Below are 112,783 nucleotides of genomic sequence, written 5' to 3' on the forward strand. Positions count from 1 at the left end.
TTTATTTTTGCATAGGCCTATTGGAATGGTTTGTGTAATTACAGTAGAGCCCAGGTAGATGGCTACTGTATGGATTTGTGGTACTGTGTTAAATGACTAGTAGTCGTCCCAATAAAGATGTAGCTAGGCCTATCGGAATGGTACATGTGGGAAAGGAACTGTCATCAGCCTCATGTTTTTTGGCTCTTCTAAATATCTCACTGGGTGTCCCATAGAATCTTACATCATTCCTCTCACAAATGTATTTTAAAATATAATAATATATGCATGGATTGATATTAAGGTCTGAAAGGCACTTGCCCATCAGGGAAGTCAGGAGTTTTTTTTTTGGTTGCCTGAAGATTATGATCACTTGCCCGAAATGAGCTATTTACACACATGCCATACACAGTATTAGTTGCCCTTTTACCTATGCACAGGAGGAATCAGAAAGATCTGATAACTCAAATCTAAAGAATTTTGGTTATTGAAACCAAAACTGGAAAAAAAATCCAATAGCCTAACTGATCTTTCTGGTCCCCCAATTGTTTAAGTCTGGCAAGTTGAGCCTGCTCTCGGGGCAGTTTAAACCAAAACTGTTAATAATTAAATATTCAATAACACTTAGGCATATAGTCTAATTGGTGAGTAAATGCAAGCATGTGTAACTCTTTTTCAAAATAAATGTAAATATGACACAAACGCTACAAACAAAATAGCGAAGCCACGCCGATGACTATCAAAGGTAAGATCTCAGGGTGTGAGTTTGTGACGCAATATAAAGTTATTTTTTGCCCTATTGCCTTGGGGCAAGTGAACTCTGAACAGTCACGCAAGTTGAACCTGCTCCGAGGCAGTAGGATTTTAAAAAAAAGTCATGTATCTCTATAGGCCACATTCTATCCACTTAGAATGTGGAAATTTAGCATCATTCTTGTATACTGGTAGGTAGAATGCTGGCTTTCCATGCAACACCTTGATTTAGTTATGCGCTCTGTAAGACTCATTGTCTGAAATGTGCTACTCAATTTATGACGAGGTAAGCCTATAGATGGGTTGGTGACAATGTCACAAATGATGCGCGCATATCGACAGGGCCGGAAGCTGTGCGTTATGATTCTGAACGGTCTGATGGCTAGCAACAATGTTTGTTTCTACTAGTGTTAATTTTGGGAACAAATTGTGACTGAAATATTTGTCAAACACCTATTTTCAGTGGCAATTGACCAAACTATAACTGACCAAATGGACCCAGAACAAAAATTAACAAATTATTTCATTTCAGTTGACTGAAATGAGACGAGACAAAATTCTCTGACTTCTAAGTGGAGGGACAAGAGTTTTGGAGAGATTGCTTCACCTTAGCTAAGCAGTCACCACCAGGCTTTACAAAAAAAAAAACAGTAGAGTTTAATAATAAAATGGTTTCCTATGTTTTTCTCTCCCTTGAGTAGGCTATAGAAAAGTAGTCTGTCTTTGAATTTGTAGTCTTGCTCAACCCTCCCACTGCATTTCATATACACCCTAGCCCCATTCCAGTCGTATACCTCCCCAACAGATCCACAGATGACGCATTCTCAATTTGCATTTCACACTGCCCTCTCCCACCTTTACAAGAGGGGAAATAACTGTGAGAATGCTGTTCATAGACTATAGCTCAGTGTTCAACAACATAGTCCCCTCCAAACTCATCACCAAGCTAGGGACCCTGGGACTGAACCCCTCCCGTTCTGTAACTGGATCCTGAACTTCCCTGACGGTCGGCCCCCAGGTGGTGAGGAGTAGGCAACAACACCTCCACCACGCTGACCCTCAACACAGGGACCCCTCAGGGGTGTGTGCTTAGTCCCCTTCTGTACTCCCTGTTCACCACGACTGTGTGGCCGTGCACGACTCCAACACCAAGTTTGCTGACGATACGACTGTGTTAGGCCTGATCACTGACGGCGATGGGTCAGCCTACAGGAGGAAGTCAGACTTAACAGTGTGGTGCCAGTACAACAACCTCTCCCTCAACGTCAGTAAGACCAAGGATCTGATCGTGGACTATAGGAGAAAGCGCGAGGGAGCACACCCCGTCCACATCAGCAGGGCTGTTGTGGAGTGGGTTGAGAGCTTTAAGTTCCTTGGCGGCCAAATCACTAAATACTTAGCATGGATCACACATCCGGACAGTCGTGAAGAGGGCACAGAAGCGCCTCTTCCCCCTCAGGAGGCTAGAAAAGATTTGGCATGGGCCCACAGATCCTCAATTCTACAGCTGCACCATCGAGAGCATCTTGACAGTCTGCCTCACCGCTTGTTATGGCAATTGCACCGACCTTGACCAAAGCGCTACAAAGGGTGGTGCGGACAGCCCAGCCCAGCACATCACTGGGGCTTCGAACAAAAATACTTACACGCAACAATTTCAACGATTTTACTGAGTTACAGTTCATATAAGGAAATCAGTCACTATAAATAAATTCATTAGGCCCTATTCTATGGATTCACATGACTGGGGCAGGGCGCTGCCATGGGTGGACCTGGAAGGGCATAAGCCCACCCACTGGGAAGCCAGACCCAGTCAATCAGAATGACTTACTCCCGCACAAAAAGGCGACAGACATAAATAGTTATGTTTCATCAGCTGTCGGTGGCTGGTCTCAGACGATCCTGCCGGTGACGGCCGGATGTGGAAGTCCTGGGCTGGCGTGGTTACAACGAGTTCTAGCGGTTGTGAGGCCGGTTTGACGTACTCCTAAATTCTCTCAAACAACGTTGGAGAGGCGGCTTATGGCAGAGAAATTAACTTCACTTATCTGGCAACAGCTCTGGTGGACATTCCTGTGGTCATGTGTACCAATTGCACATTCCCTCAACTTGAGACATCTGTGGCATTGTGTTGTGACAAAACTGCACATTTTAGTGTCCTTTATTGTCCCCAGCACAAGGTGCACCTGTGTAATAATCATGCTGTTTAAGCAACTTGATATGCCACACCTGTCAGGTGGATGGATGTAAAACAAATTTGTAAGCATAATTTGGGAAGCTTTTGTGCATATTACCGTGTTAATGTACATACAGTGCATTCGGGAAGTATTCAGAACCCTTCACTTTTTGCACATTTTGTTACGGTTACAGAATTATTCCAAAAAGGATTAATAAATGTTTTCCTCATCACCTCACACCATATGACAAGCGATACGTTTTTTTAGAAATGTTTTACACATTTATTAAAAATAAAAAACATATTACATTTTACTTAAGTATTCAGACCCTTTGCTATGAGACTCGAAATTGAGCTCAGGTGCATCCTGTTTCCATTGATTATCCTTGAGTTTCTACAACTTGATTGGATTCCACCTGTGGTAAATTCAATTGATTGGACATGATTTGGAAAGGCACACACCTGTCTATGTCAGGTCCCACTGTTGACCGTGCATGTCAGAGCAAAAACCAAGCCCTGAGGTCCGGAAGGAATTGTCTGGGGAAGGGTACCAAAAAATGTCTGCAGCATTGGGGTCCCCAAAGAACACAGTGGCCTCCATCATTCTTAAAAGGAAGAAGTTTGGAACCACCAAGACTCTTCATAGAGCTGTCCCGCCCGGCCAAACTGAGCAATCGGGGTAGAAGGGCCTTGGTCAGGGAGGTGACCAAAGAACCCGATGGTCACTCTGACAGAGCTCTAGAATTCCTCTGTGGAGATGGGAGAACCTTCCAGAAGGACAACCATCTCTGCAGCACACCACCAATCAGGCCTTTATGGTAGGGTGGCCAGAGGAAGCCACTCCTCAGTAAAAGGCACTTAACAGCCTACTTGGAGTTTGCCAAAGGCACCTAAAGACTCTCAGACCATGAGAAACAAGATTCTCTGGTCTGAGTGAAACCAAGATTGAACTCTTTGGCCTGAATGCCAGCGTCACGTCTGGAGGAAACCTGGCACCATCTCCTGTGGTGGCAGCATCATGCTGTGGGGATGTTTTTCAGTGGCAGGGACTGGGAGACTAGTCAGGATTGAGGGAAAGATGAACGGAGCAAAGTACAGAGATCCTTGATGACAAGCTGCTCCCAGAGTGCTCAGGACCTCAGACTGGGGCGACGGTTCACCTTCCAACAGAACAATGACCATAAGCACACAGCCAAGACAACGCAGGAGTGGCTTTGGGACAAGCCTCCGAATGTCCTTGAGGCCCAGCCCGAGCCCGGAGTTGAACAATCGAACGTCTCTGGAGAGACCTGAATATAAGCTTGCAGTTGACGCTCCCCATCCAACTTGACAGAGCTTGAGAGGGATCTGCAGAGAATAATCGGGAGAAACTCCCCAAAATACAGGTGTACCAAGCTTGTAGCATCATACCCAAGAAGACTCGAGGCTGTAATCGTTGTCAAAGGTGCTTCAACAAAGTACTGAGCAAAGGGTCTGAATACTTATCTAAATGTGATAACATCACCAGTAGCCTATATGCAAACATTTGGTGGCACAGAAAGAAAAAGGGATAGCAAACAACTTGACTAAATTCCTCTTGCCACAACACTATCTGACTGGGTAAATAACTTGTATTTTGAGTTCATGTGGACCCAGTGACTCAGACTTGAGCACTTGGACCAGGGCGCGAGCACTGGGACTCGGACTTCAACCATAGGGACTCGTGACTCGACAATTGGTGACTTTGAGCACTTGGGACTCGATTCAGACTCTAGGTTTAGTGATTCGACTAGATCCCTGGGTGAAAGTCATTATCCCCCCGTTTCTACTTCACATGGATGTCAGTGTGGCGTCCTGGAACATTGATAACGATGCAATGACATCCACCGTGTGATGGAGGTGTGCAACCGATAATACTTTGCCAATAGCCTACTTTACGGCCTGCATCTCGAGAGTGCGAGAGGCGAACCTGTCACAATCGCAATTCAATTCATAGGGCTTTTATTGCCAAACCAAGTGAAATGGATAATATACACAAGTGAAATGAACAGTTAACATTACATTTACAAAGGTTTCAACAATAGACATTTCAAATGTTATATTATGGCTATGTACAGTGTAACAATGTCAGAAGGGAAAATAAATAAACAAAAACAGGTTGTATTTTTACTGTGGTGTTTGTTCACTGGTTGCCCTTTTCTTGTGGCAACCGGTCATAATTCTAGCTGCTGTGATGGACTGGTATTTCACCTAATAGGATCTGTGAGTTTGTGGGTCTGTGGTAATCTGAGGGGAAATGTCTTTGGTCATACATTTGGCAGGAGGTCAGGCAGTGCAGCACAGTTTCCTCCTCATTTTGTGCGGCAGTGTGCACATAGCCTATCTTCTCGAGAGCCAGGTCTGCCTATGGCGGCCTCGCTTCAATAGCAAGGCTTATAGCTCTCGCTCTCTCTGCACTTGTCTGTTTTTGGATGTGATGTGCAACATCTAGCATGCTGAATTGGTTATTTACATGGGCAGATAATTCTTGCTGTGTATGTTTTTGTCATTTCTGCTGTTGGGAAGGGAATATGATGTTGGTAGAACAAGGGTATGTACAGTGGGGAAAAAATTATTTGGTCAGCCACAAATTGTGCGAAGTTCTCCCACTTAAAAAGATGAGAGGCCTGTAATTTTCAGTCATAGGTACACGTCCTATGACAAAATGAGAATTTTTCCAGAAAATCACATTGTAGCATTTTTTTATGATTTATTTGCAAATTATGGTGGAAAATAAGTATTTGGTCAATAACAAAAGTTTCTCAATACTTTGTTATATACCCTTTGTTAGCAATGACACAGGTCAAACGTTTTCTGTAAGTCTTCAAGGTTTTCACTCACTGTTCGCTGGTATTTTGGCCCATTCCCATGCAGATCTACCTCCAGAGCAGTGATGTTTTGGGGCTGTCGCTGGGCAACACGGACTTTCAACTCCCCTCCAAAGATTTTCTATGGGGGTTGAGATCTGGAGACTGGCTAGGCCACTCCAGGACCTTGAAATGCTTCTTCACGAAGCCACTCCTTCGTTGCCCGGGGCGGTGTGTTTTTGGGATCATTGTCATGCTGAAAGACCCAGCCACGTTTCATCTTCAATGCCCTTGCTGATGGAAGGAGTGTTTTCACTCAAAATCTCCACGATACATGGCCCCATTCATTCTTTCCCTTTACACGGATCGGTCGTCCTGGTCCCTTTGCAGAAAAAAACAGCCCCAAAGCATGATGTTTCCACCCCCCATGCTTCACAGTAGGTATGGTGTTCTTTGGATGCAACTCAGCATTCTTTGTCCTCCAAACACGTAGTTGAGTTTTTACCAAAAGTTCTATTTGGTTTCATCTGACCATATGACATTCTCCCAATCCTCTTCTGGATCATCCAAATGCACTCTAGCAAACTTCAGATTCGGGCCTGGACATGTACTGGCTTAAGCAGGGGGACACGTCTGGCACTGCAGGATTTGAGTCCCTGCGGGGCGTAGTGTGTTACTGATGGTAAGGCTTTGTTACTGGTCCCAGCTCTCTGCAGGTCATTCACTAGGGTCCCCCCGTGTGGTTCTGGGATCATTTTGACCCAGGTGAGATCTTGCGTGGAGCCCCAGATCGAGGAGATTATCAGTGGTCTTGTATGTCTTCCATTTCCTAATAATTGCTCCCACAGTTGATTTCTTCAAACCAAGATGCTTACCTATTGCAGATTCAGTCTTCCAGCCTGGTGCAGGTCTACAATTTTGTTTTTGGTGTCTTTGACAGCTCTTTGGTCTTGGCCATAGTGGAGTTTGGAGTGTGACTGTTTGAGGTTGTGGACAGGTGTCTTTTATACTGATAACAAAAGTTCAAACAGGTAAACATTAATACAGGTAATTCAGTGTGGAGGACAGAGCTTAAAGAAGAAGTTACAGGTCTGTGAGAGCCACAGAAATCTTGCTTGTTTGTAGGTGACCAAATACTTATTTTCCACCATAATTTGTATATAAATTAAAGTCCTACAATGTGATTTTCTGGAGAGAAAAACTTCAATTTGTCTGTCATAGTTGACGGGTACCTATAATGAAAATTGCAGGCCTCATCTTTTACAAAACTTGCACAATTGGTGGTTGACTAAATACTTCTTTTTTCCCCACTGTATGTTCATTGCAATACACTAAAGTCTGTGATTTGTTTGCTATAGGTTAATGAGTCAATACAAAATGTAATGTGACTAATGGCCCACTGTTGTCTTTTTGACAGTAACGACAGACTAAATTATTATTCAAATTAGACAATTTAACAAACTTTATATTTTAGACATTGACTAAGACAACACTAACTAGCTAGCTACCAACTATAGCAATCATATTGTTATCAGCTTAGCTAGAGTACTACTTACCGAAAATAAGACATAACGTTATTCCACATAGTAAAACACAATTGCACGCGGGGTTTGTCCGTCTTAGCTCCATAACTTAGAATGCAACAATATTACCCCCTTCCTGTTTTTAGGTCTAACGTTAGCCAGCGTCCAGTTGCTCATCCACTGCATCCTTTCCTGTAAGCAATGCTCGTGATGCGTTTAAGCCCTGAACAGCGCCTGATAGGCAGCTCTGTCTCCCAGGATGCGTGCCGCCCCCAAGACCAGAGCCAACCGCATGCAAGGAACAACGAACCACATTCAAACCAGAAAGCTAAAGCCTAGTGATGGGGAAACCAAGGCTTTTGGGGCATTCACCAAATAATGCTGAAAAACGGTTAATTACTCTTAGTATTTAACACAATGCACATTAGTGACATCTGCTGATCAGCAATGAAAGCAGCGTTTGATGTTCATATAGAAGGTTATTCCACAGTATATCAAATTTAGTGGCGCAGTGGTTAGTCGTGGGTCTTGGCCTATTATCACATACAGTTCGCACCTTCAAACCAACCTAACAGTAGCTGCTAGGGGTAAGTTATAACCTACATTTGTGTTTTGTTTTTACATACTGGTAGCCAGAGTCGTTCAAGGGAATTTGGGACATGGGTGACTAGTTAACGTTAGCTTGGCTCTCTCTGCGTGTTCGTGCCGTGGGAGGACGGGTTTCTTCGTTGGCAGAAAGCAATGGCTAGCTAGTATGCTAACTATTCTAGCTAACTAACTGGCTGAATAAGTTGACGACGGACTCGCTCAAGCTGTCGGGACTAACCCACAACGTTAGACACGGACACGAATGATCTGCTTGGCGTGTTGACACACTGGTGGTTTATTGTGGCCAAGTATTGGTGCTAAACCGTGTTGTTGGAGTCCGGCATGCTAGTTGGCTGTGGCGTCATATGACTAGGTGCCCTGGACGATTTTCACGGAAGAACACTGTACCAAGTTAGCTAGCTGAATAAACTAAGTTAGTCTATTCCTAGAAAACATTGAACCGCTGTAGTTTACAACAATTATAGTTTCTGAGGTGGAAGTTGGGAGAGTTATATTTGGGTGTTTCAGTGAAACGTAAGTGAGGGAGGCCCCACTCTCTCCTTTCCCAGATGTTTAGTTCATTTCATTCCGATCTCCTTTGCATTATTGTAGCCATTTTCTGTAGCCTGTCAACTATGCCTCTGTCTATCCCTGTTCCCTCCTCTCTGCACAGGCTATAAAACGCCTCACACCGCGTGGCTGCTGCCTCTCTAACCTGGTGGTCCCTGCACGCACCACCCACGTGGAGTTCCAGGTCTCAGGCAGCCTCTGGAACTACCGTTCTGCTGCCAACAAGGCAGAGTTCATCTCAGCCTATGCTACCCTCCAGTCCCTCGACTTCTTGGCGCTGACGGAAACATGGATTACCACTGAAAACACTGCTACTCCTACTGCTCTCTCCTCGTCTGACCATGTGTTCTCGCATACCCCGAGAGCATCTGGTCAGCGGGGTGGTGGCACAGGAATCCTCATCTCTCCCAAGTGGACATTCTCTCTTTTTCCCCTGACCCATCTGTCTATCTCCTCATTTGAATTCCATGCTGTCACAGTCAAGCTTAACATCCTTGTCATTTATCGCCCTCCAGGTTCCCTTGGAGAGTTCATCAATGAGCTTGACGGCTTGATAAGTTCCTTTCCTGAGGATGGCTCACCCCTCACAGTTCTGGGTGACTTCAACCTCCCTACGTCTACCTTTGACTCATTTCTCTCTGCCTCCTTCTTTCCACTCCTCTCCTCTTTTGACCTCACCCTCTCACCGCCCCCCCCCCTACTCACAAGGCAGGCAATACGCTTGACCTCATCTTTACTAGATGCTGTTCTTCTACTAATCTCACTGCAACTCCCCTCCATGTCTCCGACCACTACTTTGTATCCTTTTCTCTCTCGCTCTCCTCCAACACTACTCACTCTGCCCCTACTCAGATGGTAATGCGCCGTCGCAACCTTCGCTCTCTCTCTCCCGCTACTCTCTCCTCTTCCATCCTATCATCTCTTCCCTCTGCTCAATCCTTCTCCCTCCAATCTCCTGATTCTGCCTCCTCAACCCTCCTCTCCTTCCTTTCTGCTTCCTTTGACTCTCTATGTCCCCTATCCTCCTGGCCGGCTCGGTCCTCCCCTCCCGCTCCGTGGCTTGATGACTCATTGCGAGCTCACAGAACAGGGCTCCGGGCAGCCGAGCGGAAATTAAGGAAAACTAGACTCCCTGTGGACCTGGCATCTTTTCACTCCCTCCTCTCTACATTTTCTTCATCTGTTTCTGCTGCTAAAGCCACTTTCTACCACTCTAAATTCTAAGCATCTGCCTCTAACCCTAGGAAGCTCTTTGCCACCTTCTCCTCCCTGCTGAATCCTCCCCCCCCCCCTCCTCCCTCTCTGTGGATGACTTTGTCAACCATTTTGAATAGAAGGTTGACGACATCCGATCCTCGTTTGTTAAGTCAAATGACACTGCTGGTCCTGCTCACACTGCCCTACCCTATGCTTTGACTTCTTTCTCCCCTCTCTCTCCAGATAAAATCTTGCGACTTGTGACGGCCGGCCGCCCAACAACCTGCCTGCTTGACCCTATCCCCTCCTCTCTTCTCCAGACCATCTCCGGTGACCTTCTCCCTTACCTCACCTCGCTCATCAACTCATCCTTGACCGCTGGCTATGTCCCTTCCGTCTTCAAGAGAGCGAGAGTTGCACCCCTTCTCAAAAAACCAACACTCGATTCCTCTGATGTCAACAACTACAGACCAGTATCCCTTCTTTCTTTTCTCTCCAAAACTCTTGAGCGTGCCGTCTTTAGCCAACTCTCTTGCTATCTCTCTCAGAATGACCTTCTTGATCCAAACCAGTCAGGTTTCAAGACTGGTCATGCAACTGAGACTGCTCTTCTCTGTGTCACGGAGGCTCTCCGCACTGCTAAAGCCAACTCTCTCTCCTCTGCTCTTGTCCTTCTAGACCTGTCTGCTGCCTTTGATACTGTGAACCATCAGATCCTCCTCTCCACCCTCTCCGAGCTGGGCATCTCCGGCGCGGCTCACCCTTGGATTGCGTCCTACCTGACCGGTCGCTCCTACCAAGTGGCGTGGCGAGAATCTGTCTCCGCACCACGTGCTCTCACCACTGGTGTCCCCCAGGGCTCAGTTTTAGGCCCTCTCCTATTCTCGCTATACACCAAGTCACTTGGCTCTGTCATATCCTCACATGGCCTCTCCTATCATTGCTACGCAGACGACACACAACTAATCTTCTCCTTTCCCCCTTCTGATAACCAGGTGGCAAATCGCATCTCTGCATGTCTGGCAGACATATCAGTGTGGATGACGGATCACCACCTCAAGCTGAACCTCGGCAAGACGGAGCTGCTCTTCCTCCCGGGGAAGGGACTGCCCGTTCCATGATCTCGCCATCACGGTTGACAACTCCATTGTGTCCTCCTCCCAGAGTGCGAAGAGCCTTGGCGTGACCCTGGACAACACCCTGTCGTTCTCCGCTAACATCAAGGCGGTGACCCGATCCTGTAGGTTCATGCTCTACAACATTCAGAGAGTACGACCCTGCCTTACACAGGAAGCGGCACAGGTCCTAATCCAGGCACTTGTCATCTCCCGTCTGGATTACTGCAACTCGCTGTTGGCTGGGCTCCCTGCCTGTGCCATTAAACCCCTACAACTCATCCAGAATGCCGCAGCCCGTCTGGTGTTCAACCTTCCCAAGTTCTCTCACGTCACCCCGCTCCTCCGCACACTCCATTGGCTTCCAGTTGAAGCTCGCATCTGCTACAAGACCATGGTGCTTGCCTATGGAGCTGTGAGGGGAACGGCACCTCCGTACCTTCAGGCTCTGATCAGTCCCTACACCCAAACGAGGGCATTGCGTTCATCCACCTCTGGCCTGCTGGCCCCCCTACCTCTGCGGAAGCACAGTTCCCGCTCAGCCCAGTCAAAACTGTTCGCTGCTCTGGCACCTCAATGGTGGAACAAGCTCCCTCACGACGCCAGGACAGCGGATTCACTCACCACCTTCCGGAGACACTTGAAACCCCACCTCTTTAAGGAATACCTGGGATAGGATAAAGTAATCCTTCTATCCCCCCCCCCCCTTACCCCACCCCCAAAATAAATCTAAAATAAAATAAAATAAATAAATACATATTGTAAAGTGGTTATCCCACTGGCTATAAGGTGAATGCACCAATTTGTAAGTCGCTCTGGATAAGAGCATCTGCTAAATGACGTAAATGGAAATGGAAATGAAAGTAGCTAGCAAGCAAGCCAACGTTAGCTAGTTAGCTTGGGTGCTTGACTGAGGTTGTGAGGTTAGAACGCTCGGATCAACCCTGTCCAGTCCAGTGTGCGCTCTGAACACTCGGTGAGCAAAATGTTCTGAATTTACAAATGGACAATCTGACAACGCTCTGAATTTACGAATGCCCAGAGCGCACTCTGAGCACACTCTGGCATTCCAGATAGAATTTACGAACACACCCCAAGACAGATTAAAAGTATGACAGAGAGACTTTGGAAGGCCAGGGCCCAGGTGAATAAAACATCTTCTGTGTTTCACTTAAGGATTTACCTTAAGGAATAATTTCCCCTTACTTAAGGGAATTGTTTAAGGGCGTTACAGAGAGCCCCTCAAATGTTTTCCTTAGGTAAGGGCATACTTGGGGTATTTTATAGTAGTTTGAAGGCATGTACAGCAGAAAGAGTCTCTGGTTACATTTACATTTTACTCATTTAGCAGACGCTCTTATCCAGAGCGACTTACAGTTAGTGAATACATTTTTTTTTTATACTGGCCCCCCGTGGGAATCGAACCCACAACCCTGGCATTGCAAACGCCATGCTCTATCAACTGAGCTACATCCCTGCCGGCCATTCCCTCCCCTACCCTGGACGACGCTGGGCCAATTGTGCGCCGCCCATGAGTCTCCCGGTCGCGGCCGGCTGCGACAGAGCCTGGATTCCAACCAGGATCTCTAGTGGCACAGTTAGCACTGCTATGCAGTGCCTTAGACCACTGCACCACTCAGGAGTACCATGGAGATGACCTGATTCACTGATTTATTTTGGGAGATTGCAAAATAGAACTTCTACATTCAAGACAGGAGAAACAAATTGATTCAGAAGATGACTTGTTTCTATTATTTTCTAGCATGTCAAGCTAATTTAGAGTAGGTAGGTAGCTATCTAGCCAGCTAGCTTTGTAGCTATGGATTGTGCACCTTCCATTGTTTAGCTAAGTAGCTAGCTAGCTATACACTTAGCTAGCTGGTTGATGTTTTCCTTTTGCAACCAGGGCAGAGGAAAGCAACATTCAGCCGCGTCCCTCAACCTTTTACCGAAACAATGACGTTGAGAAAGCTTTGTTATTGTTTCAACTGTGGATTGTCGCTTTAATACCTCAAACATTTTGTATTGTGCTCCTACATTTCTTTGTGTGCTCCTACATTTGTCAACTTAGGAGCACATGTGCTCCTTGTAAAAAATGTCATCGTAGAGCCCTGAAGGTAGGGTCCTTGAAGCTTTTAACGATATACAGTGGGGAAAAAAATTATTTAGTCAGCCACCAATTGTGCAAGTTCTCCCACTTAAAAAGATGAGAGAGTCCTGTAATTTTCATCATAGGTACATGTCAACTATGACAGACAAAATGAGAAAAAAATCCAGAAAATCACATTGAAGGATTTTTTATGAATGTATTTGCAAATTATGGTGGAAAATAAGTATTTGGTCAATAACAAAAGTTTCTCAATACTTTGTTATATACCCTTTGTTGGCGATGACAAAGGTCAAACGATTTCTGTAAGTCTCACAAGGTTTTCACACACTGTTGCTGGTATTTTGGCCCATTCCTCCATGCAGATCTCCTCTAGAGCAGTGATGTTTTGGGGCTGTCGCTGGGCAACACGGACTTTCAACTCCCTCCAAAGATTTTCTATGGGGTTGAGATCTGGAGACTGGCTAGGCCACTCCAGGACCTTGAAATGCTTCTTACGAAGCCACTCCTTCGTTGCCCGGGCGGTGTGTTTGGGATCATTGTCATGCTGAAAGACCCAGCCACGTTTCATCTTCAATGCCCTTGCTGATGGAAGGAGGTTTTCACTCAAAATCTCACGATACATGGCCCCATTCATTCTTTCCTTTACACGGATCAGTCGTCCTGGTCCCTTGCAGAAAAACAGCCCCAAAGCATGATATTTCCACCCCCATGCTTCACAGTAGGTATGGTGTTCTTTGGATGCAACTCAGCATTCTTTGTCCTCCAAACACGACGAGTTGAGTTTTTACCAAAAAGTTATGACATTCTCCCAATCCTCTTCTTGATCATCCAAATGCACTCTAGCAAACTTCAGACGGGCCTGGACATGTACTGGCTTAAGCAGGGGGACACGTCTGGCACTGCAGGATTTGAGTCCCTGGCGGCGTAGTGTGTTACTGATGGTAGGCTTTGTTACTTTGGTCCCAGCTCTCTGCAGGTCATTCACTAGGTCCCCCCGTGTGGTTCTGGGATTTTTGCTCACCGTTCTTGTGATAATTTTGACCCCACAGGGTGAGATCTTGCGTGGAGCCCCAGATCGAGGGAGATTATCAGTGGTCTTGTATGTCTTCCATTTCCTAATAATTGCTCCCACAGTTGATTTCTTCAAACCAAGCTGCTTACCTATTGCAGATTCAGTCTTCCCAGCCTGGTGCAGGTCTTGTCACGAGTTACAAAGCCAGAACCCAGAAGCAGACCAGGACAAGGTAAGTTGAAACGAAGGTGAGTGTTTATTTACAAGTTCAAGAGTGATGCTGAATAATCCAGGGAACAGAGCGGGCGGCGTTGGTTAGTTGTTGGGGGTGCAGTGGTTGATCCAATCATGGCTCGGCAGCCGCCGACCACCAGGCAGAGGTTGGATGAAGGTTCCGGACGGGTGATGTTCATGGCTAACGATCCGGCAGGGAATGGATGTTAGGCCAGAGCCTAAGAAGGGTGATGATCAGGACCAGGTGTGCAGATTGCTGATGGGATGCAGGTGCGGAAATCAAGAGAGCTCCCCGGAGCGTTCCAGAACCCTCGGGAAACTGGAGATCACGAGCAGAAAAAACTAGTCCACAGACAGGACCCGACTCAGACTGCCGGGATCGTTACAGGTCTACAATTTTGTTTCTGGTGTCCTTTGACAGCTCTTTGGTCTTGGCCATAGTGGAGTTTGGAGTGTGACTGTTTGAGGTTGTGGACAGGTGTCTTTTATACTGATAACAAGTTCAAACAGGTGCCATTAATACAGGTATCGAGTGGAGGACAGAGGAGCCTCTTAAAGAAGAAGTTACAGGTCTGTGAGAGCCAGAAATCTTGCTTGTTTGTAGGTGACCAAATACTTATATTCCACCATAATTTGCAAATAAATTCATAAAAAATCCTACAATGTGATTTTCTGGAATTTTTTCTCTCAATTTGTCTGTCATAGTTGACGTGTACCTATGATGAAAATTACAGGCCTCTCTCATCTTTTTAAGTGGGAGAACTTGCACAATTGGTGGCTGACTAAATACTTTTTTCCCCCACTGTACAGTATATAATCAAGTTAATGGTTATTATTTGTTTGAATGCATATCATTGTATTTTTATAGATTGTAATGAAAGACAACAGGTCAAATTATGTGTTCTATACCAGTGGTTCCTAGTACCCCTGGTTGGGAACCACTGTTCTATACTATATTATACTATATGCCCTTCTATATGTCTTCCTAGACATTAGAGGGCACACATTTGTCATGGTTATGATTGTGGTTGTGATTATGGTCCTGCAGCTATCACGTTGTAGCTATTGAAGTGCACATGTGCAAATACTCTGAGTGCATTGTCTTACATCGTGTTCATCTGTAACATCTGCGGTGCTGTTCGTGGCAACGTCATATCGCTGAGGCTAAAGTGTGTTTGAAAGATGTATCTCTGTGTGTCTCTGTGCTGGTTGGTCCCAGTCTGTAATCTGTTATCTGGCCTCTCCTGTCCCAGTTGAGAAGAAGCTGGACGGGGTCACAAAGTTGTTCAGTGTCCTACAGGACCTGCAAGACTCCCACACTGCAGTGGAGGAGGAGGAGAGGTCAAAGAATATAAACTTTCTGCTGGAGCTGCAAACGTAACAGAACGTCAACTCAACAGGCAGTTCTCAGGCCTAGGATGTCCCAAATGGTACCCTCATCCCCTCTATAGTGCATACAAAGATAACCCCAAAATGCATACAAAGATAACCCAAACACATTCCCCCCTCAGTCCCCACCTTTATCTCTTGAATGTTTTAGCATTCAGGTCTAAAAAGTCACTTCCTGAACACTTCTACAATGGGAAAATATGTATGGAAGGTTTCGTTCATATCAAAAGGGGTGCTGTCAAAAAGTGATTGAATTCAAATTGATTTACTGTACCCTAGACTTTTTACATGCACTTGTGAATATGATGGTCTGGAACAGTATAATAAATTGTACAGATGAGGAGAAAAATTAATATTTCAAGTGTTAAAATTGAGAATGAATGGACCCCTGAAAGATTAGTCTCATACATTCTCAAAAATGTGAAGTGGAATATTCCTTTATTAATGTTGCCATTCTGTGTAAATTCTAACCTTTTTATGTGGTAGGTTTTTATTGTATGTGTGTATATGTTCTTATAAGTCTTATACATTTATATTGTACATTTGTATATGTTATTTTCTATATGTTTCGCCACGTGAATGTAAAATGTTGAACCATTAACATAGTTTATTGTTATTAACCACTAGGTGGCTCAGTTGCATAAGTATACTTGTGAGGTGCTATACAGCAATGCAATACGGTATTGTGTAAAGTGAAGTTGCTCCTAGATGCTGATCTTGGGTCAGTTTAGTATTTTCCCCAATAATGGTCAAGGATTGGGGGAAGGGAAGCTGATCCTAGATCTGTACCTGGGCAAAACTGTACCCCGGATCTGTACGGTATACAGGGTTGTTTGTACTTTCTACTGTATCTTTCCAGGAAGAACCAAATGGTTAACTACTTCCATGTTGCATATGAACACATTTTGTATATAGCACCTGCAAGTACAGTTTGAAATTCCTTTTCTCTCTAATCATTTGAGAATTATAGAAATGGAATTCAAACCAGCTATACATTGGACACCAATATGGTGCTGGTGCTGGCTTGTATAGTGACTGTGCGGATATAGATAGGCAATACTCTATACAGTTATTTTACACACCAAATGCATTCATTTCAGATTTAATCAAGTGCAATGTATATTAGATTATAAAAATGGAAAATGTTTTGCTTTGCATTAAAAGCTACTTGTATGTTTAAAAAACGAAACATTTTGCCTACACTGATATAAAGACATTTGCTTATCAAAAGTTTGTCTACACTCTTAGTTCGGTATAGTGCTTTCAGTATGCCTATCTTATTACTCAAATGTGGGTTGACCCACAGTATTACAGTTGACTTAGTGTCATATCGATAGCTTCATCACTCCTTGTTGAAGGACACTATGCAGTATTCCAAGTCAGACAATTATTAGCGAAATATTACAGAAACATGCTTTAAAGAATGGTAATCAAGGCTAATGTAGTATCTGTTTGCATAGCTTGGCTTAAGTCCAGAACTTCAGCCCTACAGAAACAATGTACTTCCTGTTGTGGCTTCAACCTCTCATGGAAACAAAAAACATCCAAGCCCCCTTGCTCCCCTTCTCCTCACAAATGAGGCACCTCGTCTCAATTTTAAGCAGAGGCGGCTTCAGGGAGGGCCTTGCCGGTGCTGACGCACCCTCAATAGACCTAGAACCACCATGAAACAATTTATTAGTACATGCATGTACACCATTGATGGCAAGCATCCCTACGCAACGACCAAACTACCCCAGGGACAATTATTGGTGCCGCCACTGATTTTAAGGCATATGGTGACATATAACATATTAGTTTATGCCACAACCAACTATGGATAGGTTATCCACTTTCGACTTCTGTAAACCTGTGATCTGGATGTTCCATTCATTTTGAATCATTTCTATCAATAATGCAGCTTTAGGAATGGGAAAATGTAATTGGATCTTTTCTGTCCATAAGCTTTTTTAATGAATTTGATGATCAGCTATAAGACAACTTTCTTACACTCAGTACAGGGACCTAAGTTAGTGAGACATTTTCATACTGCAAGAGTAGTCTTGTGTGCAATTATTTCAATGTTCCCAATTCCCATTTATTTGGAAAGACCATCAGATGTTTCCTCATGCATGTATAGAGGGGTCTACACAATCTATGGTATGGATTTGAATATGGATTTAGCTCAATTTACTCAATCTACCCGTTTGACCTGCTACATTCACAACTCATAATTTACCACCGCTAAGTCTTGGTTCATTTGTTGACCAAACATTATTAACCCATTGCACTACACCCTATTGGAAATTAGCCTTTTTATATAAGCATGTAATAGGCTAACCTCATCCTTGACACACAGGGACAATCTATCAATGTTGTGCCACAGCCATTGAGATGCCTGAGGTGATGATTGTTGAGTGCTTCAAAGGGTATTGTTGATGGACCAGGGCACATATAACTTTATGGCACTAAATCACATTCCATTAGTAGGTCTAACTGATTGAGAGTTGTTCAAATGTCTCCAAATACTTTTTCCTTTACCATAAATATTACAAAATATAGGCTAGGGCAAGGCTACTTATAGTTGTCATATCCAAATGTCCAGTAGACCTACTTTACAATAAGTTTTCCTTATACAAGTCTGTGTATTTAGCCTGCATGGTATTACACCATTAGGCAGTGTAATGTAATTGGAATGTAATGTAATGCTATTATATTGTCAGTCATTATCTCAATTGTATGTTTATTTAAAAATCCTTGAAAGTGTGCATTGCAAAAAAAAAACTATACTGTAATTATTGTAAATGGTATTAGGGACACTGCTTTAGCCTATTGCAAAGTGGGACCTAATTTAAGATGAGGTCATTCCATGAATTTTCAGGAAGGATAACACATTCCCAGTGATTCAGCACCAGGTGCACAGACATTCCTGTGAGCAAGTTGAACAGCTGGACCGATGAATAATCTGGATAAATTCTTATAGTCTATCCTACTTTCTCTTACACCTTAAATATACTTAATATGCAACTATTTATGAATGCCTTTCAAGCCTGCCACAACATTGTTAGCCTTCTTCTATTCACAACTCTCTCAGCAATAGCGTCCACTTCCTTAGCTCTCTGTTTGGTTGAGTCAGTGAAGGGTGAGGCTACATGGGCGATAAAATGTGTTCAATACGCCAGATGTGCGAATGACTGTGCTTACTAGTCAACGTTTTTAAGAGTCAATTTATGCTTGATCCGAAAATGTGGTCGGAGGCGCGGTATGAATGGTGTGACGCACTTGCGGAGCCTCTGGATGCACCCAGAGGCCAAATTGAGCTCTGTTCCTCAACACCGTGTGCCTCTCAAATTTTGTAACAATGCGACGGGCTCTGTATAGCTCCGCATTTATATGATTGGTTGACTGTAGGTGAGGGCGGGAGGTCCTGTATAAACACAAACTCACTTCCTTGACAACCCCCTTCACAACAGCTCTGCGCTGCTCAGCGAAGCGCAAGAACTATGAATGCTATGACTTCTGCAGAGGCCATATCACCGTACCGTAAATGCTGCACCGCCAATGCAGAGGTCGGATTGACCATTCAGCTCCTTTAAGAGTCATGGACAGGATCGAAGCTGCATGGTTGAATGTGAGTTGCTGATGCTGCGATGCACCCCAAAACCGCTAACAAGAAGGGAGACCTAGGACTTGGCATATAGTTACATTGTTGTTTCTGTTTGCTGTGAGGTAACAATCCAATTGTTTTTATGAAAGTCGCATTCTGAAATTAAACCGGCATCTCAGTCGCCTGAAATAGTCAAATGCGGCTCGCATCCTATCACACTCTGACTTTCAGCTCTAGCTCAGCATCCATATTTTTTGTGCATCCCTGTGTGATGGTATAGGGAGTGGCAACCTTCTGATAAATCAACCCATCCGCGGACCCCTCTCCTCTAGGAAAAAAATATAAGTTTATGCGTAAATTGGACATTAAAAGGTAAGCGTTTCTTTCTTGCATCTCTATCGGGATTTGTTGAGCTGAAGTAGAAATGCACACCACGCTGCAGTTGGGATAACAATAGGTCATCATTAGCGTTGTATGTGATCAGATGCGCATTCTGTTTCCCTATCACAGAAATATATCAATTCGCAATATAATTGTGTAAACAATGTATCCAACAAGCTTGGCAAAGACAACAATGTGTCACTCAATAGCCTAATGGGCCTTTGATGCTTAGAACATCAAATTGTAATATTGTAGCCTAGCTTAGCCCTTCTGCACTGTCATATATATACACTATATATACAAAAGTATGTGGACACCCCTTCAAATTAGTGGATTCGGCTATTTCAGTCACACTCGTTGCTGACAGGTGTATAAAATTGAGCACACAGCCATGCAATCTCCATAGACAAACATTGGCAGTAGAATGGCCTTACTGAAGAGCTCAGTGACTTTCAACGGGGCACCGTCATAGGATGACACCTTTCCAACAAGTCAGTTCATCACATTTCTGCCCTGCTAGAGCTGCCCAGGTCAACTGTAAGTGCTGTTATTGTGAAGTGGAAACTGTCAGCGGGAAGTGGTAGGCCACACAAGCTCACAGAATGAGACCACCAAGTGCTGAAGCGCGTTGCGCGTAGAAATCGTCTGTCCTCAGTTGCAACACTCACTACCAAGTTCCAAACTGCCTCTGGAAGCAACGTCAGAACGAGAACTGTTTGTCGGGAGCTTCATGAAATGAGTTTCCATGGCCGAGCAGCTGCACACAAGCCTAAGATCACCATGCACAATGCCAAGCATCGGCTGGAGTGGTTTAAAGCTTGCCGCCATTGGACTCTGGAGCAGTGGAAATGCGTTCTCTGGAGTGATGAATCACGCTTCACCATCTGGCAGTCCGACGGACGAATCTGGGTTTGGCGGATGCCAGGCGCAAACTACCTGCCGAATGCATAGTGCCAACTGTAAAGTTTGGTGGAGGAGGAATAATGGTCTGGGGTTGTTTTTCATGGTTCGGGCTAGACCCTTAGTAACAGTGAAGATAAATCTTAATGGTACAGCATACAATGACATTCTAGACGATTCTGTGCTTCCAACTTTGTGGCAACAGTTTGGGGAAGGCCCTTTCCTTTTTCAGCATGACAATGCCCCCATGCACAAAGCGAGGTCCATACAGAAATGGTTTGTCGAGATCGGTGTGGAAGAACTTGACTGGCCTGCACAGAGCCAGTCCTCAACCCCATTGAACACAACTGGGATGAATTGGAACTCCGACTGCGAGCCAGGCCTAATCGCCCAACATCAGTGCCTGACCTCACTGATGCTCTTGTGACTGAATGGAAGCGAGTTCCAACATCTAGCGGAAAGCCTTCCCAGAAGAGTGGAAGCTGTTATAGCAGCAAAGGGTGGACCAACTCCATATTAATGCCCATTATTTTGGAATGAGATGCTTGATGAGCTGGTGTCCACATACTTTTGGTCATGTAGTGTATATAGGCTACAAAGTAGCAACATTGCATTGCCAAGAATATAGCCCCCTAGCAGAGCTGTCATAAAACTGCCCTGAGAAAATATACTGAAAGTATATACAGACCTATTGCATAACATAACCTACAAATTGATGTCGATACATGAGTCAACTGAATGGTGCTGATGATACTGTAAAATCATCTTTGCATTTGTCAGTCGTCTCATCTCGAAACCTGCATAAGTGCGACGTGGTGCTAGAACAGTGATGTAACATTGTCATGAATGACATATTATGGTTGGAGAGATGTTGTAAAATATTTGTCTTGTAGGTCATGCATGCAATTGGGAATACAGCTGATCAGGTCTCAGAGCGTGTGGGCAGGGCCTAGTGCAATAAAATCCTCTCATAGACATGTGATGCTATGGCACTGGCATAAGGCCACCCTAACCCTAACATAAGTCTAATAACCACTATTATAACCACTATTCAATAAATAGGCCTGGGATATTCATTTAGAATGAATGACAACCAAAGACAAGATCAAATGTCTCTTTTTCTGTCAGTGAATATTCTTGATATACACATTTTAGCATTGAGGCAAAACAGGATGCTCTTTCTGTGAAAGTAAACACATATATGTCCCTGTGTATTAATTCACCAACAACACAGTTAAAACTGTACATTTCACTTACTAAGGCCCATTGGCCAGAGTTCAGGAGAATCAACAACATAGATGATTAACCCAAATCAGAAATAGGGCCTATTGTTTTCTTATCTATAGATTTTTTTTTTTTGGAAGAGGAACCACTCAATTATTTAAATGTGTAGGCCTATACAGTAGTACAGTATAGGCTACACTTGTTACACCTTGACATGGCTTAAGTTTTAGAATGGCTGGAGTCCTCAACAAGAAACCCAGCTAACACAGAACGTTCCTGTAATGTTTCTATGAACTGAATTGTTAGCTGGGAAGTCTTTGCCAAGCAGCCTCCTGTACAGATGGAGAAAGCTAGCATCGTCACTAATACACTTTGATGCTTCCACTCATCTCCACAGCTAAAATGGAGAGAGATTGCCACAATTCCGACTTCTAGTGCCTCAAACCGAAAGCCTTGATAGGGACTTTCTCATCCCTGCACATCTCCCCTGTACATGATGAACATGCTGAAGTCCAGTGGACTGAAGATCCCTGGCAGGGGCCCAAAGCACTCCCCTGGCCCCGTGGGACGAACCTCTGCTGGGGGATCTGCTTCCGGCACTGTGGGCCAGAAAGACAGTAAGTCACTTTTTCACACTTCAAGACTTCCTCTAGACTCTCAGGAAGAGAGCGGATTTCCTATCGCTTAGTTAGCCTATCAATCATGGTGGCATTTCATCATTGGAAGTGACCAGCGATTCCTTGATTGTTGTAATTGATTGTTTGTTTGTTGTCAGGGCCCTGAGTTTTTCCTGGTCACCTCAGTACAGTATTATGCTTTATGTCAGTGTTTTTCAAACTTTTTTGGTTACTGTAGCCCCAATTACATTTATCCCGAAGTACCCCTTCATGTGCAACGGATCATTAGGCCTATAATCTTATGAGTCTTCTCAAGTACTCCTTGTGGAATGCCAGGTACCCTTAGGGATATTAGCCCCCAAAGTTGAGAATCACTGTTGTAGGTGACTTTGTTGTGATTCACAGAGATGACATCTTAGTACTAAACCATATTCGTCTACCACCATGACAAATCCGAAACCTACTCCCCATCTACCCAAGTGTTGACAGTGTGCAAAGCCAACAGAAATAGGACACCCACATTTTTCCCGGTTTTAGGTCATATAACCAGCCCAGACCCTAGGCAGGTTGATGTTTATTGTCATGAGTCTTGTCCTGGGCAGAACTGAGCAATTTCCCCTTAGATAGGCCAGCTGTAAAGTCAAAATGGGCTATATTGTACAAATTCTGCGATAGAAAAAATCAATTTTTTGTCATAATTTAAGGTTAGGGTTAGCAGTGTGGTTAAGGTTAGGGTTAGGTTTAAAATGAGATTTTATGACTTTGTGGCTGTGCAAGCTAGTGACCACTCTGCAGAATTGCCTCCAGAACAAGAGTCATGACAAAAAACGCTAACCTGTGACCCTAGGGCCACAGATGTGTGTGTAACACTGGCACAGCTTTCCGCTAAATTATAGCTAGACTCTCCCTCCCAGCTGCACTAGGCTGATATTAGCCTACAGGAGGCCAAACACTGTCTGGGGGAGTCTGGGCTGCTTCTGCTGTCTTGTTATTTACATTAGCCCGTATGGGAGAGTTGTATCAGAGGCAGCTGTGTCATGGTTGATGGTGGAATGTTGTGAGCAAAGGAAAGGAAAGGGGAAAAAAACACAGGAAGTACAGTCGTGGGTAAATGAGAATCAGGCATTGCAGTGATGCCTTTAGCAGTGCATATGTTTTTTTGTTTGTTTTGTTCCTCCTTCAAAAGGACTATTTTGCAGTGCAGTGTTAGTGTCTGTTGTAAGTATAACTACCAATATATTATGCATAATTGCCTATCAATAGATAGTTCTTTTAAGGGAAGTAGGACTAATATTGTTTCAAATTCCTAATAGTGTTATTTGAATTCCTTCTCAATTATCCAAATTCACAAAGTCGCGTGAATGATCTTAGTTATTGAATGTTGGTAAAATGCCTCTCTCCATGCACAGTTTTGTAACACAATGTTACTATATGTTGTAAGCTATATTAGCAATGTTTTATTTATTAAAAAAATTATATTTAATAGGTAGAGGTAGGACTTACTATATCGGCCTACTTCAAGTCCCTCTCAGTTACCTGAACTTACAAAACAATGTAATTGAATTATCTTATTTATTGAATGTCCCATTACGCAAGCGCCCTTACGGAGGAGGCCCCCTTACCCATGCATTCATAAGCCTCCTTTATAACATCTACAACAGCAAAATAGGCAGCAATGTCAACGATTTATCTTTAAGACAGTTTTCAACATCTGGAACCATGGCCCCACAGCAAAAAAAATCCACACTTAGCCTCTATAATATTTTTCTAGATCAGGGTCATTTCAGGAACAGCTGGTAGTCATAGTAATTGACCTAATCCTACTAACTGACTGTCAGCATTTGCCACATCAGTGTTAATCAACTGCCTGCCTGCAGTGCACACAGAGAATCAGGTTAGGGCTATAGGGTCATTGAGTGAATAGCTGTTTGGTCATCACATTTCCATTTGTGTACTAAAAGCCCTGCTTTATTTTCCCTTTTAGTTCAAGATCATTGCCATTGTTTCTGTCATTGATTGGTGATATAATACAGTACATGCTCTTCCCTTTATTGAGATCCAATTGATTTGATAATAAGCAGCCAGACCTAGATAATGTCCTCTTGTTGTCCCTATGTTCATCCTCCTTGGATTTCAATGCGAAAAGGCTACTTTTTCCATTTAGAAATATATCTTGACTGTATATGATGGCGCACCAACATATTAGGGACAAAAAATCAGGGTTGTGGTAAATTCCATTTAATTTCAATTTCAGTCATTTCAGAAAGTAGACTGAAATTCCAATTCAAACATGTGCTCATAAACTAGGTTTCCAGCCAATTGGCGACAGCTTTTCATGCGAATATTCTAAAATCTGCATAAAACAAGAAGCACGTTTTCCCACCAGATATGTTTCCATCAAATTAACTTGTTGTGGATAAAAGGCTGTATGTGATGATGTAGTGCACATAAAAATAACTTTGGTGGTTAAATTCCCATGTACGAATTAAAAATACAAGTTAAATGGGTTTCCATCGCATTTTCAACTCTACTGGTGGTTTTGTCAACAACAACAAAAAAGCGTTATATAGCGAATGTTGTGCCCACTCTGGTCTTTGCAAGTACACTCTAGCCAACAACTCACAGATACTGTGCGGGTAGGCTACCTACATGATGAGATTATTATGGATAAGAGCGAGATTCTTTTTATTTGTCAAACGGCAGCCAAGCATCAATCATCATGTCACCAGAAAAATACCCTCAATATTTATTGGAAAGCAGCATCAAGCTCATCACCTTGCACTTTCACCACCCTGTCAAGTTCATCATAACTGATTTAATCTGTAGCCTAATAAACTGTATGCTTTCCCAAGTCGTAGTGGGAGGACCACACAACATATCATCGCGACACTCCAAATTCACTTCAATATGAAAGTTAATATATAAATATCTGTGCATAAAGGCCTATCCACCTCAATTTCTTGCATAATATATTTTACAGACACAAAAATATCCCACCTTGTCTAGTGTATTTTGTCGACATTTGGAAAGTTTACAGACAAATTAGCTCTTTCCAACAGGCCTGTCGTGAAATTTTTTTATCCGACGTACTTTACTCGCGTATTAAGGTTGGATGGAAACCTGGTTATAGAAAATTTGCTTGAAAATTCAATTGACTGAATTGAAATGGAATGACCCAACCCTGCTAACAATCTTTTGTCAGTCTCAGAAAAGCTTACATCGTATTATCTCATAGCTGCTCCCAAAGGTTCTGTCTTTAGAGGTCATGTCCTTGTGGACTGCCGAAACAAAGCATCATAACAGAGAGAAAAGTGTTTAGGTGTCGCCCCTAAATGCTTAGTCCTAGTCTCTCCTTCTGTCACTGTCCCTAAAATCTCTAGAGAAAGCCACACATTTGTGACCGACCGGCTCGATTTGGTCTTATGTGGCAAAATTTGAAATAGTGTTTTTTACATTGGATAAAAGTAGAGACTCAGAGCTAGAAAATGGTATATCATACACTACAGTTGCGGAACAATGGGAAAGTAATTCTTCTTTGAAGGTTGATAAACTTGTAACCTCACTTTTGAGAAAATGGCCCTTGAATATGTTTTGGTACCTACTGGAGAGCTCTTCTTTGTCTACACCCATTCAGCATCGTTCACACCCTCTTAAGCTTTAGACCCACCCATCTCTTTAAGGATTCACATGTGAGGCTATGTACTAAACAACCAAAGATTTCAAGACTAAAGGCTGGCTTATACTACGGGTGTGTTCGTTAATTTAATCTGGAGTGCCAGAGTGTGCTCTGGGCGTTCGTAAACTCAGAGTGTTGTCAGATTGTTGTTTGAACAGGTTGGCGCCGACGAAGATGACGGCCTTGCGACTAGCTCTTAGGAAACGTTGCAGTATTTTGTTTTTTTTATGTATTATTTTTTACATTATTAGCTCAGAAAGTGTTTTGCATCATTACAGCCGGGAAAAACTATTGGATATCAGAGCGGCGGTAACTCACCAGCATTACGACCAGGAATACGACTTTCCCGAAGCAGATCCTTTGTTTCCCCAGGGCAACTGAACTGATTCCAGCGGCTGACCCAAAACATCACCGGCGGAGGAGAGGCACTCGGAGCGGCCTGCTGGTTCGACTTAGGAGGCGCACACACCACCCACCACTTCCAAGTATTCTACTCGCTAATGTTCAGTCTTTGGTTAACAAGCTCGACGAACTACGGGCAAGGATTTCCTTCAAGAGACATCAAGGCCTGTAACATCCTCTGTTTCACGGAAACATGGCTCTCTTGGGATATTCTTTCGGAATCGGTCCAGCCAGATGGGTTCTCAGTTCATCGCGCAGACAGGAATAAATATCTCTCCGGGAAGCAGAAGGGTGGAGGTGTGTGTTTCATGATTAACGACTCATGGTGTAATTGTAGTAACATAGAGGAACTCGAGTCCTTCTGTTCACCCGACCTAGAATATCTCACAATCAAATGCCGACCGTATTATCTCCCAAGAGAATTTTCTTCGGTTATAGTCACGGCTGTGTATATCCCCCCTCAAGCCGATACAACGACGGCCCTCAAAGAACTTCACTGAACCTTATGCAAACTGGAAACCACATATACTGAGGCTGCATTTATTGTAGCCAGGGATTTTAACAAAGCAAATTTGAGGACTAGGCTGCCGAAGTTCTATCAACATATCGACTGTTGTACTCGCGCTTCAAAAATCCTCGACCATTGCTATTCGAAATTCCGGGATGGTTATAAGGTCCTCCCCCGCCCTCCTTTCGGCAAATCTGACCATGATTCTATTTTGCTTCTCCCTTCCCATTGACAGTACCCGTGCTAAGGACTATTCAATGCTGGTCTGACCAATCGGAATCCACTCTTCAGGATTGTTTTGATCACGCGGACTGGGATATGTTCTGGGTAGCTTCTGAAAATAATTTAGACGTATACACTGAAACGGTGAGTGAGTTTATCAGGAAATGTATAGGTGATGTTGTACCCACTGTGATTATTTAAATCTACCCTAACCAGAAACCGTGAATAGATGGCAGCATTCGCGCAAATCTGAAAGCGCGAACCACTGCATTCAACCATGGCAAGGTGACTGGGAATATGGCAGAATACAAACAGTGTAGCTACTCACTCCGTAAGGCAATTAAACTGGCAAAACATCAGTATAGAGACAAAGTGAAGTCGCAATTCAACGGCTCAGACACGAGACGTATGTGGCAGGGTCTACAGACAATCACAGACTACAAAAGGAAAACCAGCCACGTCGCCGACACCGACGTCTCACTTCCAGACAAGCTAAACACCTTCTTCGCCCGCTTTGAGGATAACACAGTGCCACTGATGAGGCCCACTACCAAGGACTGTGGCCTCTCCTTCTCCATGGCCGACGTGATTAACCCCCGCAAGGCTGTCGGCCCAAACGGCATCCCTAGCCGCGTCCTCAGAGCATGCGCAGACCAGCTGGCTGGTGTGTTTACGGACATATTCAATCTCTCCCTTTCTCAGTCTGCTGTTCCCACATGCTTCAAGATGGCCACCATTGTTCCTGTACCCAAGAAAGCAAAGGTAACTGAACTAAATGACTATCGCCCTGTAGCACTCACCTCTGTCATCATGAAGTGCTTTGAGAGACTAGTCAAGGATCATATCACCTCTACCTTACCTGTCACCCTAGACCCACTCCAATTTGCATACCGCCCCAATAGATCCACAGACGATGCAATCGCCATCACACTGCACACTGCCCTATCCCATCTGGACAAGAGGAATACCTATGTAAGAATGCTGTTCATTGACTATAGCTCAGCATTTAAAACCATTGTACCCTCCAAGCTCATCATTAAGCTCGAGGCCCTGATTCTGAACACCACCCTGTGCAACTGGGTCCTGGACTTCCTGACGGGCCACCCCCAGGTGGTGAAGGTAGGAAACAACATCTCCACTTCGCTGATCCTCAACACTGGGGCCCCACAAGGGTGCGTGCTCAGCCCCCTCCTGTACTCCCTGTTCACCCATGACTGCGTAGCCAAGCACGCCTCCAACTCAATCATCAAGTTTGCAGATGACACAACAGTCGTAGGCTTGATTACCAACAATGACGAGACCGCCTACAGGGAGGAGGTGAGGGCTCTGGGAGTGTGGTGCCAGGAAAATAACCTCTCACTCAACATTAACAAAACAAAGGAGATGATCGTGGACTTCAGGAAACAGCAGAGGGTGCACCCTCCTATCCACATAGACGGGACTGCAGTGGAGAAGGTGGAAAGCTTCTAGTTCCTTGGCGTACACATCACCGACAAACTGAAATGGTCCACCCACGTAGACAGTGTGGTGAAGAAGGCGCAACAGAGCCTCTTCAACCTCAGGAGGCTGAAGAAATTCGGCTTAGCACCTAAAACCCTCACAAACCTTTACAGATGCACAATTGAGAGCATCCTGTCGGGCTGTATCACCGCCTGGTACGGCAACTGCACCGCCCACAACCGCAGGGCTCTCAGAGGGTGGTGCGTTCTGCCGAACGCGTTACCGGGGGAAAACTACCCGCCCTCCAAGACACATACAGCACCTGATGTCACAGGAAGGCCAAAAATATCATCAAGGACATCAACCACCCGAGCCACTGCCTGTTCACCCCGCTATCATCCAGAAGGCGAGGTCAGTACAGGTGCATCAAAGCTGGGACCGAGAGGATGAAAAACAGCTTCTATCTTTTTTATTTTTTTTATTTCACCTTTATTTAACCAGGTAAACCAGTTGAGAACAAGTTCTCATTTACAACTGCGACCTGGCAACTGCGATCGATTACAACTGCGATCTCAAGGCCATCAGACTGTTAAATAGCCATCCCTAGCACATTAGAGGCTGCTATTATTGAAATCACTGGCCACTTTAAGAAATGGAACACTAGTCACTTTAATAATGTTTACATATCTTGCACTACTCATCTCATATGTATATACTGCATTCTATTCTATAATATTCTACTGTATCTTAGTCCATGCCGCTCTGTCATTGCTTGTCCATATATGTGTATATTCTTAAATCCAATTCCTTTCTAGTTTTTTGTGTATTGGGTATATGTTGTGAAATTGTTAGATATTACTTGTTAGATATTACTGCACTGTCGGAGCTAGAAGCACAAGAATTTCGCTACACCCGCTATAACATCTGCTAAACACGTGTATGTGACAAATAAAATTAGATTAGATTTGATTTGATTGTCAGTTCGTAAATTCAGAGCGTTTCGCTCTCGGAGCGTTCAGAGCGCACGCTGGACGCTCTGGCCGAGGAGTAGGGTTGATCCGAGCGTTCTGGTCTAACAACAGCAGTCACGCGCCCAAGCTAACTGGTTAACGTTGGCTATCTTGCTAGCTACTTCCAGACACAAATGAGAGAACAGCTCACTCTGACCATTTTACTCGCCCTAGCAGAGCTGGTTAGGCTGTTTATATGTTATCCAGAGCATTGGTGACTGCTACTGTGCTGTTGGCAACAATTGAATTACGCTTTTTTGCCAACCTTTACTGACACCGGCCATATTTAAGTGGTGTTGAGAGTTCGTAAATTCGTCAGTTATTCTGCGCTCTGGCACACTCAGACGAGAGTGCTCTGAAATCGGGGGAGATAGCTAGAGCTAATTTACCAGCTACATCTATCGACAGTTGTTGCAGTGACATCATAAACATTCTATTGCAATGGTTACTTGCATAGTGGAGTCTTTTGTTGAGACATTTTGTTGAGACAATTTACCATAATCCCAATTCATAATGTTACTACCCAGCATTAATCTGCAGGTAGCTAACCAACCAGGTTCAATGTTAGCTAGCTAACATTAGGCTATAAGTAGCAATGCAAATGCCTCTGAGATACTAATAATATTACTACACAGATCATACACGTAATGTTAGCTAGCTAGCCAGCCAGCTAACGTTAGCTATCTAGCTAACAGTATACTTTAACTTGAAATGAAAACGACTTTCTGACAAAATTTGAAACGTGTAATATCTAAAAATGTAGCTAGCTAGACTATCTTACCCGTATACATGGATGGATGCTTCTCCCTCTCTGTCACGGATGCCATGGTTGCCCTTTGTTGGAAGATGTAATCCGAAGTTTTATACAACAGCCTTCTGTGTGTTCTCTTTTCGGCTCCGTCTGCATATTTGCAATCAAACGCCAGAGTTTTCTCCATCTCCTTAGCTATCATACTCTAATTCCACTGATTTCAAAACTCGGTCCTCAAGAAAGTGGAGAGCAACACTTATGTGGTTCAACACGTGATAAAAAAAAGCTGCATTAGAAAGGATTACCTACACATACTGACCAGCTCATGTTATAGACAGAAGCGTGCTACATGGCAGACCAATCTGAACTCATCTCTCTGCATGTCCAGCCCACTCATTATCTCAGCCAATCATGGCTAGCGGGAAGGTTGCTGTCTTTGTCCATGGCTAAACCAACTAGACTTGTAATTTAACAATTGTATTCGTATTTACAGATGGCATACAAGTTTGTTATTAAGGCACATGATAGTTCACATGTTCCAGAAGGCATTTCTGCCCCAAAACGCATTTTGATAAAAAAATAAGTTTACGTTCAAATGGCGCTCCTGTGAACTAGTGAGGCGCGACATACACCTAGTTTCCTGAAACAAGTCACATTTGCTCTAGTATTTTTATGAGGAAATAACATCAGTTTATTATTAGGGAAGCCAAAGTAATTTTCAACTTGGACAACGATGAGACAGCCTATAGGGAGGAGGTCAGAGACCTGGCCGTGTGGTGCCAGGATAACAACCTCTCCCTCAACGTGATCAAGACAAAGGAGGACCGAGCACACCCCCATTCTCATCGACGGGGCTGTAGTGGAGCAGGTTGAGAGCTTCAAGTTCCTTGGTGTCCACATCACCAACAAACTATCATGGTCCAAACACGCCAAGACAGTCGTGAAGAGGGCACGACAAAGCCTATTCCCCTCTGGAGACTGAAAAGATTTGGCATGGGTCCTCAGATCCTCAAAAAGTTATACAGCTGTACCATTGAGAGCATCCTGACTGGTTGCATCACAGCCTGGTATGGCAACTGCTCGGCCTCCGACCGCAAGGGTAGTGCATACGGCCCAGTACATCACAGGGGCCAAGCTTCCTGCCATCCAGGACCTCTATACCAGGCGGTGTCAGAGGAAGGCCCTAAAAATTGCCAAAGACTCCAGCCACCCTAGTCATAGACTGTTCTCTCTGCTACCGTCTAGGTCCAAAAGGCTTCTTAACAGCTTCTACCCCCAAGCCATAAGACTCCTGAACAGCTAATCAAATGGCTACCCGGACTATTTGCATTGTCCCCCCCCACCCACTTTTTTACGGTGCTGCTGCTCTCGGTTTATTATCTATGCATAGTCACTTTACCTCTACCTACATGTACGTATTACCTTAATTACCTCGACTAACCTGTGCCCCCGCACATTGACTCTGTACCGGTACCCCCTGTATAAAGCCTCACTACTGTTATTTTATTGTTGCTCTTTAATTATTTGTTATTTTTCTATTTTTTCATATTTTTCTATTTTTTACTTATCTACTTTTTACTTCAGTTTATTTTATTAAATACTTTCGTAACACTTATTTTTCTTAAAACTGCGTTGTTGGTTAAGGGCTTATAAGTAAGCATTTCACTGTAAGGTCCTGTTGTATTCGGCGCATGTGACAAATACAATTTGATTTGATTTTTAAGTCTCTGAAAGCTTTCAGTTCTTAGTCAGAGAGAGAGAGAGAGAGACTATTTGCACATAATATGACATTTGAAATGTCTTTATTCTTTTGGAACTTTTGTGAGTGGAATGTTTGCTGTTAATTTTCATTGTTTATTTCACTTTTGTTTATTATCTACTTCACTTGCTTTGGCAATGTTAACATATGTTTCCCATTCCAATAAAGCCCTTAAATTGAGAGAGAGAGAGAGAGAGAGAGAGAGAGAGAGAGAGAGAGATGAAGAGAAAGAGGCAGAGAGAGAGAGAGGGAGAGAGCAAGAGAAGAGCGAGGGAGTGTGAAGGGGAGGGAGGGGGTGTTTTTAAGGAGTTGTGGTGGGGTGATTTTGTGGGATTCAGATGGTGGTGGGAGGTGGCCAGGCACAATAGTGAAATATAGGCCTGTGTTCTTGCTCTTCCTCCTGCCCGCCTCATTTTCCCTTCGATCTCCCAGCCACTGGGACTAGCACTGCAACAGTCTTTTGGGTGCGTGCTTGTTTGTCTGGCTGGGACTTGTAGAGGGAGAAGGGGGTGGGTAGGGTTTTTCTTTTCTCTGTGTGACGTGGCACACATGGTGTTGACAAAGCTTACACATGTGACACACACAACATGCACAAGCAGGAGCGTGCTCACACACACACACACACACACACACACACACACACACACACACACACACACACACACACACACACACACACCCTGCTACTGCACATGACATTACATATAGCACCTGCTATTGCACATACTTTATTACCTCACACATACACACCAACACAAACATACTGCATAGTACACACACATTACCTACACAAGCACACACACATGACCTCACAGGAACATTGTCCTCATAGTCGTGTAGCAGATGTGCAAAGCTTTGTTTGGTAAAAAAAAGTATTTGTGTTTTGAAGGTATAATAACTTGAAATATGAAGGGTACATTTTAATGTACACTAGCAACTGAAAATCAGAGGCTATGCCCATTTCTATAAGAGTCCCAAATAAAATGGAAGTTCAGATTTAATAGGCCTTTTCAAACACACATTAGTTATGGTCAGAAAGAGTAGCTGTTAGAAGCAGGGGCTGCGTCCCAAATGGCCACATATTCCCTAAATAGTGCACTACTTTTGACCAGAGCCCTATGGGTCCTTGTCAAAAGTAGCACTGCACTACATAGGGAATAGTTTGCCATTTGGGACGTAGACAGGGTTTCATCCAGCATCGCATCTGCTAGTCTTTGCCAATTAAGACTAGAGTGTGAATTTATCAGTGCTGCTTGAACATAATCTCCACACAAGCTAGATACTGATGTTTTTCCTACTTATATACCTGCTGAAACACCCAGGCCACTTATGATGAATCAAGTGTGTATTTTGTGTTGGCATCAAAATACACTTGCCTTAATGACATTGTTTGATTTTGTTTTATGTACAACATTATTGTATTCTGTATGGGCAGCGCACAATTGGCCTAGCGTTGTCCAGGGTAGGGGAGGGAATGGCCAGCAGGGATGTAGCTCAGTTGATAGAGCATGGCGTTTGCAACGCCAGGGTTGTGGGTTCAATTCCCACGGGGGACCAGCATGAAAAAAAAAAATAGATATGTATTCACTAACTGTAAGTCGCTCTGGATAAGAGCGTCTGCTAAATAACTAAAATGTAAATGTTAAAATGTAACCCCCATCAAGATTGACGTTATAATCACTCTTCATGCAATTACAGTGTATGGATTTCTAATTAATTAACGTAAAACACATCTGTAAAAAAATAAAAAAAATACTAATATGTCTTGATTGCATAAATATTCAACCCCCTGAGTCAATACATGTTAGAATCACCTTTGTCAGCGATTACAGCTGTGAGTCTTTCTGGGTAAGTCTCTAAGAGCTTTGCACACCTGGATTGTACAATATTTGCACATTATTCTTTTTAAATTCTTCAAGCTCTGTCAAGTTGGTTGTTGATCATTGCTAGACAGCTATTTTCAAGTATTGCCTTAGACTTTCAAGCGGATTTAAGTCCAAACTGTAACTAGGCCACTCAGGAACATTCAATGTTCTTTTGGTAAGTGTATATTTAGCCTTGTGTTTTAGGTTATTGTCCTGCTGAAAGGTGAATTTGTCTTGGAAAGCAGACTGAACCAGGTTTTCCTCTAGGATTTTGCCTGTGCTTAGCTCTATTCTGGGGGTTTTTCCTCCCTAGTCCTTGCTGATGACAAGCATACCCATAACATGATGCAGCCACCACCATGCTTGAAAATATGAAGAGTTGGACTCAGTGATGTGTTGTGTTGAATTTGCCCAAACAGAACACTTTGTATTCAGGACATAAAGTACATTTCTTTGCCAAATGTTTTGCAGTTTTACTTTAGTGCCTTATTGAAAACAGGATGCATGTTTTGGAATATTTGTATTCTGTACAGGCTTCCTTCTTTTCACTCTGTCATTTAGGTTATTATTGTGAAGTAACTACAATGTTGTTGATCCATCTCCAGTTTTCTCCTATCACAGCCATTCTACTCTGTAACTGTTTTTAAGTCACTATCGGCCTCATTATGAAATCCCTGAGCGGTGTCCTTCCTCTCCGTCAACTGAGTTAGGAAGGACACCTGTATCTTTGTAGTGACTCCATGTATTGATACACCATCCAAAGTGTAATTAATAACTTCACCATGCTCAAAGGGATATTCAATGTTTGCGTTTACATTTTTTACCCATCTACCAATACATGCATTGGAAAACCTCCCTGGTCTTTGTGCTTGAATCTGTGTTTGAAATACACTTCTCGACTGAGGGACCTTACAGATAATCGTATGTGTGGACTACAGAGATGAGGAAATCACGTTAAACACTATTATTGCTCTTATTTCCATGCAACTTATTATGTGACTTGTTAAGCACATTTTTACTCCTGAACTTATTTAGGCTTGCCATAACAAAGGGGTTGAATACTTATTGACTTAAGACATTTCAGCTTTTCATTTTGTATTAATTTGTAAAAGTGTATAAAAACATAATTCCACTTTGACATTATGGGGTATTGTGTGTAGGCCAGTGACACAAAATCTAAATGTAATAGCTTTCTGAAGGCACTGTACTTCCATAAATGCCATTGTAAGACCCCATTAAGTTTAAAAACTAAATTATCATGCCTATTGGTAAAGCTAAAACCCACATTATTTTGTTCAAAGTAGTACCCATTTTGCAAACAATATCAGTCTCACAACATATGGGAGCAATTGGGGCATAAAAGCAGCCATTGGGCCCCATCCCCCACTCTTGGGGTTTCAGAGAGACAGTCCTGGTTGTGTGTAGGCCAGTGACACAAAATCTAAATGTAATAGCTTTCTGAAGGCACTGTACTTCCATAAATGCCATTGTAAGACCCCATTAAGTTTAAAAACTAAATTATCATGCCTATTGGTAAAGCTAAAACCCACATTATTTTGTTCAAAGTAGTACCCATTTTGCAAACAATATCAGTCTCACAACATATGGGAGCAATTGGGGCATAAAAGCAGCCATTGGGCCCCATCCCCCACTCTTGGGGTTTCAGAGAGACAGTCCTGGCACCAACCGCAAACCCCCACACACACACACACACACACTCACAGCTTAGCTGCCTTGCTACAGTTAACAGCTCGTGTCTCTCTCACCAGAATGGATAGTGCTCATCTAAACAGCATGTGTCAAACATCAAAGCACCGGTCAAATCATCATTGCATTAGAGATAATCTCACAGACCCAGTTTTCATTAAGAAGTAGAGTAATGGCTAACCTCGCATAAACTCCACTGTTGTGTTGGATGCAGCATGGGCCGATTCTTCACTGAGCCGTTTTGTGATATGACGAAATTGGAAAAATAGATGCTTGAGTGACAGGATTTTGAATGCATTGTTTTCTATTTATTCAACCCGCCCGCCACCCACCCGCTCTTCATCCAATCAATATTTCATGACCCTAAACCCGCCCGCCCCGTGGATATAACCGCGGGTACTGTGGGTTATGCGTCAAACCCACGAATCACTAGTATAGATGTTCTACATTTGTGTTTATAATGACTGAATTCCTTATTTCAGCAGTTTGTGTTGCATGCATGATAATATTGGACTGTAACCTGCATACAACACAACATATTAATCCTCTAGACTAGCTACATTGTTTAGTTGATTATTTTTCACATTATTTGTTTGTAGAGTTGTATGTATCGCCTTTTCTCTCCCCACTTTAGCGCTTTTGTTCCTATGGCCTGCACTGCTCTACAGCATTGTAATCAAAGACCATACATACTGTAGATCCATCGCCATTTGAATGAATATAGGAATTATCTGATTGTAACCTATACTCTATGTCTACCATACTAATTAATGTAAATAGGAATTCCATGGTTGTAGCCTACATGATCTCATACTCTATCTCTCTCTACCCCCACAGACTCCCCACACAAGCAGACCTCCCCACTCCCCAGCAGCAATGCCTCAGACAAGTCGTGCTCCAAGACATCTGAGGTGGGGGACGACGTCCTGGGGGACTACGTAGTTAGCGAACGCGTCTGGGTCAACGGCGTCAAACCGGGCGTCATCGCCTACCTGGGTGAGACCCAGTTCGCCCCGGGACAGTGGGCTGGGGTGGTCCTCAACGACCTGTTGGGAAAAAATGACGGCTCTGTGGGCGGCGTGCGCTACTTTGAGTGCCAGTCACACCAGGGCATCTTCACGCGCCCCTCCAAGCTCACCAGGCAACCGGTGGGCGAAGGGAGCGACGGCCACTCCACTGATTCGCTGACAGCTCAGAACCTGACGCTCCATGGCGTCAACGGGGCTTCGCCCGCTGGTCAGCGCGTGGTTATGCCACTCAGGGAAGGCATGCTCAACAGCTCGGTGAAGACGGGTAACGAGTCAGGTTCCAACATGTCCGACAGCGGCTCGGTCAAGAAAGGCGGGGATAAGGACCTTCGAGTGGGAGACCGCGTGCTGGTGAGTCCATGTCCACATACACACGCACACATTAACATGCACGTACGCACACACACACACACTCACACTCACACACACACAGTGTTGGGTTACCAGTGTGGTTCAGACATAGTTTCTAGGTCAAATATACTGAACAAAAATATAAACACAACATGTAAAGTGTTGGTCCCATCTTTGATGAGCTGATATGAAAGATCCCACAAATGTTCCATACGCAAAAAAAGCATATTTCACTCAAATTTTGTCCACAAATTTGTTTCATCCCTGTTAGTGAGCATTTCTCCTTTGCTGAGATAATCCATCCACCTGACAGGTGTGGCATATCAAGAAGCTGATTAAACAGCATGATCATTACACAGGTGCACCTTGTGCTGTGGACAATAAAAGTCCACTCTAAAATGTGCAATTTTGTCACACAATGCAATGCCACAGATGTCAGAAGTTTTGAGGGAGCGTGTAATTGGCATGCTGACTACAGGAATGTCCACCAGAGCTGTTGCCAGAGAACTGAATGTTAATTTCTCTACCATAAGTCGCCTCAAACGCCGTTTTAGAGAATTTGGCAGTACGTCCAACTGGCTTCACAACCGCAGACCATGTGTAACCACGCCAGCCCAGGACCTCCACATCTGGCTTCTTTACCTGCGGGATCGTCTGAGACCAGCCACCCGGACAGCTGATGAAACTGTGGGTTTTCACAACCGAAGAATCTCTGCACAAACTGTCAGAAACCGTCTCAGGGAAGCTCATCTGCGTGCTTGTCACCCTCACCAGGGTCTTGACCTGACTGCAGTTTGGCGTCGTAACCGACTTCAGTGGACAAATGCTCAGCATCGATGGCCACTGGCACGCTGGAGAAGTGTGCTCTTCACAGATGAATCCTGGTTTCAGCTGTACCAGGAAGATGGCGTCATGTGAGCAAGCAGTTTGCTGATGTCAACGTTGTGAACAGAGTGCCCCAATGGTGAAGGTGGGGTTATGGTATGGGCAGGCATAAGCTACGGACAATGAATACAATTGCATTTTATCGATGGCAATTAGAATGCACAGAGATACAGTGATGAGATCCTGAGGCCCATTGTCGTGCCATTCATCCGCCGCCATCACCTCATGTTTCAGCATGATAATGCACGGCTCCATGTCGCAAGGATCTGTACACAATTCCCATTCTTCCATGGCCTGTATACTCATCAGTCATGTCACCCATTGAGCATGTTTGGGACGCATGTACTACAGTGTGTTCCAGTTCCTGCTAATTTCCAGTGACTTTGCACAGCTATTGAAGAGGAGTGGGACAATATTCCACAGGCCACAATCAACAGCCTGATAAACTCTATGCGAAGGAGATGTGTCGCGCTGCATGAGGCAAAATGGTGGTCACACCAGATACTGACTGGTTTTCTCAGTCATATGAAATCCATAGATTAGGGGCCCAATTAATCTATTTCAATTGACTGATTTCCTTATATGAACTGTAACTGTAATGAACTGTAATTGTTGCGTTTATATTTTTGTTCACATTTTGCAACTTTCATACCCACGTAGTATCAAGACAAAACCACTCTGGAAAAAACAATGTGTAAATGTTTTTCACTGTATGAAACATATGATGGAAAATTATGTTGTTGACATGAAGAGCACGTTTGCTTTGACCCTCGCTCCATTGATATAAGTTTGTTTTCGCAATAACCTTCCCAACAGCCTCCGCCCACTAGAACTACTCATCAACCAGCACCAGCTTTCAAGGCCCTAAACTGTGAGGTTGAAACCCTGAGTAATCAGTCATTACCACTGGCATTAACATCCAGTAGTACCTAAATGACAAGGTAGCACCGTGCCTATTCCCTCATGGGTTGTAATGGGGATCTAAAGGCCTAATGGACGCCCAGTCACTAACATCCCCTGCCTAGTTAGAAGGATCGTGTTATCGGGGGTTTGGGCCAAAACAAAGTCTGCGTCCAAAATGGCACCCTATTCCCCTTGGTCCATAAGGCTCTGGTCAAAAGTAGTGCCTTATAGGGAATAAGGTGCCATTTGGGAGGCACGCATAGACAATCCAGACGACCCTGTTAGTCAGAGACGGAGATCCCTCATCATATGTCGTTAGAGGGAAGACGAATGCTTTCTGAAAAGAGATACAGCTTCTGTGGCCAAATATACATGAGTAACGTCTCATGTTGCTCTAGCTTTGATCTATGTTAAAGGGCCACCCAGAGCCTGCATGGGAACGTTTTCTTGTAGTCGGCCATGTTATGTTAACTTCACTGGAGGGCACTTCTGCAGCTGTAGATTAGGAAGGAGAATGCAAGGTTTTTGACTAACTTAATCTTGACAAGAGTTGTGTTTGACTTGTACTTTTCGCGACTTGCAGGGTTACAGGATTAACAGAGTTGTAAAATTTTTGCCCACTGCTTTTTAAGACCACATGTTGCTATCTCATCAAGTAAACAGCGACTAACCCCACTTCTAGAGGCGTCTGGCTATAGCCTCTTACTGTAATGAATGGCAGTCTATGCACACACTGGACTCTACCCACATACAGTGAGGGAAAAAAGTATTTGATCCCCTGCTGATTTTGTACGTTTGCCCACTGACAAAGAAATGATCAGTCTATAATTTAAATGGTAGGTTTATTTGAACAGTGAGAGACAGAATAACAACAAAAAAATCCAGAAAAACGCATGTCAAAAATGTTATAAATTGATTTGCATTTTAATGAGGGAAATAAGTATTTGACCCCCACTCAATCAGAAAGATTTCTGGCTCCCAGTTGTCTTTTATACAGGTAACGAGCTGAGATTAGGATCACACTCTTAAAGGGAGTGCTCCTAATCTCAGCTTGTTACCTGTATAAAAGACACCTGTCCACAGAAGCAATCAATCAATCAGATTCCAAACTCTCCACCATGGCCAAGACCAAAGAGCTCAGGGACAAGATTGTAGACCTACACAAGGCTGGAATGGGCTACAAGAAACATAAAAGAACTGTCAATCTCCCTCGGCCTGGGGCTCCATGCAAAATCTCACCTCGTGGAGTTGCAATGATCATGAGAACGGTGAGGAATCAGCCCAGAACTACACGGGAGGATCTTGTCAATGATCTCAAGGCAGCTGGGACCATAGTCACCAAGAAAACAATTGGTAACACACTACGCCGTGAAGGACTGAAATCCTGCAGCGCCCGCAAGGTCCCCCTGCTCAAGAAAGCACATATACAGGGCCGTCTGAAGTTTGCCAATGAACATCTGAATGATTCAGATGAGAACTGGGGGAAAGTGTTGTGGTCAGATGAGACCAAAATCGAGCTCTTTGGCATCAACTCAACTCGCCATGTTTGAAGGAGGAGGAATGCTGCCTATGACCCCAAGAACACCATCCCCACCATCAAACATGGAGGTGGAAACATTATGCTTTGGGGGTGTTTTTCTGCTAAGGGGAAAGGACAACTTCACCACATCAAAGGGACGATGGACGGGGCCATGTACCGTCAAATCTTGGGTGAGAACCTCCTTCCCTTAGCCAGGGCATTTAAAATGGGTCGTGGATGGGTATTCCAGCATGACAATGACCCAAAACACATGGCCAAGGCAACAAAGGAGTGGCTGAAGAAGAAGCACATTAAGGTCCTGGAGTGGCCTAGCCAGTCCCCAGACCTTAATCCCATATAAAATCTGTGGAGGGAGCTGAAGGTTCGAGTTGCCAAACGTCAGCCTCGAAACCTTAATTACTTGGAGAAGATCTGCAATGAGGAGTGGGGCAAAATCCCTCCTGAGATGTGTGCAAACCTGGTGGCCAACTACAAGAAACGTCTGACCTCTGTGATTGCCAAGGGTTTTGCCACCAAGTACTAAGTCATGTTTTGCAGAGGGGTCAAATACTTATTTCCCTCATGAAAATGCAAATCAATTTATAACATTTTTGACATGCGTTTTTCTGGATTTTTTTGTTGTTATTCTGTCTCTCACTGTTCAAATAAACCTACCATTAAAATTATAGACTGATCATGTCTTTGTCAGTGGGCAAACGTACAAAATCAGCAGGGGATCAAATACTTTTTTCCCTCACTGTACTCACACAAACTTACACTGAGGTCCCAACACACACATACACACACACTACATGCGACACACACACGGCATGCGTGAACATGCATACTGACGCCACACAGTGAAGTCGGTTCTGATTTGGTTAGATTCTTTAAAAACATATCAGGAAAAAAATAGTTGTATTTAATGTTTTTAACATTAAATGCACTATGCATTATGTGGGTTGAATGCTGTAACAACACAGAATAAAACGATTCACCTTTTACTGCAGTGGGCTAAATCAGGGTCACACAGAGTGTTTCTTGGTAGTCTTAAACAAATCTACTTTGAAACAAAAGTATACACCTCACATACATGGTTATGGGCTTAAAAAAAAAGACTCCTGTACCATGTCAGATATAGAGTTGAAATGTATTCAATTTTGAGTTTGTATCACAATATTACACTTTATATACATCACAGAAGACTGAAATATAACAAAACTGTTCAACATAGAAACACCGGATTTTCTGCAGGTTTTTAAAAATAATGTTTATGAATTATGAAATTATTTAAAATATTAATAACATTCCACCCATGAGGCCACTAGGTCATTTGACTACAGTCAAGTGGTACTAAAAGTCCCATAATGGTAGTGACTCCCCATGACTGCTTATCACTTATTAACTATCAGTTACTCACAATATTTTACTTTATTAAAATATTCCAGTTGTTGTGTATATTACATTTGTTTTATTTGATGACTTTATTATTTCATTCCAAGTCATCTCATCTCTATAGAGCTGCTGCCTATGCTGTCTGACAAAATCACTATTTTAGTAGTTCTTCAAAGTAAATAAGGCATACTTATTTAAATGACTGCTGAATACCAATATCTCGCAAAGCAACTGCTCTCTATATATCCCCTTTTGATCGCGCATTCTTCTGTCTCTTACATAGCAGGTATAAAAGAAACACAGACTGAACAACTTGCCGCACAATGGATTATGGTCATTGTAGTTAATTATCACGTTTTCTGCGCTAAACTATTTAGAACATTGTTGGCCTGTTGGAAACTACAGCTCCCAACTACATCGCACAGTTCGGGCATGATCTGATTTATCTCTAGAGAAACTGCAGCGCATTGAGCTCACAAAAAAACAAAAAAACAATGGAATTCAAATAATTGTACCAACGTCAGGTCAATTTCCCTGAACGAAAATATAAATGCAACATGCAACAATTTCAAAGATGTTACTTAGTTACATACAGTTCATATAAGGAAATCAGTCAATTGAAATAAATAAATTAGGCCCTAATCTATGGATTTTACATGACTAGGAATACAGATGTGCATCTGTTGGTCACAGATACCTTTATTTTTTTTTAAGTAGGGGTGTGGATCAGAAAACAAGTCAGTTTCTGTTTGTGACCACCATTTGCCTCATGCAGTGCGACACATCTCCTTCGCATAGTGTTTATCAGGCTGTTGATTGTGGCCGGTGGAATGTTGTCCCACTCCTCTTCAATGGCTGTACAAAGTTGCTGGATATTTGCGGGAACTGGAACACGCTGTAGTACATGCGTCCCAAACATGCTCAATGGGTGACATGTCTAGTGAGTATGCAGGCCATGGAAGAACTGAGACATTTTCAGCTTCCAGGAATTGTGTACAGATCCTTGTGACATGGGGCCGTTCATTATCATGCTGAAACATGAGGTGATGGCGGCGGATGAATGGCAGGACAATGGGCTTCAGGATCTCGCCACGGTGTCTCTGTGCATTTAAATTGCCATTGATAAAATGCAATTGTGTTTGTTGTCCATAGCAATAGCACACTGAAGAGCACACTTCTCCAGCGTGCAAGTGGCCATCAAAGGTGAGCATTTGCTCTGTTGCACCCGGCCGCGACCGGGAGACCCATGGGACGGCGCACAATTGGCCCAGCGTCGTCCAGGTTAGGGGAGGGTTCGGCCGGCAGGGATGTTCTTGTCCCATCGCGCACTAGCGACTCCTGTGGCGGGCTGGGCGCAGTGCATGCTGATACGGTCGCCAGATGTACAGTGTTTCCTCCGACACGTTGGTGCGGCTGGCTTCCGGGTTAAGCAGGCATTGTGTCAAGAAGCAGTGCGGCTCGGCTGGGTTGTGTTTTGGAGGAGGCACAGCTCTCGACCTTCGCCTCTCCCGAGTCTATACAGGACTTGCAGCGATGGGACAAGACTGTAACTACCAATTGGATATCACGAAATTAGGGAGAAAAAGGGGTAATAATAAAAATAAAAAAAGGTGAGCATTTGCCCACTGAAGTCGGTTACGACGCCGAACTGCAGTCAGGTCAAGATCCTGGTGAGGACGACGAGCACTTAGATGAGTTTCCCTAAGACGGTTTCTGACAGTTTGTTCAGAGATTCTTAGGTTGTGCAAACCCACAGTTTCATATACTGTCGAGGTGGCTGGTCTCAGATGATTCCGCAGGTGAACAACACAGATGTGGAGGTCCTGGGCTGGCGTGGTTACACGTGGTCTGCGGTTGTGAGGCCTGTTGGACGTACTCAAATTCTCTAAAACGACGTTGGAGGCAGCTCATGAACATTCAATTCTCTGGCAAAAGCTCTGATGGACATTCCTACAGTCAGCATGCCAATTGCACACTTTTTCAAAACATCTGTGGCATTGTGTTGTGTGATAAAACTGTACATTTTAGAGTGGCCTTTTATTGTCCCCAGAACAAGGTGCACCTGTGTAATGATCATACTGTTTAATCAGCTTCTTGATATGCCACACCTATCAGATGGATGGATTATCTTGGCAAAGGAGAAATGCTCACTAGCAGGGATGTAAACAAATTTGTGCACAGAATTCGAGAGAAATAAGCTTTTTGTGCGTATGGAACATTTCTGGGATCTTTTATTTCAGCTCATGAAACATTGGACCAACACTTTCCATGTTGCGTTTATATTTTTGTTCAGTATAGTTGTTTAAAAAACGAAAAATAACCGACATTTCGGTTAATCGCTCAGCACTACGCCACACACCCACACACAACCTCAAACAAAATTTAAAAATGTAGACCTATCCCATCTTTGCTAAATATGTTAACTTGAACCTGTTTGCAGTCCACATTGTTCTAAGTAATTGCATGACTTCAATGTTGACACACTGATATAGGGGCTAGGCCTACTGTAAATTGCATTATGGCTGAGCATGTACATGCCAAATGTTGTCAATAAGTATGATTACATTCACAATTTCTTTTGCAAATAATTCAAATCAAATTCTAAACAAAATGAAACAACAACTTGTTTTAAATAGGCTATGTCTAAATACACTTACAGGCACCATAATTGCTTCCCGTGGGCATATAATATTAAAACAACGCAGACTACAGAGGGTTTTACACACATCTAAACTTTTCATAGTAGCTGGACAAAGATCCAATATAAAGAGAAAGGGAGAATGTCCACTCACCCTTATACTGCTCCCAAATATAATGTTTTATTATACATATTGGAACCATCTTACAGATCGCATTCACACTTCTCCAGAAGTTGCATTGCATGCGCGCCACGGACGTTCTCACCATAAAACCAGGACAGTGAAAAAAAGTTTGGTTTTAATACAATTATAAGGCGGCGCACAATTGGCCCAGCGTCGTCCTGGTTAGGGGAGGGTTTGGACGGGGGGGCTTTACTTGGCTCATAACGCTTTAGCGACTCCTTGTGGCGGGCCGGGCGCCTGCAGGCTGATTTCGGTCGTCAATTGAAGAGTGTTTCCTACGACACATTGGTGCAGCTGGCTTCTGGGTTAAGTGGTCGGGTATTAAGACGCACGGTTTGGCGGGTCATGTTTCGGAGGACGCATGACCCTGCCTTCGCCTCTCCCGAGGCCGTTGGACAGTTGCAGCGATGAGACAAGATCGAAATTGGATGTCACGAAATTGGGGAGAAAAAGGGGGTAAAAAAATTAAAAATAATGTATGCAGTGCATTCAATAAGTATTCAGACCCCTTAACTCTTTCTACATTTTGTTACGTTACAGCCTTATTCTAAAATGGATTTTAAAAAAAATTCCCCTCATCAATCTACACACAATAACCCATAATGAAAAAGCAAAAACAGGTTTTTATAAATCTTTGCAAATTGATTACAAATTAAATCACAAAATATCACATTTACATAAGTATTCAGATCCTTTACTCAGTACTTTGTTGAAGCACCTTTGGCAGCGATTACAGCCTCGAGTCTTACTGGGAATGACACTACAAGCTTGGCACACCTATATTTGGGGAGTATCTCCCATTCTTCTCTGCAGAACCCCTCAAGCTCTGTCAGGTTGAATGGGGAGCGTCGCTGCACAGCTATTTTCAGGTCTCTCCAGAGATGTTAGATCGGGTTCAAGTCCAGGCTCTGGCTGGGCCACTCAAGGACATTCAGAGACTTGTCCCAAAGCCACTCCTGCACTGTCTTGGTTGTGTGCTTAGGGTTGTTGTCCTGTTGGAAGGTGAACCTTCGCCCCAGTCTGAGGTCCTGAGCACTCTGGAGCAGGTTTTCATCAAGGATCTCTCTGTACTTTGCTCTGTTAATCTTTCCCTCGATCCTGACTAGTCTCCCAGTCCCCGCCGCTGAAAAACATCCCCACAGTATGATGCTGCCACCACCATGCTTCACAATAGGGATGGTGCCAGGTTTCCTCCAGACGTGACGCTTGGCATTCAAGCCAAATAGTTCAATCTTGGTTTCATCAGACCAGAGAATCTTGTTTCTAGTGGTCTGAGAGTCTTTAGGTGCCTTTTGGTAAACTCCAAGCGGGCTGTCATGTGCCTTTTACTGAGGAGTGGCTTCCGTCTGGCCACTGTACAATAAAGGCCTGATTGGTGGAGTGCTGCAGAGATGGTTGTTCTTCTGGGAGGTTCTCCCATCTCCATAGAGGAACTCTAGAGCTCTATCAGAGTGATCTTCGGGTTCTTGGTCACCTCCCTGGCAAAGGCCCTTCTCCCCCGATTGCTCAGTTTGGCCGTGAGGTTCTTGGTGGTTCCAATCATTTTCCATTTAAGAATGATGGAGGCCACTATGTTCTTGGGGACCTTCAATGCTGCAGAAATGTTTTGGTACCCTTCCCCAGATCTGTGCCTCATCACAATCCTGTCTCGGAGCTCTACAGACAATTCCTTCGACCTCATGGCTTGGTTTTTGCCCTGACATGCGCTGTCAACTATGGGACCTTATATAGACAGGTGTGTGCCTTTCCAAATCATGTCCTATCAATTGAATTTACCACAGGTGGACTCCAATCAAGTTGTAGAAACATCTCAAGGATGATCAATGGAAACAGGATGCACCTGAGCTCAGTTTTGAGTCTCCTAGGAAAGGGTCTGAATACTTATGTAAATGAGATATTTCTGTTTTCTATTTTTAATACATTTGCTAAAATTTCTAAAAAACAGTTTTTGCTTTGTCATGGGGTATTGTGTGTAGATTGACAAGGATTCTTTTCAAAAATCAATTTTAGAATAAGGTTATAACGTATCAAAATGTGGAAAAAGTCAAGGGGTCTGAATACTTTCCGAATGCACTGTATATACACTACCAGTCAAACGTTTTAGAAACAACTACTCATTCAAGGGTTTTTCTTTATTTTTACTATTTTCTACATAGTAGAATAATAGTGAAGACATCCAAACTATGAAATAACACATATGTGATCATGTAGTAACCAAAAAGGTGTTAAACAAATGAAGATATATTTTATATTTGAGAATAGCCACCCTTTCAAATAGCCACCCTTTGCCTCGATGACAGCTTAGCACACTTTTGGCATTCTCTCAACCAGCTTCACCTGGAATGCTTTTCCAACAGTCTTGAAGGAGTTCCCACATATGCTGATCACTTGTTGGCTGCTTTTCCTTCACTCTGCCGTCCGACTCATCCCAAACCATCTCAATTTGGTTGAGATCGGGGGATTGTGGAGGCCAAGTCATCTGATGCATCACTCCATCACCCTTTCCTTCTTGGTAAAATAGCCCTTACACATCCTGGAGGTGTGTTGGGTCATTGTCCTGTTGAGAAACGAATGATATTCCCACTAAGCCCAAACCAGATGGAATGGCGTATTTCTGCAGAATGCTGTGGTAGCCATGCTGGTTAAGTGTGCCTTGAATTCTAAATAAATCACAGACAGTGTCACCAGCAAAGCAACCCCACACCATAACACCTCCTCCTCTATGCTTTACGGTGGGAAATACACATGCATAGATCATCCGTTCACCCACACCGCGTCTCACAAAGACACGGCGGTTGGAACCAAAAATCTCGAATTTGGACTCCAGACCAAAGGACAAATGTCTCCCGTCTAATGTCCATTGCTCGTGTTTCTTGGCCCAAGCAAGTCTCTTCTTATTATTGGTGTCCTTTAGTAGTTGTTTCTTTGCAGCAATTCGACCATGAAGGCCTGATTCACACAGTCTCCTCTGAATAGTTGATGTTGAGATGTGTTTGTTACTTGAACTCTGTGAAGCATTTATTTGGGCTGCAATTTCTGAGGCTGGTAACTCTAATGAACTTATCCTTAGCAGCAGAGGTAACTCTGGGTCTTCCATTCCTGTGGCGGTCCTCATGAGAGCCAGTTTCATCAAAGCGCTTGATGGTTTTTGTGACTGCACTTGAAGAAACTTTCAAAGTTCTTGAAATGCTCCGTATTGACTGACCTTCATGTGTTAAAGTAATGATGTAATGTCGTTTCTCTTTGCTTATTTGAGCTGTTCTTGACATAATATGGACTTTGTCTTTTACCAATTAGAGCTATCTTCTGTATACCCGCCCACCTTGTCACAACACAACTGATTGGCTCAAATGCATTAAGAAGGAAAGAAATTCCACAAATTAACTTTGAAGGCACAGCTGTTAATTGAAATGCATGCCAAGTGACTACCTCATGAAGCTTGTTGAGATTATGCCAAGAGTGTGCAATGCTGTCATCAAAGCAAAGGGTGGCTATTTGAAGAATTTCAAATATAACATATATTTTGATTTGTTTAACACTTTTTTGGTTACTACATGATTCCATATGTGTTATTGCATAGTTTTTTTTGTCTTCACTATCATTCTACAATGTAGAAAATAGAAAAAATATAAACCCTTGAATGAGTAGGTGTTCTAAAACTTTTGAACGTATATATATATATAGATAGATAGATAGATAGATAGATAGATAGATAGATAGATAGATAGATAGATAGATATATACATACTGTATACAGTGGGGAAAAAAAGTATTTAGTCAGCCACCAATTGTGCAAGTTCTCCCACTTTAAAAGATGAGAGAGTCCTGTAATTTTCATCATAGGTACACGTCAACTATGACAGACAAAATGAGGAAAGAAAATCCAGAAAATCAAATTGTAGGATTTTTAATGAATTTATTTGCAAATTATGGTGGAAAATAAGTATTTGGTCAATAACAAAAGTTTCTCAATACTTTGTTATATACGCTTTGTTGGCAATGACACAGGTCAAACGTTTTCTGTAAGTCTTCACAAGGTTTTCACACACTGTTGCTGGTATTTTGGCCCATTCCTCCATGCAGATCTCCTCTAGAGCAGTGATGTTTTGGGGCTGTCGCTGGGCAACACGGACTTTCAACTCCCTCCAAAGATTTTCTATGGTGTTGAGATCTGGAGACTGGCTAGGCCACTCCAGGACCTTGAAATGCTTCTTACGAAGCCACTCCTTCGTTGCCCGGGCAGTGTGTTTGGGATCATTGTCATGCTGAAAGACCCAGCCACGTTTCATCTTCAATGCCCTTGCTGATGGAAGGAGGTTTTCACTCAAAATCTCACGATACATGGCCCCATTCATTCTTTCCTTTACACGGATCAGTCGTCCTGGTCCCATTGCAGAAAAACAGCCCCAAAGCATGATGTTTCCACCCCCATGCTTCACAGTAGGTATGGTGTTCTTTGGATGCAACTCAGCATTCTTTGTCCTCCAAACACGACGAGTTGAGTTTTTACCAAAAAAGTTATATTTTGGTTTCATCTGACCATATGACATTCTCCCAATCCTCTTCTGGATCATCCAAATGCACTCTAGCAAACTTCAGACGGGCCTGGACATGTACTGGCTTAAGCAGGGGGACACGTCTGGCACTGCAGGATTTGAGTCCCTGGCGGCGTAGTGTGGTACTGATGGTAGGCTTTGTTACTTTGGTCCCAGCTCTCTGCAGGTCATTCACTAGGTCCCCCGTGTGGTTCTGGGATTTTTGCTCACCGTTCTTGTGATCATTTTGACCCCACAGGGTGAGATATTGCGTGGAGCCCCAGATCGAGGGAGATTATCAGTGGTCTTGTATGTCTTCCATTTCCTAATAATTGCTCCCACAGTTGATTTCTTCAAACCAAGCTGCTTACCTATTGCAGATTCAGTCTTCCCAGCCTGGTGCAGGTCTACAATTTTGTTTCTGGTGTCCTTTGACAGCTCTTTGGTCTTGGCTATAGTGGAGTTTGGAGTGTGACTGTTTGAGGTTGTGGACAGGTGTCTTTTATACTGATGACAAGTTCAAACAGGTGCCATTAAAACAGGTAACGAGTGGAGGACAGAGGAGCCTCTTAAAGAAGAAGTTACAGGTCTGTGAGAGCCAGAAATCTTGCTTGTTTGTAGGTGACCAAATACTTATTTTCCACCATAATTTGCAAATAAGTTCATTAAAAATCCTACAATGTGATTTTCTGGATTTTTTTTCTCAATTTGTCTGTCATAGTTGACGTGTACCTATGATGAAAATTACAGGCCTCTCTCATCTTTTTAAGTGGGAGAACTTGCACAATTGGTGGCTGACTAAATCCTTTTTTCCCCACTGTATGTAATGTAGGCCTGAATACAATTCATAGATACAAGAATGTTAGCTCACTGTTTTGCTCCTCTCAAACTTGATCTTTTAATAATAAAGCTTTGGTGATTAAGATTTATTTCCAAGCAGTCTCACGAGCCAAACACTTTATCAACGGTCTTGACTAGCCTACTTGATTACATTGGGGAGGATTTCTTTTTTTACTGTTTTATGTTTCTAAATACAAAGTACACAGGCACCAAAAGCACATCTTATTCCATGCACAAATGGGCAGTGTGCGTCACGGCTGTATAGGCTTAATTTCCGCCGTCAAAATTCATGCCGTAACCAACTGCGTTGCTGCTAAAACCAGCTTTTGGTGGTGTTAAATATCCCAACCAGCGCTGCCTGATATTAGCACTTTGGATCATGTTAAGGACATGCCTAAAATATTTCCACCTCTCCCATCTGAGCACAAGCTTGCAGATGTTAGACAGGTAAATTACTGAACCTGGTGTTAGGGCTGGAAAATGTCAGTGCGCCAAGTTTTACATGACGTAATTGCAAACTAACGTGCGTTTGACACTAGCGCTACCTTAACGCCAGCTGAAAATAGAGCCCATAAAATTATCTGTAAGGTCCCTCAGTCGAGCAGTGAATTTCAAACACAGATTCAACCACAAAAACCTGGGAGGTTTTCCAATGCCTCGCTATTGGTAGATGGGTAAAAACAATTATAATATTAAATATCCCTTTGATGATGGTGAAGTTATTAATTACACTTTGAATGATGTATCAATACACCCAGTCACTACAAAGATACAGGTGTCCTTCCTAACCCAGTTGCCGGAGAGGAAGGAAACCGCTCAGGGATTTCACCATGAGGCCAATGGGGACTTTAAAACAGTTACAGATTTGAATGGCTGTGATAGGAGAAAACTGAGGATGGATCAACAACATTGTAGTTACTTCACGATACTAACTTAATTGACAGAGTGAAAAGAAGTAAGCCTGTTGTAACTCAGACGCTGGGAGTCAGGAAGCAGGTGCAGTTGGCGAGTTTAATAGAACACAAACAATAAACAATAGAAAAAAAGGAGCTGTAATCGCTGCCAAAGGTGCTTCTACAAAGTATTGACTCGGGGTGTGAATACTTATGTAAATGACATATTTCGGTATTTCATTTTCAATAAATGTGCAAACTTTTCTAAAAACATGTTTTCACTTTGTCATTATGGGGTATTGTGTGTAAAATCGATTTAGGCTGTAACACAACAACGTGTGTCACGCTCGTCTAACATAGAGGACCAATGCGCAGCGTTGAAGGTGAACATATTTTATTACTATAAATGATCACACGATCAAAAACACAAACGAAAACGTGACGTCTACGGTTTCACACAAACCGAAATGAACAAGAAACCACAAACACAACGTGAAAGACAGATAGTTAAATATGGCTCCCAATCAGAGACAACGAGCCAACAGCTGACACTCGTTACCTCTGATTGGGAGTCACTCAAACAAAGAAATACAATAACCTAGAACCCACAACAAAACATAGAAACTAACACCCTGGCTCAACATACGAGAGTCCCCCGAGCCAGGGCGTGTCAGTACCCCCCCCTAAAGGCGCGGACTCCGACCGCGCCAACGAAACACAACAGGGGAGGGACCGGGTGGGCACTCCGCCTAGGCGGCGGATCCGGCTCCAGTGGAACAGGCACGTGCCGTGCCGGACCGACGACGCACACCACTGGCTTGGTGTGGGGAACAGGCACGGGCCGTGCTGCACTGACGACGCACACCACTGGCTTGGTGTGGGGAGCAGGAGCGGGCCGGACAGGGCTGACGAACCGCCCCACAGACTTGGTGCTGGGAGCAGGAATGGGCCGGACCGGGCTGGCGACGCGCACCACAGACCTGGTGCGGAGAGCAGGAACGGGCAGAGCCGGGCTGACGAGACGCACCACAGACTTGACGCGGGGAGCAGGAATGGGCCGGACCGGGCTGGCGACGCGCACCACAGACCTGGTGCGGAGAGCAGGAACGGGCAGAGCCGGGCTGACGAGACGCACCACAGGCTTGATGCGGGGGAGCAGGAATGGGCCGGACTGGGCTGGCGCGCACCACAGACCTGGTGCGGGGAGCAGGACAGGGCAGAGCCGGGCTGACGAGACGCACCACAGACTTGATGCGGGGAGCAGGAATGGGCCGGACTGGGCTGGCGACGCGCACCGCAGGTTCGGGTGCGGGGAGCAGGAATAGACCCGGACCGTACTGGGGACACACACCACTGGCTCTACACCGGGATCTGGAACGGGCCGGACCGGACTGGCAACACACGCCAGTACCTCTCGCCGTGCCTCCACACCTTCCATCCCCTCTTCTACCAGTGGCCCCCGTAACCCGGCGGCCTTCTCCGGCAACCCACTGGACCGCTCTATCGCGGCCTCCTGCTGGTCCGCCGTCGTGAGCCCCCCCCTAAAAATTTTCGGGGCGTCTCTCCTACCCGTGGACCACGTCTCCATATCCCTCGCCAGCTTCTCGCCCTTCTGCCATAATGTCAAGCCCTTGTCTTCCTCCCTCGGCTTGACCCAGTCCAGGAGGCGAAGGAGATCTGTGAGGGATCTCCCTGGCGATGGCTCCTGAACACGCTGCTTGGTCCCATCTTGGTGGTTTCTTCTGTCACGCTCGTCTAACATAGAGGACCAATGCGCAGCGTTGAAGGTGAACATATTTTATTACTATAAATGATCACACGATCAAAAACACAAACGAAAACGTGACGTCTACGGTTTCACACAAACCGAAATGAACAAGAAACCACAAACACAACGTGAAAGACAGATAGTTAAATATGGCTCCCAATCAGAGACAACGAGCCAACAGCTGACACTCGTTACCTCTGATTGGGAGTCACTCAAACAAAGAAATACAATAACCTAGAACCCACAACAAAACATAGAAACTAACACCCTGGCTCAACATACGAGAGTCCCCCGAGCCAGGGCGTGACAACGTGGAATAATTCAAGGGGCATGAATACTTTCTGAAGGCACTGTATATGTACATAGCTACCTCAATTACCTCGTACCCCTGCACATCGAATTGGTACTGGTACTCCCTGTATATAGCCATGTTACTTTTACTCGTTACTGTTATTCGTTATTCACTGTGTATTTATTCCTCGTGTCACTATTTCTATTAAATAAAAAATATATATATATATCTTTATCATGCATTGTTGAAAAACAACCTGTAAGTAAGCATTTTACTGTTAGTCTACACCTGTTGTTTATGAAGCAATTTGGCAAATACAATTTGAATTGATTTTGAGTTAATTCGGTTTTAGCAACATTCAGTCAAAAAGCCTGAGAATCTGTCAATATACTTGTACTTCATGCATATTTTAGAACCATTTCATGACTTGCCATTAGCAGGGTTGTAACGTTTTTGCTCACAGCTATTTAAGATCACACGTCGCGATCTCCTCAAGTAACCTGCAAGTAACCTTCTAGACAGGTCTGGCTAATGTGGCTATTGCCTATTACTGTAATTAATAGAAGCTAGTGCTATTCTAGCAATGTCTAATCAAAATGCTATAGAAGCTGTCAAAGTGAAGGAGATGTTTGAGGAACAATCTGCCAGGATGGACCCCTGTTGAACCCCATTAGGAAGATATTTTTCCCGTAGAATTCCCAGCGCTGCTCTCAAACCAAGGACAACTCAATGTCATTTAAACTGCATGCAGTCTGGACTCCAAACAATACCTTCTCAAGGTGCTGCACTTCATTAGGACGCAAACATTTCAAATCGGCGTGTGATTAATATCTCAAAGCCATACCCCACACATATGCTTTCAGTTCGGAAGAGTATTAGGGCCAAGCAAAAAAAATAATTTAAAAAAACGGTGATGTACTTTTTTGTGTGTTTTTTTCATGGATAATACTTCAAAATCTAAACATTTCTAGAATAAAGTCACATTATTTCCAGAATAAAGTTTAAATTCAATTTTGAGAATAAAGAGTACATTTAATTTCATGAATAATGTCAAAATGTTTAGAATAAAGTCGAAATTGTGAGAATAATGTTCCAGTTATATTTCAAGATTAATGTAGGGGATTTGGTTAATTGCATGCCTCCCTGGCTCCCTGTTAAAATGCTTGAGTTAGATGACCTGGTGAAACTATACTTTAGAATTGGCTTTAATAACAAGGAAAGCAAGACTCTTTTAACACAAAATAACCATATTATCATAAGTATTAGGACCTTGAAGAGGTTGTGCAGCAGATAGGGTATTTTCAGAAGGAGGAACCACACGGACTTGGATGAGCTATTGGCCTTTGTGCAAAGTGAAATCAACAGCAATGTACGGAATACATATTATAACTTCATCATTCCTTCTCCTCAGATCTCACCCAGTCAAATGATAACCATGCACTAGTCAAGTGTCACACCCCCTCCTCAACCCTCCCCTAGTCAATATCAACTCTGCACTAGTCAAGTGTCATTCCTCCTTTTCAACCCTCAGCTCTCCCCTAGTCAATATCAACCCTGCACTAGTGAAGTGTCACTCCTCCTTTTCAACCCTCACCTCTCCCCTAGTCAAGTATCAACCCTGCACTAGTCAAGCTTATAACTCCACATGTGTTGTTGTGGTTGTCAGCTCTTAGCATGTATTTCGGCCAATGGAAAAGCTAATTATTGTGAATAAGTGCAAGGGGTGAGAAGGAGAAGTGAGGCTTGACTAGAGCAGGGGTGATAACTGACCAATGCAGGGGTGAGGAGGGTTTAAGAGGGATGGTGACACTTGACTAGTGCAGGGTTGATACTTACATTTAAGTCATTTAGCAGACGCTCTTATCCAGAGCGACTTACAGTTAGTGAGTGCATAAATTGTTTGTTTTTTCATACTGGCCCCTCGTGGGAATCGAACCCACAACCCTGGCGTTGCAAACGCCATGCTCTACCAACTGAACTACACGGGACCTTGAGGGGTGAGGTCTGAGGAGGAGGGGTGACAGAGTTCCTAATATGTATTCCGTACAACTGTGTACAGTGCTCCGTGCTGATGATCCAGCGGTCGCATGTGATTATGGCTGAGAAAATTATCCTGCTGTACTGCTACCTAATGGTGTTCCGTACATCACAGTGTTACGTACACTTGACCTTATTGTTGCACCAAAAATTGTCAGGTCAACTGTAATATTAATACCATTGTAAAGCACAATTTCTCCCCTTTACAGCAAAATCAACGACGAGACCTCCACGCTGCCCGTCTCTGCATGATTAAAGAAGGCAATGGAGCTTCGCCGGGTCTTTTAAAAAATGGCCTTTACTTCAAGTAAATTGCGGCTGTCACGGCTTTTGAGAGTCATGTTGGCTCGCAGTGACTATTGACTATTGATTGAATTAACTATTGATGAACTCACGATTAATTAACTTTACACTCATTGATAATGTCTTGATAAATAAATAAATACCGTTAAATATATGAGATACACAAGGTAGGGAACTTTATTTTCAGAGGGAATGGATGTGATTCTGTTCAAAGAGAGAGATGAAGGAACATAATGTTACTTTATATAATGTTAATGAACAAAGCATGAGAATGATTAGGGTTAATATTATAACTTCCAATAGCACAAGATAAATAATTTGATAAACTACTTAACGTTAGTAAATTACTGTATAAAGCAACAATATTAATATAAAAAAGAAATATAACAACTAACAACAGTTGTAACCCGAACTCACATCTGTCCTCTTACTCCATCATATACACTGAGTGTACAGGAACACATTACATTTACATTTAGGTCATTTAGCAGACGCTCTTATCCACCTGCTGTTTCCATCAAATATGCAATAACGTTATGTTGGATTACATGGAAATGATATCCACATTTGTGAGTCCATTTCCTTGGCACTATCTTAATAAATGATGTTGCATGAACACAAAAAAAAATACATATTTAATTGTATTTTGACAGGAAATGTCTGGAAAGGGAAAGGCCCAACAAGAGCCCCAGAAACGGCGCTGCTACACCTCCGAACAGCTACAGGCTGCTAACGAGGAGTAGAAGACAGGGAGGATCCTGAGGGAGGTGGCTCGTGCCTCATGTCAGTACCTGTTTACAGGGAAGCCAATGGTCCAAAAACATTCCACATAGTTAATAACTTTTGCAGTATGGTGACATGCTGTAAAAGGTCACCGAACTGAGTGTGCACTTTGGTTTTTTAGGGAGTCCAGTTCATTTTCTTCACCTGAGCACAATCAAGAGCAGAAAGAGAGAAGCAGGAATGTCACGTCTCAATTTGGGTTAGAGAATGTCATTTGCAAACAACTTTAATAGATAGCACACGTGAGAGTTTGGGACGTGCGTTATTGACATGGGTTATTGCACACATGAGATTTCACAATTATTGAACACAGCACTCGTGAATAGGTTGGCACAGCAAAGGTACAGTGAGGGAAAAAAGTATTTGATACCCTGCTGATTTTGTACGTTTGTCCACTGACAAAGACATGATCAGTCTATAATTTTAATGGTAGGTTTATTTGAACAGTGAGAGACAGAATAACAACAACAAATGAATAACATGTCAAAAATGTTATGAATTGATTTGCATTTTAATGAGGGAAATAAGTATTTGACCCCTCTGCAAAACATGACTTAGTACTTGGTGGCAAAACCCTTTTTGGCAATCACAGAGGTCAGACGTTTCTTGTAGTTGGCCACCAGGTTTGCACACATCTCAGGAGGGATCTTGTCCCACTCCTCTTTGCAGATCTTCTCCAAGTCATTAAGGTTTCGAGGCTGACGTTTAGCAACTCGAACCTTCAGCTCCCTCCAGAGATTTTCTATGGGATTAAGGTCTGGAGACTGGCTAGGCCACTCCAGGACCTTAATGTGCTTCTTCTTGAGCCACTCCTTTGTTGCCTTGGCCGTGTGTTTTGGGTCATTGTCATGCTGGAATACCCATCCACGACCCATTTTCAATGCCCTGGCTGAGGGAAGGAGGTTCTCACCCAAGATTTGACGGTACATGGCCCCGTCCATCGTCCCTTTGATGCGGTGAAGTTGTCCTGTCCCCTTAGCAGAAAAACACCCCCAAAGCATAATGTTTCCACCTCCATGTTTGACGGTGGGGATGGTGTTCTTGGGGTCATAGGCAGCATTCCTCCTCCTCCAAACACGGCGAGTTGAGTTGATGCCAAAGAGCTCGATTTTGGTCTCATCTGACCACAACACTTTCACCCAGTTCTCCTCTGAATCATTCAGATGTTCATTGGCAAACTTCAGACAGGCCTGTATATGTGCTTTCTTGAGCAGGGGGACCTTGCGGGCACTGCAGGATTTCAGTCCTTCACGGCGTAGTGTGTTACCAATTGTTTTCTTGCAATCATTGCAACTCCACGAGGTGAGATCTTGCATGGAGCCCCAGGGCGAGGGAGATTGACAGTTCTTTTGTGTTTCTTCCATTTGCGAATAATCGCACCAACTGTTGTCACCTTCTCACCAAGCTGCTTGGCGATGGTCTTGTAGCCCATTCCAGCCTTGTGTAGGTCTACAATCTTGTCCCTGACATCCTTGGAGAGCTCTTTGGTCTTGGCCATGGTGGAGAGTTTGGAATCTGATTGATTGATTGCTTCTGTGGACAGGTGTATTTTATACAGGTAACAAGCTGAGATTAGGAGCACTCCCTTTAAGAGTGTGCTCCTAATCTCAGCTCGTTACCTGTATAAAAGACACCTGGGAGCCAGAAATCTTTCTGATTGAGAGGGGGTCAAATACTTATTTCCCTCATTAAAATGCTAACAAATTTATAAAATTTAAGCGTTTTTCTGGATTTTTTTGTTGTTATTCTGTCTCTCACTGTTCAAATAAACCTACCATTAAAATTATAGACTGATAATTTCTTTGTCAGTGGGCAAACGTACAAAATCAGCAGGGGATCAAATACTTTTTTCCCTCACTGTATTTCAAAACATGTGAACGCAGCAAACGTGAGAGCAAAAAACTGCTATTAGCACGCTACTCATAAAAAAAAATATATATATATATTAGCCATAATAATACTAATGCTCATTTAAACGAAGATAATGAATAATTTCCATCTACATCATTTAGTAGACACTCTTATCCAGAGCAACTTACATATTGGTCCCCCGTGGGAATCAAACTCACAACCCTGCCGTTGAAAGCGCCATGCTTTACCAACTGAGCCACACGGGACCATAATAAAGAAGGTTTCTTACAAGTGTATGGTTAAGCATGTTTTTAATCTGCGAGAGACGCGCTACCCCTGGTGGAAAGCGAATGTATGGCACACAATGAGTTGCATAATGCATGCTGTACGTTACGTCGTGACACGTCACGATGTAACGTACAGCGTCAGAGGGGTCAGTGTTTTCATATTTTCTCGAATACTATTGGTCCATTACCATGTCAATCAACGCTTGAATAGAAACGTTGCTAACACCCCGGATTTTGATGCTAACACAGTCGCTACAGTCCCATTAGTTTTCATTGCAGCCTCGTTTGAATGCCGCGGCTACGCACATTGTGTACAGAACACCGTTAGGTAGCAGTAGCCTACTAAAAATCTCAAAAGTTGTAGACTTTATTCTCAAAATTAAATTTTGATTTTATTCTGGAAATATTGCGACTATTCACCTAATTTAATTTGGACTTTATTCTCTAAATTTCAACTCTCTCAAAGTATTTCGAAGTACTATCCATGCAAAAAAGAAAACACGCATCACCGTTTATTTTTTCCCTTCACTTGGCCCTAATACTCTTCTGTAATACAGTGATTCTGTGCAAAATAACCCGTAAATAACATTTAACCATCTCTATTAATTCTGTTTTATTGATAACAATATCTAAGTTATATATTTTTTGCATGCAAGGCAAACTAACTGACTCATAGGACTGTTCTTACACATCCTCAATATGATGTCTTAAGAGAGCCTAAGGGCTACAATTCATATCACCTTGGACTATAAGATACAGTGTCTGTCTAACCTCCATTTGAAATCATAGACAAAGATATCACAGCCTAATGCCCTGGTGTAGCTCTCTGTGTCTTGGCATTAAAGCTGAGTAGTTCTGAGTCACATCTCAGGCCAACTTCCAGATAAGCTGGAAGTTAGAGAGGCAGTAGCCAAGAGGAGGCTTACAGTATGTTGCTGACTCGCTGTCTCTCCACTGCTGGCAGGCACTCTCAGGCTTTAATCTGTGAATCCTTGTGCAGTCATCTATCCATCCAACTGGCATCACAAGCAGCCCACTACTGTGTTTTGCCTCGTGGCTTTCACACTTTGCTTCACAGTTTTCCATCACAGTTTTCACGTTCCCGGCCGGTGGAAATGGACGGGTTAGTGATGGAAGTTCTGAATGGCAGGGAACACTCAGATAACAGCAAACCAGCGAGGTCTCCTATTTTGACAACCGAGGTCCATGTCTTCTCCTTATGTTTTGACAAGCTAGGTTGTGGTCTGTTTCATGCAGTATGTTTTCCTTGGTGTGAAAGCTGTTTTGGTCGTGGTGTGTCATGCTGTGCAGGTTTAAGTAAACAACGTGAGTTAGGAAGAGAGGACTGGACGTTCTTTGGCAGTGTTTTTGTTATCTCTATGTAGATTCACGGGTGATGAATGTGTCTGTCTGCCACGTCAAGCTGGAGCTTTTCTTCTCAGAGGAAGTGAGAATGTTCCAGTGACTCATATTTCACGTACAAATGTGCACCATATGTGGATGTGAAGGAGTCTCAGTCATCAGAGATATTTGACCTGTTTTGACCTGGTTGCAGCGGAGGGTGCAGAGCTGGTGGCCGGGGTAGTGGTAGCCAGGTGGAAAGCATGGCCAGCCGTAGCAAAATGCCTGTTGAAATTCTCGATAATTGTAGATTTATCGGTGGTGACAGTGTTTCCTAGCTTCAGTGCAGTGGGCAGTTGGGAGGAGGTGCTCTTATTTTCCATGGACTTTACAGTGTCCCAAAACTTTTTGGAGTTAGTGCTACAGGATGCAAATTTCTGTTTGAAAAAGCTAGCCTTTGCTTTCCTATCTGATTGTGTATATTGGTTCCTGACTTCCCTGAAAAGTTGCATATCGCGGGGGCTGTTCGATGCTAATGCAGTACGCCACAGGATGTTTTTGTGCTGGTCAAGGGCAGTCAAGTCTGAGGAGAACCAGGGGCTATATCTGTTCTTAGTTCAGAATTTTTTGAATGGGGCATGCTTATTTAAGATTGAGAGAAAAGCACAACAAGGCATCCTCTACTGACGGAATGAGGTCAATATCCATCCAGGATACCCGGGCCAGGTCATTTAGAAAAGCCTGCTCGCTAAAGTGTTTTAGGGAGCGTTTGACAGTGATGAGGGGTGGTCGTTTGACCGCGAACCCATTACGGACGCAGGCAATAAGGCAGTGATCGCTGAGATCCTGGTTGAAGACAGCAGAGGTGTATTTAGAGGGTAAATTTGTCAGGATGATATCTATGAGGGTGCCCATGTTTACAGATTTAAGGTTGTACCTGGTAGGTTCATTGATAATTTGTGTGAGATTGAGGGCATGTAGTTTAGATTGTAGGTTGGCCGGGGTGTTAAGCATATACAGTGGGGAGAACAAGTATTTGATACACTGCTGATTTTGCAGGTTTTCCTACTTACAAAGCATGTAGAGGTCTGTAATTTTTATCATAGGTACACTTCAACTGTGAGAGACAGAATCTAAAACAAAAATCCAGAAAATCACATTGTATGATTTTTAAGTAATTAATTTGCATTTTATTGCATGACATCAGTATTTGATCACCTACCAACCAGTAAGAATTCCGGCTCTCACAGACCTGTTAGTTTTTCTTTAAGAAGCCCTCCTGTTCTCCACTCATTACCTGTAATAACTGCACCTGTTTGAACTTGTTACCTGTATAAAATACACTTGTCCACACACTCAATCAAACAGACTCCAACCTCTCCACAATGGCCAAGACCAGAGAGCTGTGTAAGGACATCAGGGATAAAATAGTAGACCTGCACAAGGCTGGGATGGCCTACAGGACAATAGGCAAGCAGCTTGATGAGAAGGTAACAACTGTTGGCGCAATTATGAGAAAATTGAAGAAGTTCAAGATGACGGTCAATCACCCTCGGTCTGGGGCTCCATGCAAGATCTCACCTCGTGGGGCATCAATGATCATGAGGAAGGTGAGGGATTAGCCCAGAACTACACGGCAGGACCTGGTCAATGACCTGAAGAGAGCTGGGACCACAGTCTCAAAGAAAACCATTAGTAACACACTACGCCATCATGGATTAAAATCCTGCAGCGCACGCAAGGTCCCCCTGCTCAAGCCAGCGCATGTCCAGGCCCGTCTGAAGCTTGCCAATGACCATCTGGATGATCCAGAGGAGGAATGGGAGAAGGTCATGTGGTCTGATGAGACAAAAATAGAACTTTTTGGTCTAAAATCCACTCGCCGTGTTTGGAAGAAGAAGAAGGATGAGTACAACCCCAAGAACACCATCCCAACCGTGAAGCATGGAGGTGGAAACATCATTCTTTGGGGATGCTTTTCTGCAAAGGGGACAGGACGACTGCACCGTATTGAGGGGAGGATGGATGGGGCCATGTATCGCGAGTTCTTGGCCAACAACCTCCTTCCCTTAGTAAGAGCATTGAAGATGGGTCGTGGCTGGGTCTTCCAGCATGACAACGACCCGAAACACACAGCCAGGGCAACTAAGGAGTGGCTCCGTAAGAAGCATCTCAAGGTCCTGGAGTGGCCTAGCCAGTCTCCAGACCTGAACCCAATAGAAAATCTTTGGAGGGAGCTGAAAGTCCGTATTGCCCAGTGACAGCCCCGAAACCTGAAGGATCTGGAGAAGGTCTGTATGGAGGAGTGGGCCAAAATCCCTGCTGCAGTGTGTGCAAACCTGGTCAAGACCTACAGGAAACATATGATCTCTGTAATTTCAAACAAAGGTTTCTGTACCAAATATTAAGTTCTGCTTTTCTGATGTATCAAATACTTATGTCATCCAATAAAATGCAAATTAATTACTTAAAAATCATACAATGTGATTTTCTGGATTTTTGTTTTAGATTCCGTCTCTCACAGTTGAAGTGTACCTATGGTAAAAATTACAGACCTCTACATGCTTTGTAAGTAGGAAAACCTGCAAAATCGGCAGTGTATCAAATACTTGTTCTCCCCACTGTACCAGTTTAGGTCACCAAGCAGTATGAACTCTGAGGATAGATGGGGGGCAATCAGTTCACATATGGTGTCCAGGGCACAGCTCGGGGCTGAGGGGGGTCTGTAGCAAGCGGCAACAGTGAGAGACTTATTTCTGGAAAGGTGGATTTTTAGAAGTAGGAGCTCAAACTGTTTGGGCACAGACCTGGATAGTACGATAGAGCTCTGCAGGCTATCTCTACAGTAGATTGCAACCCCACCCCCTTTGGCAGTTTTATCGAGATGGAAAATGTTGTAGTTGGGGATGGACATTCATGAATTTTTGGTGGCCTTCCTAATGCAGGATTCAGACACTGCTAGAACATCAGGGTTGGCGGAGTGTGCTAACGCAGTGAATAACTCAAACTTAGGGAGCGGGCCGGGGCTAGCAGATGGATCTTCGTGGTCGACGTCGTAACGGGAAGCCTGTTGAAACCACATCAGACGATTTCGTCGGCAGACCAGTCGTGTTGGATCGGCTGGGCTCCGTGTCAACACTAGGAGGTCCCGTCCGGTTGACAGAGAGGTAGATAGCCGGGAGATGGGCCTGGCTCGAGGCTTGTGGAGCAATAACATCTCAGTCTTTTGTTATCTGCCTTTGTGTTGCCATCATACCATTTAGAAAAATGGAATCAATATGGCTGTCTGTGAAAGAACAGGGGAGTCCTTTGGGGGATTGAAAAGAGAGTGAAAGCAATACCAGGTTTTGTCATCAGATGAATTTAGACTGAATTTCATTGTTCTGCTCCTTGCAGTGCTTTGAGTAAGAGATGCACGATGGCATGGATGATGTCATTGTTTGGCCTCTAGGATGATGACCATGATGACATAATTTGTGTGTTCAACCTGTTTATTTAAAAAATCCTGTATATTTCTTGTTTATGTGGAAAGAGATATGATATTGAATCGATCATTAAGAATCTGTATTTATATTGGTTTATTTGTTTATTTTGGTTTAGTGAAGATCAAAGAAAGGTTATTTCACTCATTGGCGATTGGCCAGTTGTTTGTTAGGTTATTGTTTTGGGGTTGGGCGGATGATTTGAACATTTTAATCAGTTGTTGATTATAGATTACATGGCAACGAAAGTAATTAGTAACATAATACATTGGATTACTCTATTATTACTCTTAAATTAGTAATAATAATAATCTGATTACATTTGGATTACTTCCATTTCTATCACCCGTATTTTTTTAATGAAAAACGTGCCACTAATATTCAATAGAGTAACAAAGAAACACAATATCAAGTCATCTAAAGCTCTTTCAATGTTTCAGTTTTTTCTATTAATAATCAACAGTTAACATACAGATGTATGATCTTAATTTGATCACACTTTTGTTGCTGAGAATTTTCCTGCACAGCAGGAAATGCAAACTTGTAGTGTATTCAAGGTTTAAAAAGGCTTCTAAAGTTTGTAATTTCCACTTTAAAATGTCAGTCTTGATTTGCCCTAACAAGAAATGTTTCAACCCCTACAGAAAATGTCCATTAATTATAATTCACATAATATTTCACATTTCATGTTGCTGCAGGATTATTTTCCTGCTGTAGCAAACTGGCTCAAATTAAGATCCTAAATATGTATGTGTTAACAGTGGGTTTACATTAAATACACAGAAATGTATAAAAAAATAAAAAAATAAAAAAAATTAAAAAAAAGAATATATTGATGCACAATTTTTTTTCCCACTGTTACAGACAGAGGTGGTATCAGCTCTACCTGTGTTTTTCCACAGTTAGAGTGGATTTACTTCTAGCCAACTCGGGCTACGTAAGTACCGTTGCTTAAACACTACCAGTCAAAAGTTTGGACACACCTACTCATTCAAGGGTTTTTCTTTATTTTTACTATGTTTTACATTGTAGAACATTAGTGAAGACATCAAAGCCATGAAATAACACATATGGAATCATGTAGTAACCAAAAAAGTGTTAAACAAATCAAAATATATTTTATATTTGAGATTCTTCAAATAGCCACCCTTTGCCTTGATGACAGTTTTGCACACTCTTGGCATTCTCTCAACCAGCTTCACCTGGAATGCTTTTCCAACAGTCTTGAAGGAGTTCCCACATATGCTAAGCACTTGTTGGCTGCTTTTCCTTCACTTTGTGGTCCGACTCATCCCAAACCATCTCAATTGGGTTGAGGTCGGGGGATTGTGGAGGCCAGGTCATCTGATGCAGCACTCCAACACTCTCCTTCTTGGTAAAATACCCCTTACACAGCCTGGAGGTGTGTTGGGTCATTGTCCTTTTGAGAAACAATTGATAGTCCCACTAACCCCAAACTAGATGGGATGGCGTATCGCTGTAGAATGTTGTGGTAGCCATGCTGGTTAAGTGTGCCTTGAATTCTAAATAAATCACAGACAGTGTCACCAGCAAAGCACACCCACACCATAACACCTCCTCCATGCTTTACGGTGAGAAATACACATGCGGAGATCATCCGTTCACCCACACCACGTCTCACAAAGACACGGCGGTTGGAACCAAAAATCTCACACTTGGACCCCAGACCAAAGGACACATTTCCACCGGTCTAATGTCCATTGCTCGTGTTTCTTGGCCCAAGCAGGTCTCTTCTTATTCGTGTCCTTTAGTAGTGGTTTCTTTGCAGCAATTCGACTATGAAGGCCTGATTCACACAGTCCCCTCTGAACAGTTGATGTTGAGATGTGTCTGTTACTTGAACTCTGGGCTGTAATTTCTGAGGCTGGTAACTCTAATGAACTTATCCTCTGCAGCAGAGGTAACTCTGTGTCTTCCATTCCTGTGGTGGTTCTCATGAGAGATTGCACTTGAAGAAACTTTCAAAGTTCTTGACATTTTCCGTGTTGACTGACCTTCATGTCTTAAAGTAATGATGGACTGTTGTTTCTCTTTGCTTATTTGAGCTGTCCTTGCCATAATATGGACTTGAACTTTTACCAAATAGGGCTATCTTCTGTATACACCCCCTACCTTGTCACAACACAACTGATTGTCTCAAACGCATTAAGAAGGAAAGAAATTCCACAAATTAACTTTTAAGAAGGCCCACCTGTTAATTGAAATGCATTCCAGGTGACTACCTCATGAAGCTGGTTGAGAGAATGCCAAGAGTGTGCAAAGCTGTCATGAAGACAAAGGGTGGCTATTTGAAGAATCTCAAATATAAAATATATTTTGATTTGTTTAACACTTTTTTGGTAACTACATGATTTCATATGTGTTATTTCATAGTTTTGATGTCTTCACTATTATTGTACAATGTAGAAAATAGTAAAAATAAAGAAAAACCCTGGAATGAGTAGGTGTGTCCAAACCTTTGACTGGTACTGTATGTGCATTTGAGTTCGGAGCACGCCAGATGCATGTTGGATGTGGTTGGGTCAGATTCTCCCGGAGAATCTGGTTTTCTCGTCGGTTCGGCCTCCTTTGACACTAGCGAATCACATGCCAATCATTAGTGGGGCATTCCCAAAGTATATTGTTGGTGCTGCTTGGGGACAGACAGCGTATCTCCGTATGAAGCGCTGTGCACAGTGCATTTATCTCATCAGCTGGTAATTGTTTTCTTATGACAGGTAAATTTGCTGCAGTATAGGTAGCCTATAGCCTACTGCATGCCATGATGATGATTGGAAAGTTGTATATACAGTATACCACGTCTGATTATCGTAGATATTTTGGGGGGTTTGGGAGTGGACACAATATTGTTGTTCTCATGGCATTCCAAAACACTGAGAATGGATCTCTGTATGCATCAGTCCACTGTTTGTAGACGATTGAACTTTAGATGTAGTAAGTTTCTTTATCATCAGTCTGTCTGATCGCACTAGCATAACCGGCTGTGACCTTTTCAGACGCAGAATGTAGGCCATATCAGCTTTTTCAGTCATGCACGATTACACATCAGCTCTGTCGCTCTGTTGTCAACTCCGATGTCTCCCCTTGCAACACCAAGATGCCTGTCTGATTTCACCCTTATGTGTCGACGTCCTTTAGTGTCACTATGGAATACAGTGTTAATGCATAACATCCCACTCCCACCTTCTAAAATGGTAACACTCCATTGTCACTGAAAGTAGCCCAATGGTTATGGTTACCATTTTTGGTATACAGTATATACATACCTTATTTTTCAACCTGTAAGAACATCTTTGCACAGTTGGAAAAGGATGTCACAAACTATATATTTTTCAAGTATACACAATTTGGGTGCGTCTGAAATGACATAAATACCAGGTGCCAAGAAACAAACGAGCAAAAAGAAAGACAACCTCACATCAACCTCAGTTGCAGTTTTTCTATATTTTCTCTTACTATGCAAGGTATTTTGGACATGATAATTACTAAGATGTTGCAGTTGTTCATCATGCTCCTTTGTCTTGCCAGGTGGGGGGCACTAAGACAGGAGTGGTGCGCTACGTGGGGGAGACTGACTTTGCCAAGGGCGAGTGGTGCGGCGTGGAGTTGGACGAGCCCCTGGGGAAGAATGACGGTGCAGTGGCTGGAACCAGGTATACACTGCCTGTCTGTCATCTCTCTCTCTCTCTCTCTCTTTCTCTCTCTCTCTCTCTCTGCCTCTGTGTGGCAGATCTAGCTGTAGGCCTAGTAGTGGCTTTAAAACATCTATCATGTGTGGTTTAGTGTCAGACAAGACAGCATCATTCTCTTTTTAGCTGCAATTCCACTATATGGTAAACGATTAGAGCTAGGCATTCCCCTCTGTAACACAATATTCAACTGAATTATTTCAAAAATTGTGGAAACATAAATAGCTGTGCAAACAGAATATGACTTCACTCTCCAGAATATGACTTCACTCTTCTACCTACAAAATGAATCCCAAAATCTCACATTTTGTTTTGAGATGGAAAGTAGCTGTGCTAACATATACTATCGGCAACATACTCTAGTTTCCTCCACTTTCATATTTGATTTATTGAAATATGCTTTTGAAAGGTTTTGTCACGATCGTCGGATACAGAGGACCAAGGCGCAGCGTGGAAGGTGAACATATTTATTAAATAATGATTACACGAACAAAAACAACAAATCGATACGTGACGTCCAAAGGTGCAAAACACAAACCTACACAGGAACAAGATCCCACAAACACTGTGGGAAAACTGGCTGCTTAAGTATGGTTCCCAATCAGAGACAACAAGCAACAGCTGATACACGTTGCCTCTGATTGAGAACCACACTGGCCAACATAGAACTACAAAACTAGAACGAAAAACAAATGAAAACTCACACCCTGGCTCAACATACTAGAGTCCCCAGAGCCAGGGCGTGACAGTACCCCCCCCCAAAGGCGCGGACTCCGGCCGCGCCAACCAAACACCACAGGGGAGGGACCGGGTGGGCACTCCGCCTTGGCGGCGGATCCGGCTCCGGGCATGATTCCCACTCCCTCTCCAACCCCCCAAAGTACCCCTGGTCCGGTCTGACCCTGCTGGCCGGAGCTGGACTGAACACCGGTGGAGCGGATTGCTCTAGCTCCGGCGTGGAGCAGCTGACCGGTGCCGGACCAGGCACCGGTGGAACAGTCACGGGCTGTGCCGGACTGACGACGCACACCACTGGCTTGGTGTGAGGAGCAGGAACAGGCCGAACCGGGCTGACGATGCGCACCATAGGCTTGGTGCGGGGAGCAGGAACAGGCCGGGCCGGGCTGACGATGCGCACCATAGGCTTGGTGCGTGGAGCAGGAACAGGCCGGGCCGGGCTGACGACGCGCACCACAGGCTCGATGCGAGGAACAGGAACAGGCCGGACCGTACTGGGGACACACACCACTGGCCCTACGCAGGGATCAGGAACGGGCCGGACCGGACTGGTAACACACCCCAGTACCTCTCGCCATGCCTCTACACTTTCCCTCTCCTCTGTGACCAGTGGCCCCCTTAATCTGGCGGCCTCCTCTGCAAACCCGCTGGACCGCTCTATCGCGGCCTCCTGCTGCCCCGTCGTCCACGGCGTGAGCCACCCCCTAAACATTTTCTGGGGGTCTCTCCTCCCCGTGGGCCAGGCCCAGTCGAGGTTGATGTCCTTTAGCGATACCTCTGGCGCTGGCTCCTGGACACGCTGCTTGGTCCAGTGTTGGTGGGATCTTCTGTCATGATCGTCGGATACAGAGGACCAAGGCGCAGCATGGAAGGTGAACATATTTATTAAATAATGATTACAAGAACAAAAACAACAAATCGATACGTGACGTCCAAAGGTGCAAAACACAAACCTACACAGGAACAAGATCCCACAAACACTGTGGGAAAACTGGCTGCTTAAGTATGGTTCCCAATCAGAGACAACAAGCAACAGCTGATACACGTTGCCTCTGATTGAGAACCACACTGGCCAACATAGAACTACAAAACTAGAACGAAAAACAAATGAAAACTCACACCCTGGCTCAACATACTAGAGTCCCCAGAGCCAGGGCGTGACAGGTTTATTTCACTCCTGCCGCGCCAACCAAACACCACAGGGGAGGGACCGGGTGGGCACTCCGCCTTGGCGGCGGATCCGGCTCCGGGCATGATTCCCACTCCCTCTCCAACCCCCCAAAGTACCCCTGGTCCGGTCTGACCCTGCTGGCCGGAGCTGGACTGAACACCGGTGGAGCGGATTGCTCTAGCTCCGGCGTGGAGCAGCTGACCGGTGCCGGACCAGGCACCGGTGGAACAGTCACGGGCTGTGCTGGACTGACGACGCACACCACTGGCTTGGTGTGGGGAGCAGGAACAGGCCGAACCGGGCTGACGATGCGCACCATAGGCTTGGTGCGTGGAGCAGGAACAGGCCGGGCCGGGCTGACGATGCGCACCATAGGCTTGGTGCGTGGAGCAGGAACAGGCCGGGCCGGGCTGACGACGCGCACCACAGGCTCGATGCGAGGAACAGGAACAGGCCGGACCGTACTGGGGACACACACCACTGGCCCTACGCAGGGATCAGGAACGGGCCGGACCGGACTGGTAACACACCCCAGTACCTCTCGCCGTGCCTCTACACTTTCCCTCTCCTCTGTGACCAGTGGCCCCCTTAATCTGGCGGCCTCCTCTGCAAACCCGCTGGACCGCTCTATCGCGGCCTCCTGCTGCCCCGTCGTCCACGGCGTGAGCCACCCCCTAAACATTTTCTGGGGGTCTCTCCTCCCCATGGGCCAGGCCCAGTCGAGGTTGATGTCCTTTAGCGATACCTCTGGCGCTGGCTCCTGGACACGCTGCTTGGTCCAGTGTTGGTGGGATCTTCTGTCACGATCGTCGGATACAGAGGACCAAGGCGCAGCGTGGAAGGTGAACATATTTATTAAATAATGATTACACGAACAAAAACAACAAATCGATACGTGACGTCCAAAGGTGCAAAACACAAACCTACACAGGAACAAGATCCCACAAACACTGTGGGAAAACTGGCTGCTTAAGTATGGTTCCCAATCAGAGACAACAAGCAACAGCTGATACACGTTGCCTCTGATTGAGAACCACACTGGCCAACATAGAACTACAAAACTAGAACGAAAAACAAATGAAAACTCACACCCTGGCTCAACATACTAGAGTCCCCAGAGCCAGGGCGTGACAGGTTTATTTCACCACTCTGAATGTTATTTCAAACCACCTAACCAAAAGCATGTTTTCCGCCTCTTAAAGTGATTGATTTATATTAAAATACCCTTTGATGTGAAGGAATGCTCGACAGCAACTAGCCATTACTTGCATCACATTTTATAGTACTATATTATTAATGACATAATACATACTAGAAAATTGATATAACTTTTCCACCATGCCACTAAAATGAATGTAATATAATGTTTCCCAATAGTCTTGAATGGCCAGTCTTAGTTCCTCATTGTCACCTTTCTCTCATAACCTCTGATATGAAAGGACTTGATTCCACTTGACATGATGGAACCTAGTAGTGGGCACCAATATCGATCATTCGATATTATATCGATATCGTTTTGATATCGATCTGAGCAAGGCATATCTTGATACCGGTTCATCCTTCCGGTTTACCTACCCTTTCCTAAAAGAGAGGAAAAAAGCAAACATGACTGTAACTGCATGCACAAAACCCTCTCAACTTAGCATAATTACATACTCAGTTACATAGGCAATACATTGAGACAACAGGAAATTCACCATGTATTTACGTCGCCGAGACATAGCATGGGAATCTTTTTCTAAGAGGGCCTCGGTCTAAAATAAAAAAATTGCTGTGAAACTCTCTCTAGCCGCTCCTTTGCAGACATTGGGATGCATAGGCATGATGTCCGATGTCAATTACTCAGTAATTATCCCTTCCTCCGATGTAGTAACCATGGCCCACTTCCTTGCTAGGTAGAAGCCAACATTTTTTTATAAAAATAGAGGTAATTTTACTCAAACCCTTTTAAAGGGTAGAAGACATAAGACTTTTAAATAATAATAAATAATTTGGTGGGTGCTTATATTTGTCCTATTTGTCCCAACTCCCCTTGAGACACCTTCGGAGAGTGGGGTCACAGCCAGGATTTTTAAGCCTTGAGACAATTGAGACATGGATTGTGTATGTGCGCCATTCAGAGGGTGAATGGGCAAGACAAAAGATTTAAGTGCCTTTGAACAGGGTATGGTAGTATGTGCCAGGCGCACCGGTTTGTGTCAAAAACTGCAACGCTGCTGGGTTTTTCACGATCAACAGTTTCCCGTGTGTATCAAGAATGGTCCACCACCCAAAGGACATCCATCCAACTTGACACAACTGTGGGAAGCATTGGAGTCAACATGGGCCACCACGACTTCAGGATTTTTGGAGTCGACTCCAACTCCTGTTGTTGGAGTTAAAAGTCGACTCTTGCTCGACTCCCAAAACACGCTAAAACGGCTGCGCACACACCACCTCATTATTGCAGAGTCCTAATAGGAAGACTAATTTTGGGTTCTAGGGAGGACTGGTATGAGCATGATACTGCCCATTTGCTTATCAATTTATAAAAGGCCTATTTTGTTTGTATATAGAAGGTGATGTGTAGGAACTAGAATATTTCAGTGATACTTCTGCTGTGCTCAGCCTTGACAGATCCTATGGGATGATGCGGCGCACTCTCTACGCCGATAAGCCTATTATTTGCTGTGTTATATAGCCCTATTTGGACGGGACTAGTATTACTAGGGAAGTTGGTTATGTAATTATTATCCAAGCATTTGCTTTATTCCAAAGGACGATTCGCACAGGACTGTAATTATATTTTTGTTTGTTTTATTAAATTGACTCTTATGACAGAAGCCTGGGGTGGAGGTTTTTATTCTAGGCGTGAAGATATTTCAACGTCATGTCTAGATGATAACAGGCTACACTGATAACTCATGCTTGGCTGCCAAATGTATAGGTGTCTCCATAATATTTAAATTGAGGAAGTGTGATCAGAATAATTATTTTAGCAATCCATGGTAGACGTCCCTCCTAATAAAAATGTCCCCCATCCTGATTATTTGAGTTGCAAAAAATGTTGGGTGTGGAACTCACCTTTCTGGTAATTTTTTTAAATAAATTGCTGAGGTGTACTCACTTCTGAGGACACAAGCTCAAATACATAGTACAAATATTATGAAAATATGAAAAATCATATATGATTTTTTCCCCCCTATTCAACAAAGTGGGGCAATAGGGCATGAAATGATTGAAATGCTGTCTAAATATAGTAACAATCAAAAAATAAATGACTTACTATAAGAATTCACATTTCTTATAACTGTAAAATAAATATGGGGGACTTAACATCTAAGAGGTTCACTCAGGCCCGGTCCTGGATGATATTCCGTCCTAGGTGAGAGAGAGAGCGAGAGCATAACTTAGTCACAGAGGATCATTAGCTTAAATCTTTTTGCTGGTGATTGTTTCAAATCCCAAGCGTGTAGGCCTATGCCTAGTTGGGAAGCCCACAATTTGGGCAGCATGCGTGGCAATAGGCCTAGCTGATAATTGAGTTGCAGTTGTCAGTGAAAAGCCTCTAAAATATGTGTGAAGGTTATGTGTCTTGAGTATAATACTTGTAAATGTTGAGACAGGAAGAAGGGGAGGGGGTGTGTGGCGAAGATATAGGCAGTGTCTCTCTCCAGAATGCATTCGCTCAGCTCTCCAGAATGCGCTCAGCTGTCTCCCGCCAATTCATGTGCATTCATTGTTTTATTATGTGAATTGTTTGCACTTTGATCGTTTAGTTTTATCAATTCCCCATTACATACTGTATGTCACCAGTAGTACATTTACCGTTAATCCCTGTCATTTGGTTACATTTGGTCCATTAATGCATGTATTAATTACAGTCATTTACCATTCTCATTCAGAGTTCACAACCTGCTACACTTGTGAGAAACATAATTTATTAGTTAGGTACATTTTTTTATTGTATTTTGTTTGAACCGCTCCATGTGAGCAATGAGTATGTGTCTGGTTTCTCTGTCCTGTTAATGTTGACGGAACCCGCATGCCTGAGCACACATAGAAGTACCTGGCCTGCTGCTCACAAATGTAGGAAAGTGCCCAATTGGGGATCTCTGATTTCTGATTGTATTAACTCACCACCACAGTCAACGAAGTCAGTTTTTTTAAACATCCATTGCAAATGATAGCTTAATAGGCTAGTTCTTCACAGTATTGGAAAATCTTTCCAACACTTCCCATTTTTACATTTACATTTGAGTCATTTAGCAGACACTCTTATCCAGAGCGACTTACATTTAGTGCATTAATCTTAATCTTACTTAGTTGACAATGGAAGTTATAGGCCTACTGATGCATTAGCCTATCTCTGAGTTCCTTACGCTCATTTCTTTAGCCGCCAATGGCTCACGGTGTATCAATGTGTCCATATGGCAGAGGCTAGTGTTCGGAGTGGACTTCTAGTCCGACTCAAGAGGCATGCACACCATCCACCACTTCCGAGTATATTAATCGCTAATGTTTAGTCTCTGGACAATAAAGTAGACAAGCTCAGGGCGAGGATCTCCTTCCAGAGAGACATCAGGGACTGTAACATACTCTGTTTCACGGAATCATGGCTTTCTCCGGATATACTGTCCCCGTCCATACAGTCAGCTGTGTTCTCAGGACATCGCGCAGACAGGAATAAAGAACTCTCCAGGAAGAAGAAAGGCGGTAGTGTATATTTTATGATTAACTACTCATGGTGTGATAGTGATAACGTACAGAAACTCAAGTGTTTTTTTCACCCGACCTAGAATACCTCACAATCAAATGCCGACCGTATTACCTCCCAAGTAGCCTCTGAGAATAACATTGACATATACATGGACACTGAGTGACTGAGTTTGTCAGGAAGTGTATAGGGGATGTTGTTCCCACTGTGACTATTAAAACCTACCCAAACCAAAAACCGTGGATAGATGGCAGCATTTGCGCAAAACTGAAAGCGCGAACCACCGCATTTAACTATGGCAAGGTGACTGGGAATATGTGACCGACCAGCTCGATTCGGTCTTATGTAGCAAAATTCATAGCGTTCAGAGTGCACACTGGACGCTCTGGCCGAGGAGTAGGGTTGATCCGAGCGTTCTGACCTAAAAACAGCAGTCAAGCACCCAAGCTAACTGGCTAACGTTGGCTAGCTTGCTAGCTACTTCCAGACACAAATGAGAGAACACCTCACTCTGACCATTTTACTCGCCCTAGCAGAGCTGGTTAGGCTGTTCTTATGTTATCCAGAGTGTTAGTGACCGTAACTGTGCTGCTGGCAACAATTTAATTATGTTTTTTTGCCAACGTTTACTGACACCGGCCATATTCAACGGGTGTTGAGTGTTCGTAAATTCGTCAGTTATTCTGTGCTCTGGCACACTCAGACGAGAGCTTCGTCTATTGACAATTGTCGCAGTGACAGCATGAACATTCTATTGAAATGGTTACTTGCATAGTGGAGTCTTTTGTTTAGACATGTAACTAGCTAAACAATTAACCATAATCCCAACTCATAACGTTACCACCCTGCATGAATCTGCAGGTAGCTAAGCAACCAGGTTCAATGTTAGCTAGCTAGCTAACATTAGGCTATAACTAGCAATGCAAATGGCTCTGAGATACAAATAATATTACTACACAGATCATACAACGTTAGCTAGCTCCCTCTTTGTCACGGATGCCATGGTTGCCCTTAGTTTGAAGATGTAATCCAGAGACAGGTGTTTTATACAACAGCCTTCTGTGTGTTCTCTTTTTGACTCCCTCTGCATATTTCCAATCAAACGGCAGATTTTTCTCCATCTCCTTAGCTATCATACTCTAATTCCACCAGAGAGCAACTCTTTTGCTTTTTGCAGTTCTATTACGTGATATCATTCAAAAAAGCCGCGTTAGAAAGGATTACCTAGCCCATGTTATAGACAGAAGCGTGCTACATGGCAGACCAATCCAAACTCATCTCTCGGCATGTCCAGGCCACTCATTATCTCAGCCAATCATGGCTAGCGGGAAGGTTCCTGTCTTTTTTGATGGCTAAACCGACTAGGTTCGTAATTTTAACAATTGTATTCGTATTTACAGATGGCTAACAAGTTTGTTAAAAAAGTTTACATTTAAATGGCTCTCCTGTGAAGTAGTGATGTGTGACATCAAATCAAATGTTATTTGTCACATACACGTGTTTAGTAGATGTTATAGCGGGTGTAGCTAAATGCTTGTGCTTCTAGCTCCGACAGTGCAGTAATATCTAACAAGTAATATCTAACAATTTAACAACTTATACCCAATACACACAAATCTAAGTAAGGAATGGAATTTAAGAATATATACATACAGTGGGGAGAACAAGTATTTGATACACTGCCGATTTTGCAGGTTTTCCTACTTACAAAGCATGTAGAGGTCTGTAATTTATGTCATAGGTACACTTCAACTGTGAGAGATGGAATCTAAAACAAAAATCCAGAAAATCACATTGTATGATTTTTAAGTAATGAATTTGCATTTTATTGCATGACATAAGTATTTGATACATCAGAAAAGCAGAACTTAATATTTGGTACAGAAACCTTTGTTTGCAATTACAGAGATCATATGTTTCCTGTAGGTCTTGACCAGGTTTGCACACACTGCAGCAGGGATTTTGGCCCACTCCTCCATACAGACCTTCTCCAGATCCTTCAGGTTTCGGGGCTGTTGCTGGGCAATACGGACTTTCAGCTCCCTCCAAAGATTTTCTATTGGGTTCAGGTCTGGAGACTGGCTAGGCCACTCCAGGACATTGAGATGCTTCTTACAGAGCCACTCCTTAGTTGCCCTGGCTGTGTGTTTCGGGTCGTTGTCATGCTGGAAGACCCAGCCACGACCCATCTTCAATGCTCTTACTGAGGGAAGGAGGTTGTTGGCCAAGATCTCGCGATACATGGCCCCATCCATCCTCCCCTCAATACGGTGCAGTCGTCCTGTCCCCTTTGCAGAAAAGCATCCCCAAAGAATTATGTTTCCACCTCCATGCTTCACGGTTGGGATGGTGTTCTTGGGGTTGTACTCATCCTTCTTCTTCCTCCAAACACGGCGAGTGGAGTTCAGACGGGCCACTTCTACGTCGGCCACGTAGAACGAGAGCCCACAGTCCTTGGGAGCGGGCCGCGTCGGTAGCACTGTGTTATCCTCAACGCGGGCGAAGAAGATGTTTAGCTTGTCCGGGATGCACAATTGAGAGCATCCTGTCGGGCTGTATCACCGCCTGGTACGGCAACTGCACCGCCTGCAACCGCAGGGCTCTCCAGAGGGTGGTGTGGTCTGCCGAACGCATTACCGGGGGCAAACTACCCGCCCTCCAGGATTCCTTCCAGTTCTCTGCTGCCAATGACTGGAACGAATTGCAAAAATCTCTGAAGCTGGAGACTCTTATCTCCCTCACTAACTTTAAGCATCAGTTGTCAGAGCACCTTATCGATCTCTGCACCTGTACACAGCCCATCTGAAATTAGCCCACCCAACTACCTCATCCCCATATTGTTATTTATTTTGCTCATTTGCACCCCAGTATCTCTATTTGCACATCATCTTTTGCACATCTATCATTCCAGTGTTAATTACGAAATTGTAACTATTTTTGCACTATGGCCTATTTATTTATTGCCTTACCTCCATAACTTACTACATTCGCACACACTGTATACAGTGGGGAAAAAAAGTATTTAGTCAGCCACCAATTGTGCAAGTTCTCCCACTTAAAAAGATGAGAGAGGCCTGTAATTTTCATCATAGGTACACGTCAACTATGACAGACAAAATGAGGAAAAAAAATCCAGAAAATCACATTGTAGGATTTTTTATGATTTTATTTGCACATTATGGTGGAAAATAAGTGTTTGGTCAGTAACAAAAGTTTCTCAATACTTTGTTATATACCCTTTGTTGGCAATGACACAGGTCAAACGTTTTCTGTAAGTTTTCACAAGGTTTTCACACACTGTTGCTGGTATTTTGGCCCATTCCTCCATGCAGATCTCCTCTAGAGCAGTGATGTTTTGGGGCTGTCACTGGGCAACACAGACTTTCAACTCCCTCCAAAGATTTTCTGTGGGGTTGAGATCTGGAGACTGGCTAGGCCACTCCAGGACCTTGAAATGCTTCTTACGAAGCCACTCCTTCGTTGCCCGGGCGGTGTGTTTGGGATCATTGTCATGCTGAAAGACCCAGCCACGTTTCATCTTCAATGCCCTTGCTGATGGAAGGAGGTTTTCCCTCAAAATCTCACGATACATGCCCCCATTCATTCTTTCCTTTACACGGATCAGTCGTCCTGGTCCCTTTGTAGAAAAACAGCCCCAAAGCATGATGTTTCCACCCCCATGCTTCACAGTAGGTATGGTGTTCTTTGGATGCAACTCAGCATTCTTTGTCCTCCAAACACGACGAGTTGAGTTTTTACCAAAAAGTTCTATTTTGGTTTCATCTGACCATATGACATTCTCCCAATCCTCTTCTGGATCATCCAAATGCACTCTAGCAAACTTCAGACGGGCCTGGACATGTACTGGCTTAAGCAGGGGGACACGTCTCGCACTGCAGGATTTGAGTCCCTGGCGGCGTAGTGTGTTACTGATGCTAGGCTTTGTTACTTTGGTCCCAGCTCTCTGCAGGTCATTCACTAGGTCCCCCCGTGTGGTTCTGGGATTTTTGCTCGCCATTCTTGTGATCATTTTGACCCCACGGGGTGAGATCTTGCATGGAGCCCCAGATCGAGGGAGATTATCAGTGGTCTTGTATGTCTTCCATTTCCTATTAATTGCTCCCACAGTTGATTTCTTCAAACCAAGCTGCTTACCTATTGCAGATTCAGTCTTCCCAGCCTGGTGCAGGTCTACAATTTTGTTTCTGGTGTCCTTTGACAGCTCTTTGGTCTTGGTCATAGTGGAGTTTGGAGTGTGACTGTTTGAGGTTGTGGACAGGTGTCTTTTATACTGATAACAAGTTCAAACAGGTGCCATTAATACAGGTAACGAGTGGAGGACAGAGGAGCCTCTTAAAGAAGAAGTTACAGGTCTGTGAGAGCCAGAAATCTTGCTTGTTTGTAGGTGACCAAATACTTATTTTCCACCATAATTTGCAAATAAATTCATTAAAAATCTTACAATGTGATTTTCTGGATTTTTTTTCCTCAATTTGTCTGTCATAGTTGACGTGTACCTATGATAAAAATTAAAGGCCTCTCTCATCTTTTTAAGTGGGAGAACTTGCACAATTGGTGGCTGACTAAATACTTTTTTTCCCCACTGTATATATTTTCTGTTGTATTTTTAACTTTATGTTTTGTTTACCCCATATGTAACTCTGTGTTGTTGTTTTTTATCGCACTGCTTTGCTGTATCTTGGCCAGGTCGCAGTTGTAAATGAGAACTTGTTCTCAACTGGCTTACCTGGTTAAATAAAGGTTAAAAAAATTAAAATAAAAAATAAACCTACAGCACCCGATGTCACAGGAAGGCCATAAAGATCATCAAGAACATCAACCACCCGAGCCACAACCTGTTCACCCAGCTATCATCCAGAAGGCGAGGTCAGCACAGGTGCATCAAAGCTGGGACCGAGAGACTGAAAAACAGCTTCTATCTCAAGGCCATCAGACTGTTAAATAGCTATCACTAGCCGGCTTCCACCCGGTTACTCAATCCTGCACCTTAGAGGCTGCTGCCCTATGTACATAGACATGGAATCACTGGTCACTTTAATAATGGAACACTAGTCACTTCAATAATGTTTACATGCTAATTTACTCATTTCATATGCCTTCGGAAAGTATTCAGATCCCTTGACTTTTTCCTTATTTTGCTACCTTACAGCCTTATTCTAAAATTGATTAAATGTTTTTAAAAATCCTACACACAATACCCCATAATGAAAAAAACTGGTTTTGAGAAATGTTTGCAAATGTATAAAACATTTAAATAAAAATAAACCTATTTACATAAGTATTCAGACCCTTTGCTATGAGACTCGAAATTGAGCTCAGCAGCATCCTGTTTCCATTGATCATCCTTCAACTTCATTGGAGTCCACCTGTGGTAAATTCAATTGATTGGACATGATTTGGAAAGGCACACACCTGTCTATATAAGGTCCCAAAGTTGACAGTGCAGGTCAGAGCAAAAACCAAGCCATGAGGTTGAAGGAATTGTCCATAGAGCTGCGAGATAGGATTGTGTCGAGGCACAGATCTGGGAAGGGTACCAAAAAATGTCTGCAGCATTGAAGGTCCCCAAGAACACAGTGGCCTCCATCATTCTTAAATGGAAGAAGTTTGGAACCACCAAGACTTTTCCTAGAGCTGAACAAACTGAACAATCGGGGGAGAAGGGCCTTGATCAGGGAGGTGACCAAGAACCCGATGGTCACTCTGACAAAGCTCCAGAGTTCCTCTGTGGAGATGGGAGAACCATCCAGAAGGACAACCCTCTCTGCAGCACTCCACTAATCAGGCATTTATGGTAGATTGGCCAGATGGAAGACACTCCTCAGTAAAAGGTACATGACAGCCCACTTGGAGTTTGCCAAAAGGGAACTAAAGGACTCACAGACCATGAGAAACAAGATTCTCTGGTCTGATGAAACCAAGATTGAACTCTTTGGCCTGAATGCCAAGCGTCACGTCTGGAGGAAACCTGGCACCATGTCTACGGTGAAGCATGGTGGTGGCAGCATCATGCTGTGGAGATTTTTTTCAGCTACAGGGACTGGGAGACTAGTCAAGATTGAGGGAAAGATGAACGGAGCAAAGTACAGAGAGATCCTTGATCCAGAGCGTTCGGAACTTCAGACTGGGGCGAAAGTTCACCTTCCAACAGGACAACGACCCTAAGCACACAGCCAAGACAACGCAGGAGTGGTTTCAGGACAAGTCTCTGAATGTCCTTAAGTGACCCAGCCAGAGCCCGGACTTGAACCCGATCAAACATCTCTGGAGAGACCTGAAAATCCCCATTCAACCTGACAGAGCTTGAGAGGATCTGCAGAGAAGAATGGGAGAAACTCCCCAAATATAGGTGTACCAAGCTTGTAGCGTCATACCCAAGAAGACCCAAGGCTGTAATCGCTGCCAATGGTGCTTCAACAAAGTGCTGAGTAAAGAGTCTGAATATTTATGTAAATGTGATTTTCCCGTTTTTTTATATCATTATGGGGTATTGTGTGTAGATTGATGAGGGAAAAAAACAATTTAATCAATTTTAGAATAAGGCTGTAACATAACAAAATGTGGAAAAAGTCAAGGGGTTTGAATACTTTCCGAATGCACTGTATATACAAAAGTATATGGACACCCCTTCAAATTAGTGGATTTGGCTATTTCAGCCACACCCATTGTTGACAGGTGTATAAAATTGAGCACACCGCCATGCAATCTCAATAGACAAACATTGGCAGTAGAATAGCCTTACTGAAGAGCTCAGTGACTTTCAGCGTGGCACCGTCATAGGATAACACCTTTCCAACAAGTCAGTTTGTCAAATTTCTGCCCTGCTAGTGCTGCCCCGGTCAACTGTAAGAGCTGTTATTGTGAAGTGGAAACATCTAGGAGAAACAACGGCTCAGCCGCGAAGTGGTAGGCCACACAAGCTCACAGAACGGGACTGCCGAGTGCTGAAGTGCATAGTGCGTAAAAATCGTCTGTCCTCGTTCGCAACACTCACTACCGAGTTCCAAAATGCCTCTGGAAGCAACGGAAGCCTGGTTTGTAGGCCTAATATGGTCCTAAATGAAAGGGAAACAGATTGCCATCTGTAGCCTCATAGACCACTGAAATCAGTCAAAACTAGCTCAATAACTCAATGCATGCACACATTCCTATTGAATATGAATTCACCTGTATTGTAGGCCTATGCCATCTTGATGTACCCAGTTTATCAAGAGATTTACCATTAAAATCAATTCTTACCATTATGTTGTTATGTAGTTAGATTGTTAAAAACAAAGTCAAATTGATTGTATGCTAGTATAATTGATACATGGCTGTCTCTGGGAAAATTGATCATCAAAATGTTAACAATTAATTATATTTATTATCGGCATAAAATGTCAGCCTTCTTGACCCCCACAAATCAGCATTAGCCCTTATAAACCCATATCGGTCATTCTCTACCTCTGACCCAGATATTTCCAGTGCCCGCCCAGGTTTGGACTGTTCGCGCCCATCCACAAGGTGGTCCGTATCGGTTTCCCCTCCACCAGCCCGGCCAAGGCCAAGAAGAGCAAGCGCATGGCCATGGGGGTGTCGTCGCTGGCCCACAGCCCCAGCAGCTCATCCATCAGCTCTGTTAGCTCTGTGGCTTCCTCGGTGGGCGGGCGGCCCAGTCGCACTGGCCTGGTGAGAGATACACATGCATGCATCGACACAAACACACCAATGTATTTCCATGACTATAACTGCCAGTCTAATGGAGTGGTATCATTAATGTAAAGTGCCTTCAGAAAGTAGTCATACCCCTTGACTTATTCCATATTTTCTTGTGTTACAGCCTGAATTCTAAATTGATTAAATATATGTTTTGCTCTCACCCATCTACACATAATACCAATAATGACAAAGTGAAAACATCTTTTTAGAACTTATTGCACATGTTTTGAAAATTAAATACAGAAATATCTAATTTACATAAGAATTCACACCCCTGAGTCAATACTTTGTAGAAGCACCTTTGGCAACGATTACAGCTGTGAGTCTTTCTGGGTAAGTCTCTAAGAGCTTTCCACACCTGGATTGTGCAACATTTGCCCATTGTTATTTTCAAAATTCATCAAGCTCTGCCAAATTGGTTGTTGATCATTGCTAGATGACTATTTTCAGGTCTTGCCATAGATTTTCAAGTAGATTTAAGTCAAAACTGTAACTCGGCCACTCAGGAACATTCACTGTCTTCTTGGTAAGCAACTCCAGTGTAGATTTGGCCTTGTGTTTTAGGTGATTGTCCTGCTGAAAGGTGAATTCATCTCGCAGCGTCTGGTGGAAAGCAGACTGAACCAGGTTTTCCTCTATGATTTTGAATGTGCTTAGCTCCATTCCGTTTCTTTTTTATCCTGAATAACTCCCCAGTCCTTAACGATTACAAGCATACCCATAACATGATGCAGCCACCACTACGCTTGAACATATGTAGAGTGGTACTCAGTAATGTGTTGTATTGGATTTGGTCCAAACATAACACTTTGTATTCAGGACAAAAAGTTAATTGCTTTGCCACATTTTTTGCAGTATTACTTTAGTGCCTTGTTGCAAACAGGACGCACATGTTGGAATATTCTGTACAGGGTTTCTTCTTTTCACTATCAATTAGGTTAGTATTGTGGAGTAAATACAATGTTGTTGATCCATCCTCAGTTTTCTCCTATTACAGCCAGTGCTGCATCTGCAGCTAAGCAGGGTTGGTCCTGGTTGGTCCTTGGATGGGAGACCTGATGCTGCTGGTAGTGGTGATGGAAGGCCAGTAGGAGGCACTCTTTCGTCTGGTCTAAAACAATATCCCAATGCCCCAATTGGGATATTGTTTTAGACCACAATTTAATCAATTTTAAACTCAGGCTGTAACACAACAAAATGTGTGAATACTTTCTGAAGGCACGGTAAATAAACCCCGGATTGCTGATGCTATGAGGCCGCCAATGACAGGCTTTAAAGCCACCGGTCAGCCATATTGGCACTCCTCAGAAGAAGCAGTCCTCCATAGAGTACCACAGTATGAGTCATAATACCCATAAAACTGAGCGGTCAAACAGGGAAATGGTTCCAATCATTTTTCCACCATTAATTTTTCCCATAGGGGATTTTAGAAACATTTAAAATAAGGGCTATGTTTCATGTAGGCTTATCCTGGCATGATGTTTTGATAACCTTGTAAATCTCTCCAGGACAAGGTGACTTATCAATATATTCGACTGTATTTACCCCCAAAAAATGAAATGTTAATGCAGCTATCATAAAGAACTACGAATGCTATGATGATCTGGATGAGACTGCCGAATCGAGGCAAGGTAAGAATCTCTGGATTAACTATCTAATGTTAGCTAAATGTAGTAATTAATAAATTGGCTACATTTCTTTATTAGGAGAATTCTGTGAACTGTCTTGTGCAAGTTTTAAATTGACACAATACCTGTTAGCAAAAGTGTCAGCTAGAGATGACGTGCAGGAGCTTGCAGGGATTTTTAGATTTGCATGATGTCTACTTTGATGCTAATTAGCATTTTCGAATCTAAGAATTAATAGAGCCAAATATATTGATAAAAGTCACCTTGTCCGAGAGAGATTTACATGGTTATCAAAACGTCACGCCAGGGTAAGTGTTTCTAAAATCCCCTATGGGAAATTTCCCTGTTTAACCGCTTGGTTTTATGGGTATTATGAAACCTCCACTGTGGGGCTCTATAGGAACTAAAATAATTCTACAGTGTTTCAATTAAATGTTTTGAGGACAAAATTACATGTATTTAAGTATTGTTTTGTTGTACTGGGGACAGTAACATTAGCACTTTCCTAAATATTTGTATATATTCTTTAATTATAATTTTAATTTTGTTTAGCTCACATAATATAATTTAAAAGTATGCATTAAGGTGTTTGTAATATAGTAAACGTGGCAAAAACAAATGTAGACAGTAATAAATGCATTTCTATAGTATACAAAATATTTTTTACACCTATGTTAGTCATTTTATTTTATTAATTTTTTATTTCACCTTTACTTAACTAGGAAAGCCAGTTGAGAACAAGTTCTCATTTACAACTGCGACCTGGCCAAGATAAAGCAAAGCAGTGCGATAAAAACAACAACAACTCAGAGTTACATATGGAATAAACAAAACGTACGGTCAATAACACAATAGAAAATCTATATACAGTGTGTGCAAATGTAGTAAGTTATGGAGGTAAGGCAATAAATAGGCCATAGTGCAAAATAATTACAATTTAGTATTAAAACTGGAATGATAGATGTGCAGAAGATGATGTGCAAATAGAGATACTGGGGTGCAAATTAGCAAAATAAATAACAATGTAAATAACAATATGGGGATGAGGTAGTTGGGTGGGCTAATTACAGATGGGCTGTGTACATGTCACGTTCGTCGAAGGAGGAGGACCAAGGCGCAGCGTGATATTCGTACATACTTATTTTATTAAGTGCACACAATAAACAAAACAACAAACGATAATGTGACGTCCTAGGTCTAACACAACCAACACGGAACAAGATCCCACAACTACTGTGGGAAAACAGCCTGTCTAAATGTGGTTCCCAATCAGAGACAACCAGCAACAGCTGACACTCGTTGCCTCTGATTGAGAACCACTCTGGCCAACATAGAAATACAACAACTAGAATCTACAACACAGAACACAAACACATAGAATCTACACACCCTGGCTCAACATATAGAGTCCCCAGAGCCAGGGTGTGACAGTACTTCCAAAGGCGCGGACTGCAACCGCGCCTAAACATAAACCAAACAGGGGAGGGCTGGGTGGGCATTCCTCCTCGGAGGCGGTTCCGGCTCCGGGCTTGACCACCACCCTCCAACAATCCCCCCGTAGCGCCCCTGGTCCGGTCCCGCTGGCTGGAGCTGGACTGGACATCGTAGGAGTGGATTGCTTAGGCTCCGGTGTGGAGCAGCTGACCGGTACCTGACCAGGCACTGGTGACCCAGGCACGGGTTGCGCCGGACTGACGACGCGCACCCCTGGCTTGGTGCGTGGAGCAGGAACGGGCCGGACCGGGCTGACGATGCGCACCCCTGGCTTGGTGCGTGGAGCAGGAACGGGCCGGACCGGGCTGACGATGCGCACCCCCTGGCTTGGTGCGGGAGCAGGAACAGGCCGGGCCGGGCTGGCGACGCGCACCATTGGCTTGGTGCGGGGAGCAGGAACAGGCCGGGCCGGGCTGGCGACGCCCACCATTGGCTTGGTGCGAGGGGCAGTAACAGGCCGGGCCGGGCTGGCGACGCGCACCATTAGCTTGGTGCGGGGAGCAGGAACAGGCCGGGCCGGGCTGGCAACGCGCACCATTAGCTTGGTGCGGGGAGCAGGAACAGGCCGGGCCGGGCTGGCAACGCGCACCATTGGCTTGGTGCGGGGAGCAGGAACAGGCCGGGCCGGGCTGGCGACGCGCACCGTAGGCTTGGTGCGAGGGGCAGGAACAGGCCGGGCCGGGCTGGCAACGCGCACCATTGGCTTGGTGCGGGGAGCAGGAACAGGCCGGGCCGGGCTGGCGGCGCGCACCGTAGGCTTGGTGCGAGGGGCAGGAACAGGCCGGGCCGGGCTGGCGACGCGCACCATTGGCTTGGTGCGGGGAGCAGGAACAGGCCGGGCCGGGCTGGCGACGCGCACCGTGAGGCTTGGTGCGAGGGGCAGGAACAGGCCGGGCCGGGCTGGCGACGCGCACCATTGGCTTGGTGCGGGGAGCAGGAACAGGCCGGGCCGGGCTGGCGACGCGCACCGTAGGCTTGGTGCGAGGGGCAGGAACAGGCCGGGCCGGGCTGGCAACGCGCACCATTGGCTTGGTGCGGGGAGCAGGAACAGGCCGGGCCGGGCTGGCGACGCGCACCGTAGGCTTGGTGCGAGGGGCAGGAACAGGCCGGGCCGGGCTGGCGACGCGCACCATTGGCTTGGTGCGGGAGCAGGAACAGGCCGGGCCGGGCTGGCGGCGCGCACCATTGGCTAGGTGCGGGCAGCAGGAACAGGCCGGGCCGGGCTGGCGACGCGCACCATTAGCTTGGTGCGGGAGCAGGAACAGGCCGGGCCGGGCTGGCAACGCGCACCATTGGCTTGGTGCGGGGAGCAGGAACAGGCCGGGCCGGGCTGGCGACGCGCACCGTAGGCTTGGTGCGAGGGACAGGAACAGGCCGGACCGTACTGGGAACACACACCACTGGCCTTAAACGGGGATCAGGAACGGGCCGGACCGGACTGGCAATACACCTCAGTACCTCTCGCCGTGCCTCTACATCTTCCTTCCCTTTTCTCACCAATGGCTCCCGTAACCCGGTGGCCTTCTCCTCGTCCACGAACTCGCCCCTTCTCTGCCTCCAGCAGCCCTGTCGTCCATGCCATGTGCCCCCCGCCCTAAACATTTTTTGGGGGTGCCTCTCGCCTGTCCGACCACGGCCCGGTTGGCGCCGCTTCTCCTCTCCTGCCAGGGTCTCCCCCTTCATAGCCCTCCGGCAACGGACGGCCTCCTCCTCCGTAATCTGCCCCCAACCGAGGAGGACATCTACTAAAGTTACCTCCTGCGTGTGCTCCTGGACACGCTGCTTGGTCCTGGTGTGGTGGGATCTTCTGTCACGTTCGTCGAAAGAGTAGGACCAAGGCGCAGCGTGATATTCGTACATACTTATTTTATTAAGTGCACACAATAAACAAAACAACAAACGATAACGTGACGTCCTAGGTCTAACACAACCAACACGGAACAAGATCCCACAACTACTGTGGGAAAACAGCCTGTCTAAATGTGGTTCCCAATCAGAGACAACCAGCAACAGCTGACACTCGTTGCCTCTGATTGAGAACCACTCTGGCCAACATAGAAATACAACAACTAGAATCTACAACACAGAACACAAACACATATAATCTACACACCCTGGCTCAACATATAGAGTCCCCAGAGCCAGGGTGTGACAGTACAGGTGCAGTGATCGGTAAGCTGCTGACAACTGATGCTTAAAGATAGTGAGGGAGATAAGTGTCTCCAGCTTCAGAGATTTTTGCAGTTCATTCCAGTCATTTGCAGCAGAGAACTGGAAGGAATGGCGGCCAAAGGAGGTGTTGGCTTTGGGGATGACCAGTGAGATATACCTGCTGGAGCGCATACTACGGGTGGGTGTTGCTATGGTGACCAATGAGCTAAGATAAGGCTGGGATTTCCCTAGAAGTGATTTATAGATGACCTGGAGCCAGTGGGTTTGGCGACGAATATGTAGTGAGGGCCAGCCAACGAGAGCGTACAGGTCACAATGGTGGGTAGTATATGGGGCTTTGGTGACAAAACGGATGGCACTGTGATAGACTACATCCAATTTGCTGAGTAGAGTGCTGGAAGCTATTTTGTAAATGACATCGCCAAAGTCAAGGATCGGTAGGATAGTCAGTTTTACGAGGGCATGTTTGGCAGCATGAGTGAAGGAGGCTTTGTTGTGAAATAGGAAGCCGATTCTAGATTTAACTTTGGATTGGAGATGCTTAATGTGAGTCTGGAAGGAGAGTTTACGGTCTAACCAGACACCTAGGTATTTGTAGTTGTCCACATATTCTAAGTCAGACCCGCCGAGATTAGTGATTCTAGTCGGGCGGGCGGGTGCAAGCAGCGTTCGATTGAAGAGCATGCATTTAGTTTTACTAGCGTTTAAGAGCAGTTGGAGGCCACGGAAGGAGTGTTGTATGGCATTGAAGCTCGTTTGGAGGTTTGTTAACACAGTGTCCAATGAAGGGCTAGATGTATACAAAATGGTGTCGTCTATGTAGAGGTGGATCTGAGAGTCACCAGCAGCAAGAGCGACATCATTGATATACACAGAGAATAGAGTCTGTCTGAGAATTGAACCCTGTGGCACCCCCATAGAGACTGTCAGATGTCCTCTCTTAATCTCATCTAGTGTATATATAAATCATTGAGTGGTATGCACACACCAATTAAAAACTGTCCCAGGTGCTGGATCAGAGAAGACAGCGTTAAACAAAAAGTAAATCTGTACACTGCTAAAATGCTCCCAAAGTGTTTAACTGCATTATACACATTTTTGTCAGAAATCTGACAAGACACAAACAGACTGAAATATGAGACTGAGACAGAGACAGAGAGCAAGAGATGGAGAGAGAAAGAGACATGAGACAGAGGATGAGAGAGATTAAGAGATGGCAGAGAGGAGACAAAGACATGCAATACATGAGACAGGACACAAACACTGCATTTGGCACCAGAGAAAATCACACACGAACACATTAGCGACACATTACATAGAATAGTTAGAACACGTTGGAGACACAATTAGCGATTATCATAGCACATAAATATGCAATCTTTTTTGTTGTTGTTGATAGTATTGATATATTATCAGTATCGATGGAAATGCCTGTCTGTGTATGTCACCCCTCCCCCTCTTATCAGACAGTCAGGTGACATATTTGGAAGATGTAGCACATTAGGTTAATTAACCTCAGCCAGCATTAGGACGGCCTAATTATCATGCTCTGGCAATCAGGCGGCCATCGTAGTGCTGGCCGTAGTGCTAACATACAGACATACACACCCAGAAAACATGACCCCATTGTCCCCATGTGGGTATTCGTGGCCAAGGTGAGCACGGGCTAGCCCACACCAGCCCAACACAGGCCAGCCCACACCAAGCCCAACACGGGCTAGCCCACACCAGGCCGACATGGGCCAGCCCACACCAAGCCCGACACGGGCCAGCCCACACCAGGCCGACATGGGCCAGCCCACACCAAGGCTGACATGGGCCAGCCCACACCAAGCCCAATTGGGGCGAGCCCACACCAAGCCCAGCACCGTCTAGCCCACACCAAGCCCACCTAGAGGCGGGGGCTCATTAGAAGGCGTAGTTTGCACCCAGTTCTTTTTGTGCAACCGTTACTGAGTGTCATTCCAGTTTAAGTGTTCTGTTGTGTGATACCCATAGTTTTTTCTTGTACACTGATGACGTCTTTAAAAATACTTAAAATAAATAAGTGCATATTGTCATCAAACGGTCTGCTGTAGTCACACTGTCACTAGGCCTCTTGTTGCCTCAGGTGTGTGTGTGTGTGTGTGTGTGTGTGTGTGTGTGTGTGTGTGTGTGTGAGCGCACCTGGGTGACCCAGTTTAACTCTACTATTTTCATCACAATCCAGATCTGTTCAAATCAGGCCAGAGGTAGGCAGTTTTGGTTTGAGGGCCATATCGGGACTTACAAATTCAACAGTGGGCGTCACAGATTTTCTAGACTTTGTTAGTCAAAAGTAATTTTCGGGTCAGAAAAAAATATGTATTATCATGTGTAATGCTGTAATACTTTCTATCTAGTTTAAGACCTTCAAGTGTTAATTTATATCGTTTTTATCCAAAATAATCATGTAATTAAAAAATATATATATATATAAAAAAGGAATCCACCACATCCACAGCACCCACCATTTTAGCAGCTCTTGGGCCGGATCCGGCACGGGGTCGTATGTTGCCCACCGTTGGTCTAGGCCTGTTGTTCAGATGTCTGAATTTATATCCGGTATATACACTGTATATACAAAAATATGTGGACACCCCTTCAAATGAGTAGATTCTGCTATTTCAGCCACACCCGTTGCTGACAGGTGTATAAAGTCGAGCACACAGCCATGCAATCTCCATAGACAAACATTGGCAGTAGAATGGCCTTACTGAAGAGCTCAGTGACTTTCGACGTGGCACCGTCATAGGATGCCACCTTTCCAACAAGTCCGTTTTTCATATTCCTGCCCTGCTAGAGCTGCCCCGGTCAACTGTAAGCACTGTTATTGTGAAGTGGAAACGTCTAGGAGCAACAACGGCTCAGCCGCGAAGTGGTAGGCCACACAAGCTCACAGAACGGGACTGCCGAGTGCTGAAGCGCATAGCGTGTAAAAACCATCTGTCTTGGTTGCAAACTCTCTCTGGAAGCAACGGCAGCACAATAACTGTTCGTCGGGAGCTTCATGAAATGGTTTTCCATGATCGAGCTGCCGCACACAAGCCTAAGATCACCATGCGCAATGCCAAGTGTCGGCTGGAGTGGTGTAAAGCTCGCCGCCATTGGACTCTGGAGTGATGAATCACACTTCACCATCTGGCAGTCCGACGGACGAATCTGGATTTGGCGGATGCAAGGAGAACGCTATCTGCCTGAATGCATAGTGCCAACTGTAAAGTTTGGTGGAGGAGGAATAATGGTCTGGGGCTGTATTTCATGGTTCGGGCTAGGCCGCTTAGTTCCAGTGAAGGGAAATCTTAACGCTACAGCATACAATGACATTCTAGAAGATTCTGTGCTTCCAACTTTGTTATTTCAGCATGACAATGCTATTTAGTTTGCCCCTAAAAAAAATGTTCTAATGCTCCTAGACAAATGTCCTCAACCTGAATGAAATAATAATAATTCAAATATCATGAAAGCCCTGATCCATGAAGCATAGAAATAACTTATAAGATCTGGTAATGCCAGCCTTCCATTTCCTTGCATTTTTAACTTGAGTATGTATTCATTTTTTTATGTGTAATGCTGAAAGACACATTTCTTCTAATCTTATTTGTTTCTCACACCTCTTTCCCCCACTCACCCACCCACCCCTCCCCCTCTCTCTCTCTTCTCCCTCTCTCCCCTACCCAACCTCCCCTCCCCCTCCATAGCTCACAGAGACGTCGTCACGCTATGCCCGCAAGATCTCAGGCACCACTGCGCTGCAGGAGGCACTAAAAGAGAAACAGCAGCACATCGAGCAGCTTCTGGCCGAGAGGGACCTGGAGCGGGCCGAGGTGGCCAAAGCCACCAGCCACATCTGCGAGGTGGAGAAGGAGCTTAGTGCCCTCAAGGCCCAGCAGCTGCAGGTAGGCAGTAACCTGAGTGGCAGTCTGTTTTTGTTATCATGCCATGAAATTGCGAGTCCTCTTTTTGTACTGCGTTGATGGTCAGTTTTATACGATAATATTGCGATGATTTGACTGTTTTATTGGTCAGATTGGTCAAATATTGGTGAGATTGGTCAAATTCACAAGCTCTCATGTTATATGCGCGAATAGTTGATTTTGTAAAATAAATATTATATTGCAGAACCCTGGAGGGACTGGCTTACTAGACTCATAGCGGTACTAACCTGTAAATAAACCATCTCTAATGTGCTCTGGTTTGCCTGGAGATGTGCATCGTTCATAAACAAATCAGTCAGCTACTTCTGACGAATCATGATCTCATGGAGGCTGAGCCTCAAATTCATAAAGCAATTCAAAGCGGAATGTTATCTCCCATGGAGTCTCTTTGCTAGACAAGGTGCACGCTAGTTTTTGCATTGCTCGGTGCCCTGTGTGGATGGAGATTTCACTTACGGACCAATGGAATAGGCTACAATATGCAAACTCCACCCACCCAGGGCACCGGCGATGCAAAACTAAAGCAAGTTCAGTGCTCTCAACCAATCAGATGACAGCGTTTATAGCGGAAACAGAGAGGGTCTTGGCCTTTGGCTAACCATACCTAAGTGTATGTCTCCCACCATGCTGTGTCAAAGGCACAGGGCTAGGAAATAAGCTAGCATTTATTTCACTAGAAAGTTGCTAAATGATTTTATATTTTTACATAGAGAGAAGTGCAAGACAGTGGCAATGGCAAAGCATTAAATAGCATGCCAGACAAAGCTTCTCTTGTGCATTCTTCACGAAAACAATAAAACAGTGATTACTGTGTGAAACAGGAAGAAATTCAGCTACATTCAAACACTCTCTCAGAGCACTGGAAGAATGTTGTTTTGCCTCACAGGGAAACTTCCAGATTTCAGCTTTGATTGGATTGAGCTGATTAACTTATTTTGAAGGATAGTATTTGGCTTATTGGTTTATTCAGATCCCCATTAGATGTTACATTAGCAGGGTTGGGTAGGTTACTTTCTAAATGTAATCCGTTAGTTACTAGTTACCTGTCCAAAGATGTCATCAGTAATGTAACTTTTGGATTACACAAACTCAGTAACGTAATCTGATTGTGATCCACCTCAATCAACCAAGTTTTTAGTGGTATGAAATCTGATAGCTTATAATGAGGCAAATAGCAGTACTTTTGCTGTTAGTTTTAATCTGTTTTTTTGTGAAACGCACCAAACTAGCTGTCGACCTGATCCTCAATGGATACGGCGAGCCGCAACCGCGGATATCATACACAAGAGATGTCTTGCTTAATCGCCGACCCCTTTGCTGTAAGTTTATGCTACAATGGAATCTAAAGGCATCTAAAGCAAGGAAACGTGGCAGTAGAGGAGAAATTTGAAATCGGATGAAAAAAACATCCCTTCAGAACATCTCTTCCATCTATTGTGCATGGCAATGTTCAAAGCGTAAGGAATAAGACAGACGAGCTACAGGCTTGTACCCAATACCTTTCAGAGTACCTTTAAATCCTGCCTGATCTGTCTCTCTGAGACCTGGCTTATAGAACAGGACCCTGACTCCACTGTGGAGCTGGATGGCTACGCAATCATTAGAATGGACCGAAACATCAACTCTGGTAAGCAGAAAGGTGAAGGAGTTTGTGCGTTCATCAAAGAGAAATACTGCAATCCAGCCCATATCACAACGAAGCACCAGGTCTGTACTAAAGACATTGAACTCCTTGCTCTTAACCTACGGCCATACTACCTGCCACAGGAAATAAATCAGGTTTGACTGTTTATTGTTTACATAGCCCCATCCACTGACACCTAAACAGCTGCCAACATGATCTATGACCTTGTATCCCAGGCTGAGACAGTCACCTGAAGCAGTAAAGCTGATCATGGCAGACTTTAACATGTGCAGTCTATCTGAACATTTACCATCATACCAGCAATGTTACATGTCCTATCCAAAATGAAGCCTGTCTGGACCTTTGTTATGGTAACATCCCAGGTGAAGCCTATCTGGACCTCTGTTATGGTAACCTCCCAGGTGCGTATTCCTCCAAGGCACTACCCAATCTCCGGGGTTCGGACCATAACATGGTTCAGCTCATCCCAGTTTACAAACCGCGACTGCAGCGAGAGAAGGTTAAAAAGGTGAAGCTACTGAAGCCCTCCAGGAATGTTTCGAGTCCACTGACTGGGCGGCCGTGACGGACAGCTCCGACGACCTGAAAGAGGCAGCGGATACTGTCTCATAGTACATCTGTTTCTGTGAGGATCTCGTTATTTCCAAAAAGAAACATCTTCCCCAATAATAAACCATGGGTGACTTGGGAATTTAAAGAGCTCCTCAACCAGAAAAAACAAGTGTTTAAATCAGGTGGCAGTAAAGAGGAAAGGACAAATATTCAGAGGACACTCAAAAGCAAGATCAAGGAGTGCAAGGCAGCCTACAAAGACAAATTAGACAACTTTTTTAAGGACAATGACAGTAGGAATGCCTGGAAAGGGCTACAAACCATCACAGGTTACAAACCAAAGAGACATTGCATGACTGTCGATAATGACCTTGTCTTTGCAAATGTTTTGAACATTTTCTATTGAAGGTTTGACATGGGTGATTTTACATCGCAGCAGAAAGTGGCCATGGACAGTATAGAGAGCATACCAGCTGTTGATATACAAATCCCTGTGAATGACATCAAGCAACACTTTCAACGTGTCAACCCACAAAAATCATATGGTCGAGACAGCGTCGGCAGCAAGGCACTCTGGGAATGCTTGAATGAACTTCAGTAGCGTGTTCAATACCATCCAACCCCACCTACTGGTGGACAAGCTGGTGAATTTGGGTGTCAACTCTATACTGATCAAGCGGATCAACAGTTTCCTTGTGAACCATACCCAACAAGTGAAGTTTAAAAATCTACCAGCCACTCTGATTTTTTACCAGCCAAAATAATAAACAATTGCCAAAATTACACCAACAAAACAGAAAATAACGGATGAGCATGCTTTGTAATGTTTCTAAAGCAATAAATGTATAACTAGTAAGAAGTAATGTGGTATATTGTTTCATTTCAATAATTAACCAAAATATCACAGAGACAAACATTTTTACAGGGCCGGAGGTTACTGTGGTAAGGCAACTTGAGTCATGTTTGTGCCTGTGAGATTGAGAGAGTCTGACTAGTAGCCACGTCGTCTTCTCTTCCCTAGTAGTTGAAACTCAAACATTGAAAAACAACCTAGCTTGTGAACAAAACAATGTAAATAGCAAAGAAACACAAGGACACAACTCAGTATACTTTCGTTTCAAGTATATTAGAATAACTGTTGTGCCTGTGCGCAGCGTTCTTTGACTTTGTGCGATTAATTTACCAGCTATGAAACAAAACGGCAGAAATACTTTGAAAATGTTTGTATTGCTATTGCTATTAATGAGATCTTACTTGACTATTTTTATTTACAAATTTGAGTGAAATGATCGCACTGTGGAGCCCTGACCACCCGCCAACGTGGCTGGTGAAATAGACATGGAAACAGGGCCTAAAATTAACACCTGCCACCCGCCAAATGTGGGTAGATTTTGGCATTGGCGGGTGGCAGGTGTTAATTTTAGGCCCTGTTTCCATGTTCCAATCTCGACTTGTTTCCATGTTCCAATCTCGACTTGTTTCCTCATTAAGTTCTTGAGCGAGCAGAGAAAGGCTGTTTGGAGAAAGATTTTGAATGAAAAGATAGGAAATCTGTACAGATGTTTGGCTTACAGTATATATGGCTAATTAAGCAGCCCATATACACTGAGTATACCAAACATTAGGAACACATTTCTAATATTGAGTTGCACCCCGTGAGTTGGACTCTACAAGGTCTCGAAAGCGTTCCACAGGGATGCTGGGCCACGTTGACTCCAATGCTTCCCACAGTTGTGTCAAGTTGGCTGGATGTCCTTTGGGTGGTGGACCATTCTTGATACACACAGGAAACTGTTGAGCGTGAAAAACCCAGCAGCGTTGCAGTTCTTGACACAAACCGGTGCGCCTGGAAACTACTACCATACCCCGTTCAAAGGCACTTCCATTTTTTGTCTTGCCCATTCACCGTCTGAAGGGAAAAACATACATAATCCATGTCTCAATTGTCTCATGGCTTAGAAATCCTTCTTTAACCTGTCTCCTCCCCTTCATCTACACTGATTGAAGTGGACATCAATAAGGGATCATAGCTTTCACCTGGATTCACCTGCTCAGTCTGTCATGGAAAGAGCAGGTGTTCTTAATGTTTTGTACTCTCAGTGTATAGCGCAGCACTTGTAGACTAGCACAGGAAAGCAGCGCAACAGATAAAAGGAGAAACTAGTGATCCAACCTGAGTTAGTTAGTAGCTTATCTTTGGTAGAGCCTTGCTCCCTCCGACAATCAAACAAACTGTGAGATTGAGATTTTTTTCATGAAACTAACACAAAGTAATATAACTAGTAATAACGCGGTACTTTCCACACAAAGTAATATTGTAAAGTAACGCTTTACTTTTGTTAAATGTGACGAGTAATATGTAATATACTACTTTTCCAAGTAACCAATCCCAACACGGGTGATGATGATGGTAATTAACCATAAAAGCTGTTGGGCCGTGCAAGGACAGTGATGACATTTTGCCTGTGTCCAAAATGGCACCATATTCCCTATATAGTGCACTTTATTAGACCAGAGCCCTATGGGTGTGAGCACGTTGTGTGCAGTGACAGTGACAGGGGCATTTGAAATGGCAAAATATCCGCTATATAGTGCACTACATAGGGAATAGGTTGCCATTATACAGATGTAGGATCTTAATTTGATCACTCTTTTGTTGCTGAGAATTTTCTTGCACAGCAGGAAATGCAAACTTGTAGTGTATTCAAGATTTTAAAAGGCTTCTAAAGTTTGTAATTTCCACTTTAAAATATATCAATCCCTACAAAAAATGTCCATTAATTATGATCCACATAATAATTCACATGTCCTGTTGCTGCAAGACTATTGTGTTGCTGTAGAAAACTGGCTCAAATGAAGATCCTACATCTGTAGTTGCATGCTGTCACTGTCACTGCAGACTACACACTCACACCAGCCAATTCAGCAGCACCCACTCTATGACTCAACCAGGGAAATGTCCTAACATGTCATCCCAATAAGTCTGCACATGTTGATGAGTCACGCAATGACTGGACTCTTTACTGAATTAAGAGAAAAGCAACTGCATATCAGTCAGACAAATGAACCTGTTAAATATGGAAGTCGACAACATGTAGGGCTGGTTTCCCAGCCAGATTAAGCCTAATCCAGGACTAAAAAGCATTCTCAATGGTGATTCTCCATTGACATAATGGTATTGTAGTAGTGTGTGCATTACATCCTTGGAACTGACTGACACACACACACACACACACACACACACACACACACACACACACACACACACACACACACACACACACACACACACACACGCTTGCAAGACTCATAGCGCTACTTACCTGTCAAGAAAGCATCTCTAATGTGATCTGGTTCACCCCGGGGTGTGCATCAAGTGATTCTCCATTGAAATCTTTTTTTAGTCTAGGACTAAAATTAATCAGTGTCTGGGGTCGTTCCATGTCATTTCAGCAAGCCATGACACCCACCATCTCAGATTGTTCTGAAATCGTTTCTGTAGTTAAAAACAGATAAGATAAGCATTATGGAAACAGTATTTTGTTGAAATATAATTTGGGAAAAAAAATCCCTCATCAATCTACACATTATAACCCATAATGACAAAAAATAAACACCTTATTTACATAAGTATTCAGACCCTTTGCTATGAGACTCGAAATTGAGCTCAGGTGCATCCTGTTTCCATTGTTCATCCTTTAGATGTTTCTACAACTTGAATGGAGTCCACCTGTGGTAAATTCAATTGATTGGACATGATTTGGAAAGGCACACACCTGTCTATATAAGGTCCCACAGTTGACAGTGCATGTCAGAGCAAAAACCAAGCCATGAGGCCGAAGGAATTGTCCGTAGCTCCGAACAAGGATTGTGTCAAGGCACAGATCTGGGAAGGATACCAAAATATTTCTGCGGAATTGAAGGTCCCCAAGAACACAATGGCCTCCATCATTCTTAAATGGAAGAAGTTTGAAACCTCCAAGTCTGTTCCTAGAGCTGGCCGCCCAGCCAAACTGAGCAGTCGGGGGAGAAGGGCCTTGGTCAGGGAGGTGACCAAGAACCCGATGGTCAATCTGACCGAGCTCCAGAGTTCCTCTGTGGAGATGGGAGAACCTTCCAGAAGGACAACCATCTCTGCAGCACTCCACCCATCAGGCCTTTATGGTAGAGTGGCCAGACAGAAGCCACTCCTCAGTAAAAAGGCACATGACAGCCCACTTGGAGTTTGCCAAAAGGAACCTAAACGACTCTCAGACCATGAGAAACAAGATTCTCTGGTCTGATGAAACCAAGATTTAACTATTTTGCCTGAATGCCAAGCATCACGTCTGGAGGAAACCTGGCACCATCCCTACGGTGAAGCATGGTGGTGGCAGCATCATGCTGTGGGGATGTTTTTCAGCGGCAGGGACTGGGAGACTAGTCAGGATCGAGGGAAAGATGAATGAAGTACAGAGAGATCCTTGATGAAAACCTGCTCCAGAGCGCTCAGGACCTCAGACTGGGGGCGAAGACTAACCTTCCAACAGGACAACGACCCTAAGCACACAGCCAAGACTACACAGGAGTGGCTTCGGGACAAGTCCCTGAATGTCCTTGAGTGTCCCAGCCAGAGCCCGGACGAACCCGATCGAACATCTCGGGAGAGACCTGAAAATAGCTGTGCAGAGACGCTCCCCATCCAACCTGACAGAGCTTGAGTGGATCTGCAGAGAAGAATGGGAGAAACTCCCCAAATACAGGTGTGGCAAGCTTATAGCGTTATCCCCAAGAAGACTCAAGGCTGTAATCACTGCCAAAGGTGCTTCAACAAAGTACTGAGTAAAGGATCGGAATACTTATGTAAATGTGATATTTACATAAGATATTTACACCTGCTTTTGCTTTGTCATTATAAGATAGTGTGTAGATTGATGAGGAACAAAAACTATTTAAACTAGTTTAGAATAAGGCTGTAACGTAACAAAATGTGGAAAAAGTCAAGGGGTCTGAATACTTTCCGAATGAGTTCTCTATGTCTGACAAGTAGTATGGCGCTGCGGCTGGGGTATTGTTCTTTATCCTATGTAATGTATTCTCTGTGAATTTGGTGATGTTTTTTTCCCCATGTTCAGAGAAATGTGTCATTGAAGCTGTTGGGTTTATCTCCCATCCTACATCCTGATATTACCAGGTTCTGATCACTTGATAGTCCTGTTCCTGCTATTAGGATATCTTTTTTTTTGTTTACCTGGCCACTGTTTCAAATGCAAACTTTTTTAGCATTTGTGGCATAAGTCCAATGCAAGTAAATGGTACCTATATTATCATTTTCGCGCTTCACATTCAAATCATCTATAAGTAGCATTGAGATATACAATCAATTTTTTTGATACTTTAGGATGATTTGGACATGAAGCATGTAAATGCTTAAATAGGTACCAATGACTTGCATTGAATTTGTGACACAAATGCAAAAAAGTTAGCATTTGAAACAATGCCGAACAAAACCAAAGCATGGGTTGGGGGATTCTACAATTGTATTTTCACCTAATAGCAGGAACAGCACCATGTAGTGGTCAGAACCTGGTAACATTAGGTTGTTGGATGGGGGACACACCAAATTCTCTGCGAATACATAACATAGGATGAAGAAACACAACTCAGAGCCGCAGCTCCATACTACTTGTCAGACATAGAGACATTTTGAACATGTCTAACTCATTGTTAGAAAAAAGTTTGGTCCAAATCAGATGTTAGGTACTATATTTATTGAATGTTATGAGAATCCTATAAATTAAATGTGCCAATTTGGGTGCAATCAATTAGCTTAATTTCTCAGAGATCAAATTATATTTAATCAAAATAATGTTGCAGGAATGCTAATCTTATCTGTTCCTAACAACAGAAACGATTTCAGAACAATCTGAGATGGTGGGTGTCGAAATGCTTTTTTGGGGTGGAACGACCTCCTGGGAAACGGACGCTTATTGTGTAATCTACAGACATGAGTAATTAATCAATGTTTCTTTTCACTGAACACTTCAATTAATTAGTATGGGTAAGTGTTTGTGTACAGTCGTGGTCAAACATTTTGAGAATGACAGAAGTATTGGTCTTCACAAAGTTTGCTGCTTCAATGTTTTTAGATATTTTTGTCAGATGTTACTATGGTATACTGAAGTATAATTACAAGCATTCCATAAGTGTCAAAGGCTTTTATTGACAATTACATTAAGTTTATGCAAAGAGTCAGTATTTGCAGTGTTGACCCTTCTTTTTCAAGACCTCTGCAATCCGCCCTGGCATACTGTCAATTAACTTCTGGGCCACATCCTGACTGATGGCAGCCCATTCTTGCGTAATCAATGCTTGGAGTTTGTCAGAATTTGTGGGTTTTTGTTTGTCCATCCGCCTCTTGAAGATTGACCACAACTTCTCAATGGGATTAAGGTCTGGGGAGTTTCCTGGCCATGGACCCAAAATGTTGATGTTTTGTTCCCGGAGCCACTTAGTTATCACTTTTGCCTTATGGCAAGGTGCTCCATTATGCTGGAAAAGGCATTGTTCGTCACCAAACTGTTCTTGGATGGTTGGGAGAAGTTGCTCTCGGAGGATGTGTTGGTACCATTCTTTATTCATGGCTGTGTTCTTAGGCAAAATTGTGAGTGAGCCCACTCCCTTGGCTGAGAAGCAACCCCACACATGAATGGTCTCAGGATGCTTTACTGTTGGCATGACACAGGACTGATGGTAGCGATCGCCTTGTCTTCTCCGGACAAGCTTTTTTCCGGATGCCCCAAACAATCGGAAAGGGGATTCATCAGAGAAAATGACTTTACCCCAGTCCTCAGCAGTCCAATCCCTGTACCTTTTGCAGAATATCAGTCTGTCCCTGATGTTTTTCCTGGAGAGAAGTGGCTTCCTCGCTGCCCTTCTTGACACCAGGCCATCCTCCAAAAGTCTTCGCCTCACTGTGCGTGCAGATGCACTCACATCTGCCTGCTGCCATTCCTGAGCAAGCTCTGCACTGGTGGTGCCACGATCCCGCAGCTGTATCAACTTTAGGAGACGTCCTGGCGCTTGCTGGACTTTCTTGGGCTGAAATGCAGTGGACATTTTTGGGGGGGGATTCAGTTTATTTTCATGGCAAAGAGGGACTTTGCAATTAATTGCAATTCATCTGATCACTCTTTATAACATTCTGGAGTATATGCAAATTGCCATCATAAAAACTGAGGCAGCAGTCTTTGTGAAAATTAATATTTGTGTCATTCTCAAAACTTTTGACCACGACTGTACTTACTGATAACTTGTCAAAGCACTCAGTGATAGCATGGTATAGCTCATCACTGATATGTTTTTCTCTGATTACAGTATGTCACAGAGACGGAGAGCAACCTCCAGCAAGTCAAAACTCTGTTGGCAAGCACTCAGAAGGACAAAGTAGAGCTGGCCAATCAGCTTGAAGAAGAGAAAAGGTACGGTGTCAGGGATTTCTATGGAGTGATCTTGCTGGTTTGGTCCTTTTTAGGGCAATTCATTTGTGGCACAAAAATATATAAATACTAAATTGCTCAGAGCAGTTAAATATCCTGTTTTAATACAGGTATGAGGTATCCCAATTTAATATATATTAAAAGTCTCCACTTTTATGACAACAGGATATTACTATTGTCATCTCGGCAATTGAAACCAATGCAAAAAAAAATCCTCAAGTGTGAAACCACCACCGATGTTATTCCATTTAGGGTACTCAGAAGAACATTGCTAGCGCATTGTCATTGTCATATGCCCTGCTTTTAAAAGACACAACAGTTTATTAGCTAGCTGCCCTAGCCGTCTTTGGTAGAACTTTCAGCTGTGAATAAAATCTATTGTTCCAGGAAAAGAGATATGATTCGTCCCAATGGCACCCTATTCCCTATATAGTGTAGTACTTAATACTTTTTTCAATAGGGTAGCCATTTGGAACGGATCCATGGTTGTCTGTGCTGTAATCAGACCTGTGCCAAATATATATGTCAAACACTTTCACATACTTAAAGTGCGCTTGATTTAGCCTGACCAGTTTAAGGGGTGGGAGCACTTTTGGGACTATTCCATTGGTTCCATTGCACTGGGCAAGCTCAATCAAGTGTACCTCAAGTGATTTAATTAACATAATGTATGCAGTTCTTGAAGTGGGACAATGCTTTCCTGTACAGTGTACCGAGTCCGACTCCTCTAATTTTCTACTGCTGAAGTACTGGCACCTTTTATGGTGAGTACGGTCACCCAAAATAAGTACCCGCACCTATTTTATTCTACTTGAAGCACTGTCCGTATGTATTTGACCCAGGTGTGGTCCTGTGTAGCTCAGTTGGTAAGAGCGTGGCGCTAGCTACGTGAAGGTTGTGGGTTCATTCCCCACAGGCCTCAAATATGCATGTCAAAAATGTATGCAGTCACTGTACTGTAAATTGTTTTGGAAGAAGCCATCTGTCGGGTTGTGATGCTCTTCTGTGGCACTTCCCTGACACCTTGTGGCCGACGTGTTATTACAGGAAAGTGGAAGACCTTCAGTTCAGAGTGGAGGAGGAGTCAATCACCAAAGGAGACCTTGAGGTATTTATCAACCGTTTTGTAAAAAGCTTAGATCAACAATGATTTGATAAACGTGTTTTGACGGGATGAGAATGTGTGTTTATAAGACTACTTTTGCAAAAGTGATCAGATGTTGCTCTTTCTATAGTGTAATGTGAAAGATATTAATTGAGTAGTAGGCTAGTAGCTAACGACACTATGATGCTCAGTTATGTAATATGTGCCAAACATATAGCGATTAAAACATTAAGTGAGCAAATATAGACAGAGGAACGTTGCACATTTTCAATGTTTAGGGACGGCAGGTAGCCTAGCGGTTAAGAGCCTTGGGCCAGTAACGGAAAAGTCACTGGTTTGAATCCCTGAGCCGACTATGTGAAAAAATGACTAAAATGTAAATGTCTGTCTGTAAAATATCTGTCCTCCTTCAATCTCTTGACTGCTGTTACAGAAAATCCCATGAGATGTGTATTTTTCACACAGTCTCTTCAATCTGTACAGGTTTCTGTGTCTTGTCTTGTTCTCTACGTCCGGTCTCTCTCCTTTCTCTTTCCTTCTCTGTAGACTCAGACGAAATTGGAGCATGCCCGTTTTCGGCAGCTTGAGCAGAATCTGTTCCTCGAAAAGTCGAGAGCAGAAAAGCTTCAGAAAGAATTAGAGGTGAATCGGGTAACTGGAAAAGCTAGCCCATCCTAGAGCCCCTGCCTGTAAACATTTTATTTTGCGCTTCACCCCTGTATCTTTTGTTTTGGTTGCTGTTGGACTTGCAGCACAAATCCTTGTCATTCCTGTCCTGCACCTGTCTCCAAACTCAGTCACTCATACAGAAAATACTAGTGTCAGTTACGTCATCAAACGGCATAGACTACAATCAGAATTGGGTGCCATTGCCCTGATTTATTTATCAATGCCAAGAATGCTCTGTACAGACATTAGGTTTCATGTTGAGAGGAACAAATTGCTAGCCTGACGACTCACACTAAATTATTCCGCTACTCTGTCGTTCGCTACATACTTTAGTCTGAGACTGCCATCATTGAAGTTGTTTGTGGTGACGAGGGGCATTGTACAAAACAAAGCCATTTAACCAATCAGAGTATCAAAGCCAATGACACATTTTCAAACCACCACTTTACCCACGTGTGTTCTGGCTCTGGCCCAACCCATAGGTTTCTGGACCAATCAGAAAGCCCCGAATGAGTTCGCATTCGGTGAAGGGTCGGGGATGTACTCAGATCCAGACTCATTGCGGAGAAGAAACTAATGTCCGTGGACGTGGCGTAGCGTTTGGCCGGAACAAGGAGTCTGGGTAGCCTGAATCGATTTTTTCATTAATGAATGAACAATTGGACTCACATCCGATAGAAAACCACTCCCTCTCTCTCTGGCTGCGTCTCAAATGGCACCCTATTGCCTCTATCGTGCACTACTTATGACCAGAACCATATGTGCTCTATAGGGAATAGTGTGCCATTTGAGACACAGCCTCTATCTATCTCTCTTGGCTCTCAGCCCCACTGCCACTTTGTTTCCCATCAGCTGTAATGAGTGTCGGAGTGTTGGAGACTGCTCACTCGGCCCTGGTTGTTACTGCAGCCGAGTGAAGCTGAAGTCTCAGCCAGCTCTGAGTTTTCACCTTTCATCTGTAGCGATCGCTTTTTCCTCGTTCCTTTTGCCTCCCACTCAAAAATCGTGTTTGAGTTCCCAGGGTGCCACTCCTGGAGTGGTTGTCAGCTGTATTCAGTGTCGTTTCCACTGTTGATGTCATAATTTTGTGTTAGTTTACAAGGAGGTTAAATTGGTGGCATAATATTAGAATTAGCACCAATGTGAAACTTCCATTAAATTCTGCTGAGGACCAAAATCTTGCCTTATACAGTTATGTACAGTTATATACATTCACACATTCATTTTGCGGTGAAACACAGTTAGACAGCACATTTGGGTCATGAATGTTATATAGAGCTACAAATATACTGATTTTACCTACAGGGAAGACGCAGTCTTGATGCAGCACCCTTGAGGTTGGGTAAGAGAACCAAGGTGAAACAAAATGGACTCATCATTTCGTTCGGCTCTGCTCAGCTATCTAAACTGTTTGATTCCCAATTGTCTATTGTTGACGACGTCGATCTTGCGAAGTCAATCTTGCCTTTTTCTTGGACTTAATTATTATCTGAATGCTATTAAGGAACTTTTTGATAACTACTTTTCCTAGAAACCAATCAACTGTAGTGTTGCTTTTGTCTCAATGGTCTGTATTAACTTACTATGCACTGCGTGTCATCAGGTCTGCTCTGTCAAACATGGAGTTCTGTCATTTTAATTGGATGTTTGAAAATGTCACACTTTAATTGCTATGTGTGCGCCTAGTGATTGCCTATCTATGTGTAGTGTTATGTCTGGGGGTTTTCTGTGGGCTTTGTGCATCTGCCTGGCTTCTAGAGTGACAAAATTGCAGAGAATGGCTTGCTTTCTTCTCATAGGTTGCACTGTGCCCGCTGATTTAAAAGCTTGACTTGTTTTTGACGTCTGCGAGCAAAGCGTTTCCTCAAACCAAGGGATTTCCACTGTAATGCTTAGCAGTCTAAAAGGCCCAGCTTGTACGCTCATATGATTCTCAATATGCCTCTTTTCCTGGCCCTGCATGCTCTATTCAAGCATTTTATTTGAACGATTGGTGCTTGAATGATGTCATCCTGTTTCAGGCATGACGTCATCCCCATTACAGGACTGACACTATTCGGTAACGGGTATGATGTCATTCTGTTACGGGAACGACACCCCTGACAGATTCAGTAATGACTCAAACCACATTAAGGCAATGATGGGCTCTCTCTCTCTCTGCCTCCACAGCAAAGCACGGTTGAGGAGCAGAGCCGCGTCATGCAGCTGGAGGATGAGCTGGCCCTGCGGCGGGCCGAGATCGAGGAGCTCCAGGTCCGGCTCCAGGACTCGTCCATGGACGGGGACTCCACCCAGGGGCCGGTGGCCCAGTCGGAAACCCTTCTGCTCCGGGAGCAGCTCCTGATGGCAGGCCGGGAACACCGCAAGGAGAGTAGCCAGCTGAGGGAGAAGTACAAGGCGGCAGTGGCAACGGGCCAGGAGGAGACAGACAAACTGAAAGCCATGGTGGACAAACAGAGCCAGGAGATCATCGAGCTGAAGCAGAGAGTCCAGCAGGCCACTACAGAGAACATGGAGATGATGGACAACTGGAAGGTGAGAGGCACTATTCTCAGAACAGAAAGGGAATTATATTACTCATTTGGAAATGTAGGTCTCTCTCTCTCTCTCTAATCTTGTATCCCTCTCCTCAAGGTCAAGCTGGACACCCTGGTCAACGACCACCAGCGCTCCCTGGAGGACCTGAAGGCCTCGCTGTCCAGCGGCTCGGCCAAAGGCCAGGAGCAGGACCCCCAGGAGCTGAGGACCACCCTGGAGAGCCTGCGCATGGAGCACCAGCTGGAGCTGGAGAATCTCAAGGCCAGGCACGAGATTGAGGCGGCCATGCTGGCCAAGGAGTGTGACGATCTGCGTTCCCGCTTGCAGGATGCCAAGGACCAGCTGGGCGAGAGCAGCCAGAACTGGAATAACCAGGCCCAGACAGAGGCCAGGAGTGATCAGCAGGCCCTGGAGCTGAGGGAGGTCTGGGAGGAGCTCCAGAAGGCCCAGCTGAGGGTGGGCGAGCTGGAGAGGCTGCAGGGCGAGCAGGACGGTGCCCGGGACGAGCTCCGGGAGCGCCTGGAGCTGGCTGAGAAGAAGATGGTGGACTACAAGGCCCTGCAGAAGGCCGAGGCCCAGAGCCGGGAGGAGCTCTACAGCCTGGAGGAGAAGCTGAGGGTAACTGAGAACCAACTGCAGGCGGTGCAGGATTACCACCACATGCCACAGGACGCCAACGTGAGTCCTCTGGGGGGATAGCTGTGGTAGCATTGGTTGTATATGCTATGCTGTGGTCCATATGAGATTAGAGTCTTGTGACCCAACTATAAAATTAACTAAGGTTGCGTTTAGAGTGGCGCTAAATCCTTATTCATGTGATCTAATGCTAGCTTTCTAGAAACACTCTTACACAAGTAAGTAATTTCACTTCCACATGATATCTATGCTATTCTAGTTCCTTGTGTGTTTCCATATCTTTGTCCTCAATAAACAAATGAAGCATTGAGTTGTCATGGATTTGCCTTCTAACTCTCAATTTTGTCTCCCTCTCAGGTTATAGAAAATAATGACATCTTGGAGGAAAAGATTAAGCTAAAACAGAATGTTGAAGGTATCGTAAATGTTAACCTGGTTAATTAAGTTGTATTGTTACTGTAAACATATTTTTATGTAAATTAGGATTCTTTTAGAGACCCTTAATGTCAAACCTGTGTTATAGTAAAGTATTTCAAATGTCAGACCTCTGTAGGCTTTTGATTGTACTTTGAGGACATTGCGTACCGTAAAACGTCAAAATTATGGGAATCATCCGTTTTTATTGCCAGGAAGAAACTGCTAGCCATTGGCTGCTAACAGCTGAGAGCTGCTAGCTAACTGGCATGCACAAAACAGTCAACAACTTCGGGAGTACAGACCCCCAGAAATTGAGAAGGGTCTATCTGCAGACTGTGTTTACTACATGCCGTGCCCACTTACATGCTGCGCCCACTTACTATATGCCACGCCCACTGTCATTGAGGCTGCAAGCTATCTAGGACACAGTGTCCTTCGCCCCCGCCTGCCGAGCCCTGCTTTCCCGCAGTTATTTTAACGTTACGGCAAAGGTATTCACTACCCGGTAGTGCGACGCGAGAGTTGGGTTGGCTACACTAGCTAGCTACTTCCCTCGCCATCACGTTAGCAGAACAGGAAATCAGTGCTCGGCAGGTGGGGGTGAAGGACACTGTGTACCAGTGTTCTAGCTAGCTACTTCCCTCGCCGTAACATTAACAGAGCTGCGGGTGCAGATCAGTGGGCGGCGGCATGTAGTAACTGCAGTCTGCAGATAGACATTATTGCAGAAATCGTCCGATCGTCCTCGTGGTGAAAGTAAGAACTGACGAAAATGCACAGTCAAAGAGGAGCATAATTATTCTGTCAAGGAGAGGCATACTAAAATAAAAGAAACGTGACACAGTTTGTAAAGGATAACACATTTAGTGCAGGAAATGAAGAAATTCATTAAAATGCTGGAAGTGAATGCTGGAATTAAACAAAATGTACTATGCAAATGAGCAAAAGCTGTGAAGTAGGAGCCTGGCTCAAATAGAATCCTGTCTCTAATAAGCGCCTGTTGTGTTCAGTGATTTAAGCAAATAAATGCCCAGGCTATTAATTGAAGTTTTACGGTAGTTAGATTCCAAGGTTTTTGACCAACGGTGGTTTCACGTTTCTTTCAGAAACTATGGAGAATCTGACCAAAAGTGAAAAAGAGGTCTCCACTCTCACATCACAGGTCGATGCCCTCAAATCACAGATAACTGGTAAATTATACTGCTATGACAACGATATGTTGCGTAAAAGGTGAAAAGAGACTCCGCACTCTGATGAAGACCTGATTGGTCGAGACGTTGTCAAATAAATTCCCATGGGAGCATAGAATGCAGTGTGTGAAGTATATTTTCACCTTTTATTGAACATTCTTTGATATCCAGAACCTGTTCAAGTCTATAGATGTACGTATGTAATCTTTTTTCTATCTATGATATTTTGCACTCCATGAATGTCTTGACAAATACGACACATTCACTCTCCATCAACTACATGTACAGTATTTGATTGCCTGAGAACATTTTCTCTCAAACATATTGCATGGAAAAAAATGTAATCCCTAAATTATAAAACTTAATTAATGAATAATGAAACAAGGTCTGATGAATAATACAAATATAAAATTTCATTGACTGGTGACTGAATATACATGTCCTTTTTTTACCAAAAATATAAATGCAACGTGTAAAGTGTTGGTCTCATGTTTCATGAGCTGAAATAAAAGATCCTAGAAATGTTCCATACGCACAAAAAGTGCATTTCTCTCTAATTTTGTGCACAAATTTGTTTACATCCCTGTCAGTGAGAATTTATCCTTTGCCAAGATAATCCATCCACCTGCCACATGTGGCATATCAAGAAGCTGATTAAACAGCATGATCATTACACAGGTGCACCTTGTGCTGAGGACAATAAAAGGCCACTCTAAAATGTGCAGTTTTGTCACACAACACAATGCCACAGTTTTGAGGGAGCGTGTAATTGGCATGCTGACTACAGGAATGTCCACCAGAGCTGTTGCCAGAAAATAGAATGTTCTACCATAAGTCTCCTCACAACTGCAGACCACGTGTATGGAGTCGTGTGGGCAAGCGGTTTGCTGATGTCAACGTTGTGAACAGAGTGCCCCATGGTGGCGGTGGGGTTATGCTATGGGCAGGCATAAGCTACGGACAATGAGCACAATTGCATTTTATCAATGGCAATTTGAATGCACAGAGATGCCGTGATGAGATCCTGAGGCCCATTGTCGTGCCATTCATCCGCCGCCATCACCTCATGTTTCAGCATGATAATGCACGGCCCCATGTCGCATGGATCTGTACACAATTCCTGGAAGCTGAAAATGTCCCAGTTCTTGCATGGCCTGCATACTCACCGTGTACGACAGCGTGTTCCAATTCCTGCCAATATCCAGCAACTTCGTACAGCCATTGAATAGGATTGGGACAATATTTCACAGGCCACAATCAACAGCCTGATCAACTTTATGCGAATGAGATGTTTTGCGCTGCATGAGGCAAATGGTGGTAACACCAGATACTGACTGGTTTTCCTTTTTTTTTTCTTTTTTTTTAAGGTATCTGTGACCAACAGATGCATATCTGTATTCCCAGTCATGTGAAATCCATAGATTAGGGCCTAATGAATTTATTTCAATTGACTGATTTCCTTATATGAACTGTAACTCAGTAAAATCTTTGAAATTGTTGCATGTTGCATTCATATTTTTGTTCAGTATATATATTTGAAGCGCCAACACTGCAGCACTTGTTGGTCCAAACCAAACATTTAACTCTAAACCCTTCTCAAACCTCTTTTGGTCCACCAGCCTTGGAGGGCAAAGTTCGCTTGGGTGAGAAGAAGGGCGACGCCCTGGTCAAGGAGAAGATGCGCCTGGAGGCCGACCTCGAGTGCATGACCAAGAAGTCCCATGATGCATCGGGACAGCTGGTTGTAATTAGCCAGGAGTTACTGAAGAAGGAGAGGTAATTTGATGGCGAGAGAGAGAGAGCGAGAAAGAGAGGGAACACTATTGATTTTCCACCACAACTCAGCATTTTCCCTTTGAAATAGGGAATAAAACATGGCAGCCCACCCACTGCTACAAGATATATCTTACATTCATCTGAAGGAGATTAGATGTTTGCTAAAGCACTTGTGTAAAACCGTCCCCGCTCTTTACACATACAGTGTTTTGTGCTAGAATCGTGTGTTTTCAAAGACTGACAAAACAGTCGCAACTCGTCTTTTTGATATGCAGTCACTAGACGTATGCTAGATATCTGTTTTATGAGGATCAATCCACTTAGGTTAAAAGCTGTTAAGGTAATGGAGAAAATTAGCCTGATTTAAAAGTAGGTCCAAAAGGCCTTTTCACCCCTCAAGTCAATGCATTGTCATGGCTGTGTTACTGTAAAGTGTCCCATTACTCTAAGGCGTTTAGGGAGATTACGCACAGCGCTTAGGGATATTAGGCCTGGAAATATAAGCAACAATTTATTGAAAGGACATTAACACAACATTATGTAGTTTGCAGTATTTGACCGTGTCATCTACCTTTCATGGAGAAAAAAAACAAAACATGTATCATAGATAGGTTCGGGTCGTTGATGGTGAAACAACCCTGAATCTAGCCTGGGTGCCAGTCTCTTTCTGCTCCCTTACCAACTCTGGGGAATTGTCATGCCAATGACAGCATTGGAGTTGGCAAGACCACAATCAAGCCTGGGACCAGGCTACCCTGAATCAGGAAGGCAAGGGTAAATCTTAATGGTATTCTTTGTTGTATCGTCCCCTTGTGTCAGGAGTCTGAACGAGTTAAGGGTGTTACTACTGGATTCCCCTCGCCACTCGCCTGGCCTGGACCGAGACCTGAGCCGAGAGGTGCACAAGGCTGAGTGGAGGGTGAAGGAGCAGAAACTCCAGGATGACATCAAGACCCTGAGAGACAAACTGCTCCTGCTGGTGAGAGGGGAGGGGCTGGGAGATGTCAATCACAGTGCTGGCGCCGCATCACATCATGTGTCCATCAACTTAGGGTCATATTCACTAGTAACCAAACGGGAGTAAACAGGCCAAAACGGGGAGGAATGCTTTTTTTCTTTGCTAAACGTTTTGCTATGGTGTGTACTAATAAATGCGACACAGTTTGTTGTGTTCTCATGCTCTCTTTGTGTTCACAAAGATGAAAGCTGGTCTAGAAGTAGAAAGGTCTACATGATTAAGATTATAAATGTTCCATGTTTCTTATTTAAAGTGGATACAGTATATGGCTATTATTTTGTTCATGTCTGTATCCTATATTATTTAAAATATGTTTGACTCCGTGTATTCATATCAAAGGCAGACCTAGCAATGACAGATGTAGCCCTCCACATTTTTCCAGCAATGGATTGAATAACTAAACAGGGTTGTGTTCATTAGGGCCCACATCTATAAAAGTCAAGGTAGTCCCTTCCTGTTTCAGTCTGTTTTTCTTTATTTTAGTGCCTAATGAACACCCAGTTGATCCTTACACGTGATGTGTGTGTTCTCAGGGCAGGGAGAGGGGCTCGTCCCCAGATCACCGGCGCTACTCTATGCTGGACCCGTCAACCCTGGACTCGGAGGTGACCCGTCTGCGCCAGCGACTCATGAGCACAGAGGAGGCCCTGAGGGGAGCCCTGGAGCACAACCAGGAAGTGGACCAGCTGGTGCAGGCCATGCGCATACACCCAGACAAGAGCCAGGTAAACTAGACCAGGACCACCTCTAGCTAGCACTTGTTTTGCCTTCCTGGGACAGATTTTGTTTATAGTGGCTATTTTGAAGAAGGGTCTACCTGCAATGACTGTTTTTCCCTACTAAACTTAGTTCAATGCAGTGACTGTAAATCGCTCTGGATTAAAGCATCTGCTAAATCATTAAAATGTTAATGTAATGTAATGTAAGCTACAGTTGCAGGCACTACAAAGTTAGGCCGCGTCGTGGTTTTGGCAGAACAATTGCCACAATGTGCGTGCAACAAAATGTGGCACTCTATCGTCTCCCAGTGGTGTAAAGTACTTATGTAAAAATACTTTAAAGTACTACTTAAGTCAGGTTTTTTTGGTATCTGTACTTATTTACATTTTTGACAACTTTTACTTTTACTCCACTACATTCCGAAAGAAAATAATGTACTTTTTACTCCATACATTTTCCCTGACACCCAAAAATACTTGTTACATTGCGAATGCTTAGCAGGGCAGGGGAATGGTCCAATTCACGTACTTGTCAAGAGAACATCCCTGGTTATCCATACTGCATCTGATCTGGCGGGCTCACTAAACACAAATGCTTTGTTTGTAAATGATGTCTGAGGGTTGGAGTGTGCCCCTGGCTATACGTAAATTTAAAAAACAGGAACATCGTGCCGTCTGGTTTGCTTAATATAAGTCATTTGAAATTATTTATTTTGACTTTTGATACTTAATTACATTACCAATTACATTTACTTTTGATACTTCAGTATATTTAAAACCAAGTATTTTACTGGCTGATTTTTACTTTTACTTGAGTCGTTTTCTATTAAGGTAACTTTACTTTTACTCAAATATGACAATTGGGTACTTTTTCCACCACTGTTGTCTCCTAGTGATAGTTTGTCACAGAAACCTGTCCCGCAACTGTAACATGAGTTTGATTGGCAAATCTAAAAAAACTTGTTTCTTGAACGGCAAACAGTGTATGTACCATGTAGCAAAGTACTAACACTGTAATTACACTGTACTTGCCTTTGTAACTACCACATAAATACATGGTTTCAGTGTAATTTAATATTAAGTGGTACCGAAGGCTGTTCAATACAAAAGTCAGGATATATGCGTTTGAGTAACGTAAAATGCACGCTTCTTTCATGATTCTCTTCCAGGTGCATGGTGGTGCAAATTCAGCCAATGGGATTCATCAACAGAATTCTTCCTTTACTCAAGATGTAGGTATTAATTAATCATAATAACACATCAATCACACATGTTATATGTCACATCAATTACATTTATCTTAACTCCATAGATCAGTTATAGATCAGTTAGTTACTCACTGTCTAGAGATTTACTAAATGCCATTATTGACATTCCCACAATGAGTTACATAAATACAACATTAACGGACGGTTTACCTAACACAGATAAAGCCTAGTTCTAGACTTAAAAGCATGCTCAATAGAGAATCTCCATTTAAAATGCTTTTTATTCCAAGACGAGGCTTAGTCTGTGCCCTAAATGAATACTCTGACTGATATGTATTTGCTACATTATTTGAGCGTCTTCTTCAATTTTATGGCTTGCTCCCCAGGAACAACACTGATATAGGAGAAGAAGATCCCATCTTGAATTGGGGAAATGCAGAGGTACATTTTAAAAGAAGAAGAAGTCGGTACGACTTGGGACTAGCACTCCACTGGACTCCAGACTACATTTTCTGTTACAGTTACTACCAAAACAATGTCTCTCTATCTCAATATATACATTCATCTGTTGCAAAAAAGAAAAACACCCATTAGCCAAACTTAAGACAGCTTGAAGATACTGTAAAATGGTTGACGGAGATGGAGGTGAAAAATTATAGGTATGACTTTTGAAAACTGATACATACCCTGCCTACATACCCAAGGATGGTATTGGACATTTGGGCATGGGATAACCTTTTATCTTAGTTTATTAGAGATCATGACCCGACGAGTCATGGTATGTATCAGTTGGAGAATTACGAATTGTGACTCCAGAGAATGAAATTACTCTGGTGTCTGATTGAAAACAAAGATGAAGAATTTGGCTTCAATCCATCACTTTTTGTTTTATTTATTTGCCACACTTATTTTTTATCCTTAGATTATTGTAGCTGATTTGATTTGGCCAGTGACGTTCACATTTTTTCATAGCGAACATGCTCTGTAGCGAACATGTGAATGAAACGGGGATGCTGCTGGATTTAGGCTGATGTTATGTCTACATATGAATATAGCTGCAATATCGGAAACTTGTGCATACTGTAAAAGTGTATTTAGCCAACTGAACCAATCCAACTCGGTGTCGTATGTGCACCAAATAGCTATCAGTTTAATGGTTTACTCATTTGAACTGAGTTATCCTTTAATTCCACTATGGCTTTACTGGATAGTGGGAAACCGCACCACTTTGTAGTGTTTTCATACACGCGAAAAAAAGAATAATTCAAGTGTTGATCATTTATCTAAAGACATTTGACCCAATGTTTGTGAAATTTCAACCTGGATCAATGCCTTGGGATCACTTTGTCCTTTGATTCGAGTAGGCCACTCAACGGCTGTTTGGAGCACGATACAAACAATGGAACATTCAAGGCCTTTGTCCCAAATGGCACCCTATTCCCTATATAGTGCACTATTTTGGACCAGAAAAGTCGAGAAATATATAGGGAATAGAGTGCTATTAAGGATGGAGCCCTACTGTAACTGCTTCTTCCCTTCTGGATGCTCCCTCCCTTCTGGATGCTCCCTCCCTTCTGGATGTAAACAACTCCTAATCACAACGTACAGAATTGATACATTACGGTCTTCCAAATGTTATTATCTCCATTGAACAAGCCAACGGGGAGATTCTAAGTGCAGTCCATTACTGTATTCTTGGGAGGTTAGTTGATAT

At 43.8% G+C, this 112,783-nt stretch overlaps 1 protein-coding gene across 5 annotated transcripts; it reads left to right on the forward strand.

Moving 5' to 3' along the window:
- Positions 1-18,921: 18,921 nt before the first annotated feature.
- On the forward strand, positions 18,922-111,640 carry LOC121573909 (CAP-Gly domain-containing linker protein 2-like). Of its 5 annotated transcripts, none has more exons than XM_041886308.2 (18): positions 18,922-19,429; positions 21,960-22,179; positions 36,357-36,898; positions 66,384-66,508; positions 80,625-80,838; positions 89,882-90,079; positions 99,672-99,775; positions 100,841-100,901; positions 101,445-101,540; positions 103,737-104,102; positions 104,202-104,783; positions 105,099-105,156; positions 106,265-106,348; positions 107,968-108,124; positions 108,944-109,103; positions 109,676-109,867; positions 111,031-111,093; positions 111,456-111,640. In XM_041886308.2, the coding sequence occupies exons 2-18, from the start codon at positions 22,056-22,058 to the stop codon at positions 111,465-111,467; spliced, it is 3,138 nt and encodes a 1,045-aa protein (XP_041742242.2). In that variant the 5' UTR covers positions 18,922-19,429; positions 21,960-22,055; the 3' UTR covers positions 111,468-111,640. The 5 variants fall into 5 exon arrangements, with proteins under 5 accessions (XP_041742242.2, XP_041742244.2, XP_041742243.2 ...); XM_041886310.2 differs by lacking the exon at positions 101,445-101,540 and adding an exon at positions 102,873-102,923; XM_041886309.2 differs by having other exon boundaries at positions 18,922-19,081.
- The last annotated feature ends 1,143 nt before the right edge of the window (positions 111,641-112,783 follow it).

The sequence above is a fragment of the Coregonus clupeaformis genome, chromosome 9 (assembly GCF_020615455.1).
Source record: "Coregonus clupeaformis isolate EN_2021a chromosome 9, ASM2061545v1, whole genome shotgun sequence".
NCBI classification, from domain to species: domain Eukaryota; kingdom Metazoa; phylum Chordata; class Actinopteri; order Salmoniformes; family Salmonidae; genus Coregonus; species Coregonus clupeaformis.

Coding starts and splice junctions, on each gene's coding strand:
- LOC121573909 (XM_041886308.2), top strand. CDS start 22,056: ATGATGAACATGCTGAAGTCCAGTGGACTGAAGATCCCTGGCAGGGGC. Junction 99,776..100,840: donor CAGCTTGAAGAAGAGAAAAG/GTACGGTGTCAG, acceptor GTGTTATTACAG/GAAAGTGGAAGACCTTCAGT. Junction 108,125..108,943: donor GAGTTACTGAAGAAGGAGAG/GTAATTTGATGG, acceptor CCCTTGTGTCAG/GAGTCTGAACGAGTTAAGGG.